Source organism: Amblyomma americanum, chromosome 3 (genome assembly GCF_052857255.1).
Source record: "Amblyomma americanum isolate KBUSLIRL-KWMA chromosome 3, ASM5285725v1, whole genome shotgun sequence".
Lineage (NCBI taxonomy): Eukaryota > Metazoa > Arthropoda > Arachnida > Ixodida > Ixodidae > Amblyomma > Amblyomma americanum.
In genome coordinates this window covers 37,857,309-38,001,487 of record NC_135499.1, presented here as the reverse complement: position 1 = coordinate 38,001,487, position 144,179 = coordinate 37,857,309, and the positions used below count along the sequence as shown (strand labels likewise).

General features: G+C 47.7%; 1 protein-coding gene across 7 annotated transcripts; it reads right to left on the bottom strand.

Moving 5' to 3' along the window:
• Positions 1-42,739: 42,739 nt before the first annotated feature.
• Positions 42,740-137,342, bottom strand: LOC144124525 (tRNA-queuosine alpha-mannosyltransferase). Of its 7 annotated transcripts, XM_077657263.1 has the most exons (11): positions 136,769-137,342; positions 127,736-127,972; positions 106,390-106,499; positions 93,300-93,444; positions 83,237-83,307; positions 59,533-59,630; positions 59,215-59,306; positions 54,172-56,048; positions 48,036-48,133; positions 47,718-47,809; positions 44,529-44,551 (listed from the first exon to the last, which is right to left on the bottom strand). In XM_077657263.1, the coding sequence occupies exons 1-6, from the start codon at positions 137,119-137,121 to the stop codon at positions 59,614-59,616; spliced, it is 933 nt and encodes a 310-aa protein (XP_077513389.1). In that variant the 5' UTR covers positions 137,122-137,342; the 3' UTR covers positions 44,529-44,551; positions 47,718-47,809; positions 48,036-48,133; positions 54,172-56,048; positions 59,215-59,306; positions 59,533-59,613. The 7 variants fall into 7 exon arrangements, with proteins under 7 accessions (XP_077513383.1, XP_077513385.1, XP_077513388.1 ...); XM_077657257.1 differs by lacking the exon at positions 59,533-59,630 and having other exon boundaries at positions 42,740-44,551; XM_077657258.1 differs by lacking the exons at positions 44,529-44,551; positions 48,036-48,133; positions 59,533-59,630.
• Positions 137,343-144,179: the final 6,837 nt, after the last annotated feature.

The following is a 144,179-nucleotide window of genomic DNA, read 5'->3' as shown; positions in this document are numbered from 1 at the left end:
GGCAGCGCTCCACATCCTAAACACAGCCAAATTACCGCCGAAGGAAAAACAATTGCAACAAATAATAATGTGGGTACCGGGACACACAGGCATCGCGGGGAATGCCGAGGTGGATAGGAGAGCTCGAGAGCTTACATACCGAGCCTCCAACCAAACCAGCCTCTAGCAGCCTGACGCGGAACCTGCGCCCTTAGGATGCTCAGAAATTCTGAATTACTATAAGGGGGTCAGGATTAGATATCGCCCACCTCACAAAAATCTCCACCAGCAGGAAGCGGTCTATTGGAGACAGCTACAAATGGGAACTTTCCCGAATCTAAACATGCTAAGTAAGATCCATCTAAGGCTATATAGCAACAAATGCCCGTGGTGCGAGGACAAAGCCATGTTAATTCATACAACCTGGTGTGAAAACAAAGAGGGATAGGATGCTTTCCAGCGAGGATCCGGCGGTCTAGGCAGGACTGGTCCGGAAAGCCTACCTGGCGGCAAGACTCAGTGCGGCCCTGGACTAGGCGCTCCAACCCTACCACAACAACCACAGACCACGTCAAAAGATGTGAAGAGTGGCTCGACACCGAAACCACCCACATATTTCTATCAATAAAGTTACTACCACCACCAGACTATTGCCATCAACAAGGAACACCGTAGATCTCGAGCCGGTGAGAGCTGAGTCAGGAACTAGGGCTCTCCGTATAACCACCGTATTGCTCCCAGTGTCCCATAAAACACGCACGTGTAGTCCTTGGAGCTCTCCCTCTAGGAGAAGCATGTGTTGTGCGTCTGCAGGCTTTATGCGGTCCTCAGCTGGTTCAAGCCTACCTACTGTTGTGGACACCGTTTCAGGCGCAACACACTGTGGCTGAACAGAACCGAACAATGGCGTCTGCTTTTCGTGCTTTCTTGAGCAGGAACTCAGAGCATGCCCTGTTTTTTGACAATAAACGCAATGAAGCTGATTTGGTTCAGAGCGACAGTCGGCAGCCTTATGTGCAGGTCGTTTTCAAATAAGGCGCCTTCCTGACCGTCTACCTGATGTAACATCCTTCTCTCTCGGAATGCCCATCTCAAATGATTCCTCGAACGAAGACAAGTTTCTTTGCCGCTGGGCCTCTAGAAGTTGTCTGCTGCCTCTGCCATTTTGTCCAGCGTCTTGCACTCTCTTTTTCGAAGGCAAATCGCCAGACGACTATGACAGTTCCTCATGAACTGTTTGACCACCACCAAGTCACGTAAATCATTGTACGTTGTGGCCGTTCCCGATATCTCTACACATCGACCAAAAAGACTGAGCAAGCGTGCTGCGTATTGCTTGCCTGTTTCTTTATCTTGCGGCTTTCTTTCACAAAACCTTTCTCGATAACCCTCTGCTGTGAACGAAAAATGTTGGAGCAAGGCTAGTTTTGCCTTAGCATAGTCCATTGAATCTGCTGGAGACAATCGACCGAACAAACGGAGAGCCTCCCCAGTCTAAGACATAGTAAGTGCTGTAGCCCATTTTTTCTTGGGTTACCTGTGCCCTTGCCAGCGACTTTGCATGCTCGCGTTCGGCTTCTGCTTTGCGCTCCTCAGCCTCTGCTTGAGTTTTTTCATGCTCGCGTTGGGCCTTGGCGTGCTCGCTTTCGGCTGCACGTGCGACGCGTTCCTTCTCCTGCTCAGCGGCAATCCACGAACGGAGCTCGGCGTCTTTCAACCCCATGCGTTCGCTCAACTTGACCAAATCCTTTAGTGTTGCCATCGTTTCCTTTTACGGTCCCACGAAAGGAAAGAGAAAGCAAAAACGGCTTCGTACTTTCGCGCGGACGCCATTTGTCACGAACTGGTATGGTAACGCACCCCCGACTGCCGAAGGGGAACGCTATCGCGTGCAGGTTCGAACAAGACAACAAACGGATCAGGCAAAACAGAACGAAGCCGTATTTATAATTTAAAGGAAAAGAGCCAATATGAAATTAGAACAAGAAAAACACACACTCAGCACGCGTACAACTCTACAGAAGTAAGGAAAGACTTCACCAGCTACTGAGCGTCCCAGTTGAAGCGGGGATGCCTTGCAGACAGGGCGGACGCGGGTGGGTGTAGTGCGACGCGTCGCCGGCGTTGCGTCGAAGGAAGCGGCTGAGCGGAGAGGAACACAGGAAGACGCCGGTGGTCTCCCGTCAACAGCCCGAAGAACTTGGCAGCGGCAGGAGAAGCGTAGCCAGGACCCGTCGACGGCGTACCGAAACGCCGGAGGCTTAATGCAGGCTATCCAAAGGTGCCTTTCGGCAGCACGGACCCTCAGTTCATCGGCTGCCACCGCCAAACTTTAAAGAACGCAAGAGGCTTGCGTCGGTGATCCAAGGGAGGCCCACGGCAGCACGGACCCAACGTCCTGCAGCTGCCACCTCCACGCTTGAATGGGACGGATGAACCTTGCGTCGGTGGCACGAGGGAGGTCCCCGGCAGCACGAATCGAACATACAACGGCTGCCACCTCCACGCTTGATTGACCCGAGCTCCGCTGTGCTGCCTCCCTTCACACCTCGGTTTTCTGACACGTAAGCTCTCCGCTCCTCGTGCTCGCCGCGCTATTCGTCGTCGTCGCCTCGCACACACCATTCGCACGTGCAACGCTGGGCTGGCACTTGCAGCGCTCTGCTCTCCGACGCACCACTGTCGACGTGCCGCGTTCAAAAATCCCCCGACGATTTCGTGTGCACATCTCATTCGTCCAAGGACCTCGGCCGTGGGCTCCTGGCACCCTTCGGCCCGTATGCTTCTTGGCCCCGGGCTCATTCGCCGATCATCTCATACACCATGGCGGCATGCCCTTCACTTCCTATACTGAACCGTTTTTCAAGCCCATCGTCATCTACAGCATTTCACCTTCAGCGTCGATCTTTTCGTTCGCGATTGGGGCGATCCCCCGGCGGCCCCGGGTAATGTTACGGAGCATAAGACTACGAATTGTGCAGTGGAGCGGGCAGGAGTGCTCGCGCCAGGCCGTCCGCATTAAAATCATTCTGTAGCCATCTGTCATCTAATCTCATTCATCGGCTTGCCGTCACCTAACAGTATTATTGCAACTTTAAGGAAGTGGGGATGTCACCGTTACCTTCGCCTTCAGTCTAAATGTGCCGCATGGTACCTCAGGCGAGTATCAGTGAGCACAAGTAGCTATCGACAGCACACACAAACCTGACATGGTTTAAGATGTCGTGCTGCGAGACATTACAAGACTGTGGGTGGGGTTCTATGAATTGTCGCTGAGGGTCTGTTCAGAGAACGCAGAAATGGGTGCAGGCATATCCTTATTTCCGTTCACCATGACCACCTAGACTTTCCCCTACTTTCATAACCAAAGCGCAAGCCACCATCCGGTGTTTCCGGCTCCCAAAACGAGTTCGGTAACTGACGGCTATTCGCGCTATTCGCATTATGCTTGAAATCCGCATCATGAAGATCACAGTAATTCATGCAAAAACACATCTCTGAGTCTTCGTTCTCAAATCAGTCTCCATCCGTCTCCTCGTCTCGTAATGTAGAAATAGTTGCATTATGATTCTGAAACGCACTAACAGCGGGGACATCGCCAGACAAGCCCGAGATCTCCGATGCGTTGAAAGCCCGTGGTTGCTTCATCAGCAGAGAGAGAGAGAAAAAACTTTATTGTTGGGGAGGAAGTCGGGGCACACCCCTGGGTCTCCGCACGACCCCACCGCACTCAAGTGTTTATGTCCCTAAGGTCCATAACACTGGCAGCCCGGCCGGTGGTGATTGTCTGCACGGCCGGGTCCTCCGAGCGCAGCAGGGTCTCCCAGTCCTCCCAGGTTTTGAGGTTCTCTAGGCCGCGCGGGGGAGGGTCCGCCGGGCAGAGGGAAAGGATGTGGAGGGAAGAGGCGAATTGTTGTGGGCACAAGGTGCAGGCAGGAGTGGGGAAGGAGGGGTGATAGTGGGCTAGGGTCAGGGGTGAGGTGAGTGTGTGTGTCTGTAGTTTGCGCCAGAGTGTTGCGTGTTTGTTATCTAGGGAGGGGTGGGGCGGGGGGTAGAGCTGGAGCGAGGCTCTGTAGGCCTGCGTCATCTCGCTGAACGAGTGCATTCGCTCCCTCGCGAATCCCCGATCCGAGGCCACCTGAACCCGGTTTAAAGAACCTCGGGCTAAAAGGTTGGCGGCCTCGTTTCCGGGATTCCCGGAGTGCGCAGGCACCCATATAAGCTCTACATGGCGGGGTGGGGGTGCATCGGGCGAGCCCAGTATGCCAAAAGCAGGGACGTGGACTCGGCCTCGCGCAAAATTTAGAATTGCAGTTTTAGAGTCTGTTAAAATGTACTGGGCTTCCGTGCGGGTGATGGCAATTGCGGTGGCGGCTTCCTCTGCAGCCTCTGGGGTGGTGTCAGGGGGGAGAGGTATTGTGAGGAGGGCGGATGAAGAGCAGTCCACCACGGCTGCGGTTGCTTCGTCACCCGTGCAGGCGGCGTCCACCCATAGGGCGTCCGGCTCGGAGCCGTACACTCGGTGGTGTGCCTTCGCACGGGCTCAGTGGCGCTGCTCATGGTGGGAGCGGTGCATATTTTTTGGCAGTGGCTTGATGACCAGCTCTCGGTGAAGGGATCGAGGAATGGGGAGGAGGGTTGGGTCGTTGGCCGGTATTCTGATTCCGATGGAGTCCAGGATATACCGGCCTGTGGAGGTTTGTGTAAGCCTTATGTATTGGGCCTGTCGATGGGTCTCCACGAGTTCCCCGATCGTGTTGTGAAGGCCCAGGCCTAGTAATCTGTCTGTGGGGTTGTTGAGGGGAAGATGAAGTGCGACTTTGAATGCCTTGCGGATCAAGGCATCCAAAGTATTTATGTCGTGTTTGGATAGTTCTAGGTATGTGGTAGTGGGGTAGTGTAGAGCACACGGCTGAGGACAAAGGCATGAAAGAGGCGACAGAGGTCGCGCTCCTTCATGCCTCTATGATGGCCCGAATCTCTGCGGATGAGATGCGATATCGCGCCTGCAACCTGCTTGAGTTTCTTGAGGGTGGTGGTGTTTTTGCCATCGTTCTGGATATGCAGGCCCAATACGCGGAGGGTGTGAACCTCCGGTACCGGGTCCCCATTCAGTTCGATGGCAATGGGGGAGCGGGGGGAGCGTTGGTTCTTTGGCCGGATGAGGAGCAGTTCGGACTTCTCTGGGGAACAAGACAGTCCGATGTTCGGTGCATAAGTTTGGGTGAGGGTGGCTGCTTCCTGTAAGGTGTTCTCTTTGTCGCTGTCACTGCCGTGGGTGGTCCACAGTGTGATGTCGTCGGCATAAAGAGTGTGCTTAAGGTGGGGGATAGTTGCCAATTTTCGGGCGAGGGGGATGAAGGTGATGTTAAAGAGGAAGGGGGAGAGGACGGACTCTTGAGGGGTTCCGATACTCTGATGCGTGTAGGAGGGGAAGAGAGAGGTCCAAAATGTATCTCAGCCGTGCGGTCAGTGAGGAATGCTTGAATGTAGGCTTACGTGCGCGCACCCACGTTCAATGGAGATAGGGCAGTCATGATCGCCTGATGTTCGATGCGATCAAAAGCTTTGGAGAGATCCAAAGCTCAGACTGCCCTTGTGTGACCATGCGGAAGGGGGTCGAAAATGTCATGTGTGAGTTCCAGCATGGCATCCTGTGCGGATAGATGGGGCGGAATCCTACCATGCTATGCGGGTATAGATTGTTGTCCGCCATGTGCGTTGTGAGCCTTGCTAACACAACATGCTCGAATAGCTTTCCGAGGCATGAGGTTAGCGAAATCGTGCGAAGGTTTTGAAGTGTAAGTGTTTTGTTGGGTTTGGGTATGAATATTACCTTCGCGTGGTGCCAGGCCTGCGGGAGGGTGCCCTCCCTCCAGCACTGGTTGAAGTATTGCGTAATTTGGGTGATCGCTTGGTCGCCCAGATTACGGAGCATGGAGTTTTTGATTTGGTCTGCACCAGGTGCGGAGTTGGTTCGGAGAGTCAGGACGACCGCTCTGACCTCCGTCTCAGTGATGTCTGTGTCGAGTGTTGGATTGGCTGGACCTGTGTAGGTGGGTAGAGGTGTGGGGGCACCCGGAGAGGTGTATGTGTTCTGAAGAGTGTTTATGAGGGCCTCGGGATCGTCAATATGTTGGTGTGTGAGGCGTGTCACGTGGTGTTGTGTTGATGATTTGGTGTTTGTGGAGTCGATGAGGTGTCGGAGGAGTTGCCATGCTCGTTTGCTGGACAGGTTTCCGGCGATGCCGTCACATATCTGTCCCTAGTTGGATCGGCAGAGCTCCTCCGAGTGTTGTTGGATTTTTGTCTGCAGCGTGGCCAGCCGCTTTTTAAGTGTCTTGTTATATTTATTGCCTTTCCTGCGTTCCAGGAGGCTGTGATAAGCCTCCCAGAAGTGGGCTGGGTGTGTGTCGTGGGTAGGGGTTTCGGTGGTCGTTTCAATGTGTTGCGTGTTGTGGTGAACGTCATGCTTGAGTGATTGCACCCAGGTGTCGATCTCTGTGAAAGGAGTGTCTGGGTGGGCGGTGCGTGCAGTGCGAAGTGCGTCCCAGTTAACCAGTTTATGTGTTGTATAGGAGTTACGGGGTGCTTGTACGGGACAGTGATTTGTATAATGTAATGATCACTGCCCAATGTATGTTGAGTTCTGTTCCAGGTAACACCGCGGATGTAGCGGCTCAGCGTCAGGTCCGGACTGGTGTCCATGCTGACATTGTTGCTGATCAGTGTGGGCATCTGAAACATGTTGTTAACAGTCAGCTGGAGGTTCTGCAGGAGCAGCCACAGCCTGCGACCTCGATGTGTCGTGGTTGTGTATCCTCAGTCAGTATGCTGACTGTTGAAGTCCCCACCAATTAATAGAGGATGTTTCCCTGCTAAGTGATGTAGCTCTCGCAGAAGTGATTCTAACCAGGCCATCGGCTGGGACGGGGGGTGGTATATATTTGCTATAAAGATTGAAGGAAGTGTATGTGTGTTATGTATAAGTTCAGTGATCACGCAGGGTGTCTCAGACGTGATGTGATGAGTTTATAGGTGAGGCTGCGGTGGATGAGTGTGGACGCCCTGGTTTTGCTAGTGGTGTCTGAGTGTGTAGATGTGTAGCTGGGGAGGGTTGCCTGGTGTGCAGTCTCCTGGAGAAGAAGTATATGGGGAGTGGGCGTGAGAGCTTGAAGGAGAAGTTGCAGAGGTGCGCGTTTGGCCCGGAAACCGCGGCAGTTCCAAGTTAAAATAGGGAGAGAATTAGTGTTCCGCCCCGCCATATTGGAGAGTCGTGGGGTTGAGGAGGGGAGTGAGACGGGTGTCAATTGGTATGTGTTCAGCAAAGGGGGTTTGTGCTTGCGCAGGTAGGGGGGAGGAGTGGAAGTGGTCTGAATTTGGGTGAAGCGATGGGTAAGGTCATGTTCCATGAGCTCCATCATCTTGGTAAGCATAGCGTCCATGCGCTGCTCAAGTTTTTCGGTGAGGGTGGCGGCAAGGTGATTGAATCTGGCCTCAAGGCTGGCGTCTAGCTCTTTTAGTTTGTGGTCAAATTTGGCATCCAGTGCAGCGAATTTAGCGTCTATTTCTAAGGGTATGGGAGGCGGTGAGGCGTCTAAGGTGCGCCGCTTCTTTGCAGAAGGGGTGCTCGAAGTGTCTGTGGATGGAGATGTCGGGTTGACGAGAGGAGGTGCGGGTTGAGTAGGCAGAGAAGGGGTGGGGCTACTTAAAAGGGAGGAGAGACGGCTTACCTCGTCGCGCAAGGCCCGGAGTTCCTGGTCTCTCGAATCTTCTTGGGAGGACTGGGGTGGCGGGGGATGACGGGTGGCGTTGCCGGAAACGCGGTCTGCCCAAGTGAGACGTGAGGCGTTTTTGCTGCTGTTCTGTCGCTTTCTGGAACTTGACCGGGAAGCCGTCGAGCTGCGTCCGTTGGTTGTGCTTTGTTGATCACGGCGAGACAGCCGCGATTTAGACGGAGGAGAGAGAGCGTTCCTCGGGGACGCTAGTTTACGGCCCCGTGCTTCGCAGTTCCCAGTTCCGGTCATATGTGGGCCCCCACAGAGAATGCAGCTGGGGGTACATGATGGCACATCTTCTTTGGGTTCGGATTTCCCGCGGTGGGGACATATATGAGATCTTGGGTGGACACACACATCCGCTCGGTGGCCTGGGACACAGCAGTTCGTGCAGGCGTCTATATGCCCTCGGTACGGTGTACACCTGTGGAGGGCTCCTCCATAAAGAATGGCGCGTGGCACAGGTCCAGCACGAAAGGTGACTAGAATGGAACGCGTGGCCCCCATTCGGCGGGCGTCCACGATGGGGGCTTCCGGGTTGCTGGTGATAAGGTCCTGGAGAAGAGCTGTCGGAGTCTCGTTCTAGTATGCATTGAAGATTACTCCGCGTACCGCTCCGTCCGGTGGCGCTATATAAGCTGCGACTGCGAAGTCCTTTGCTTGGTATTGGATTTGGGTTATGCGAACCAGCGCGAGTGCATCAGCTTGTAGGGGCGTGCTTACTGTACACGTGTTGTTGACTGGGTGAACCCTGATTTGGGTACGCGTTGGTTCTTGAAGCTCGGACGCCGCTCGGAGGATGGTTTCCCGTAGTAGTCGGGGCGGAAGCAGGTTCAGCTGCAGCCCGCCTCGAGACCTGAAGATGATCTTGTAGTCAGCAGCCGGGAGCGGCGGCTGCTGCCGCGAACGCTGCGCAGCTGCGCGCGTTGCTTGCAGGTGCGACTTGTCAGGGCCTGCAGTAGGTGAGATGGCGGCACCGCTTGCAGACGCTGCGGTTTCCTGGCTTGTTGACGTACAGCGGTCCCTGGAGCGGGCAGGCACACTAAGGATGTGAGTCCAGTCCCTTGGGTCGTAGTCGCGGGGGTAAAGAATCTCTCCCTGCACCTGCACCTCCACGGTGGTGTGTTCACGGGGGCGCGACCGCGAGCGAGCGCGGACACAGGAAGAAGAGTCGTTGGCGCAGCGCGCTTGTAATCCAGGAAATGGCGCGCGCGCGCGCGAACGCTCAGGCCGGACGCTGGGATGAGATTGCCGCCGAGATTGGAAGAAGTTTCAGCGGGAGCACGGAGAAACGCGACCGCTCTCCTCGGAGGTTCCAGGCGGTCTCCCTTCATCGGCACGACGGTACGCTGCGACACGGCCACTGCCATCGGTTTTGGGCGCTTCACGTTGATGAGAAAAGTAGCCTACACCAGCGTCACGAAAAACACCGACGCGAGGCAGAGGGCTAGACATCAATTACTCGGGACTCTTCCCCACGATGGATGATGGTGCTATGGGTGCTGGTGCTTCCGCGGGTCTAGTCGGCGTCCCCAACTCTCCGGGTGTTCCTTGACCCGTGCCCAGGTCGAGGTTGTCGTAGCTGCACGCAAGCCCGCAGGTCGCTTTCGTTCAAATATCGAGGAAGCCGCGCGTTGAACGCGCCACCGCTTTGACGTTGTACTGCGTCGTTCGGACGTCGGCGTGTAGTTCAAGGCTGTGTAGTACACGCTCCCCAAGGTGTTACCCACGTCCTTGTCGATCCGAGCGGCCTAGGCTACTGTGCAATTCGATTTCATTCTTCTGTCTCGTCGGTGTCCTGTGAAGGTGATGGTGATGGCGACAGTGATGTCGATGTGCTTTAACGGGTCGTGGTGAAGAAAAAGGTGGCGATGATACTGAGCTTCAGAGAGAAAAAAATACTGTTGGTCATGCTCGCTACGGTACACTGCTCACAAACATATAGGCGATGAAGAAATCATTGACAAAGAGAAAAGCTATAATATTAAAAGCGAAGTCTGATTCTGTGAGATAGGTGAGTACCTGGATCAGGTGAGCCTGCATCGAAGAGAATCGAATAAGAAAAAGATGAACTCAGGAACGTGAGACGCATTTTATGATCAATGTGGAAACGAGAATTGTTACACGTTTCATAAAGGGTGATGATCTTATACCCTGGAGGCACATGAAGCAATGTATCGATACGTGTAAAGAAAATGCAAGTTTCGGCCGTAGCAAAAACTTTTTTTTTCATGTTACACACCGGCACTCTCCAAAAAAATTCCGGTAAAATCTCTCCAGGAGGAAAAGGGTCTGCTCTTTCCGTGTTGTGCGCATTGTCCAATCTGCAAACAGCCGGAGACCATAGATCATGTGTTTCTTCATTTCTGGGAGTGGGTGCATTTGTGCGATGTGCTGCAAAGGACAATTAAAGAACAGTTGGCACTTGATTATCATGGGATTAGGCACTTGGCAACGGGTAACGAGGATAATGTCCCATTAGGCCAGGTTATATATGTTAGTTTTTTATTGCGACAGTGTGCCTTAATGCGAAATCATTACTAGGTTATGTTGGCAGCTGAAGTGTCCGTAAAAAGTGGACGTAAAATATGGAAGCAAAACGTGTCGCACGTATGACGCCATCAGCTAGTTTATAGCAGTCATGATTGAATGTATACAATTGGTATATAGAGCATCAGATCATTTCCATGGTCATGTGAGTCACTGTGAGTCATGAGTCCAAAGTCATGAGTCATGACCGGAATCATAATTAATGTGGTCATGACCGCAGTCATTGTCTGAGGAAGGAATTCAGCCGTGGTCATCAGTCATAAGTCACGACCATAAGTCATGAACACAAAATGAGTCACAAAAGTGGTGAGTCATAGTCACAAGAAGCGGTGAGTCATTGGTCACGAAATGAGTCACAAGAAATGTGCTGGGTCATGGGTCACAAAAAATTAAGTCATGGGTCATGAAATGGGTCACAAAAAATGCTGAGTCAAGGGTCACACAATGGGTCACGAAAAACGTTTAAGGCAGGGTTGAGGTGTCCACCCAGATGTCGAGATCAGAGAGCTACTGCGCCCTTTCCTTTCTTGAAATACGTTTCCTTTCCTCAAAACACATGCTTTCGCATTCCCACATGCAAGGATTCTTATTTACAAATATAGGCAGAAAGGCGCCCGTGTGCTGCGTGATGTCAGTGCACGTTAAAGATCCCCAGGTGATTGAAATTATTCCGGAGCCATTCCACTACGGAATCTCTCTCTTCCTTTCTTCTTTCACTCACTCTTTTATTCCTTCCCTTACGGCGCGGTTCAGGTGTCCAACGATATATGAGACAGATACTGCGCCATTTTCCTTTCCCCAAAAATCAATTATTATTATTAACTGGACTCTCGAAAAAAACTCCAGTAACATCCGGTGGTGCGGCCCAAAAATCCATTGTACATCTGGTTGGCGGCCTGGGGGCGGTCCGCACCGGAGCAGGTGTTTCTCCCGGATAGTGCCTCCACAGTCTATGGCGCTCACGAATGGCCGGCTGTCACTGCGATTCGGGTGCATGACCGGCAAGCATGCATTTCCGTGAATGCGTACAGAGATGATGACTGGAGACGGTTTATAACAAACATGTGGTCCTGAGTGGTTGCCAAGGCTGGAGCTCTTGACGGTACACTTGACGGCAAAACTGCCTTTGAAAAGCAATTATATTGCCACACGCTACGAAGCCGGCGCGTTGTAAGAGAACGAAGAACGCGGCCAACGTGTGGGAGGTGACGGGCGAATGGCGTTCGTTTGGCGGCCTGCTCCATTTCGTCTAGTCCGCCTGTAAAAAAAAAAAACATTCCAACGGCAACAATATTGCTAATTGCTTCCATATAAGCCTCGCAAACGTACCTAACAAACACAATACCTCCTCAAATTCTCCCAGAAATAGCCCATCAGGACATTTGGAATCTCCCCAGGAGGTTTTCTTTTTTCCCGAAGACATCCAAAAAACGTCTCCACAACTAGCCGTGTCCAAAAAGTTGTGCGTCCCATGGAAAGCACCAAAAGGTTAATATTCGATTTCTCGGCTCTAGCTCAATAAAATTATTTCTTCTTTTTCATGCAGACTTCAGGAACCTACGCGCACATATGTGCCAAATTTCAGGCACATGCTTACGTTACAGATGGTGTAATACATGTGTCCACTCGCATGAATGCATGCTGGCTAGGCGATTCGGACGTACCTGTTTACATGAAATGTTCTTTAACAAGGTGAAAAGTTGGACTGGTTGGTGCATGATCTTATGACGAGAGCAGCGCAGCACGAGACAAAGAGAGAGGCGGAACACGACGCTAACAATCAGATTTTTAATGCACGTTCGTCGAATATATACATCTCGCTCGTATAAGAAGGAAACGAAAGAAGCATGAAAAATGCATAAGATGTACACATGGTAAAAGATTAAGACATCGCACGCAGATAATCAATTTCTCTGTAACGAAGCACCATTGAAGGTATGCTGACGCATACGTCGCTCTTTTGTCGAACGTTGAAGCCTTATTCAACCTCCCTGGTCCGTTGATCAAAATGTGACGTGTGACCATTGTGTTGCTAAGCTGCGGAGCACATTCATGCTCTCTGCAATGTTTTGCTAATTCACTGCTGACGGCGCCCTTTAAGAATAATGTGTGCTCTCGAAGCCGCTAATTCAAACAGCGCCCAGTTTGACCAATGTGAGTGCGTCCGCATGAGAGGTATTTCATAAACCCCGCTTTTCACACATTCACACATTTTTCAGTGCTTTTTCTTACATTGATTTTTTCTTTGCTCGCTGTTCACTTTCGTGCACAGGCTTCTTCACTTGTTGGGTGCTGATATGAGCACTTTTACACCAGCTCTTGCGACTACCTTTTTGAGACTGGGAAATGCCATTAATGTAAGGAATGACCGCGTACGGCTTCCTTTCTTCTGATGTGGTTGTGACATATTTTCTGCCTCTAAGTGCTTGCATAATTCCTTCTGCGACGCTGGATGGCAGCCTCGTCGGGTAACCTGCTGCTTTCAGCCGACGGTTCTGGGTGTCGAAACAGTCTTGAACTTCATGATGACAGGATCTCGCCAATGCGGCTTAAAGATACTGTATGTTCCCAGTGCCTTGTCGCCAGCGCCACATGGCGACAATTGCAGACGGGGTGCTTTATTTCACCCTACCGTCTCTCCTGGTTTCACCCCCCTTTCCTCCTCATTGTAACACCTGTGGCGTGCCCAGATTCACACTTTTTCACTATCTTTGGGATTGTCCTTCCCCACAGGCAGTAACCCCCCTCCCCGATCCCACTCATTTTCCCTGGGAGGAAATAGCCACAGAAAGTATCTATGATAATTGCAGGGGAACCTCTTTGTTGTTTGTGGCCAGGACGGGAGTTTTGCGAACTACGACAAATAGAGTCAGGTACCGCGAGACAGACACGTCAGGCACTAGGTGCCCACGGGAAAACCACAAACGAGGCAGTACAGGGGGATATGGGCTGGACAACGTTCGAAGCACGGGAAGCTCAGAGTTAGGTACTATACGAAGAACGCCTGAGGAAATTGGACGATAACAGGTGAGCTGCTAAGGTATTTAAATACCTGTACAGAAAGAGCGTTGACGCACAGTGGCGGAAACGAACTAGAAAGCTGGCCAGTAAGTTTGCCAGAGACGATGAAGGAGAAAGAAAGAGCATAAAACGACAGGTTAAAAACATCGAAGGTAAAAATTGGATGGATTAAATGAAAAATAAGCATAGTGTAAAACTATATCGGTGCTGGAAGAGGCAGATGAGGAAAGAAACGTTTTATGATAACTCAAGAGGCAGTGCCCTCCTCTTTGAAGCTAGGTCAGGGTGTCTTAGAACGCGCAGCTACAAAAATAAATTTAGCGAAGAAGACACATGTGCTGTGTGTGGTAAATCTGTAGAAACAATAGAACACCTCATTCTATGATGTGATGGTATCCATTACGATGTCGATGCAGGCACAGTCACTCTTCCTGAGGCCTTAGGGTTTAAAGATAACAATAGTCATGTAAATAAATCTGCGGTGGAAATTAGCAAAAAGCAATTGAAGGATTGGTGGCTCGAAAGCAGAGATGTGACATAAGTTTTAAAGTGTAGGAAGACGTATTTTAAAGAAAATGGCGAATTTTATTAACAATTTACAGCAGAGTTAAACAAAAATAAAGCCAAAAAAAAACAGAGCATGGTGGCAACTACCACTGGCCCGTTTCCAAGGGGACGCTCCTACCTTTCATCCATCCGTGTCATCGCTTCCGGACATGCCGCAGTTGCTGCAGTTGCATTGGTCGTGCGCGGTGTGGATTATAGCCTTTGGTCGCATCTAAGCCTTTTTCTGTTTTGTCCGTGCTGTTCCACGTGAGGGAAAACCACAGCGACTAATGATGGTAAAGTCGAAGAATCCAGCCCGGGAAAAAACATGTTTTGTGCCGCTCTGTCGGAGTGGCGACCGGTCGAATCCGGGCAAGGCTTCTATGTTCCGTGTGTCCTCGGACCCAACACGGTTTGCAGAGTGGGAGCGGCTGATCAAATGACAGGACCGCTAGTTGACTCCAGCGTGTGTTGCCCGCGAGAAACATTTTGAAGACTGCCACATCGAGAGACGGTGAACGGTGTCGTCAACGAGCTCGCCAGAGATAGACCACGTCTCATGCCAGCAGTATTCGACAACTATCCGAAATGCCTTCTGCCTAAGAAGACATCGAAAAGAAAAGTGAGGAACCTGTGTGACCAACCTGCCGCTAAAGGGCAAACGCGCAGTGCCGGTGCAGGCGTCAGCCATGGACCGTCAAGCATGCTCTACGATGTTTTTGCGACGAGCCGGCAACAACAGAGCTGCCGATTGAGAACTCATGCCCGCAGCAGCAGATTGGTTGTATTGCTATTGAAGATCAGCATCCGTAGGACTCAATTTGTATCCATACAACCTGGACCAAAATATCTGAAGCACCTGCTGGCTCTGTAGCCTGCGCACGTTATGGAGCGGAGAAAAACAACTTTGTCACTTTGTATATAGAAAGAATGGTAACATTTGGAAGCTTGATGCCAGAACGCAGCCTTGTGGTCGCTACAGCGTATTTTCACGGAAAAGGACAAAGCAAGCACGTGCTTACAACAAGCTCTGTTTTTGATCTGTTTTTACTGTATTCCAGATTTGTAAATAAGAATCGATGGTACAATCACCATTTTCTTTTGTTCCGTTACAAAGGGAAGCGCAAGCTCATACACACCTTCATAAGTTGTGTGAAGCAAGCTGTCATTTGCAAATAAAACACATCAATAGTGAGACCTATTCCAATTGCTTGTGTTGATCGTCGCATGCGATCTTTGAAGACGAAACCCGTGGTGGGAAAGAGTGAGAGTGCCCTGCTTTTCTCTTGCCTATATGCGACGCCATTCTGGGTTAGATGTTCTGCTCGCCATTGAGAATGGGGGCCACGACGCGGTCTTTCCACCTGGACAGAGCTAGCCGAGCGCTCACTCAGAATAAAGGTGTATACGATATCCTTCACCCGCGATCGCGAAGCGTGGGTCGCAATCAACTGACCCCTACTAGAATAAGATCTCGATCGGAGGTTTCCATGTAGCAACAATGAGTCAGGACCATACTCGATCGTTCAATCACACCTACGTAATGCGGCCAACGCATCAACTTTCGTTGCTTATTTCAAGTTGGGTACTCGCTGAACATTAGGCAGTCAATATGACTTCTGCTTAAGTCCTTCCGCGGTTCACCACAAAGAATAAACGAATAAAAATTGAGCAAACTGAACCTGGTTGTACGTGTCAAACGCTTCGGCGAGCGCTGTTTCAGGCCAGGATTTTCTCCTGGTAATGCCAGGCCGGTAAGATTGTCTGCAGCCAGTAGTGTTTTTATGCAAACACTGCTCTCAAAGCGTTCAGAGACAGGCTTTCGTAGTGAAAAGCGCAGCGCACCAACGCCAGTCTTGCCGCACCTACGCTGCCTCGGCAGCGAACGCGGCGTGGTGGCACGGCGGATGTATGGATGGAAGGTAGGAGCGTCCCCTTTGAAACGGGCAGTGGTAGTTGCCACCATGCTCGGTTTTTTCCCTTTATTATTGCGAAGCAACACTATTATAGGTCGCACTTCAGCCCGTTCCGAGGCGGGGCGGTGGTAGGCACCATTGACCTTTAGCGTGACCTCGCTGCGTGACGTCACACCACGTGACCTAGAGTGACGTCACACCAGCTGTGTAAAAACGGGGCCCCATCTCACGCCGTCGCGAGGCGAGGCGGTAGCCACCAACGGCGGCCTAACTCCCGCTCCTCTCACCAGGGGCGCTACGGTCAGAGTGACGTCACACCAGCTGTATAAAACAGCTCCGCTCCTCTCGCCAAGGCAGTCATACAGCCAGACGTTACGATGGTGCCTACGAACAAGGCAGCTCGGCAGAATGCAAAGAGGAAGCATCGGCGAGCTACGGAGACGGAATAAGAACGAGAAGAACGACTTTCTAAGCGGCGTGCCCAGTATGCAGCTCGGCGACAACGTGCAACCTCCTCTGTGGAAACAGCAGAAGCAAAGGAAGAAATTATGAGTTTTCCCGACAGTGAGTCTTCTTCTACTAGTTCAGAACGCTGGAACGCAACTAAACGGCAGAGGCGTGTCCAAGAAACCCCGGAACAGCGGCAGCAGCGGCTCGAGAAGGAACGTTCGTTTCGAGAGAAGGAAAACGAAAAGCGAAGAAAACAGCGTGCAGAAGAAACACCCCAGCAGAGACAAGAGCGCTCGAAGAAAAGACAGGAGAAATCTCTCACCAAGGCTGGCCCTGCTTCGCAATCACCAGGCTTAACCACGCTAAGCCCCGGCCGTTTTTTTTTTTGTTTAACTCTTCTGTAAGTTGTTAATGAAATTCGCCATTTTCTTTAAAATACGCCTTCCTACACTTTAAAACTTATGTCGCCTCTCTGCTTCTGATCCACCAATCCTCCATTCGTTTTTTTTTTTGCTAATTTCCACCGCAGATTTACTTACATGACTATTGTTATCTTTATACCCCAAGGCCTCAGGAAGAGTGATTGTGCCTGCATCGACATCGGGATGGATACCATCACATTTTAGAATGAGGTGTTCTACTGTTTCTACCGATTTACCAAACACAGGACATGTGTCTTCTTTGTTAAATTTCTTTTTGTAGCTGCGCGTTCTAAGACACCCTGACCTAGCTTCAAAGAGGAGGGCACTACCTCTTGAGTTATCATAAAATGTTTCCTTCCTCATCTGCCTTTTCCAGCACCGATATAGTTCTACACTATGCTTATTTTTCATTGAATCCATCCAATTTATACCTTCGATATTTTTAACCTGTCGTTTTATGCTCCTTCTTTCTCCTTCCTCGTCTCTGGCAAACTTACTGGCCAGCTTTCTAGTTCGTTTCCGCCACTGTGTGTCAACGCTCTTTCTGTACAGGTATTTAAATACCTTAGCTGCCCACCTGTTATCGTCCAATTTCCTCAGGCGTTCTTCGTATAGTTCCTAACTCTGAGCTTCCCGTGCTTCGAACGTTGCCCAGCCCATATCCCCCTGTACTGCCTCGTTTGTGGTTTTCCCGTGGGCACCTAGTGCTAATCTTCCAACAGTTCTCTGATTTACTTCTAATCACGACTAAACTTTAGCTCTTAAGCCTAGAACCGCATTCCCGAAAGTAAGCCCCGGCACTATTATTTCTTTCCAAATACCTCTGAGGACTTCATACCTGTTATACCCCCCACAATGCCCTATGTTTCATTATCCCGGCATCTCTTCGCCCTTTCGCTATGATAGACTCTACGTGCTTTTCCGTGTACATATGCCCGTTGTTTACCCATACCCCCAGATATTTGTATTCAGCCATTCGCGGTATTTCATGGCCTTGTATTGTAAGCTCCTGATCAGTTGTACCGTTGAAAACCATCACACCTGACTTAGTAGCGCTAGAACTGAAACCTAGACTGCGTGCTTCGTCTCCACAGCAATTCACCAAAGTTTGCAAATCTTCCTGGCTATCTGCTAACAGTAAAATATCGTCCGCATACATTAAACCCGGTAGTCGTTGCTCAACAACCTTTCTGCCTAATGTGTACGAAAGATCATAACCTAGATTGCTTCCTTGTAGCCTTTCCATACTTATCATAAAAAGCATGAACAGCAGCGGTGATAAAGCACAAACTTGCCTTAATCTTTTGTGTACCTGGACAGTTGTTGTACACTTAATTCCTTTCCATGTTATTTCAACTTCATTTTCTCGATATATTTCCTGTAGAAAATTAATTACCGCAGGACCGACACCTTCACCTTTTAATATGTTCCACAGGAGTTTCCTGTTCATTTTGTCGTATGCACCGCTTATGTCCGGGAGGCTAAATACAGCGGTCTGTTTTCCGCCTTAGCTATTTCTATGCACTGGGTAAGCACGAAAAGGCAATCATCTAAGCGCCTACCACTTCTGAACCCGTTCTGAAGTTCTCCGAGTATTCTATTACGTTCTACCCATTACGGCATTTTTATTTTCACCGCCTGCATCGCCAGCCTGTATGTAACTGATGTTATCGTAATCGGTCGGAAGGATTTTATGTTCGTCTTATTGCCTTTCCCTTTATAAATCAAATCCATTTTACTCTGTTTCCAGCTGTGCGGAATTTGCTATGTTATGACTGCCTCCAATACTTTTATCAGCGTTTCCTTGCCTCTTGGGCCAAGTTCATGAATTAGCTTGATTGGAACTTCGTCGATCCCTGCGGACGTACATCTTGGAATATTTGCTTCCGCCTTTTTCCAGTTAAGATTCGCCAGTTCCACGCTGTTTTCTATTGTGTTGTCCTGTGTTGCTCCCTCATTTGGAGTGATAACTCGTCTTTCTTAAATGACTCAGCTATAACTGATGAAATGTAATTCACAGCGTTATCTCCCTCTAAACATTTTCCCTCGGCATCGTGAATCTGTTCCTGCTTTCTGTGATTCGCTTTGCCCAGCCAGCTTATATGGTTCCAGAATTTTCTTGGCCCTCATTTAGTTGCATCGCGAACTTCAGCCAGCCAGCGATCAGAGGACTGCTTTATTTTGGCCTGGACGAGGACCTGCACTTGCTGTTTCTTTTGTCGATAAGATACCCATTTTCGGCCTATATCCTCTTCAGATAACTGCGCCCTCTTACTTCTCTGTGTCCCCGTGATGGCAACCGTCGTTGTTCGATTGCCTCCCTAATTTCCTTATTCCACCAACTTCGTAGCTTCCTCTTTTCTCTCCAGCGATTTACTTCTTTTTCTTGTTTTATTTTTGTTCTAATGAGTAGTTCTAACTTATTATAATCCCACTTTTCCATGGGATGTGTCTCTATTGCTTCCTCTATGCAGGCCGCTATTTGCGCTATTTGTTCATTTAATTTTGCGTACTTTTGACTCCTCTCCATTTCTCTTTTGAGCAGGGCTCCAAACTGTAGACTAATACGCTTATGATCACTACCGAGGCTGTACTTCCCCTCTTCGTCTATTTCCATTATTGCGAGCTTGCTATACATCTCCTGCGAGATTAAACAGTAGTCAATGGTCGTTTGCCTGTTACGGGATTCCCACGTGACTTGTCCTCACCCTTAGTTTCTCTATTTACAATAACTAGGTTGTGTCGCTCACAGAAGTCTAGGATCAACTTTCCGTTACAATCTGTGTCTCCATCCAGCTCCTCGGTGTGGCCATTCATGTCCCCCAACAGAATAATATCGGCGCCTTCTCATCATCATCATCATCAGCCTTACTACACCCACTGCAGGGCAAAGGCCTCTCCCATGTCTCTCTAATTAACCCTGTCCTTTGCCAGCTCCATCCACCCTTTGCCTGCAAACTTCTTAATCTCATCCGCCCACCTAACCTTCTGCCGCCCCCTGCTACGCTTACTTTTTCTTGGAATGTACTCCGTTACCCTTAAGGACCAGCGGTTATCTTGCCTTCGCATTACACGCCTGCCCAAGCCCATTTCTTTCTCTTGATTTCGACTAGGATGTCATTAACCCCCGTTTGTTCCTTCACCCACTCTGCCCGCTTCCGGTCTCTTAACGTTACACCTATCATTTTTCTTTCCATGGCTCGCTGAGTTGTCCTTAACTTAAGCTGAACTCTCTTCGTTAGCCTCCACGTTTTTTGCCCCATAGGTGAGTACCGGTAAGATGAAGCTGTTGTACACTTTTCTCTTGAGGGAAATTGGTAAACTGCCACTCAAGATCTGCGAGAACCTGCCACATGCGCTCCACCCCATTCTTATCCATCTAGTTATCTCCCTCTCATGATCCGGATCAGCTGTCACTACCTGCCCTAAGTAGACGTATTTCTTCACAACTTACAGGCTCTCGCTGCCAATTGTGAACTGTTGTTGCCTTGCTAGGCTGTTTATCATTACCTTGGTTTTCTGCATGTTAACTTTTAGACCCATCAGTCTGCTCTGCCTGTCTCTCATTGATCATGATTTGCAGTTCACTTCCTGAGTGACTCAGCAAGGCAATGTTATCAGCGAATCGCAGATTATTTCGGTATTCTCCATTTACTCTTATTCCCAACTGTTCCCAATTCAGGCCACGGAATACCTCCTGTAAACAGGCGGTGAATAGCATTGGCGAGATCGCGTCTCTTGCCTGACGCCCTTCCTCATTGGAATTTTATTGCCGACTTTATGGACGACTATAGTGGCTGTGCAGTTGCTATATATAACTCCCAGCATTTTGACATAAGGTTCGTCGACCCCCTGATTACGCAATGCCTGTATGACTGCTGAGCCTTCCACTGAGTCGAATGCTTTCTCGTAACCAATGAAAACTATATATAGAGGTTGGTTATATTCTGCGCATTTCTCTATCACCTTATTGAGATTGTGAATATGATCTATTGTGGAATATCCTTTACGAAAGCCTGCCTGATCATTTCGTTGATTAAAGTATATGGTTACCCTAACTCTATTAGCGATTACCTTAGTAAATACTTTGTAGGCAACGGATAGTAAGCTGATCGGCCTGTAATTTTTCATGTCCTTGGCGTCTCCCTTCTTATGGATTCAGATAATGTTTGCATTTTTCCAAGCTTCTGGTACAGTCGAGGTCATAAGGAAGTTTAATATGGAGAGAATCGAGCATGCTCTAAAGAACGGAGGTAGCCTAAAAGCAGTGAAGAGGAAACTAGGCATAGGTAAAAAACCAGATGTACGCATTAAGAGACAAGCAGGGCAATTTCATTAGCAATATGGATAAGATAGTTAACCTAACCGAGGAGTTCTACACAGACCTGCACAGTAGCCAACGTAATCACAGCGTTAATGAGAAAAACAGCAGTGCACAGCAATGCGTCATCCCTCCAGTAACAAAAGATGAAGAAAAGAAAGCCTTAGGAGCAATGAAAAGGGGAAAAGCAGCTGGAGAGGATCAGGTAACAGCAGATCTGTTGACGGATTGAGGGGACATCGTGCCAGAAAAACTAGCCACCCTGTATACGCAAAGTCTTATGACCTGGGCGCCATCTCCAAACTGATTTATATCGTCATTGAGACATTTAACTAGATCCGTGTTCTCTTGCCTGCATTTGTCCCCTGCCCCTAAATAAACTACTACTAGCCATGTCCTTTTACCGGCAATTGTACCCGATACCCAGACATGTTCTTTGCAAGTTGACTTTATTCTTTGACAATTTGTTCCTTGATGTATCAGCATACCTACTCCTCCTCCCTCCCTCTCCGTTGTTGCTCTGTTGCTCCCTTCCCAGACGTAGCCATCAATAAATGGTGGGTCTTCTAGATCCCTGAGATATGCCTCGCATAGCGCGTATACACCTACTTCTTCGTCCTTCAACTGCTGTTGTATCTCTAACCACTTCGCAATTTCTACCGCCTTGCATGTTTATATACCTGATCCTGGTGTTAAATTTCTTTTTTGTAGTTTTCTTACTGGACCTCCTAGTGGCCATTTTATTGGCGTCAGCCTCCATTGCTACACTTTCTACGTTGCTTCTACCGACCCCTATGCCCTGAGCCGCAGTGGACCCCGTAAAAAAGCTACTGCCCGGCCTGCCAGGCGCCACCCGATCTCGGCTCCTAGCCTTCCATTAAAGTGGATGCCATCTCGTGTATTATACTTGGCCCAACATTGGAACTGTATTGGCAAAGCTGGCCCTGCAAAGGACCAGGATGGGACCATTCTGTTGCAACATTGGGCCGATGACCTGTGCTGCTTGGGAAGCCTCCTCCAAAGCCTGCTCTATGCACTTCCCTCTTTATGTCTGCCACTTCAAAGCCTTTCTCCTGGCTTAACTTTCTTATCTCCCGATTAACAGCCACAACGTCCTTGGCAATTTCTCCGTTCCATCCTTGCACTTCCGGCACTGTGCACACCACGATCTGGACTTGCTGTGCAATCGCCCTTAAATCGTCAACTCCCTCCGCTAATCTTTCCACTACTTTTGCGGCTTCACCATTCAAGACGTTATTTAGCCCCGCCGCTATCACTACCAAATTGCGCTCTGCAACATTCTTAGAAAATTCGTTTTTTGTCTCTCAGTACTGCGTCCATTTTCCTGCCTGGGAATGCCCCTACTGCTACTCGCTTATCACCCTTTACACGCTCCATTGTAGTTCTTTTGCACCTACTCATATTTGAGTCACCACCGATAAGCACTTGGCTATTCCCTTTTTCCTTCCTAACTTCCGGATTATTATGCCGCCTCTTATCTGTGACTGCGACCTCATTCCTGGAAGTTAGCTTGTTCCCCTTCTCTCCATCTCCTGCAGACTTCCTAGCTGCCACGTGTGCGCAGCTGTTTGTGTCTGAACCTGCCGGACCTAATTCCTTATCGCTGCCCATGCCAGCGCAGGCCCCATCCACGTGGCTGGCGCTGGATTGTCCACCAATGTGCTTCGCTCGGCGGTGTCAGACATTTTTGCCTCCAACGCTTGACTAAGCTGTTCTTGAAGTTTCCACTTCTCTGCCCTCTCTACCTGGATCTATTTTTCTAGGGCATCCATGCGTAGCGCTAGGCTGGTGTTCGCTTCGCCAGCCCTGTCCAGGCGTGCGCTTAATACGCCGCATTTGCACTTAAAATCCCCGCCTTCGGCCTCCTCTACAGATTTCAACTGCGTTTCCTTCAAATTCACCGACGCCTCGCACTCCTCGCATTAAACCTTCAGTTGCTTGACCAACTTAGCAGCACTCTATTATTACTACCACAAAATGCTAGAAAAGAAAAAAACCACTTGCAACCACGTGCTCAAATAAAATTCTGCCTACCGCAAACGCCAATCACCTAGGGAGGAATACTAGCTTCCTGTCTAAACCAGTTAACTCAGAAATGAGCCCCGCAAATCTACAGCTGCCGGCCGGAAAAGGCCCGGTCGTTAGGTCACTGACCTGCTATTTCGCGGGCTCTTCACCTAACTAGCCTAGATCTAAAACTAGCCTAAATCTAAGCCTTAGCGACTGGCAGCGCCACCATGCGGTGGCCGCAGGAAGGCACCACCGTAGCGGCCACGCGAGCGCACGCCCTCGGCCAGTGCCTCCTCTATACTTTCTGCCTCGGCACACTAGCAAGTATATTCTAGGCATTATACCTACACACTACGCGTTGGGACGGACTCCGCTCCCGATGCCGACTTGCTGCGAAGCACGACGCACGTTGATATCATCTATTACCTAGTGTTATCAACTAGCTACGTGTCTCTTCAGCAGATGAAGGCATACAAGTCACTTGAGGCCCATAATTACTTCACCAGTGGACGGGTAAAAAGTGTGACTGCCATGCGAGTGCCATCGAAGCTTGTCGTTCTGAGCGAGGTGAGCTTCCTTAACGCCGAAGCATGTATGCGCGGAAGCGCGCGTTTGTGTGTCCGTGTATTTAAAATATCAATTTGTACTCTAATATTTTTGGCTAACGTGCCGCCCGCAGCACACATTAGACTGTGCGGTCGCTTTGTTTCGAATGGCAGATACAAGTTCGTGTATGTAGGGTACGTGCCAGTGCAAAATGATTGCAATTGAAAGAAATGAAGCTATCGGCATACGCTTACAGCCTCAGATTAAATGCTTGAATGCACTGTAGCCTTAAATTATCGATGAAATTCGTAGTTGGGTGTTTGACGTGCTCATGCTGCAGCTGGGCAACTAGTCATGCCGCGCCGTAGAGTCACGCATGCCACTGACCTGAAATGTCCGAGAAAGTGTATGAACGCGCATGCTTCATCAGCTGGTAATATTACCAGGCAACTGAGTCGCGAGGCAGTGGTGTACAGTATTTTTTTCCCCGAGGACACGCATCCTGTTAACTTTTTCGGGCGGCTGCCGGGGCTGGAATCGTACTAGCAGTCCTCAGATCAGTGACATCTTATGAAGGATGTAGATTGCTGTCAGCACCTAATTACTGGTCATTTTTTCTCAGGTCACACATTCACAAAGGCTAAGGGAGGCACCACTGAAGGTGTGGGTTCTTGCTGAGCCTGACGGAGCCATCGTGACAGCGCACTGCACTTGCATGGCAGGTGCAGGCGAAGCCTACTCTCACATTGGTGCTACATTGTTCACTCCTGAGGCGGCAGTACGTCTCGGAGACTCACGAGTGTGCAGGGACAAAAAGAACATGTGGCTTCCTGCGCATAGCTCTGGGGATGGCAATAAGAGGATCAGAGACATTGACTTTTCGTCATCAAAGGAAAAGGAGCAGCGTGTGGATAGTATTCACCTGAAGCCAGGCGTTGAGCACGTACCTGGAGGCCTACCACAAGCATTACCACCTGTGCCACCCCCAACAGAAGAAGAGCTGAATGCATTTCACAGTAAACTTGCGGATGCTGGTGCTACACCAGCATTCTTCATGCTGCACCCACAGTAAAGCGTCATGTTTGAGCTACCGTGCAGAAGAGAACCTCTTCTCTTTCGTGATTTGTTATGCTTAGAAGCGCAGCCGGAAGACCTGCCTACACTGATCTGCCGTGCTGATAAAACTGTTGCCGAACTGTCGATCAGCAAAGAGATGGTGAAGAGCGTTAAGGAATGCACGCGGGAGCAATCGAAGTATGCAAAATGGTATGCTTATTGTGCATGCAGGATCACTGCTTCAGTCATGAGGAATGTATGCTTCACAAGTGTGTGTGAACCATTTACTAAAAAAAAATATGCTATCCAGAGCAACACACTTTTTCCACTCCAGCCACAGCGTGGGGATTACAACACGAGGCTGCTGCAATCGCAAGCTACGCCGAGGAAATGATAAAGAACCACACAGACTTCACCCATCAAAAGACTGGAGTTTATTTAAGTGTGAAGTGCACGTATATGGCAGCTAGTCCAGACAGTTCTGTCTCTTGTACATGCTGCGGAATGGGCATTGTGGAAGTGAAATGTCCATTTTCTCTCTGCAACTGTACGGTACTAGAAGCTGTGAAGGACCGCAACTTCTGCTTGGAGGAAACTGATGGCTGCCTGCGTTTAAAGTGACAGCACTCTTATTTTTTTTTCAAGTGCAAACGCAAATGGCAGTGTGTGGCGTTCCATACTGTGATTTTGTTGTATTGACTCCATTGTCAGTATTTATAGAAAGGGTGGAGAGAGATGACGCGTTTTTCAGAATATTGTGCCAACAGCATTAGATTTTTTTACTCGTGCAATCCTGCCAGAACTTTTCGCTCAGCACTTCTCAAAAAAGATAACAAGAAAGCCAACAGCTGACGCCAACATATTCTGCTACTGCCAAAGTCCAGAGGCAGGGAAGATGCTTGCTTGTGATGGCCCACAGTGCAGCTATGGGTGGTTTCATTACAGTTGCTTGGGGATTAAGCGAGCCCCAAAGGGGAAAAATGGTTCTGCCAAGATTGTTCCACAGACAAGAATAATGCCTTGCAGTGAGCTGTTTGCCTTGTTTCTGTAATGTTTCCAGCTGCAGAGCTTTACGCCTGCCATAATGTATTGTTAATAAACAGAGCATATACTTCAAGTATAGCCTCATGTAACATACCATGCATTGCAGCCAAAAACACCTAAACAAGCCAAACAAGCATGGTACCACTTGGCCTTTTTTTGTACATCTCCTCCTGGTCAAAAGCACCTAAATTCAGTTAATTCACAGTAGTTCATAACAAAGGTCAATGAAAACACTGCACTGCAGATATTGATTGATATGTATGAAGCAAACATTTATCAGACTAGATTCATAATTACTAGGTCAGCTTGTTCCATGCTTTCACTTCAACTAGAAAACAAAGGGAATAAAATTTTACCCCTTTACAATGAGTTCACATGTACACAGAGAAGCACTGATGCGACTTCAAACGCAAGGCATGCAGTAGTCACAAAACAGTACACATGTGTCCCATTTAGAGCACCATGATGATGGCCATTTTGAGCCCTCTTTTAGTAAATAAATTGGGTACACATCTACACAAACAGAATCACTAATGAGAATTCAGGGAATGCATGCAATGGTAACATGAGACATTTGTCTGATTTAGAGCACTATGTAGGCGACCATTTTCAGTCTACAATGGACAAAAATTCAATATGAACATACAGCTGTGCTTATGAGTTGCAACGGCAACGCACCAGAAGTGAAAACAGCTCAGTTGACAAGCAGTGCAAACCAAGTTGTGCTGGAAACGTGCATTCTGCAATTGTTGAAGAGAGAATACCTGAAACTTTAAGCCGGTTTGGTGCTTTCTATGAAGGCACACTTAATTTAAATAAGGAAGAAAACTTGCTGTTCACTGTGAACGCATTTGCATTTGATATTGAGCGCATAAAAAACGTTTGTCTCCAGCTTGAGCGCTCATGTAGCCACACTTCATGAAAATGTTTTTCACATAAGCTTACAAGCACACTGCATGGCTTCATGAGCAAGGCATTGTCAATGGCTACACGATTAAACATAGGCACTCAAACAGCAGTAACCATAACATTACTGCTATAAAAGCAAGTAAGCAGACTATCCGCAGTTTCAAAAATTCATGCGGATGCTTGTTGGTTTCCAGGTACTATGGATGGGCAGATGTTTGTGAGGGCACAGCACACCAACACAATTTTGTCTATTGGAGAGTACCTGTGTCCTGGCTTGCATGCCACAAAGTCAATTGGCTGTGCAGTCATCATGATAGTGTACTTATTCAGTACCAGACCAATCACGAATTCTACATGAATTCGTGCATTGGCAAGCCGTCTGGTCGTTTCCACTTCTAAACTAGTAAGCTGCCTTTTGCCTTTAGTGAAGGTAGGAATGTGCAGTTTAGCGCACTAGAGCCCTAAAGTATCGGCTATATCAAAACCCCTGACTACAAGGACAACGTCACCTTGTGTTAAATAATCTTAAATGCCACAGTTTTCAGTGATGCGTTTGTCACCTGTCCTGCCACCCCAGCCTTCTGAAATGAACGATATGACTCCTTGTGGGCAAATTCCAATAAGATACTTTGAGATATTGCTGCCCTTGTAGTTGGACCACGTCTCGCTCCTTGCCTCAAGTGATGATGGCCTTTCAATCCTGATTTCAAAACAGTTTATTATGACTGCCACTTTTGACCCAAAAGAATCGAGGAATGCCTGTGGCATAGTCTTTTGAATTTCCTGTCTCGAAGGCCATGTAATTTGTGATTTCAAACGCTAAAAAGCTGCGTGCAGACATTTGTCGAAAATTCTGCTCACTGTCGAGTCTGAAACAAAGAAACGGTATGCAAAATCTTGCAAGGAAAATTCCACTTAAGTTTCATGAGGAACACAATAAATTCCTCAAACTTTCCAAGGCCATTTTGTCTAGTGTGCTTTACATGCATTCAACAAGCTCGAAAACAGCAAACAGCATGGAAAAGCTATTCAATTCCGTATAAAACGTAACCTTAGCGTCGTCACCATGAAATGACTCTGACATCTCTAGCTTGTTTTTTTCTGCCCTTGTGGCACAAAGCTCTGCAGCAAGTCGCTTGTTGTCGTCCTCAACCTATCTCTGCAACATGGGAAGTAAAATTATTATTAGCTCTACAGGTTACAGAAATTGTATTATTTAACTTATGAGAAAGTTGTGTTTTGTGTGTCAGAACAGACCTGCTCTCGACTCCAGGCACAAGCTGCAGCTTTCGTGCTTGCGCAGCCGAACATGGCACACATCGGCATGACACCTCCCAGAACCAGAAATATGAACGTACGGACGGACCGCGTCCCCTGTAGGTTTGCGTGGGTTGGAGCTCTTCTCCCGCGGTTCCGCTCAGTACCTAAAGATGGCGGCACTTTTCCCAGAAGCCCTCATATGTGACGCCCATGAAAACTATGTATAGCTCTTCGAGTGTCAGGATTTCCTCGCCATTGCCTTTTCTTTGCTACACGAAAATTTGTTTTTAAGATGACCAAGACTCATCTGCATTCCCCTACTTCTCCCAATTACCCTCAGAAGACAAGAACCAGATCAAAAAAGGAGTTTTTAGTGCACATACCCTTTTGCAGCGGCAAGGTGAGACCTGCATATCTTTTTTTCTTCGGTTTCTCTGAAATTACAGGGTTCCCCAAGCAATGCACACATTTCTCGGCTTGCTTATTCCTTTGATATTAGAGTAGACGTTACACGAAAACAATGCGAAAGACTGAGGACGGAACAACGAAAGACGAGACTTTTTGCATTTGAATACACAGAACACACCGAACTTCCGGGACATGCACCGAACTTCCAATGGCTTCACTTGCGCCCACTTCGGAACGAAGCACATCGGAAAGTGGGAATGTGGCATCCAGCCACCTATCGGAGATTAGTGGTTTGGCCCTGTTTGGCGTCTGGCCTGACTAGAGATGGTGACGAGAAGGCGCTGACTACTTTCCGAGTTTACGACTTCAAAACAAAAAAATATTCTTTATGCTTCTTTGTTTGAATCAAGTTTTTTTTTCTTATTTTATGCATTTTTGTTTATGCATCTCTGGAAATGGTGGCGATCAACAATGCTAAGTTAGCTGACGCACGTGACAACGGCTCGGAGGGAGCGGCATTTTGGGTATAATACCCTGGGCACAGCGCGAGCCTCCGAAACATACAAATTTTATATGCCAATCTTGGAGGCATGAAAAGAACAGCTATAAACTGAAAAGTTTGTTGGCCATTATGCCGGTTATTGAATCATATTACTAAAGAGCTTACATAGCTATCCCGCAAAGCCCAGCGTTTGTTTCAATAGTATTTTAACTCTAAGGTTTCATTTAGTTGAACTGCTCAGGACTCCGCGAAGCATGGGGGGGGGGGACGGCATTTGAGCGTGACTAATCAGTCAAAATTACATCATAAAACCACTCGCAAATTGTTGAGAAACTAATCGAGCCGACACAAAAAGTTATTTTTTTTACATAAGGAGTAATATTAGGCCATGCAGAAAAATGGATGCGAAAGGACCCGTAGTTTCGGTTAGAGTTGCATCAAGCCAAATCAATCTCCTTCACTGGCTTATGCTAGGCACCATTAGGGTGGCTATAATTCTAGCCACAGCCACCCTAGCACCATTAGTATAGCGCCATACTTCCGCTACTTCCGCTTATGAGCTTTCCGATGGATGGAAAAACGTGACTTTTCCACTAGCGCAATAGCTCTAGTTCATTTTACCAGCGCGAACCGCTGCAGCCGTTGTCTTGGGCGCTTCCGTGGGTGTCAGTGCATCACCATGATTCGTGCGCATGCAGTGCAGAGAAATACGTTTACCTTTGTGTTCACCACGAAACTTCGGGCACGTTTTGGTTGTTTGGCATGCATCATGAATCCTTTACACAGCGGCAGTAGAGGCGTTGTTAGTGAGGCAGCAGTGACGGTAGTGCTGACCGTTGTGTGTTCGATCACGATGGTAAAAACAAATGTCTCTACAGACACGAAAAAATGCAGAGAGGAAGCGGTACCGGCCCACTCTGTCTCTTGCTTTGCAGCGGACGGGGCGGTTTTCGGCGAGCTGGCTTTGTGAAGCATCACTTGGTCACAGCTGCTGATTGCAGTTGCCGGATTTGATACGCAGATGAGCCGGCACAACGTGGGCACCGATGCAGTGCTGCATGTTAAATGAAAAAAAAAATTATCGCTGTGGCATATGGTACTATGTGCATTGAGGATACCTGATTATGACGTATGAGATAACCCCACTTTTTCATGTCCTTACTCGGTGGTTTCGCTAACTATGGCGTTAGGCTGCTGAGCCCAAGGATATTGGATCGAGTCCCAGCCATGGTGGTCGTATCTCAATGGAGAGCAAATGCAAAAACGCTCATGGACTGTGCGTTGTATGCGCATATTGTACCCATTTGGCCAAGATTAATACGGAGTCCTTCGCTATGGCGTCTCTTATAGCCCATGCGCAGCTTTGAGTCACAATATCTGCCTTTTAGATTTAAATAAACTATATACATGGATGTGTGCGAAAGTTCCCAACTGGTTTATGGAAAAATTCGCAGCTGATTCCAGCTGCAACCAAATGGAAACCAGTTTGAGCAGTGAAGATTTTTCTCCTGGAATTTGACTAGCCACATTTTAAATGCAAACTGTGCTTTTGTTTCATTCTGGAAATTTATTGTATGGCAAATAAGGTTTCATACACATACGTCAACTTAGGGCCTGTGTACAGCTGTGGTCCAAGGAGAGGGCTAAATAGGGCTGGTTGGTTCATGTTGAACAGTACGACGAAACAGCGCTGACGGACGGGACAGAAGAGGAGACAGACACATGCGCCGGTGTCTGTCTCCTCTTCCGTCCCGTCCGTCAGCGCTGTTTCGTCGTAACGTTCAGCTGTGGTTAATAGTCATCTGACTATATGGTTTACTTCTAAGCCTCGAATTGAAACTTTAACATCTGCAAAAACCTAAATAAATGGTGAGGGAGAGGGTCTTCTTCACATCGCTCAGATTGCTTCAATTCCCCCACCACATTTCATTGCTCAGATTGCTTCGATTCCCCCACCACACGTCGGCTCTAACACGAACCATTTCATGTGGGCTGCCAAGGGTTTTTAAACGGGATATCTGAGCTCAATATTTCCAGTTGCGGATACACACACCTCATGTTATTTGCACGCAATGCAAAACAGTGTTGCTGAAATATGAATTGTATTTGACAAAGAATATATTTGGCTGAAGATAAGACGGAGCCATGGCAATAAAGAAAACAAGACCATGGGTTGTCAGTTCCATACTAGTCCACAGCTCTGGTTATTGATGACCTGCAGCGCTGCCAGTGCTTGCATTTAACCTGTATCTCAAACAAATTTTCTATTTCAAAAGGAGCAAGACAAAGCAGGCATACTCAACTATAATAATAATGTAAGCGCAGATAGAGCGGTACATAACCGAATAGGCCCCCAAAAAGGCTGGAACTGTCCACGGAGGTTGACAAACGGCGCCGGAACTCGTTGATAGTGGTGCAAGCTTCCGTCAGGCTCTCTTAAGGTAGACTCCCAAGGCCCTTCCGAAACGCTTCTTTATATGTCGCCACTGGAATGGACCACTTTTCCAGTAATATCCTGTGCATGCGCAAAGCATCCTCGTCCGCCAATTATGACGACTGAATTTTTGAACAGGAGAGAAGTTCGCTGAACGTGCTTTTCCACGACGTCCCATCGATGCGACAAACAACTGCGCACTAATGGACCATCTGGAAAAATCTGTGTAAGCTTTCCGCAAAGCTTTTTTTCCAACCAAAAGTTCTCGTTTCGAGACGACACTCGCATTCTTTGAGCAATTGGGTTCCCCCTTCTGAGTAACTTCTGGAATATCGCCATTTGACTTCAAGATGGCCCCGAGAGAGGGGGGACCGCTGTAAACCTCCTGTAGCACCGCAGTAGAGGTCAGGCAGGAAATTCAAGGAAACGGGCTTTGCTTCCGTGACAGCAGGAGTGGGCTCATACTAAAGTTTCTTAGAATTTTATGCTGAACAAGTTCGACAAGTTAAAAGTTGTTGGGCGAGTTGGTTTCTATATTCCATAACTACAGCGCAACGAACGGGACGTAGAACACAGGCAGCGCTGTGTTGTGTCCCTGCCTGTGTTCTTCTACGTCCCGTTCGTTGCGCTGTAGTTACGGAATATGGATGCTGAACAAATTAGACTGACCCCTCACCGTCGCGCCAACTTCTTCCCTTCACCCCTCCGTACCCCTAGCCCGAACAATAAACAGCCGAACAGCCCACCACCCACTTCACGACGACAAAAATTGGTCTCCCCTCTTTCATGCGCCACGCTGAGCGACGACACATCCGACTCAAAAAGATGACGGTGATGGGGACTCCCGGAAAACTTCCCTTCGCATACGTTAGTGGACTTCGCCAGTTTTTAACACAGGAAAAGCGAAGCCAGCTCCCTGCTTCTGCTGCTACTGCGAATTGGTACCTGCGCCAGAGTGCTTTTTTTGTTAAAAATTTCCGTTCTATGAAAACCAAAATAGAGGGCTAGCACTTAATTCATGCCTGTTCCAGAGACTTGGGGGTGTCTTCAACGTGTAGTTTCCCACTAGGACGTCAAGGGAACGCGGAGGTCGTAAGTTAGGCTTATGGGGTTTGACTTGGGGAGATAAGTAGGTTCTCCCCACTCAATCGCGGCTGACACGGTTCAAAGCCGCCCGGACCCCACCCCGTGATCGCGTACGCTACCGAGCGCTCGCCGACCACGGCGGGCCTTGCTCTGGGGGAACAAAGGAACGACACATTGGCTGACACAAACAGGCATTTATTGCTACAGAAACAATAACGCCAGCTAGCAACAAGGTGGGCTAATGAATCGAGGTCGTCCGACTCACCAGCAAGGTTCCGAGCGAATGTTCGCCCGCGCTAGGGCAAAGGATAGACGCGCAAACTGGACACTAAGCACATAACATGTATTCCGTGTGTTCACCAAGTTTCGCATAACCTGAAAAAGATTGTGAACAAAGCCAGCGTAAAGCTCCTTTTCTCTGCCAGGAACAAATTGGGAGGCCTGTGCAAGAGAGTGAATCAGGAGAGTGGAAAGAAGTCTTGACAAATTTGTTTCTGCGTTTCTTCTGACAACTGTTGCTGTGGTGTAGTGTACAAGGTCCCACTGTCATGCGGCCGTTTCTACATCGGAGAGACCGGATGGTGCGTCAACGATCGGCTACGCGAACACGTGAAAGACATTGAAAACAAGTCACGCCGAAATAATATGGTCATTCATTTCGCAGATTGCGAAGGATGTGAGGCGTTTTTGAACCAAACAACTATCATCGCCAAATATAACGACATACCTCGCGCCTGATATCGGAGGCCTTTCATATTCATGCATTAGGCAACTCATGTGTAAGCCAACCATCGGTGGCTCTATTCCCACAGGAGATCGCTTTTCTTAATCAGTGATGATATCCCGAATGTATGCCATATCATGTTTTGCACCGCATTTCTTCTTCCCTTCTATGCTTTATATTGCCCCCTCTTTCGCAAGAAACCATTTGGTTGTTAGTTCAGCGCATGTGTCTGTCTCGCCTTCTTCCGTCCCGTCCGTCAGCGCTGTTTTCCCTACCACTTCAACATGAACCAACCAGCCCTCTCCTTGAGACAGCCGCTGCACGGTGCCTCGCGGGAAAGCAAACTCAGGGGGCTGCAGGGCAGGTCCCCACATCCCCCCAACCTTAAATAGGCCCACGCGCCTGAAAGTACATGCTATGGAGGAGTTTCCTGGTCTTCATGTCCTTGAGGCACGTCTTGCAGCGGAGGTCACGCCGACAGCGTCCACGCAGACTTCCGCGGTATTCCGAAGGCGGCGTGAAGGTCTCCGCTGGGACGAATCGCATGGCCCGCGGACGACCGTGTCCGCAGGCCCGCGAATCGAAGGCCGGTGGGAAAACTGCAGGCCAGGATCCTGCAGTAGTCGCCAGGGTAGCAGCAGCCGGAGGTGACTGCTGACTGGTCTCGCCACAGCTGCCCCAGATGGATGCGGCGAACCGGATACAGGCCGCTCCGTCGCAGCAGGTGGCAGCGAGACGATGTGCACCGGACAGCAAGCCTGGGTGGCTCCACCGGATCTGCAAAATTGCCGAAACGCTCTCGGCGTGCCTTTAACGTAGGTCACGGGAGGGGAAACGGCATCCGCAAGGACCTCGTGGCATAATGCCTAACTCGCTAGCAAAACGTGTCGGTGGCTGTGCAAACGCAAAGTTCGAGTGAACAAAGCCCTTTCTTGAGTTGAACGAGACTTCTCAGTTCGTGCGAGGTTACAAAAAAAAACGGACGGGCAGCAAGTGCGCCCCCTCTCAACGACACGGTCCGGTGGTCGTGTCTCTTAACGTGGTGCTGGCAGCTCCGAAAAGCCTCAGGCCTAACTACCACTCCGACAACGACCGTGACCACAACAAAGACCCGAAACGGGTTTTGTGCGCGCAGACGTCAGCTTTGTGGGGTGGTCATACCCCGCTCACTGCACAAAGCAGCTTCTGAGCGGTCGGCGCCCACCGTATCGGACGGTGTCGGAGCGCCCGGTGCCGAGCTGCAATACCAGCGAGCTCGTAGCAGCACCCGTGGCCCCAGGCCACCCGGCTCCCGGAGCCGCGACTCCCAGAGTCGAAAAAGAGACAGTAGAGAAAATATATACAGAAACTCGGACCACCCACGCGGCTTCCGTACTCACTCGCTTTGGGCTCGGCGACTCCGCGGGCGCTAGGCCTCGCGCTCCCTCGATGCGGACCAAGTGATTCTCGAGAAGAATCTCCAGGGGAAAAAATGTGCTGAGCATGTCGAAAAGTTCAAACATGCTGCAGCGCAATACACCTCGCACTCAAGAAAGCATGCCGCACGTCCTAGCGATCAAAATTCACTCTAGGCCTAGCACTGGTCAAGTCCGGACAAAGAGCGTTCCCGAACCGAACCGACGGTCGTCCAATGTTCCAAGAGCAGGCCCCACGTTGGGCGCCAGATATGGGGCTTGACTTGGGGAGATAAGTAGGTTCTCCCCACTCAATCGCGGCTGACACGGTTCAAAGCCGCCCGGACCCCCCCCCCCCTCCCCCGTGATCGCGTACGCTACCGAGCGCTCGCCGACCACGGCGGGCCTTGCTCTGGGGGAACAAAGGAACGACACATTGGCTGACACAAACAGGCATTTATTGCTACAGAAACAATAACGCCAGCTAGCAACAAGGTACGCTAATGAATCGAGGACGTCCGACTCACCAGCAAGGTTCCGAGCGAATGTTCGCCTGCGCTAGGGCAAGGGATATAAACTCCGAAGGCCAGACGGGACGAGTACGGGAGCCTGTCTCCCCGTCGCTTCCTCGCCCCGCCGCCGAAGAGCGGAGCCCCGAGCGACGCGTCCGCTCAGGCCGACGATCCCAGCCCAAGCCACCTCTCCCGCGCGCGGGCTTTGGCAGTCTCTCCCGCAGCGATGCTGGCGCCCTCTCTTGCAAGTTAATGTAACTGACAAGGGAATGCGTTCAGCCTCGAGGTGAGACAGCCGCTGCACGGTGCCTCGCGGGAAAGCAAACTCAGGGGGCTGCAGGGCAGGTCCCCACAGGCTACAGCAAGATATGTAAACAAGGAAGGAATTCAGGTGGGGGAGGGGTTGAGCTCCCCCTCATGAGAATACTTGGGAAGGCTCTGGTGGCCCCCTCTGCCCTCCCCCCTGTTCTGGCGTCCCTGTCCACAGTGAATCCTCCAGCGACAGTTCTGTCGGTCCTGCTCCACCACCAGCGAGAGCCACTACATTTCCATACCCAACCCCACGAGGACGCCAAAGACTGACTGGACCAGTACGACAGGGTGGCATCTACAATGGCTGGGGCGCTGACTGCAAGACGCGTCATGTTTATTTAACCCTGGAAGATTACGCGAGGACCTGGTTTATCAACAATGAATCTGGCCTTCGAACGTGGGATGCCTTCAAAACCGAGTTTCTCCAAGTTTTCAAGGACAGCACTTACGCAAGCAGGCTGACCAGCTTTTGCAGGCCCAACATCAACTACACGAGAGTGTGATGGTGCACGCCGAAGAAATGAGGCGACTCTTCCGACGTGCGGACCCAAGCATGTCGGAGGAGAGGAAGGTCGGCTTCCTGATGAAAGGGGTTAAGGAGCAGCTGTTCGCAGGCTCGGTTCGAAGTCCTCCAGTGACTGTAACTGACTTCATAAAGGAGGCGAGCTCCATCGAAAACTCTTGACATGAGGGCCCGACAGTACTACCACACAACAGCATCGATGCACACGGCCACTGTGGAGGGAGCCACGATGAACCCGGCAGAACCTCTACGTGAGATTATTCGATACAGCGTGCGAGAACAGGCGAAGCTTTTTCCGGCTAAGGTGCAGCCTCAGGTTGCCACACTTGCTGATGTTGTTCGCGAGGAGGTGCAACAGGCTTTAAGTACGAGCACACCACTACCCCTCCCAGAGCCGGCACAGCCGTAGCACCCCGATCTCAGCTACGCTGCCGTCACGCGTCGTTTCATCCCGTCCCAGCTGAACCCACGTTATGACACACCTGCCTCCGCCGCTATACGGAGTCAACATGTGAAGCCGAATTCTCCACTCACCTAGGATGACGCAGAACGGATATCTGGAGAGCGCCAGACAATCAGCCGCTGTGCTACCGTCGCGGTGAGGCTAGATATGTTTGGCACCGCTGCCTATACAGGAAGATGGGCCTTCGAGGATTCCCTGTCGGCTGCTCCGTCCGACGTGTGGAGAACGACCGCAGGAGATCGCGCACTACATCTCGCAAGCGGACTCAGTACAGTGCCGCTTCTCTCGATCACCATCTCTGCGTCGCTACAGTTCCCCAGGACGAGACCAGTAGGGGAAACTAGATGCAATAGCCTCTAGAGGTGCGGCTGCTCAACGACGAAATGTGCAAGATCCTCCATCGCCACAAGACAGTTCCCACACAAAGGCGAATTCCCTAGCCGTATACCGACGACTCATCAGCCAAAGTGCCTCAAAACAAGCCGATCTCCTCACATACCGCTCGGTGGCGGCGACAACGCCTTTTCTCGATGCCGAACACCTTCGACGCACTGCAGCCGAAACCGACTGCCTCGACAACCCCAAAGTAAGACACTAGCAACAGCCAACTTAAGAGATTTCGGTCGATGGCGCCAATGTAACCGCGCTGGTGGATACCGGCGCCGATTATTCTGTGCTCAGTGGAAAATTTGCTGCGGCACTAAAAAATGTCACAACCGCTTGGGACGGCCCAAATATTAGTACTGCAGGGGGCCATTTGATCATACCAACGGGAACGTGCATGTCGCGGGTAACCGTGCCAGGCCAAACACTCCTAGACGAGCGCTTCTTCCTCTTCTTGATAGGCACGCTCGTCTGCACGAGCGCTGGCGTCATCGTGAGCATGTCACCGAGCGTCCTATTAAACCTTTCTGTCAGCCCATTCGTCTGAGAATGGTACACCGTGCTTGTTCTGTGAACTACGCGGCATTCTTGTAGGTGCACCTGGACAGCATCAGATAAGAATACGCGGCCGCAGTCGCTAAGAAGCTCGCGGGGAGCACCGTGGCAAAGAATGAGGTGACGAAGAATGAAGCCAGCTACTTCTCGGGCTGTAGCTGCCAAAAGAGCGGAAGTCTCAGCATAGCGCGTAAGGTGGTCGACGGCGACAATCCAGCGGTAACCAGAAGTAGAAGGTGGCAGAGGCCCATAAAGGTCGATGCCCACACGATCAAATGGACGGGCAGGGCAAGGTAAAGGCTGCAATGGGCCGGAAATTAAGGCGCTGCGGTGGTGATTTGCGGCGTTGGCAGTCAAGGCATGATCGAATGTACTTTCGTAGAAATGTGTACATGCCGCGCCAGTAGTACCAGTGCCGAAGGCGCATGTATATGTTTAGGAGACCAGCATGAGCGTTCTGGGGTTTGCATGAGAAGATGTGCAGACTGCAGTGCGTAAGTGGCGAGGTATGACAAGTAGCCATCTCCGACCATCTGGCACGTAATTCTGGCGATAAAGGAGACCCGTCTTTCAGAGTGAAGTGGTGGGCTTGACAATGAAGCAGGCGGGAGGGCTCGGGCGTAGTGCGGCCAGAAAGGAGGTGCACGAGATAGGTTATCCAGGCGTCCTTACGTCGCTCCAGAAGTATGTTTGGAGGGCGTAATGAAGAGAGCACTGGGTCAGTGCTAGAGAAGGTCACATCGTCGGCAAGTAGCGGTGACCGAGAGAGGGCGTCGGCCCACAAAATGCCCATTCTTTTTCGGACACGGAGTGCGGCTGGCATAGGCGACAACATATTCATGAAATCCAAGCTTCCGTTGTGCAAGCACAGCACCAATGCCGGTGCCACTAGCATCCGTATGGATCTCGGTTGGAGCGTTCGGGTCGCAATGGCGAAGTATGGGAGGTGAAGGAGCCGGCGCAGTGTAGCGAAAGCATGATCACATTAGGAGCACCATGACAAGGAATTTTGGGCTTAAAGTCGCGTCAAAGGTGAAATGATGGTGGCAAAATTCCGGACGAAGCGCCAAAAATATGAGCATAGGCCCATGAAACTTCGCAGTTCTTTGGGCGTGGACGCCTTCAGAAACTCGGCAACCGCAAGAAGTTTTGTGGGATATGGAAGGATGCCGTATTTAGATATGACGTGACCGAGGATGGTCAACTGACGAGCTCCAAAATGGCTTTTTTTTTTCAAATTTAATTGCAACCCAGCGGCGGTGAGGCAAGTCAGTACTTGGCGCAGACCAGTCAGATGGGTCGAGAAGTCGGCCGAAAACACGACGACGTCGTCAATGTAGCGGAGACACGTCTTCCAGTGTAGGCCACGCAGGACATACATTATCCATCATTTTTTCGAATATAGCAGGGGCATTGCAAAGCCCAAATGGCATTACGTTAAACTCATATAACCCATAAGGTGTGACGAATGCTGTTTTTTCGCGGTCAGCTTTGGCCATGGGTATTTGCCAATATCCAGATCTCAGATCGAGTGACGAACAAAATTCTGCTCCTTGTAGGCAATCGAGGGCGTCATCTATGCGTGGCAGAGGATAGACGTCCTTCCGGGTTACAGTGTTTAGCCGTCGATAATCCACGCAAAGTCGGATAGCGCCGTCTTTCTTTAGAACGAGCATGACCGGGGAAGATCATGGGCTCTTCGGGGGCTGTATAATCCCGCGTTCTAACATGTCGTCCACTTGCTCGGTGATGACGCGACGCTCCGGAGCTGACACGCGATATGGTCGCTGGCGCAGTGGAGGATGGGTGCCAGTATCGATGGTATGTGCGACAGCTGAAACACGGCGGAGCGAAGTGGCACGCATCAAAAGAACGAAATTCGCACAAAAGGGCGAACAGCTGGTCACGGCACATTGAATGAAGGTCTCCATCAAAAGCACTGTACAGGACATCAGAGGGTGGGCGGTGTGACAGGGGAGGCGGGGTGGGAGCATCGAGCGATGGTGTAGGAGCGGCTTCGATGTCAATGACGACTTGTAGGAGTTCAGCCGATGCTACATATCCAATGCATTCACCACGAAGCATAGTCATAGGAGAGGGTAGATGATTGCTGATAAGCATGGTTGTTCCGGAGGTCACCGTGAGGACAGCGAAGGGAAGCGGTAGGTTCCTGCGGCGAACAAACAGTTCTGAGGGAGTAAAGAGTACAGGTGTGTCGGATGGGTCGGCTGGAGAGAAACACGACAGGGAGACTACAACGGATGAGGAAGCAGGAAGTTGGACATCATAGGAAAGAAGTTTGTCCGGATATTCAGGAGTTTCGGCTGTCGAGTCGTCGGGTAGGACAGAGAGGGTGACTTCAGCACGGGCGCAGTCAACGACAGCAGTGTTCCGACAGAAAGTCCCACCCAAGAATGACGTCATGCGAGCAGGAGACTACCACGAACTCAAGTGTCTAGATGACGTCTTGGATAACAACTCGTGCAGTGCAAGCGGCTGAATTTGCTGGGCGTCAGCAGTACGGAGTAAAAGTCCAGAAAATGGCGTCAGAACTTTCCTGATGCGGCGGCAAAATATCGCGTCCATAATTGATACAGCTTCTCCAGTGTCAGTAAGGACACACATCGCAACACCGTCTACGACCACATCAACAACGTTGGCGGGGAACGTCAGAGGCCTTGTAAAGTTCGCCGAAGGCGCAGCTCTTGCCTCGGGAACTGCGCTCGCTAGTTTTCCGCTTCGTTGGGGCTGGCGCGGCGGCACATCGGGGATATGGAACGGTGCCACAGAGAAGGGGAGCGGCACGGCGTTGAAGCCTGGCTATCAGTTGTGAATGAAGATGGTGGTGGACTAGGCTGCACGCAGCGGTGCTGCTTGTAAGATCCGTAAGCAGACGGCGGCATGACGTCAGTAGGCGGATAGGGCTGATTGCAGCAGTAGCGAGCGACATGTCTGGCAATGCCACGGGCAAAACAAATGGGCTTGTTGTCGCGAGTGCGCGATGGGCGACCATAGGGAAGAGGCGCTGGTGCCATGTGCGGCAACGATGGTGGTGTGGGAGCCCGATATGACTGAACAGGTCACGGTGCCAAAGGCGGCGAAGCTGTAGTGGCGTCGGAGAAATTGCCCGAGGAATGAGGAGCCGCGCGGCACAGAACGGTGGCGTAGGTAAGCGGGGCAGCCACTGCCTGCTGAGGGACAGGTGGCATATGGCATCCGCGATCTGCTGGGCGTCTGTGACCTGCGCCTGGATGTCTGCTGAAAGGCCGGAGGGAGTGCTGGTGACAGAGCTGATGCCCCATGTACGAGCAGGAGTTGACGGGCGAGTTCTTCATGAATGAACCCAGTATCTCCACCACTTGCAATGGCTTTTTCGGGCACAAAGCACAGCACGGCACAAAGTACAAAGCGCAGAACGGCGTTCACGCGCAGTCAGCGGTTCCAGCAGCACCAACCCGAATCGTTGAGAGCAGTCTCTGCCGCGCGGGCACTTCGTCGTTACACTTCTAATGCCTCGTGATGAGTCTCCTGCCTCTTGTTCAGAATCTGCTCCGGTGATTAAATCATCCACGTATAGGTATTCTGCCGTTGTCCCAAGACAATGGCAAGTGGTGACGCAGTGTACTAGCTGCAAAAAGAAACGGGCTGCTCGTCGTCCCAAACAGCACCGTTGTCAATCTCCAGATCTCTACTGGCGGTCGTGCGTTTTGCTTTGCCAACGTGTGTTCATACCACAAGAATCTCGGCACATCGCGGTTTTCGGGACGGACTGCTATCTGAAGGAATGCTTTCTCGATTTAACCGAATCAAGTTCAAGTTAAGTCCAACCTCCAAAACCTGATTTAGAGAGGCACCTCCTAGTTCACTAGAAGATGCATCAAAGACAACTCTGAGTTTCACTGAAGGCTGTCGGGCTTGAGAACTGCCCGATCAGGCATGTAATAAATTATGTTTTCTGAGCTGCTGCTTTCCTCCGCTGACGGCTATTTTGCTAATCCTCCATAGAACTACTAAAGTATCGCAGTATCACATTTGGTCATCATGTTTTCATCCTTCATCAGCTTCTTAGAGAGGTTGACCAAATCCTTCTCTGCGACTGCCTTGCAATCGTCGAGGTGGAGTTTAAACTTGCCTCCACGGTAAGGCAACTTCGTAGCTCCTGCAAGAGAGTTTGATGGATGATTCAAGTGCTCTAAAAACTTCTTTGTCTTCTCTGCTTTCCTGGCCGACAGGCTCGACAACACCCATATTTTGAAGCTCCTAAAGTGACTTTACGTCAGCCGAAAGGCACTAAGTCTTTTCACCCACCCTGGCCCGCAGCATAGCCAGGAACAAACAGCTGGCGGATGAAGAACTAAAAGGAATAGGCCATAGCCGAATTCTGTCTTGAGTGCTACCAGTGAGTCTTGTAATTGCCGCACGTCTACAGGTATGAGGTCCCAATAATAATCAGCTGCAACAAAGATGTTGATCCTCTTTCTAATTAGACGAGCTGCTGATACAGTTACATCGCAAAGCTCTGTTATCTCTGCGTGAAACCCTCTGATCACCTTTTCTGGAAGGATTAGCTGGTCAGAGCAGATCTCGGGTATCTTTACAGTTTCAATGGAGCGTTCCTTCCGGTTGTATTGGCTTCTTAACCAAATATATACATGCTTTCGCTTCCGCTTAAAAGTGTTCCTGGACCCTCCCAATGGGTAAATGATTTCTTCTTTTCTTCTTCCCCCCCAACCTCTGACTGTAGTTCGTGTGAGAGCTCTTCGGTCAAAAAGCTGCGCGGGCTGCCCCCCGTCAAACAGGAGACGAGTGAGAATTCTTCACTGCCGTCCCTCTGCCCAGACTTGGGCGGTTTGGAGTAGCATAGTAGGCACTTTGTCATTCTTTCTGCCTGTCGGCGAGTGCAGTTCAGCAGCTGTGCTGCTAGCTGGCTTCCACGCAGGTCACACATTTGAGTTGAGAGCCTTTTACGGCATTTCTTGCACTTCATTCCTTTGTTGTGACACTGTTTCACTGTGTGACTTTTGAGAGAACAGCGGAAGCATTGACCAGACTAACGAAGTGCCCTTTTCTTTTCTTCAAGAGAAAGACACCTCTGACACTCCCATGATCGTTATAACACAACTTATAACTACAATGAGCCATGATCCTTAGCAGGGCTCATTCTTTTTCAAATTACTTGCAGAAGAAAGCGAAGCTGCTGATGCCTTCGAGGCTCTAGGATTTTCGTTCTCAAAATGGATTTGTACTGGGACTCTTGCCTTCTTGCGGACCAAACTGCATCAACTTCTCCCAACTCTCCAGTTCATTTTTGAGAAAAGCTTGCAAAGTTGCAATGCAAGGGCTATCCTCCTTCTTGTCTGCTGAATAACACCTGTGATATTCAATGACCAGGTCATTTGGCAGAATTCGTAACAGTGCAGATATAAGCATTGCTCTGTAGCTGTGCATTTTAACACCAAGCGCCACCAGAGCGGCTATGTTATACTGCATGTGGTCAAAGAGACGATGTAGGTCGCCTCTATGGCCACATGACCTTTATAACCCTTACCTCCTGCCTGCTTCGTACCGTCAGCAAGTCGAGGAGTTTGGTCAGGTGCTCATGGATTAGGACATCTGTGAGTCCGAAGCGCCCTTTCAGAAGCTTGATGATGGTGGTGTAATTGGCCCCTGTTGCTTGAATACCAGCGACCGCAGACGCAGCCCTCCCAGCAAGCGCCGACTGCAGATACAGGAACTTCTCCCTGTTGGAAAGGGCATCGATGTGGTGGATCGCTTGCTGGTACTGCTCCCAGAAGGGCTGCCACTCTGCGGTGGTACCGCTAAACCGCTGCAGCTGGAGCTTCGGCAACTTGACCTTTGAGCCTGCAGTTCACCAGGTACCATCGCGAGCGGCCCGGGTAGCATCCGCTCCTGGACCAGCTTTCGTTCGCTGAGCTTTGGCTTGCTGGACAAGTCTTGCGGCGTAGGTCTCTATTCTGTTGTTGTATGCAATTATACACATGTAGTTCTCCTCGGGGTCATGCAGCAGAAGTAGGTCGACAGCAGCGTCTGCCTCATTAAGCTGTGTCTGAAGGGTGCTAAGCCTTGTTGAATGTACGTTTAGAGCCTTTTTGTCTGCTCATGCTTCTTGATATGAATCTGCTTCTGAATTAAATTTAGTCACTTGAGATCTCAAAGCTCCTCGTTTCTTTTTGAGCCAATCTATTGTAGGCCCGTCGTAGTATCAGTCGTGGTCGTAGAGCCAAGCTTGGCTTCAACTGTGGCGTCTGCACGCCTCGTTCATAGAGCACCGGGCGTGGCTTCTCTAGGCCTTGCTCTCATTCAGTCCAAGGTGGTTGCAAATCCAAGGATCACTGGTGATGGCCCAGGATTCGTTATGTCGTTGGCGCTTGATGGCCTGTGTTCACGGAACATTACACCGTTTAGTCCCAGGTTTCGGCAGCAGCAATTTCAGAAAACTGACAGACACACGACACCATTGTTTCAGATTACACAGTTACTATTGGTGTTTGGTGTTTATTGTCGTATGGGCTGCTCCTTAACGAGCAAGTGAACATCACACAGGCTGTCAGATTACAAATTATGATACGCTAAAATGAACAGTTCCTTCAGTGTGTTCTTTGGAATGATGACACTAGAGTAAACCATGCAGAATCCATTAGCGCCCATTAACAATTTAACATTTAACTTTTCCCCACGTTCTGTTCTCAGTTTCACCACCCAAAACGGTGGCAATGGCATACGAGTTGAGGTCAGGTCAGGAATACAAAAACTGCCATATAATCGCTGCTTTGTTGTTTTATAAACTGCAACTCATCTTATAACAGCCTGCACCAAGCGCCGGAATGACAGGAGTAAGCAAACAGCCATTACATTGCAGCTTTTTTATGCTTCATGCAATGTAAACTTATGCTGCATGTCATAGACATCATTAGGATGTTGAAACAGAAACATGAGAGAAAAATGCAATTCAAATTTAAACGACTTGCTCATGCGGATCCATGTATACTAATGTCTCAAGCACCATTTCCAAAGTGAACAGAACGAAAATTTTAGCACCCCTGCACCTTTAGGTAGGTCTTGAAAGTAGCAACTAACTGCCTTTTGATGTTATGTCTGGGCTTTGAAGTAGCTAGAATGGCAAGAACTGCCCCACACAGACCACACACTGTGAAAATGACTGATGTTGGTGGCCAGGTTTTGCGTGCAGGTCCTGACTGGCAGGCTGTTCTAACAACCCAGAAAAAGAGAGAAGCGCAGTCAGCATCGCCGGAAATGAAAAGCGAAAGCTGGGCACGATGGAGTCCCATCGGGCCAGAGGCAAAGGGTGCATGGGCGTCATCAGCTGGGCACACCAGGTGGCACCAGCAGCATCTCGTGGTAAAGCGGCTGCAGTGACTTCCAGCTGAAGCGGTCATGGTCCAGCTGCAAGAGAAATTGGAACCGCAAGCCTCAACCCAATGTCACTCGCTACAACCTCAATAGGCCCTCAAACTTTCTGAACATAGGAAATAAACCAACTCAATCGTTACTGCCCACAGCAGTGATGACTGCTCCAAAGATATTTATCAGTTGTCTGCATCTTTCCCCACCGGTGTATGTACTTCTCACGTGTTATTTCTGTTTCATACTGTATGCATCATACCAGGCAGATGGCAGCTGTTCTTTTGGTTCCTGCAGTGTAACAAATGCCAAGGAAAGCAGACTAAGTAAATTAGGTGAGCCACGCACCTAAACTGGCAGTTACTCGCCTGCAAGTGTGTGACTAACGATGAAGAGGTGTAATAAGCAGACGAAGCAATGCAAGCACATTGCACCGCCTTAGCAATCATGTCTTGTAATTTCTACTTTGGTGTTTCAAGAAAAAAACAGCGCTACAGGCACAGAGGAAGGCAGACACATGCAGTGGGTTAGTGGTTGGAGTATCTGCCTCACATTTGGGATGCCTGGTTCGATCCCCAGTGCTGCCAGGTACCCACCGGTTTTTTAATGGGTTCAAGATCTTAGACGGTATGGTGCTTGGCTTTTTTAGGGTGAAATGGTTGGAAAAGGGTCTCCGACCAACCGCAAAGAACTGCTCTCTTCATCTAATGAGCACTGCTGTCATCAAGAAAGGCAAACAATGTCTTACACGGGAAATCACAGAATCAGAACGGGCTGCTACCAATGGGGAAGGCTATGACAGCACGGCTTCCACTGCCCTCTCGGACAAAGAGTTGATCTATTTGAGCATGAGTGAATTATAACCTTGCATCGGACAGCATTTATACCGGTTGTTTCACCGAAATTCAACCAAAATTTTTTATAACTGGTTTTTTAAGATGTCGAGATGACTTCTGCTGCATCATTGTATACCAGTGTTGGTGAACATAAGAGACCAGGCGAATTATGCTCACTAGTAAGTTGGTTAACTGATTTATAATAGTTGACTTTTAGCTATTATAGTTAGTTACCTTAGTGCAGATATTTGTAGCCAGCATTTAGGTAACATCTATATCACTTTTTAGAATTTGGGAAACCCGTTTTCCTTTGGCAGTGTAGATTAAATTTCGACCGCTGCGTGCCCTTTCCAAAAGCATGCACCGCGGAGCAACGTCTGTCACTACACGTCATTCCGTGGCGCACTTATCTATAGTCCATTATAACTTAGGAATGCAATGAAGCTCCAAGCACATTCAGGACTGCCGAACAGAATGCCTCGCTGAAAAATAGTAGACCGTTGTAAACGCTTTTCTTGTAACGAAAACAAGAAGTTTAAGCACGAGATCAAATTATAAGCTCAAGAATTTTGATGCACCTGGCATCTCTGATACAGTCAAACTTAAGAAACCTGATTTTGTTCACTGTAGTAACTGACCAGAGGAATAATACAGGACGCCATGGACCATAGCCAGTGTTACCAACTGCTGTTTCCTAGAGCTGTATCCTACTATACGGTGCCTTCAGGACGCTTTGGTGCCCGTGCCTCCACTTCCAGGGTGGGAACACCATTTGTACCACCTAGTGCCACAGTTTCACCATCGCGGCGTCATGTTGGGTCCCACTCGTTGAATGTGTGTGACCATTATGCATGTGGCGTGGTTTTTGTGCGATGTGTTGGTGACAGAAATAACGTGACAGAACTGAAAAGAAAACTTACTGTAAAAACCGGACTATAGGTCGGACCGGAATATAGGTCGACCCCCTAACTAACCAATTCTAGAAATGAAAAATCTTTTTCAATGGGAAAAGTACCGAGAGACATCCTTACTTTGAAACAAATGCGACTCGAGAGGTTGCACAATGGTGACAGTATTTAATTTCATTTAAATGCTGCTTGTATGTACACCCGGCAAATTTTTTAACAATATCGCGCACCAATCGGCCCGCGTGTTTGTTTCTGGCACAGGCAAGTACGGCGCCGTAGAGCAAAGCCCTCCTCTTCATGAATCGCCGCAACCAGGATGGCGAGCCTTTGAATTGCGCCCTCGTGAGTCTAGAGACACGCGCGATCTCTGCCGCTTTCACGCGGATGCATTCGGCAGTCACAGGCAGCGATCTTGCTCGCAGCGCAACGTTTCCTTCCTATTCTCGATACACTACGATCTGCCCACGAAATGATGTTTTCTTCTGGTTGCTGCAAGTTGTAATACGCAGCTTCTGCCTCCGCCAGTACTCAATGCTCTTTTCGGATACTCCAAATTCGCGCTGTGCCGCCAGGTTCCCATGAGCTTCCTCGTACTCAATCGTGTTTTTCTTGAAGGCGACGGTAAATTGCCGTTAGCTTCCGCTTTGCATCTACTGAAACGCAAAATGGCGGCACTGCTGCTGATGGCGATGGTGATGGAGGCTGCTGACTTCAGCCACCCATTGTTGCAAGACCCGTATTTTTTCCGCCAGTGACCGGTATATAAGACGGGGGTCGACTTTTCACCATGGTTTTTTGAAAAAAAGTTCGACCTATATTCCGGTTTTTACGGTAGCTATGTTGTTTTGCTCGTGGCAGTAACGACCTGGCAGTTCGCAGTCTGATTCATGTGATTCAGGCACTGTGACTGCATGGCAATCGACAAGCTACTACGGACTGTGGTGCTCCGCAGCTGCACTGAAAACTAACTGTGGCTATTTTGTTTTCATTCGTATTCGTAATATAACGTATACAGTCACCGAACTGTGTGGGAATATACTACACTCGTGCAAAAGTAAAAACGTTAACAAGGCCAATTTTGCGGGTATATCAGCGGCACGAAAGATCAGCGAAGACCGAAGAAGGATCGAGGCTGTGCGGAACAACGGATTAGCTGCGCAGTTGTTTTTGTATGGTTAATTTCCTCAATTTCTTTGTTGAGAGCGGTTGGGAAGCCACGCACTGTGCCATGCTGTGGACCTGGTTGGCCTGCCAGGCCAATGGACTAATCACACCCTTTGCAGCACCCAAATATGAGAGGAATGCTGTGAAAACCCCAGGCAGGGTTGAGAGTTGGCATCTGTAGTAAGTACTCTAGGGCCATAATAGCTCTGGTAGCATATTTCTATTTGGCCAGCAGTGACGCTGCTCGCAGAAGGCTCCCCAGCCGAGTGACACGCAGCCTAGGCACAGTGAGAGACCCACCTTGGGCGCTGTCCTCCGGGCAGCCTCGGGTCGCAGACAGAAGCTCCGTAGCCGCTTCACCAGCTGCCTTCCCGTGTTGTACAGACAGCAGGCTGCGGGGGCAAGCAAGCCACATCAGTGGCGATGCCCCACTGTCGCCAATGATGCATGGTACAGTGACAAGCTATTTCGCTTCCATGGGCTGTGAGTTGCCAGTGACCGATAAGGTAATCAGCCTGATCTGTCCTGGCCACAACCACATTTGAACAACTAATTCTGGAGCATTAGTCAGTACAACATTTACGGCCACTGTAGCTAGCAGAAAATTTTAAGACTAACCTTGTCTGATAACAATAAGATCCCCAAGTGCAACATCTTGAACCAGAAGCAGGCTAGCCCATGTGTATAGTTTGATGGTGGTCAGCAGTCACACAAATCTATCAAAAAATTAACAGACGGTAAACAAAGAATCAAACATTGTAACTTTGTGCCTTCCTTGCACAACACTGCCCACAACTTTTAAGTTTATAGGTCATGAATCACATGCGTGGGGTGAAGCCGTAGCTAGACTCGCACAGCTTTGTTTTCACAGCTTAATTCTTGTAATGTTGAAAAACAGCATGCCACTCGATCACATGTTGCTTTGTCTTGTTGTTCTTCTGAGTGCTTCAAGATACACTCTTGAACATGGATGGTGGCACTGGTGCACTTATAACGTACTCTCAGGTCATTCCTTTCTGCACAAAACCTGAAATGAACGACTCACACAGATGGTTTGCACTGACATCACAGATGCTGTCATGTTGCCAAACGAGGAACATAGTAAAAGCCTGGACATTTGTGTAATCAATCCGCTTATAACCCCCTGCTCCAGCCTACAGTGTGAAAGTTATGTGCTACTCACCATCGTGGTGCCCGTGACATCATGTAGCGGCGCAGGTTTGGGCAGCGGCACCCACGAAGAAGAGGCTGAAGCCTGGAGCGCGATCTCAAACCCTCGCAGATCTCGGAACAGATTCGGCAACCGGCCCAGCCAGCAGCATCGACGGCACGCTCCGCCAGTTCACCAGCAGCGACAACCAGGCCTCCCTTAATAAATGTGGGTAACCTTCTACATCTAATGACCTCGGAAAACAGCCTCGACGCCAGCAACACTGCAACCACCAGCTCTGTGCTCTGGCTCATCCTTCCCTCCGCTTAGCCCTGCCACTGCCCGCTTGCTGTTCCAGATGTGGAAGGTTGTCCACATTTATTGAGGTAGCCGTAGCTGGTGAACCGGCAGAGCGTGCCGTCGACGCTGCTGGCTGGACTGGTTGCTGAATTTGTCCGAGATCTGCGAGCAATCGAGCTCGTGCTCCAGGCTTCAACCTCTTCATAATGGGCGCTGCTAGTCATGTGCAGGCCATGTATACTATATATTCGCTGGCTCTAAGCCACAGGCAGTCAGTTCCAAAGCATGCCAACAACTTGTCCTCTTAGCCTGCACTGCATTTTTTTTATTTTTATGCTCACAACTTCCGCCAAATGAAATGAAGAAGCAGTCACTGACCATGTCGAAAATGAAAAAAATGTTTCAGCCGCAGCGGTAGCCCAGTGGTTGTGGTGCTCGGCGGCCGACTCGAAAGAAGCGGGTTCAATCCCAGCTGCAGCAGTTGCATTTTGATGGAGGCAAAATGCTATAGATGCCCGTGTACTGTGCGATGTCAGTGCACGTTAAAGAACTCCAGGTGGTATAAATTAACCGGAGCCCTCCACTACAGCATCCCTCATAGCACTCATAGACTGAGTCTCTTTGGGACGTTAAACTCCCATAAACCATAAAAGACATTTTAAAACTCGTACGGGTTTATAGTAGAAGCGAATTTATATGCAAAGAATATGACATAATTGTCAGGCTTAGATGCTTGGCATGGGGTCTTTGTTCCTGAATTTCTTGCACAGTCTGAATGATTAAGGATTACAGCAGAAGACACGTTGTCGGGTTCCTCTCTTTGGATAAGATAGAGGCGTTGTCCCATCCAGTTTAGTCGTCAATGCCATATGCGTGACCAGCGAGTGGATTCATGGCATGCTTATGGTTTTTCCCATCACGCCGATGATCCTTCAGGCGTATAGAGAATTTTCTCGTCTCACTGACGGCACAATTGCAGTTCAGGCAAGGCACCTTGCAGATAACTCTTGGAAAGTGTTCATCTGGTACTCTGTCTCTGAAGTTCATTAGCTGCTTCCACAGCTTGTTCGACGGCACACGCCAGGCGCTGGTGGTATCTCAAAAAGACATGGGAGAGCACTTGGCTGATGCCATGCATGCACGGGATGCCTGCTTGTGTGTGAAAAGTCCTAAATCAGTGGTCGCCGGATGCGCAACTTGCTCACCCATATTCACAATGAAACTGTTGACTGAAAGTTCCCGATGCAGTTTTTTCAGCTCATTTTGAATGTATTCTTCCTCCTTGCAGATGCATGTGGCATGTTTGGTCAGTGAAGTGATGACAGAGACTTTGTGCACAACCCGATGGTTGTGCACGAAATCCATGTACTGGCTGGTGTGCGTAGGCTTTCTATACACTGATAAGGAAAGGCAGCTGCCTTTTCACTAAGCCGGAACATGCAAAAAGAGAAGGCAGTTTCCTCGCTCAAATTCGGCCGTAAACTTCAAGCTTGGGCCAACATTGTTCAGTTCATGTAGGCACCGTGACATGTCTTCTTTCCGTGATATGCAAAAACAGCTGTCAACATACCGGTAGAAGACTTAAGGTGCTGGAGTGAAGGTTTGCAGTACTTTTTTCTCTAGTGCTTCCATGACGAGTTCTGTGGCAGTGACCGATATGTAAGCAGCACTACTGCTGCGTCTTTCGTCTGTTTGCTGCGTCTAATGTGTGTTTGTACAATTTCGAATCGCACAATACGTGTGTGTTGCTCAGGAAAAGCCGGAGTAATGTGTTCAGCTCTGGAACATCAAAAAGAGTACGCCCTGTCTTTTAGCAATGCTTCCTTGCATTTCGTGATGGCTATCAACCGGAACACTGGTGATCAGCGCTGTAACGTCGAGGGCGACCATTAAGCCCTCTCCGTCTAACTCCAGGTCACACATGTTTATAGCAAAAGTTGAAGAGTTCCCAACGTACGTCCTGGCCTTATGGCTGAAGGGCGCAGCGCGTCATGTAGTTGCCCCGAAAGTCGATGCAGTATCGACCTTGTGAAGTCCATCGTGAGATGTAGGTAGCCCCAAAATTTGCATATCATACGAAGAGCACATATAGTAGGAGCCGAACCGTTTGTGCATAAGAGGCCGCAGTAATTAACTTTTTTTTGTCACCCCAAGGCATGAGTCTGAACAGGCCCGCCAGCAGTTTTGTTTGCAGTCTGGCTGTAAGGTCGCACGGAACAGGTGCGTAGGCGCCGTCGTTCAACAAACTGACCATTTTGTCATCGTACTCATTACGGTAGCTTTCCCTTTGTCCTCCCCTAAGACGACAATCACCGGGTTTCATCTTATCTCGTATGGCTCATTTCTGAGCCAGAAAGAAGACGGTCATACGCTGCCATTTCGAAAGTACACCGACAGCACATGTGCGGGCTATATCTTGAAAGTTCGTAGGTAGCAAGATTAACGCACGCTTTACAGCACAGTTAACCTTCTCGTCAGGTGGCCGATCTGTGTTCAAGCCGCAGCAGAGGAAAGATGCTTTGACTGCGCTTGTCGTCTAGGAGGAGGCATTAAGTACATCTGTTTTAATGCGTTAGCGCTGAGGCTAGAAATAAAAAGGCTTCACACAAATCCTGTGGCCATTCTCGAGCAGCAGCTTCCGGACAAGGCCCCTGTTCAGTAGATGATGGACTGGCTGCTGCTGATGACCTTCTCTAGAAGCGCCGCACGTCATACACCTCTGAATTGAGCGACGAGGATGACCCCGCAGGCAGCAAGCACAGCCGTCGCCGTCGAGCACTGTTCACGCTCAAGGAGGCCTGGAGGTGGACAGGTACTAGCGAAGTAGTGTCCATATTCGTGGATTACTACATGGCGTTGTTTAGTGGTACTCCTGATACACAAAATTAAGACGTTATTGCGCATTTCACATCTCTGGTGACGCCTTTACCAGAAGAGGACTGTTCTGCTATTGATGGCTCTTTCATGCATCAGGAGGAAGGTAGAACTAGCTATCGATCACTTACCTCTCTCAAAAACGCCTAGTCCTGATCGTATTTCGAGTGAATTCTATAAAGCATTTAAATACATTCTAACTCCGATCCTACTGCAGGCCTTCACGATGGGTTTTAATGTAGAGGCTAATGAAGAAGTACTGATGAGGGAAAGCTGCGCTCGGTGGAGGGCTGCAGGACGTGGATTACAAAATTTTTTTCTGCAGTTTTGCCAAATCGCCTACAATTCGCAGTGTCAATTCCCACTGGCCCTCACCAAACTTGCGGTTGGAGAGGCCGCTCAATTCAAAGCAATCTACACACTGCGCATACAATCCTTGAAACTTGCTCCTGCTCTCATGATCAGCTTGCTTTGCTTTAGATCGATCTTGCGAAGGCGTTTGACCGTGTTCGCCATTCATTCCTGTTTTCTCTTATAGAGCGAGCAAATGTTGGGTCTACTATACTTAAAGGGGTGCAACTTTGCTACAGGAATTTTTCTACTCGTTTAACCATCGCTTAACCGTGTTCTCAAACACTTCTTTTATCCATTTATGTTCGCTGTTTATCGGAGCGCATGTTGTTTATGCTTTTCTGATTTTATATTTCACTGTGTTATGTAATACGGTCACTTTATTGGCTTTTTCTAAAACCCTATGTAATGCCCGTAAAGGGCCTTTAGGGTATGTGAATAAAAAAAAACATTAATGGTCGTTTGTCATACCCTATGCCAATCTGTTCTTCTGTGAGGCAAGGCCGCCCGATGTCTCCGCTACATTTTCTCCATAGAACTACTAAAGTATCGCAGTATCACATTTGGTCATCATGTTTTCATCCTTCATCAGCTTCTTAGAGAGGTTGACCAAATCCTTCTCTGCGACTGCCTTGCAATCGTCGAGGTGGAGTTTAAACTTGCCTCCACGGTAAGGCAACTTCGTAGCTCCTGCAAGAGAGTTTGATGGATGATTCAAGTGCTCTAAAAACTTCTTTGTCTTCTCTGCTTTCCTGGCCGACAGGCTCGACAACACCCATATTTTGAAGCTCCTAAAGTGACTTTAGGTCAGCCGAAAGGCACTAAGTCTTTTCACCCACCCTGGCCCGCAGCATAGCCAGGAACAAACAGCTGGCGGATGAAGAACTAAAAGGAATAGGCCATAGCCGAATTCTGTCTTGAGTGCTACCAGTGAGTCTTGTAATTGCCGCACGTCTACAGGTATGAGGTCCCAATAATAATCAGCTGCAACAAAGATGTTGATCCTCTTTCTAATTAGACGAGCTGCTGATACAGTTACATCGCAAAGCTCTGTTATCTCTGCGTGAAACCCTCTGATCACCTTTTCTGGAAGGATTAGCTGGTCAGAGCAGATCTCGGGTATCTTTACAGTTTCAATGGAGCGTTCCTTCCGGTTGTATTGGCTTCTTAACCAAATATATACATGCTTTCGCTTCCGCTTAAAAGTGTTCCTGGACCCTCCCAATGGGTAAATGATTTCTTCTTTTCTTCTTCCCCCCCAACCTCTGACTGTAGTTCGTGTGAGAGCTCTTCGGTCAAAAAGCTGCGCGGGCTGCCCCCCGTCAAACAGGAGACGAGTGAGAATTCTTCACTGCCGTCCCTCTGCCCAGACTTGGGCGGTTTGGAGTAGCATAGTAGGCACTTTGTCATTCTTTCTGCCTGTCGGCGAGTGCAGTTCAGCAGCTGTGCTGCTAGCTGGCTTCCACGCAGGTCACACATTTGAGTTGAGAGCCTTTTACGGCATTTCTTGCACTTCATTCCTTTGTTGTGACACTGTTTCACTGTGTGACTTTTGAGAGAACAGCGGAAGCATTGACCAGACTAACGAAGTGCCCTTTTCTTTTCTTCAAGAGAAAGACACCTCTGACACTCCCATGATCGTTATAACACAACTTATAACTACAATGAGCCATGATCCTTAGCAGGGCTCATTCTTTTTCAAATTACTTGCAGAAGAAAGCGAAGCTGCTGATGCCTTCGAGGCTCTAGGATTTTCGTTCTCAAAATGGATTTGTACTGGGACTCTTGCCTTCTTGCGGACCAAACTGCATCAACTTCTCCCAACTCTCCAGTTCATTTTTGAGAAAAGCTTGCAAAGTTGCAATGCAAAGGCTATCCTCCTTCTTGTCTGCTGAATAACACCTGTGATATTCAATGACCAGGTCATTTGGCAGAATTCGTAACAGTGCAGATATAAGCATTGCTCTGTAGCTGTGCATTTTAACACCAAGCGCCACCAGAGCGGCTATGTTATACTGCATGTGGTCAAAGAGGCGATGTAGGTCGCCTCTATGGCCACATGACCTTTATAACCCTTACCTCCTGCCTCCTTCGTACCGTCAGCAAGTCGAGGAGTTTGGTCAGGTGCTCCTGGATTAGGACATCTGTGAGTCCGAAGCGCCCTTTCAGAAGCTTGATGATGGTGGTGTAATTGGCCCCTGTTGCTTGAATACCAGCGACCGCAGACGCAGCCCTCCCAGCAAGCGCCGACTGCAGATACAGGAACTTCTCCCTGTTGGAAAGGGCATCGATGTGGTGGATCGCTTGCTGGTACTGCTCCCAGAAGGGCTGCCACTCTGCGGTGGTACCGCTAAACCGCTGCAGCTGGAGCTTCGGCAACTTGACCTTTGAGCCTGCAGTTCACCAGGTACCATCGCGAGCGGCCCGGGTAGCATCCGCTCCTGGACCAGCTTTCGTTCGCTGAGCTTTGGCTTGCTGGACAAGTCTTGCGGCGTAGGTCTCTATTCTGTTGTTGTATGCAATTATACACATGTAGTTCTCCTCGGGGTCATGCAGCAGAAGTAGGTCGACAGCAGCGTCTGCCTCATTAAGCTGTGTCTGAAGGGTGCTAAGCCTTGTTGAATGTACGTTTAGAGCCTTTTTGTCTGCTCATGCTTCTTGATATGAATCTGCTTCTGAATTAAATTTAGTCACTTGAGATCTCAAAGCTCCTCGTTTCTTTTTGAGCCAATCTATTGTAGGCCCGTCGTAGTATCAGTCGTGGTCGTAGAGCCAAGCTTGGCTTCAACTGTGGCGTCTGCACGCCTCGTTCATAGAGCACCGGGCGTGGCTTCTCTAGGCCTTGCTCTCATTCAGTCCAAGGTGGTTGCAAATCCAAGGATCACTGGTGATGGCCCAGGATTCGTTATGTCGTTGGCGCTTGATGGCCTGTGTTCACGGAACATTACACCGTTTAGTCCCAGGTTTCGGCAGCAGCAATTTCAGAAAACTGACAGACACACGACACCATTGTTTCAGATTACACAGTTACTATTGGTGTTTGGTGTTTATTGTCGTATGGGCTGCTCCTTAACGAGCAAGTGAACATCACACAGGCTGTCAGATTACAAATTATGATACGCTAAAATGAACAGTTCCTTCAGTGTGTTCTTTGGAATGATGACACTAGAGTAAACCATGCAGAATCCATTAGCGCCCATTAACAATTTAACATTTAACTTTTCCCCACGTTCTGTTCTCAGTTTCACCACCCAAAACGGTGGCAATGGCATACGAGTTGAGGTCAGGTCAGGAATACAAAAACTGCCATATAATCGCTGCTTTGTTGTTTTATAAACTGCAACTCATCTTATAACAGCCTGCACCAAGCGCCGGAATGACAGGAGTAAGCAAACAGCCATTACATTGCAGCTTTTTTATGCTTCATGCAATGTAAACTTATGCTGCATGTCATAGACATCATTAGGATGTTGAAACAGAAACATGAGAGAAAAATGCAATTCAAATTTAAACGACTTGCTCATGCGGATCCATGTATACTAATGTCTCAAGCACCATTTCCAAAGTGAACAGAACGAAAATTTTAGCACCCCTGCACCTTTAGGTAGGTCTTGAAAGTAGCAACTAACTGCCTTTTGATGTTATGTCTGGGCTTTGAAGTAGCTAGAATGGCAAGAACTGCCCCACACAGACCACACACTGTGAAAATGACTGATGTTGGTGGCCAGGTTTTGCGTGCAGGTCCTGACTGGCAGGCTGTTCTAACAACCCAGAAAAAGAGAGAAGCGCAGTCAGCATCGCCGGAAATGAAAAGCGAAAGCTGGGCACGATGGAGTCCCATCGGGCCAGAGGCAAAGGGTGCATGGGCGTCATCAGCTGGGCACACCAGGTGGCACCAGCAGCATCTCGTGGTAAAGCGGCTGCAGTGACTTCCAGCTGAAGCGGTCATGGTCCAGCTGCAAGAGAAATTGGAACCGCAAGCCTCAACCCAATGTCACTCGCTACAACCTCAATAGGCCCTCAAACTTTCTGAACATAGGAAATAAACCAACTCAATCGTTACTGCCCACAGCAGTGATGACTGCTCCAAAGATATTTATCAGTTGTCTGCATCTTTCCCCACCGGTGTATGTACTTCTCACGTGTTATTTCTGTTTCATACTGTATGCATCATACCAGGCAGATGGCAGCTGTTCTTTTGGTTCCTGCAGTGTAACAAATGCCAAGGAAAGCAGACTAAGTAAATTAGGTGAGCCACGCACCTAAACTGGCAGTTACTCGCCTGCAAGTGTGTGACTAACGATGAAGAGGTGTAATAAGCAGACGAAGCAATGCAAGCACATTGCACCGCCTTAGCAATCATGTCTTGTAATTTCTACTTTGGTGTTTCAAGAAAAAAACAGCGCTACAGGCACAGAGGAAGGCAGACACATGCAGTGGGTTAGTGGTTGGAGTATCTGCCTCACATTTGGGATGCCTGGTTCGATCCCCAGTGCTGCCAGGTACCCACCGGTTTTTTAATGGGTTCAAGATCTTAGACGGTATGGTGCTTGGCTTTTTTAGGGTGAAATGGTTGGAAAAGGGTCTCCGACCAACCGCAAAGAACTGCTCTCTTCATCTAATGAGCACTGCTGTCATCAAGAAAGGCAAACAATGTCTTACACGGGAAATCACAGAATCAGAACGGGCTGCTACCAATGGGGAAGGCTATGACAGCACGGCTTCCACTGCCCTCTCGGACAAAGAGTTGATCTATTTGAGCATGAGTGAATTATAACCTTGCATCGGACAGCATTTATACCGGTTGTTTCACCGAAATTCAACCAAAATTTTTTATAACTGGTTTTTTAAGATGTCGAGATGACTTCTGCTGCATCATTGTATACCAGTGTTGGTGAACATAAGAGACCAGGCGAATTATGCTCACTAGTAAGTTGGTTAACTGATTTATAATAGTTGACTTTTAGCTATTATAGTTAGTTACCTTAGTGCAGATATTTGTAGCCAGCATTTAGGTAACATCTATATCACTTTTTAGAATTTGGGAAACCCGTTTTCCTTTGGCAGTGTAGATTAAATTTCGACCGCTGCGTGCCCTTTCCAAAAGCATGCACCGCGGAGCAACGTCTGTCACTACACGTCATTCCGTGGCGCACTTATCTATAGTCCATTATAACTTAGGAATGCAATGAAGCTCCAAGCACATTCAGGACTGCCGAACAGAATGCCTCGCTGAAAAATAGTAGACCGTTGTAAACGCTTTTCTTGTAACGAAAACAAGAAGTTTAAGCACGAGATCAAATTATAAGCTCAAGAATTTTGATGCACCTGGCATGTCTGATACAGTCAAACTTAAGAAACCTGATTTTGTTCACTGTAGTAACTGACCAGAGGAATAATACAGGACGCCATGGACCATAGCCAGTGTTACCAACTGCTGTTTCCTAGAGCTGTATCCTACTATACGGTGCCTTCAGGGTGCTTTGGTGCCCGTGCCTCCACTTCCAGGGTGGGAACACCATTTGTACCACCTAGTGCCACAGTTTCACCATCGCGGCGTCATGTTGGGTCCCACTCGTTGAATGTGTGTGACCATTATGCATGTGGCGTGGTTTTTGTGCGATGTGTTGGTGACAGAAATAACGTGACAGAACTGAAAAGAAAACTTACTGTAAAAACCGGACTATAGGTCGGACCGGAATATAGGTCGACCCCCTAACTAACCAATTCTAGAAATGAAAAATCTTTTTCAATGGGAAAAGTACCGAGAGACATCCTTACTTTGAAACAAATGCGACTCGAGAGGTTGCACAATGGTGACAGTATTTAATTTCATTTAAATGCTGCTTGTATGTACACCCGGCAAATTTTTTAACAATATCGCGCACCAATCGGCCCGCGTGTTTGTTTCTGGCATAGGGAAGTACGGCGCCGTAGAGCAAAGCCCTCCTCTTCATGAATCGCCGCAACCAGGATGGCGAGCCTTTGAATTGCGCCCTCGTGAGTCTAGAGACACGCGCGATCTCTGCCGCTTTCACGCGGATGCATTCGGCAGTCACAGGCAGCGATCTTGCTCGCAGCGCAACGTTTCCTTCCTAATCTCGATACACTACGGTCTGCCCACGAAATGATGTTTTCTTCTGGTTGCTGCAAGTTGTAATACGCAGCTTCTGCCTCCGCCAGTACTCAATGCTCTTTTCGGATACTCCAAATTCGCGCTGTGCCGCCAGGTTCCCATGAGCTTCCTCGTACTCAATCGTGTTTTTCTTGAAGGCGACGGTAAATTGCCGTTAGCTTCCGCTTTGCATCTACTGAAACGCAAAATGGCGGCACTGCTGCTGATGGCGATGGTGATGGAGGCTGCTGACTTCAGCCACCCATTGTTGCAAGACCCGTATTTTTTCTGCCAGTGACCGGTATATAAGACGGGGGTCGACTTTTCACCATGGTTTTTTGAAAAAAAGTTCGACCTATATTCCGGTTTTTACGGTAGCTATGTTGTTTTGCTCGTGGCAGTAACGACCTGGCAGTTCGCAGTCTGATTCATGTGATTCAGGCACTGTGACTGCATGGCAATCGACAAGCTACTACGGACTGTGGTGCTCCGCAGCTGCACTGAAAACTAACTGTGGCTATTTTGTTTTCATTCGTATTCGTAATATAACGTATACAGTCACCGAACTGTGTGGGAATATACTACACTCGTGCAAAAGTAAAAACGTTAACAAGGCCAATTTTGCGGGTATATCAGCGGCACGAAAGATCAGCGAAGACCGAAGAAGGATCGAGGCTGTGCGGAACAACGGATTAGCTGCGCAGTTGTTTTTGTATGGTTAATTTCCTCAATTTCTTTGTTGAGAGCGGTTGGGAAGCCACGCACTGTGCCATGCTGTGGACCTGGTTGGCCTGCCAGGCCAATGGACTAATCACACCCTTTGCAGCACCCAAATATGAGAGGAATGCTGTGAAAACCCCAGGCAGGGTTGAGAGTTGGCATCTGTAGTAAGTACTCTAGGGCCATAATAGCTCTGGTAGCATATTTCTATTTGGCCAGCAGTGACGCTGCTCGCAGAAGGCTCCCCAGCCGAGTGACACGCAGCCTAGGCACAGTGAGAGACCCACCTTGGGCGCTGTCCTCCGGGCAGCCTCGGGTCGCAGACAGAAGCTCCGTAGCCGCTTCACCAGCTGCCTTCCAGTGTTGTACAGACAGCAGGCTGCGGGGGCAAGCAAGCCACATCAGTGGCGATGCCCCACTGTCGCCAATGATGCATGGTACAGTGACAAGCTATTTCGCTTCCATGGGCTGTGAGTTGCCAGTGACCGATAAGGTAATCAGCCTGATCTGTCCTGGCCACAACCACATTTGAACAACTAATTCTGGAGCATTAGTCAGTACAACATTTACGGCCACTGTAGCTAGCAGAAAATTTTAAGACTAACCTTGTCTGATAACAATAAGATCCCCAAGTGCAACATCTTGAACCAGAAGCAGGCTAGCCCATGTGTATAGTTTGATGGTGGTCAGCAGTCACACAAATCTATCAAAAAATTAACAGACGGTAAACAAAGAATCAAACATTGTCTCTTTGTGCCTTCCTTGCACAACACTGCCCACAACTTTTAAGTTTATAGGTCATGAATCACATGCGTGGGGTGAAGCCGTAGCTAGACTCGCACAGCTTTGTTTTCACAGCTTAATTCTTGTAATGTTGAAAAACAGCATGCCACTCGATCACATGTTGCTTTGTCTTGTTGTTCTTCTGAGTGCTTCAAGATACACTCTTGAACATGGATGGTGGCACTGGTGCACTTATAACGTACTCTCAGGTCATTCCTTTCTGCACAAAACCTGAAATGAACGACTCACACAGATGGTTTGCACTGACATCACAGATGCTGTCATGTTGCCAAACGAGGAACATAGTAAAAGCCTGGACATTTGTGTAATCCGCTTATAACCCCCTGCTCCAGCCTACAGTGTGAAAGTTATGTGCTACTCACCATCGTGGTGCCCGTGACATCATGTAGCGGCGCAGGTTTGGGCAGCGGCACCCACGAAGAAGAGGCTGAAGCCTGGAGCGCGATCTCAAACCCTCGCAGATCTCGGAACAGATTCGGCAACCGGCCCAGCCAGCAACATCGACGGCACGCTCCGCCAGTTCACCAGCAGCGACAACCAGGCCTCCCTTAATAAATGTGGGTAACCTTCTACATCTAATGACCTCGGAAAACAGCCTCGACGCCAGCAACACTGCAACCACCAGCTCTGTGCTCTGGCTCATCCTTCCCTCCGCTTAGCCCTGCCACTGCCCGCTTGCTGTTCCAGATGTGGAAGGTTGTCCACATTTATTGAGGTAACCGTAGCTGGTGAACCGGCAGAGCGTGCCGTCGACGCTGCTGGCTGGACTGGTTGCTGAATTTGTCCGAGATCTGCGAGCAATCGAGCTCGTGCTCCAGGCTTCAACCTCTTCATAATGGGCGCTGCTAGTCATGTGCAGGCCATGTATACTATATATTCGCTGGCTCTAAGCCACAGGCAGTCAGTTCCAAAGCATGCCAACAACTTGTCCTCTTAGCCTGCACTGCATTTTTTTTATTTTTATGCTCACAACTTCCGCCAAATGAAATGAAGAAGCAGTCACTGACCATGTCGAAAATGAAAAAAATGTTTCAGCCGCAGCGGTAGCCCAGTGGTTGTGGTGCTCGGCTGCCGACTCGAAAGAAGCGGGTTCAATCCCAGCTGCAGCAGTTGCATTTTGATGGAGGCAAAATGCTATAGATGCCCGTGTACTGTGCGATGTCAGTGCACGTTAAAGAACTCCAGGTGGTATAAATTAACCGGAGCCCTCCACTACAGCATCCCTCATAGCACTCATAGACTGAGTCTCTTTGGGACGTTAAACTCCCATAAACCATAAAAGACATTTTAAAACTCGTACGGGTTTATAGTAGAAGCGAATTTATATGCAAAGAATATGACATAATTGTCAGGCTTAGATGCTTGGCATGGGGTCTTTGTTCCTGAATTTCTTGCACAGTCTGAATGATTAAGGATTACAGCAGAAGACACGTTGTCGGGTTCCTCTCTTTGGATAAGATAGAGGCGTTGTCCCATCCAGTTTAGTCGTCAATGCCATATGCGTGACCAGCGAGTGGATTCATGGCATGCTTATGGTTTTTCCCATCACGCCGATGATCCTTCAGGCGTATAGAGAATTTTCTCGTCTCACTGACGGCACAATTGCAGTTCAGGCAAGGCACCTTGCAGATAACTCTTGGAAAGTGTTCATCTGGTACTCTGTCTCTGAAGTTCATTAGCTGCTTCCACAGCTTGTTCGACGGCACACGCCAGGCGCTGGTGGTATCTCAAAAAGACATGGGAGAGCACTTGGCTGATGCCATGCATGCACGGGATGCCTGCTTGTGTGTGAAAAGTCCTAAATCAGTGGTCGCCGGATGCGCAACTTGCTCACCCATATTCACAATGAAACTGTTGACTGAAAGTTCCCGATGCAGTTTTTTCAGCTCATTTTGAATGTATTCTTCCTCCTTGCAGATGCATGTGGCATGTTTGGTCAGTGAAGTGATGACAGAGACTTTGTGCACAACCCGATGGTTGTGCACGAAATCCATGTACTGGCTGGTGTGCGTAGGCTTTCTATACACTGATAAGGAAAGGCAGCTGCCTTTTCACTAAGCCGGAACATGCAAAAAGAGAAGGCAGTTTCCTCGCTCAAATTCGGCCGTAAACTTCAAGCTTGGGCCAACATTGTTCAGTTCATGTAGGCACCGTGACATGTCTTCTTTCCGTGATATGCAAAAACAGCTGTCAACATACCGGTAGAAGACTTAAGGTGCTGGAGTGAAGGTTTGCAGTACTTTTTTCTCTAGTGCTTCCATGACGAGTTCTGTGGCAGTGACCGATATGTAAGCAGCACTACTGCTGCGTCTTTCGTCTGTTTGCTGCGTCTAATGTGTGTTTGTACAATTTCGAATCGCACAATACGTGTGTGTTGCTCAGGAAAAGCCGGAGTAATGTGTTCAGCTCTGGAACATCAAAAAGAGTACGCCCTGTCTTTTAGCAATGCTTCCTTGCATTTCGTGATGGCTATCAACCGGAACACTGGTGATCAGCGCTGTAACGTCGAGGGCGACCATTAAGCCCTCTCCGTCTAACTCCAGGTCACACATGTTTATAGCAAAAGTTGAAGAGTTCCCAACGTACGTCCTGGCCTTATGGCTGAAGGGCGCAGCGCGTCATGTAGTTGCCCCGAAAGTCGATGCAGTATCGACCTTGTGAAGTCCATCGTGAGATGTAGGTAGCCCCAAAATTTGCATATCATACGAAGAGCACATATAGTAGGAGCCGAACCGTTTGTGCATAAGAGGCCGCAGTAATTAACTTTTTTTTGTCACCCCAAGGCATGAGTCTGAACAGGCCCGCCAGCAGTTTTGTTTGCAGTCTGGCTGTAAGGTCGCACGGAACAGGTGCGTAGGCGCCGTCGTTCAACAAACTGACCATTTTGTCATCGTACTCATTACGGTAGCTTTCCCTTTGTCCTCCCCTAAGACGACAATCACCGGGTTTCATCTTATCTCGTATGGCTCATTTCTGAGCCAGAAAGAAGACGGTCATACGCTGCCATTTCGAAAGTACACCGACAGCACATGTGCGGGCTATATCTTGAAAGTTCGTAGGTAGCAAGATTAACGCACGCTTTACAGCACAGTTAACCTTCTCGTCAGGTGGCCGATCTGTGTTCAAGCCGCAGCAGAGGAAAGATGCTTTGACTGCGCTTGTCGTCTAGGAGGAGGCATTAAGTACATCTGTTTTAATGCGTTAGCGCTGAGGCTAGAAATAAAAAGGCTTCACACAAATCCTGTGGCCATTCTCGAGCAGCAGCTTCCGGACAAGGCCCCTGTTCAGTAGATGATGGACTGGCTGCTGCTGATGACCTTCTCTAGAAGCGCCGCACGTCATACACCTCTGAATTGAGCGACGAGGATGACCCCGCAGGCAGCAAGCACAGCCGTCGCCGTCGAGCACTGTTCACGCTCAAGGAGGCCTGGAGGTGGACAGGTACTAGCGAAGTAGTGTCCATATTCGTGGATTACTACATGGCGTTGTTTAGTGGTACTCCTGATACACAAAATTAAGACGTTATTGCGCATTTCACATCTCTGGTGACGCCTTTACCAGAAGAGGACTGTTCTGCTATTGATGGCTCTTTCATGCATCAGGAGGAAGGTAGAACTAGCTATCGATCACTTACCTCTCTCAAAAACGCCTAGTCCTGATCGTATTTCGAGTGAATTCTATAAAGCATTTAAATACATTCTAACTCCGATCCTACTGCAGGCCTTCACGATGGGTTTTAATGTAGAGGCTAATGAAGAAGTACTGATGAGGGAAAGCTGCGCTCGGTGGAGGGCTGCAGGACGTGGATTACAAAATTTTTTTCTGCAGTTTTGCCAAATCGCCTACAATTCGCAGTGTCAATTCCCACTGGCCCTCACCAAACTTGCGGTTGGAGAGGCCGCTCAATTCAAAGCAATCTACACACTGCGCATACAATCCTTGAAACTTGCTCCTGCTCTCATGATCAGCTTGCTTTGCTTTAGATCGATCTTGCGAAGGCGTTTGACCGTGTTCGCCATTCATTCCTGTTTTCTCTTATAGAGCGAGCAAATGTTGGGTCTACTATACTTAAAGGGGTGCAACTTTGCTACAGGAATTTTTCTACTCGTTTAACCATCGCTTAACCGTGTTCTCAAACACTTCTTTTATCCATTTATGTTCGCTGTTTATCGGAGCGCATGTTGTTTATGCTTTTCTGATTTTATATTTCACTGTGTTATGTAATACGGTCACTTTATTGGCTTTTTCTAAAACCCTATGTAATGCCCGTAAAGGGCCTTTAGGGTATGTGAATAAAAAAAAACATTAATGGTCGTTTGTCATACCCTATGCCAATCTGTTCTTCTGTGAGGCAAGGCCGCCCGATGTCTCCGCTACATTTTCTCCTTTATCAGGAGCCGCTTTGTTTGACCGTTTTGTGTAACAGCAATATTCATGGCTTCTCTATTTTGGGTAATAACGTCAAAGCGCTTGCATATGCTGACGATCTTGCTTTTTTCTGCATAGATAAACATAGCATTGATAAAGTTATATCGATCATAGATCAATTTGGCATCGTTTCTGGTGCTCAGATGAATCGCTCCAAAAGTTCTGGCCTGTGGTTCGGTTCATGGGGCTCAGCACCACTCCGTTATGCTGGAATAGAATGGTCATGTGTGACACCTAAATACCATGGCATTCCACTTCATGCACTTAAGTCTAGTGCACATTATAGGAAGGAGTGGGTTCCGGTCGTCGAATGTTATGCTCAGAGTTTTGTCGCGCTCAGGCCTGCAACACCTTTCTGGCAACAAAAATTTATTATGTACTCCAGGTCTTGCACTGCGCTAGACATTATATCCAGCGTTTTCATCGAATATTTGCTACAGTTATTTGGGAATCCAATTTCGAGCCGGTGAGATGTGATAATCCTTTCAGGCCTCTTTGTGCAGGAGGACTAGGCTTAGTTCACCTGTAAGAGAGACAGTTAGTTGCCCACTTCTTTTTTTGCGAATGTTCACATCCGACTATTAGAGCATTCTTGCAGATTAATCTCATGAACCTGTTTCCAAACTTAGTGGTTTCTTTAAATTTTACTCGGCGCCCCTCTTTACTGGGCTTTATACAGGAAGTTTGTGCTTCTGTGGGGTTCCTGAGAGTATAATTTTCTAATGAGTACTTATTTTCTGTTTGGCGATAGAGTCTGTACAGGGATTTGATAACGATGCTCTTTCTGCTGCCCTTGTATCGGTGTGTATACTTTGGCCTCAAGGGTCATGATACGTTAACGCGAGTGTGCCAGATGCCGATTCCTGCTTGCACCAAAACTTTTTTCCATAAATTACACACCGAAGCTATACCTGTTAACACGTGGCACCATAGGAAAAACGTTTTTGTGCCTTCTGTTAACTGCCGTCTGTGCAGTGCACCTGAAACCATTGAACACTGTTTTATTAACTGCAAGGATGCGATTTTGGTTTGGGATGTGTTGCAGAGGATGCTAAAGAAAGACTGTTTTAAATTCCTACAGCGTTCGTTACCTTGCGGCTACTCAACCTGATTACGAACCATATGACATGCTTTTCCTCATTGGACTTCACAGCCTGTGGCAAACACGCATGCTGGACCACAACGCTGAACCTCTTGTTTCAGCCAGAACCCATTTGAGTCGAATGATGCTCCAACTCAGGGACATTTATGATGGAAGGGACTTTCTACCGGACTGCTTTCCGCTGTTGATGCAGTGTCATCTTTGCCGCCCTTTTAGCTGTCTTGTTTTTTGTGGAGCTAGTGCAGTGCGGTCACTAGCTGCGTTCTTTGTAAATAATCTGTATTTAGCCCCTTTCTGTACGTACATAGCCTCGTGTAGTAAATACCATGTTGAAAAAAAAAAAAGAACCCACAAATCCGGGAGAAAACACCTCGACGCTGACGCCCTGTCTCGATGCCCGTTGCCTGACTCCCGGACTCACGCTGCGGCCCCCTCAACAACGTGCCCTTCACCTCAGGCGTCCGACCTCCCTCTGGATTGTGTACCCATTGTTGTTGCACCAGTCGACGTCCACGCCGATTAGCCCTCCCATCAGCTGGCTGATCCATACTGCTGCACTATCATCGATCGTCTCCGAGGCCAATCAGCGGCACCCAACAGTCGCTCGCGCCACCAGCTTCGCCAGTTCAGATTTCAGCACGGCACACTCTGCCGCTACACCTACCACCCCACAGGTCACCGGTGGGTTCCCGTTGTGCCTCGCTCCCTACGTCTTCAAGTTTTGCAGGCTTACCACGACGATGCCTCTGCCGGTCATTTGGGTCACCTGAAGACGTATGACCGTATCAAGAGCCGATACTTCAGGCCTGGGCTCTCTACTAGCGTCGCCAAATACATATCCTCCTGTGTGTCTTGCCAACGTCGCAAGCGGTCAACATCCGTTCCTGCCGGCCTCCTACAGCCTCTTCCTTGCCCATCCGTGCCTTTCGACACCGTCGCCATCGACTTGTTTGGTCCCTTTCCCCTTACGCCAGCTGGCCACCGTTGGGTTGTCACCGCCATTGACCACCTGACGCGGTATGCTGAAACAGCCCCGCTTCACTCCGGTGCCGCTTCTGAAGTCGCCGACTTTTTCTTGCATGCAAGAGTGTTGCGCCATGGTGCTCCCCGTGTCCTGATAAGCGACCATGGGAAGACATTTTTGTCCCATGTGCTTGAAGAGGTCCTCCACGCCACCAACACTGTCCACAAGACATGTTCTAGCTACCATCCTCAAACCAACGGTCTCATCGAGCGCTTTCACCGTACCCTGTCTGACATGATATCTATGTACATTCGGCCTGACCATAAGAACTGGGACAACATTTTGCCCTTTGTCACCTTTGCCTACAATTCCGCAGTTCAACGCACCACTGGCTACAGCCCTTTCTTCTTGGTTTATGGCCGTGTTCTATCCTCATTGTTCGATACCGCCTTCTTTTCTGCTGCCGCATCTCCGTCTGCGTCTCTGGGCGAAGAGTCCGCTTCTCGGATGGCATATTGTCGCCACCTCGCCCGCGTCAACACCATAGCCACTCAGCAAGACCGCAAACACTGCTATGACCTGCACCACCGTACGGTCTCCTTCCGACCCGGAGATGAGGTCCTCCTCTGGACACCCGTCCGCACGCCTGGACTGTGCGCAAAGTTTCTCCAGCGCTTTATCGGACCTTATCTTGTCGTCCAGCAAACATCTCCGGTCAACTACGCCGTTGTTCCCCCGTCATCGACCGCCGTCGCCGCTCTCAAGAAGTGGTTCATGTATCCCGGATGAAACTCTACACCCGTCGCCCCTCTTCTATTTAATCCGCGGCCAGGATGGCCACTTTCCTGCCGGGGAACTATTTGTGTGAGCGCTTTGCGCGAACTTTCACTTCTTTCATCTGTATATCCCCATCATCATCGTCGTCGCTTGCCTGGGCTCCGGGGAGAGCGCACTGAGTGCCCGGCTGTTCCCGAATAGACGCCTGTGCAAGCGGTGGCTCACAGTATATTTTCTAGTAATTTTGATTTCAGTGCTGGTCATTGTTAACCGATGTATTCATATGCATTTCGGCAAACTTTTTACCACTGTGTGACCCCCATGTACTTAGCCACCCTACAATAATGCCTTCTGACAATGTAGGTATGTATTGTGCACAAATAAATAAATAAATGAAACCATGAAAAGTGGAGCAGTATGAGAAAAACAACAGGAAAGCAAGAAAAAAACTTTTCGCTTTTGAAAATCCATGAAGTTCCATTTATATCCTTCTTTCCAGAATTTTTCAAATGTTTCCAATATTTCTGGAAAAATACCTGTTTCTTTCCTTGCTTTTTCCCAGCAATCAAAATTCCTGAAACTTTACGTCTATAGTTGAGGCCACCATTCTGCAGAAAATCCTGTGGCGTCAGTGTCACCATTGGTGTTGAGAGCGCAAAAGCGGGTGGCCCACATGCCAGCTAGGTCACGTGACGTTACCACACTTGCCCATCGGATAGTGAGCAAGTAGCAGCAGGTAGCAGCTAATGACTAGTCGCGAGAGGTTGCTCGTGAAGAGCAACATGGGTCTCACAAACCCCACCATTGGCTGTGTTTCAAACAGCCACCTGCCAGAGCTGTGGTGCATCGCTTCAAGTACCGCTGCACAACTGCGCCAGGAGTGGTGTCAGGACTACCACTGATCTTTGCATGCAAAGCAGAGAATGACCAATTCCACATATATGGGCATGTAGGAAGAGCCTAGGCGACAGAGAAGGAGTACTTGCATGGGAGGGATGAAAGAAAGAGCAGTATCCAAGTCTGCAAAGTGATATGCAAAGAAGACGCCAGACCGTTTAGAGGGACACTGAGGAGAACCCTATCAAAATTTTTTTGTTAGCAATATCTGATAGTTCGGCATTTCATGGCTTTGTTCACGCTTGTCCGGGAGCGAAAGATGCATTTATTCCAAAGAAATTTGGATTCGAAGTTGAAAAATTTTTTCCCGCCGCTCCGATTCAAACTCGAGAACTCTTATGACGACACGGAGAACTCTTATGACGACACAGAACGGAGTGACGTGAAACGTGACGTAAACAGAGACTCCGTGATTTCTGGCGGCTAGCGGTGCGGTCTAGCAGCTGCCGAAATGAAAGCTACCACCGCCGCACGTTGAAGGCATCTATCGGGGGTCGCCACCGTCGCTTCGTTTACGTTTGCACCGGCGTCTTGCCAGCGTTACCATGGGTCCCATTCCCGAACCCAACGACGTAGTTCTCGCAAAAACTCTGGCCTGCATTTCAGCGACCTCAGCCCCATAGAGCGTGCGATGCTTTTCAGGGAGCACGGTTAGGTTAGGCGCCGGCGGGTGGTTTCCCCCTTCCTCAGAGAGCAGCCGTTGCAAACTAAATATCATAACCCCAGTGCGGGGAGTCGCAAGGGGCCAGGACAAGATCGGCGCTTTGCGCCCATTGGAGGCTGGCCGGGGCTTTGGGGCCAACGGTTTGTGATTCCTTGAACGGCGCGGTTTCACGGCGCAGCAGGCGGCGTCGAGGTCTCCCACGGTTGCAAGGGCCAAGTTATTTATTTTTTGCCACAAAAAACAAATGGGTGCTCGAGGGCGGTCGCATTTAAAGTCGGCGGCTTGAAACCAAAGCCGGCGCACGACGCTTCAACGGCTTCCGCTAGATCCAACGGGTCCACTGGATCTGGCTCTCTCTCCAACTTGCATGTACCTTCAGATATGTACTGTGAATGGATTAAAATAGCCGAGCTCGAAAAGAACAGTTCTGCCCAACTGCCGCAGCTATTGAATATAACGCGCACCTCGCCGCGGAGCCAAATCAGTCTGGCCGGGCCGGCGGCGGCTGGCGCACTTGGAGCGAAATAGATAAAGAGATACATGCTCCAATCACCCCGCCAGTGCGGTCAGAGTGCGCCGAAGCCGCCGAACGCATCGGCGGTCAAGCGCAGTTGGAGTATAGAGGGTCTCGCTTTGACCGACGTGACTTCACCGTGCAGCGCGCGCGCGTGCGCCTCGCCGCAGCATTAACGCACCTTAACAGAGCCCGCGCTTAACCGCTAACCAACGTATTCAGCGGCGGCATCCATGGGAGCCACTGAAACCCCCCGCCCACTCACTGAATAAAAGAAAAGATGTCCGGTGCCGAGGTTCGGAATCGAACCAGGGCCTTTGGCGTTTGAGGCGGAAACGCTACCGCTCCGCCACGACGCTCAAGTTACAGCCGTCAATAAAGGCGCATCTAGTGAATGCACTCTTCTGATGAAGATATCTCCGCACTTTCGCTAGGTATATCCTGGCCTAACAGAGCTAGGCCATTAGCAATTTTTCTGAACTGCCTTGTACCTTGTCTCCCGTCCCTAATAAACGATTTCCGTGAAGTAGTTTGAAGTTGACTGGCACAGCCGGCAATGTTTCGCCGGGCAAGCGTGCGAATACACAAGTGCTGCCTTGTACGATCACCGACCATCGTGCCATCACAGCTTTTCATCAACCGTGGCGATCACCTGACAAGCCTTAACAGGCTCCTTCAAAGGTTAGCACTTGAAGCGGCACTTGGAGTTCCTCTGCTGTTCGGCGCTTGTAAATCAAAGCGCGTCAAAAACAAAACCACGGGGCACGCAATGCTCATAGACGCGAAGCGCCATAACAAATTGAAACTCTCCTGTCCGCCTGTGTCGCCGCCAAGCATCCGTTTTCTTTGCTTTCAACATTCAGGTTGTCTTTTGCCTGCCTTCCTTGTGCGATAAAAGTGCACTATTGGTTTTAAAACAAAACTTACTTCAATATTGATATGCGCAACCTACCTTTGTCAGCCTCAGAGATTCGCGACACCAAGTAGGATGGAAAATTCCTCCAAGGTGGCGTCTCTTGGCCTATGGCGTCACCACGCTTGTACTTGCGAGATTGGCCTGTGGTGGCGATACCTGTATTTTGGTTCTTGCTATTTTCTACGTTACAAGAGCTTTGTTTTCAGTAAGAGCGGCGTTTTTGTGATCAGGAGCTGGTATTCTATCGATACAAGCCAACTTCAATTTCTCCTCAGTGTCCCTTTAAGGGACTGATTAACATCATCATGTCATACCCTTAAGGCGGAGCTTAACTGTCACCTCAAGTTTTTTTAGTGCAAAAGTATTGCTCGTCGCATTAGGAGAAAAGCCGGCGTGCATGTGTCGAAATCCTAGTCGAAAACAAGAGGAAGAAATAGGCTTGGGCAGGGCATGCAATGTGAAGGTAAGATAACCGCTCTTCCTTAAGGCTAACCGAGTGGATTCCAAGAGAAGGCAAGCATAGCAGGGGGCGGCAGGGAGTTAGGTGGGCGGATGAGATTAAGAAGTTTGTGGGCATATAGTGGGCGCAGTTGGCAAAGGACAGGGTTAACTGGACGAATACAGAGGTCTTGTTAGTGTGCATGTGTGTGACGGGGGGGGTCAATGCACAGAGGCACAGTAATGCTTTCTCAATGCCACACATAAGCCGTCTTATATATCTCAGCCAAATTTGTGTCCTGCTTTCTTTCAGGCTGAAGCGCATCACATCATCTCCTCCTGCGACACCTCGTTCTCGTTGTAATTGGCGTGCAGTAGTATTTCCGAAAATGGCTCTTGAACAACGTATTCGAGTTGTCTCTGCGCAAAAAACTTTGCGGTCTTAAAGCGCTTTACCTTTTGTCGGCACCTAATCTTCTGCAAGGTGAGCCAATAAGCAGTTTCCATCATGAGTTCCTTGTACTCCGTCAGTTTGAGGAATGACACCATCGCATGAAAAACTTGTCAGGAAATCACTGAGTGGACACACACAAGAAGTCAATGGCTGGGCTTCTTAAGAGGTACATGGCAATTTGCATACAAATAAAACCTACTTTTCTAGAAAGCAAACGTCACCATCAGCCTAAATATACGCCCACTGCAGGACAAACGTGCCTCCCATTACCCTCCAATTAACCTTGTCCTGTGCCAGGTGCGGCCACATCGCCCCTGCAAACTTCAATATGTCATCCACATACCTGTCTCTATGCCACCCACTGCTAGGCTTGCCTTCTCAGGGATATACTAGGTAACAAAACTGTGGTGACAAATGCCGCTTTGCAAACAGGATTAAAGCAAGAAAAGTTCGTAAGCTATGTGTCAATAAAGCCATGCATGACGAAGGACACCTACCTGTCTGGCTGTCTTAAATACAGGTTCTCTACGTTTTCTGAACCCAAGTTTCCAGCACCTGTGCACACTGCCCAGTCTGTTGGTGACAACGTGCAAAAGTACCATATTGTCACTGCAACTGTCACGCTACTATAAGATGCATGTTTAAAGCACCTCGTTTCCTAGGATTCTGCGAAAAATTTAGGAATTAGGCATTTTTTGTGGAACTGTGTGGTAGCAACCGCTTCCTCTCGTCTTATGCCATTTTTGTTACCGACAACAGTAGGAACAATGGTATAATGAAAAAAATGACAACTTCATGTTATTTGCACAAATATGATGAGAGAAAGAACTTCAAGAATTTTAGAAGAAATATTATTACAATTAATGCAATCCCCAACTGTTCAGGACAACCATAGCTGAGAGCCCCACCTCCTCAAAAAATGCAGTTGGCTTGCTTAAATATGGAAGCAGCGGTTACAATATTATTTATGTGGCAACACTTCAGATGAGCACCAAACTATGTAGCAAGGCAGCATCTAATTGCAGCACAAATAATTTTTAAAATTTCTCATTTTGTGGGTTCAATAGAGGCAATTTCTATGGGCAACCTTGCGTGTATGACGTCACAGTTTGCATGCCCGTCGATATTCGCTCTACCCCTAAGTTTGCTGAAAGACTAAACTTCGAGCTTCTCATTGGTCATTTCCGACGAATAGTGACCCACGCTGTCACTTACAGGCAGCACTTTAGCCGCCCAAGATAGGTTTTGTGACAGTATCCGTGTGGTGATAGGCTGGTCTGTCGGTAATGTCACAGTTCGGTCGAAATTCAGTTTCGGTTTCAGTTTCCTGGCTTTGTTGTCCTGGTATGTGTCCTGGTATGTTGAAAAAAAAAAAAACTTTTTTTTTTGCTCAGGAGAGAAGGTGCTTATGAACTCAATGTGATTATGAACTCGTTATGTTCAAAAAACCTCCGGAGCTGCCTTTTAAAGGACTATAGGCACCAAACTTTATTTCGGTGTTTTCTTTCAAATGATACTTTAGACATTATAATACATGGATCGCCGCATGGTAGTCACATACAACCGTATAAATACTAAATAATTGAATTTGTTCCCTACTGCTGTACCATTTTCAGTTTCATCAAGCAAACGAGGTGTATGACCTAGCTATAGTTCACCCCTAGGTCACATGAGGCATTAAAAAACGTGCAGCATAAGCGCTGATATGTAGCTTTCACTTGCTTTAAGAGCTGGAATGCCTTATGCGACCTGAATGTCAACTACACGGCACAGCCATTTTGTAATTGATGAAACCGAAACAGCGTAAAGAAGAATTAAATTATCAATTATTTAGCAGTCGGTGCGTATCACGCAATGGTCCATGTATATTAATGTCTAACGCATCATGAGAAAGATGAAAACACGCAAGCAAAAGTTTGGTTCCATAGTCCTACGATGCATGCAGCCAGGCTCCCATGCAGTAGCAGCTGCTGTCACCGTCATGCCGCCGCTTTAGGGCTGCCCAGTGCTGTGCCCATTTGTCCTTCTTCCCTCCAAATACTATTCAATTTTTTCAGTGCCTTCTCTTTCTGAACGACCTGTAAAGTCTTCTTTTCAAGTCCGAAGCCACCTTCTCCTTTGCACTTGCTGGCTGTGCACTTTGCCCCAAGGTTACTTAGAAGCTGGCTTCTCCTAGCGGCTCATCAGCTCAGTGGTGAAGGTCACTTTAGCTACCTTAAAGAGCTTGGGGGAAAGAAAAACAATCCCCACTATATTAAATCTTGATTACGAATATAACGCGAGGCACATTCTGAAGCATTACTTTGTGTCTCTCGCAGAATGCGGATTCTTTGCTCTCTGTTCACAGAATTCAAAATTTTCTGCAAGAGAAACTTAATAGCTTTGTGCACATTTCAGTTGTCCATTTCTTTATTATTTTACATGCCTATTTCTTCAATTATTCTCAGTAGGTTTTTACTAGTTAGGTCTTTTACTATGCAAGCCTTCTTTGCACTTGTATTCACAAAAAGTGTTTTGTACATGTTTATTTTTTTGTGCACTGCATGCACTCCTTACTGTTCCTGAAATATGTGATGCCTTTCTATAATAGTTGTCTTTATTTCCATGCTTCCTGAGCTGGATGGAAAAGGTGCTGCTGCAAATCGGGTGCCTGGGCCTTGCCAAGCTGGAGTTACACAACTTTCTTCCAATTTAACTATTCCAGAATTACGCATGTATACGTCTGGTAAAGTAAAGTGAATTGAACTTTAACCATTTGTCCTGCTACGTACACAGTTCTGTACAAAGCGAGCTCACACCTTTTTCTGAGAGTGGGCTGCACCAAGGAGTAATATCTTTGTTTCAGGTGAATTTCGCACCCTTCATATCGCAAATAAGCTGGTTTTTTATACCATACAGCAGCGAACACAGTAAATATTAATTCATACAAGTGTGCAGGGTAGTACGCCGTATGTCATTATTCTGCAGACATATTTTGCCACCAGTACTAACATGATTATTTTTTGCAATTTCAGGTGTATGTGCACCTTCAAATAGAATTTATTTCCGCAATCCTTCGGGTGTTCACTTAGTCACAGCATTTCGATGTTGCTATTTTCATCAATTAGGATACTTTGCTCGAAATTTTGCACATCCCTGCAAAAAATCAACTGCTAGTATTTTGCGCTGGAAAACAAAAAGTCATTTCTAATGCCTGCATATATTATTTAGACAGAAAAATATTTCCTTTCCACAAAAAAAAAAAGGAAGGTCAAAAGGTTAACCATGGCTGCACACTAGAATTTTAGGACGCTCAAGGGTAACAGCTTCTGGAGGCTGATCCATAGCATAAAGTCAGACAACTTCAGTCACCTGCCTCCACCAGGCTCATCTTGAAGCAGAAGCGATGACACCAAGCACAAACTGCAAGTGCCACCAAATACAGAAGTGGCAAACAGCGCCGACTGCTAATAGTGACCGTGGTCTAGCCAACCATACAGACATGTTAAAAAAAAACTCTCAGGCACAGTGTACTCTCTCTGATTAACAGTGGTCAGGCCATGCCAGTGAAACAGTCATCAACATCATCGCCAGCCTGACTGCGCCCACTGCACGGCAAAGGCCTCTCCCAAGTCTCTCCATTAACCTTGTCCTTTTCCAACTGCGCCCACCATATGCCCGCAAACTTCTTAATCTCATCCACCCACCTAACCTTCTGCCGCCCCTGCTATACTTGCCTTCTCTTGGAATCCACTCTGTTACTCTTAAGGACCATAGGTTATCTCGCCTTCGCATTACATGCCTTCCCCAAGCCCATTCCTTCTTCTTTATTTCGACTATGATGTCATTAACCCGCGTTTGTTCCCTCACTCACTCTGCCCGCTTCCAGTCTCTTAACATTACACCTATCATTCTTCCTTCCATAGCTCACTGCAGTGTCCTGAATGGAAGTTGAACCCTTTTCAGTTCACTGGGAACCACGGGTTAATTGGCAAACCAAAAGAGAAATAATGCTTGGAAACACGCTCATGAGGGGGTTAGAGTAGAGTGAAACTGAGATGCGACTAGGCATGCTACAGGTCACTGGGAACCCATGAGCAGTGCTCAGCAATTCGCATTTTGCATGCAAGTGTAGCAAGGAAAACTGGAATTTATAAAGCAGTAGAGACACCAAATTTTCCACTGGTTTTGTTAGAGAACATTGCTCAAGATGTTAGTAAACATGGTTTGGTTTATGGTTCATGGGAATTTAACGTCCCAAAGCAACTCTGGCTATGAAGGACGCCATAGTGAAGAGCTCCAAAAATTTCAACCACCTGGGGTTCTTTAACGTGCACTGACATCGCACAGTACATGGGCCTCTAGAAATTCGCCTCCATCGGAATTCGATCACCGCGGCCGGGATCGAACCAGTGCCTTTTGGGTCAGCAGCCCGAGTGCCATAACCACTAAGCCACCGCGGCTGGCAGTAAACGTGGATCACCACAAAGTCCTTCCCTCCACTCGGTAAATAATTTATTATTGACTTTCTTCTGCTATGTAATTTCAGTTTCACCAGCCAAACAGCTGTAGTGATGTCACAAGTAAGAATGAGAAGATGCAAGGCATACAAAAGCTGCAATACATTTACAGTCATTTTCGCTTCTTCAGCAGACTAACGCAAGAGTTCGAGCAAATTAAAACGAGCAAGGACTGTTTATACTATAATTTTTGCACATTGCATATGATGTCATACCTACTTATGATGTTATAACCCTGCTCGGCTCCTAAAACCAATACTTAAACTACACGAGAGAAGAAATTAAATTACAAATTAAAGTTGAACCTCGTTAAAGCAATGTCAGAGGAGCCCCATGATCCATTTGTTATAACTGCTGCTTCGTTACAGTCGTAGGAAACCTTGGCCACAACTTTCGAATGCGGAAAGGCTTACATGCCACCGCATCAATCGAAGACGGCCTAGCTAGCATTCAGTCTGCCACAGATGTGTGCCGAGAGAACCTTTCAGCACATTGTAGCGCAGCAGTGCCACCTGCACCCTGGAAGAAGAAATAAAGTGAACACAGCCTGCGATGAGGTCCGACAGGGGGAGCAACGGTCACAAACTCAAACCTGGAAACAATTAACGGCTTCCGCGGCTTCTTTCACTCCCATGGTGCAATCCGTAGGGTATAAAAAAATGGAAGTCGGGAGCAACGGGAGGCAGTAGTCCCTGGGCTGCACGGAAAAGTTGGTCTTACCCCTCTCTTCTCGAGCTTGCCACGGACCGTCGGAGTCAGCGTTGCGGTACTGGTGCCCACCAGAAACCCTCACTGATACGATGATTCCCAGTCGAGGCAGTGTAGATATCCCTTACTCGGACCCGCTGACTTAGTGTTGTGGCACTGGTTGCACACCAAAAGCCCTCGTTACTTCCATTCCACGGCCCCCGATCAGCTCCCCTAATCGTTCACGGCAGCGTCCCGCTGCGTTAGTATTTTATACCCCTGCTGTCGCACCCTCAAGCAAGGTGTTGGAATTAATCACCAAACCCCCCGGTTCAGTTCTCGGAAATTCTACGACTCCCCGTCGCAACTAAGGGCGTTCCCTTCCTACTCGCGACAGCATGCACGAATTGCCCCCGACGTGGGCGAATATAGGTATGAATATGTCACTCCTGCCAACGCGTGCTCATATTTCTGCACCCTACACTGACTACAGCTCCTAGAAAATGCGTCTTGGAAGAGTAATGTTGTAACTGACAGGGAAAGCGTTATTAAATCAAAAGCTTTACTACGCTATGTTGACAAGGTCGTGTCCCTAAAAACGTGTCTGCAGCAGTCGTGGCAAACTCAGAAGAAGTAGTGTCAAACGAGTGGTTGTAATCGAAAGAGGATGATGTGAGAATTTTGCGCAAACAAAAATTTTCAAAATCAGATGAATAGTTAATTAGAGCCAAGAATGTCCAAAAAGTGGGCGGGGCCAGAGCAAAAGTGGTGCCAAATTTGAAAACGCCAGAAGTGTGGGACCCTGTGCCCGGAGGGAAGGGCGGAGCCAACGCATGGCGCCAAATTTGAACACCCGAAATGGATACTAAGATGAAACTAGAGAAAATGCGCAGTTAATCGAAATCCAATCAACTAATTAAGGATTAATGAAAACTTTTAAGCATGAATTAAACTGAATTAAGGGTGAATTAATGGTGTAATGGTGTGACGCGGAGCGATGCCACGCCTAACGTGAAATGAATACACAGCCCCATACAGTGACGTCACCATCACATGAGACAGAAGGAGTGATGGCGCACCAAAAAAAACAACTTGAAATGAGTATACGGCCCCTTCCACTTCGGCGCGCCGCTTGTACGCCAGTCGCTCCCGCCGTTGCCACGTGCATATGCTGTGTTGGCGCGCTGATGTTGCGGTGTTTAATTGCGCATTTTGTGGGCATGTGGCATCATGTTTAAGCTGTCTGTGCCATCGCATAGCGCAGCTTCAACGTCCATACCACATGTGAAGCGACAGCATGTGAAGGAGCGTCAGAAATGAAATACTGAAGCGAAGCGTTTGAAACATGGTGTGGAAGGTGAATACAACCGACAACAATGGAAGAGAAGCAAAGAGAGGCTACGAGTGCTGAGGACGCGTCAATGCATTCGCATTACAATACGGGTAACCGCAGTGATCTCGAATTTTTTTCACAATATTTGGCCCCATTGTTTAGACGATGAAGAGCCAATATGGGCTGCTGTGAGGGAGCACACATGCTGGCACAAGCATTAGTTTCTGTTGGCTTCTCCGTGAAGAGCATGAGAACACCAGCAGTAATGTATCGCTGCATGACAGCACTGTCTTGTGAAGAAGCCACACATCAGATCCAAGGACCCAAATGCTCCAAAGACGAGGAATATCAGCTTCCTCCGAGTTCCTTTCACACAGCAGGCAATGACGCCAATGACTGCTTCTTTCTTGACCAGGATTGTAGACAATGACTTAGAGTGATGTCAAAGTACTTCCCTACCTGACATTTCTTCACGCCTGATGCAACTTCTTTTATAACCGTCACCTTGTGGCCACTGGAAATTGCTTTGCACTTATGTTTTCAATTGCTGTCACTAGCCTTGGCCTTGCGAACCTACCAGTAAATACCGTCAAGCACACCAAACGCCCTGCCAAATGGTTTTAACCATGAGATCATGCCACAGAAAGGGTACTACACTGTGCACAGTTACCGAGAAGCACAACGTGCTCACAGTGGGTCGTGTGCCGTGAGGAGGTTGGAGAATGGGGGAAATCCAATGACCCTGGCAACCACATCTCGACACCGCGAAAGATGGCTCAATCACACTCACACTCACTCCCACTCATGTCCACTCACATTCACGTTCACTCACTGTTTGCTAGTTTGCTGACAACAGAGGGGATGAGAAAGTTACGGCCGTGGCTGACGACGTTCGTGGCTCCACTAGCATAGCCTGGATGGCACAGATATGCTGGTGAGTCTGCCGGGACTTCGTCAGGCTCTGTGGTCAATTTTCAGTTTCGATGCTCAAAAGAAGTGGTCACTTATAAAGCATCTTCCATGGCACGAACCAATATTACGCACATGTGCTCCTGCGCTTGCTGCAGAGACGATGAGTGCCTGTTTAGTGTCACCCAAGATGCTTAGACACGTTTTTGAATGGTGTCTAAGTAACAATAATGAGTTTGCCTTTACAATGGTTTTGGACAGCAACTGAGTAGCAATAATGAGTTTGCCTTGACACTGATGTGACCGTGAATGTGCATGAACACATTGGACACATGTGGTGACTAAGAATACCTTTTGCAGCGTGGAATATCAAGTGATTTTGAAAAGATCAAGCGAGTTCCTCACGTAACTGGAAATGGCTGGAATTGGTCGCAAGTACAGATTTTCCCTGCAGAAAAAGGATACAAAGTGGAGTGGCAATTATCAATCCCTTTACAACAGCACCTTGGTAGGGCTGGCTTCATCTATCCACAGCAGGTATGCGTGACTAATTTCTGGACATGCCTGCTGTGAGCTACACATAATCCTTCTCTGAAGGAGGCTTGAGAAAGCAGCGCAGTGTTCTCGCTTCATGCTGGTGGGAGCAGAAACCATGAGTGCATTTGCGCCGCACAGGAGGCGCTGACACTGCAGCTAATTATTCTCCCGTTGTCTGCTACGTCGTTGGTTGAGGAAACGTTCATGAAGGACGCGTATGCAGCTAACTTGACAGCCATTTTGCAGGGCATGCCCTTCTGAAAAGGTAAGACGTTGCTAGAAAAAAGCCCTATCTAGAAGCTCTCAAAGGAAATTGCAATATCCAGTTCAAAGGATTCCTCAAGCTATCTAGATATCAGCATGGATAGAACTGCTGCAATTGGTACATGCAAACAGAAGCGTCGAAACAGAAATGCACAGTGCCAAAAGTACAAAGATAAAACGAAACCGCATTTCCCACATCTATTTACTCTCCAAGTGCCGAAGATTAGGCAACACAAATCAGAACAGTACCTTGCATACATGCTGCAGAAGCTTGTATGCAGTTGTTTACTTGACAGGAGCCCAAATTGCCGGCGTCATCGTTCTGTGCAAGTGTTACAGATGGAAGCCTTTTCATGACCCTCAGAAAACCTTTTTTTTTTTTTTACTGTGCAGAGCACATGGGAGAGCTTAATCGCCAACTCTTACCTGTTCTACGAGCACAGTCCAGTGCCCAACATGCCAACACCCTTCGACCTGTTTATGAAATGTTCTCAAGAGAGCTCCCCTATGTACCCCTCCTGCCTCCCGTCCCACCCTCAGTCTCCTGTTCTCTTTTAGTCACATTTTTGGCTGCAGTGTCCATCAGAATGTTTTTTTCTTCGCTGCGTTCTCAGTATCAGCAGTTTGCATAGCACCACTCATTTCCAGGGTACTTTTCTAAGCGAAATAAATGCTGTCGTCCTAGCTTGATTCTTATTTGCTTTCATTTCGCTTGTAGTGCTCTTATTTTGTCTTTTTTTTTTCCCAAGGGAAAAGCTGACAACACTCCCGAGACATTATATTTTGGATCCCTCTCCCGAGTATAAAAGAATCTGTTCATACTGCATGCCCAACCAGTCAAAAAGGTAGCGGCCAATTTGGTTGCCACCTCATAGTATCCACTGCCAAAAATCGCCGCAACAATTCGCCACCATCAGCACGAAACAAGCATTTCTTCAGTACATTAAAACATCAAGTATTACCTTTTTGGCTATCTTCTTGGGTGCTAAGGTGTCACAATGTCTCATGCTATGCATGCAAAAAATAAAAGCCGCACGCTTGATTTGCGTTGCAGGGCTCCTTAAAGTATTTGACAGAAACAAGAACCTCTGACGTTGCCGCAAAGCACACCTGCGTTTCGCTTTGTTTCCAGGCTTGAGCCAAGCTTGTGCAGTTTGAGAGGCAAGTCAAGTAGGTGAGGTTCCTCATGTGGGCAATGAAAAGCCCTGCCGGCTCCGGGTCCTGTCCAGTCAAGTAAATATGGCCAGTGCAGAGCTCTACAATGCACACAGCCGGGCGAAGAAAAACCTAAGTGTCGCATCCACTGCAGTACTCGAGATCCCACCTTACGCTAATTATTGCCGATAATGGGAGAGTCGTGGTTTAAGCAGCAAGCATTGAAACTCTGCGCATCTCATCTAGCATTCATGACTGGAATCGCCTGCCCCATGAAATTGTTGAGTGCCGTTCCGAGTCTATGTTCCGCGCGTTACTGTCGGATGTATGAGTGCGCAGTTGGCTTTCTTTTGGCTTTTTTAATCACGCGGTCTTCGTTCTTGTTGGTCCAGCATCATTTGGTCAGTTGGCTTTTTTCTCGTCACGTCTTTTTGTTGTTTCATATTTCATTCATTTTGTACTTGCTGTGTCATGCCTTGTTGTATTGCTTTTTTTTTTCTTCCTCTTTTTTTTTCTGGCCTATTCTTCTGTTATGTATCCTCATCCCCCCTGCAATAATGCCTTCGGGCGCTGCAGGTATTTCCAATAAATAAATATGAGCTTGGGCAGTGTAGGAGGCCTGACAAGAGATCAAAGTATCGAACACAGCCCGTAGCGGCTCATTGCACCCGCGAAGGGCCTGTGTCCATGCTAACGGTGAACTAGTAAGGTGAACAGGAATAAAAGATTGCCATTCCCGCGCCAGAGGGCTTCAGCTGTCCCAACATGCTCCCTTATACTGCTTCCCCTCAAGTGACCTTGGCAGCGAATATCTGCACCCACCAGCTGTCAAAAACATGAAAATAGCTAAGCGGATACCGTTGTCACGAAACACACACGGCAAACTTTGCTGTCGAGTCCGACCGCCACTCACACCCACTCGCCACTCAGGTCGACTCACAACCACTCACTCACTCTCATGACCACCCACACTCACATCCACTCGCACTCATGAGTGAGTGTTCCAGCAACCCTCCAGGCTCATCATAGTGCAGTAGGCCACGTGTACCACTTTGCGCGATAGCATTCACCGGGGCCGCATACCCGAGTTTCGGTGAAGATGGCTGCGGCAACGTCAAAATTTTGTAAAAAAAAAAGAGAGAGAGAGAGAGAGAGTGCTAGAAGGGAGCGCGCTAGAAGACAGCTTATTCCCTTTTAACTCCTTTCTGTTTAGGCAAGTCAAATAGCCGCATGCAACATTTCGAATGCGAAGCAAGCTCCCGTTCATTTTCTACAGCACTCCAATGCTGCTCTGTCAACCCCAATATGCTGTTCTACATAGCCAGCGTGCAACACTCACCACTCCAGATTGCAGTGCGAGCACGAGTACAACAGTGACTGGAGGCAGCAGAGATGGGAAGGTTGTCAGGGGTAAAATATTTAGCGTTTGCCATTCGCACCGACGACAATGCCAGAGGTTAAATATTTTACCTCTCATTTCCGCAGTTTTATCACGCATTTAAAAGAATTCTTTCGGGGTGACGTCTCCCTCAATGTATCGTACATATTTTAACGTGTTCCCTGTGACCCTTGCGAACATTTTCAAGACTGACCCAAAAGTCAGTTTTGCAAGCGCTTTGATAGCAGAGTGCGCCCCACGCTCTGCCCCACTGGTGGATGTGCCTCCGCCTGAGCCTCTTATTTTGCTGCAGCGTTATCTGATCATCCACATGCACTCACTCTAGCTGGGCTTTTCCCTCTCCTTCTTTCGGTCCTCCTTTTTCCCCCCTTTTTCGCATAGGTCACACCATACACTACCGTCACTGCCTACTTTTCTTCCCAACCACCACAGACTGGAATGACCTGCCCCACAGCCTCACTGCTACCACTTGCCCATCTTCCTTATTGATGCGAAAGCATTAGCTGGCTCATTGACACAAAAACCCGGCATCACCCAAAAAGTAGGGGCGTTGCAAATCTCGCGACTGGTCGAAATGGTGCAACGTCATCAAAGGCGGGAAGATATACGAAATGTTAACCAGTAATAGTCAATAGTAGTACTTACAAATGCACTAACTACAAAGGAATAGAACAGAATTGGAATAAAATTTCAATAGAACTGCACTTTCGCATTACTCGCATATAAATTCTATAAGTACCCCCAGTACTTTTTGCAACTTTAAACTGACCATTTTGTTCAACGATTACTTGTGACAGTTTTTTCCTCCAAGTAGAAAAGCCCACCACTTAAGCAATTCCCCTTAAAAGTACACTACATTCACGACACACATACACAGAAAAAATACATGACAATGTGGCTGCTTTTGATTAAAAGAATGGAATACAGGTGTTACAACTACCAGCCAAATTTGCAAGCAAACTGCAGTGACCACAAGACAGTTTTTTGCATGACGATCCCTGAATGAGGCTCAGCTAGACTGTCAGACGCTTACAGTCAGCTATCCACGAGTTCCTTTTGGTCCTTGTCACAAGTCAGCCGAGTGACGGGAAAAACAAATGCTCCGTTTTGAAGACCAATATTCTCGGGAATGAATAAGTCTTTAGCCAGAAAAGAGCCATAGGACCAATTTTTACTAAGAAAAATAACTGAATGGAGCTGTCCAGAGTGTCCCCTTCAATTCCCAAACCAATTCCCCAAAAAAGTGTGCAAAAAACACCAAACTTGTTGGAAATTTTTGGTGAAAATGACCATTGCCAGGCTTAAAAGTCACATTAAAGGTGCGAAACACGTTGTTCATGTACAGCTACCACCGTCTAGTGTTTGAAATTTCTATCCAAAGCAATTACCAACTGTAACTCGTCTTTGGCGATGGGAGCAGCGGAATAGTGGGTTGGACGAGTGTGACTTGTCAACTTGCACTGGCGATACTGGCACAATGTCCCATGACGAGTACCGCTCAGGGTTGGTGGCTAAATGGTAAGGGGATCTTTTGGGCTGATAACCCAGCAAGGAGCCCAACAACTCACAGGGGAAGATCTCCGGGTAGACAAGCCGGTTGGGGCAGAGTGGATAGCAGCCAAGTAGGCTGGCCTCCAGCCTGCACACACAAATACACAACTAGCATTAAAGCCTGCACAACCTGCACTGACTAAGTAGACACTGTCAGCACAGAAGCTCACCCTCACGTAGGCTGGTGCGCAAGTCCCTCACAGAACAGGAGATTTAGCAGAGAAGATGCAAAAATTGGGAGCGCAAACAAGAAGCAAGGACAAATTGGGGACAGGGGCATATGCTGAACAGGCACAGTGCATGTGGACAGATGCTACAAGCATGCAGCAAGGACAGCAGTGACAAGAAGGTGCACAACACACGTCCTTTTAATGCAATAGCATTTAGAATGTCGTCTCCAGCTTTTTTGTCACTCAATTTCCTGATTGGCCAAAAGCGTCATGACGTCATCAGCACCGCCAAATATGAAAATCTGAGGGCCTCCCCCCCCCCCCCATGAATTTGGTAGTTAGCCCACCCCATAGACTCCAAAGGACCCCCAAAATTCTGGAAGTAGGCCCACCCCAGAAAAGTGGATTAAGATGGATTAGTAGATTGGATTAGTATAGCCAAATATGATAATAAGATGGTAGCTGGTGGAACATTCCAGAAGGTGACGACTCATGCACACCATATATGGGCAATGGAACCAGTTCCAACCAAACTTTTGGCAGGTATATCGCAAGAACACAAAAGAGAGAGAGAGAGAAAGGAATTTTAATGAGAGGAAAGGAGGAGAGGTCGGCCAGTGGTAGCATGACCCTGGCCTGCTACTCCACACTGGGGAAAGGGGAGGAAAGGGAAAGAGCGAATGAAGGTTGATGATGGCATAATACAACGAGTTTCATGGGTGATGTAAACACACACACACACCCCGGCTGGCACTCACATCGTAGTGAGTAGATGCACGTGAAATTCACGTCTTGAACACACACGTGTCAACACATATTGGAGTGCACTCTCACGCATGTTAGACCGTAAACCGTGTAAACTGTGAAAACCGTGTAGGCAATGCGCAGGTGGTCACAGACGGGTACCAAGGCCTGTTTCACATAAAAGCTTGAGCACGGCCTTCGTCACACACCACCAATCAGCACGTTCCACCCTGGCACCCAAAAGAGTTTCTTCAGAGAGAGGGAGAGAGTCCAGTTGTCTCACGGTCGCTTCCAGTGTTGTCCTCTCATCAGTGTAGTTCGGGCACTACAAGAAGGTGTCCAATAGTTTCCAGACTGTGGCACTGTACGTAATTTCAGTTAGTTTCTGTTCCGATCTTGTGAAGGTAGTGTTTGGTGCAGGCAACGCCAAGCCGTAACCGGCAGAATAATGTCCCTTGACGTCGCATTACCCTAAATGGCAGATGAAATCGTGAACTGGCGTCAAGCTTAGAGATGCTGTCCTCTTGATGGCTCGAATTACTCCAGTGCAACTGCATTGCGGCTTGCATTAAATGCGCCAGCAAGGCTCCAATGTCAGATCTGGAAAAGGCTATTTCAATGAAAGCCCCATCAGCATGAACTAGCTGAGCCTCGGCATCAGCACGCTCATTTCCCACAATGCCGCAATGGCTCGATATCCACTGAAGCTTTATGACAGGGCCGCAGTGAAAAGCCTCAGCTAATCAAAGCACAATCTGTTGATCTAGCTGCTCGCATGTCCTTGGTTTAACGTAAGTTTGTATGGCCTCTAATGCCAATCTCAAGTCACAAAATATAGTCCATTGGTGCGCGGACTGGTGGCCAATATAATGGATGGCCTCTTGTATGGCTGCTAGTTCTGATGGCAAGAACATAAGACAATTGCTGTAAACATCACTGTGGATGACCTAAACGATACTGCATTTTTTTTCTTTAAGGACGTGGTCAAGAAAGAAGGCCCAATTCATTCTTCTGCTTCAGCACAAAGGACAGGGACTCCGGAAAATTTTTTAGTGGGGGGGGGGGCAAGACCAGGAGGTATTTTTCTATTACTTTCTATTTTTATTTTGTTTTGCTGTTCAAGCAATTTATTTATTTATTACTTTATTTCATTATCAACTGTTCCAAAATGTATGCATTTGTATCCCTTTTTGGAAATGGTTCAGAACTTAGTGTTCTGAAACCACACACACACACACACACACACACACACACACACCCACACCATCAACAACAAAATGATTCATCAGCATCAGCAGCAGCGGCAGCTTGACTACACCTAGTGCAGGAACTCGGAAACAGAATGACTAACAACTTGTGATATTATAAGAAAAAACCAACTTGCAGGATGATATTTCCCAAACGAAAACCCATGTTCATGCACTGCATTTGCACTTCCTGTTCTGCCAACAAAAAGGAGTTAGTGCGAGGGGAGATGCACCAGTCGCCGTCCATTGCATTTCTTTCCAAAAAGGAGAGAGGGGGGTGCCACTTAATCTAAAATGAATGACAACAACAAATGCACTCGAATCAGTTCAAAACCGCGCCATTCGTTTCGTTCACTCTGCATATTCACATACAACCAGCGTTTCAGCTCTGAAGAATTCCAGTCTTGAAAGCCTCGCAGACCGCTGCCGCACCGCCAGCCTCTGTTTGCTCCACAAGTTTTTTCATAGCTCTCTAAATCAACCACCCTACATTACTCATCCGAACCGCATATCTCACCGCACTGCCTATCCGTTTCACATTGCCCGTCCTGTGTCCCGTACTGCAACTTTTCAGGCTCATTTTCTCCCTGAGCTGTTGTGGACTGGAATGCCCTTCCCACCAATATCGCTGCCATCACGCACCCGTCTATATTTTCAGATGCTGTAAGCAAATATATTTCAATGCAATGACTTGTACTTGTTGATGAATGAGTTAACCCACCTCTTATGCAATACCCCTGAAGGGGGTCTTTAAGGTGAATAAAGTGAAGTGAAGCGAAATTTGGTTTTTGAAGAAAGAAAGTGGAGCAGTAACTGTCTCACATATCTCGGTGGACACCCGAACCACACCATAAACGAAGGGATAAAGGAAGGAGTGAAAGAAGAAAGGAAGAAAGAGGGGCCGTAGTGGAGGGCTCCGGAATAATTTCGACCACTTGGGGAACTTTGACCTGTACTAACATCGCACAACACACGGGTGCCATTTGCATTTCGCATTTAACGAAACGCGGCCGCTGCGGTCGGTTTCGAACCGAGGTACTCTGTGGGCAAACCGGCATTTCGGGCAGTTTCCACTGGCTTTCAAGACTGCGTTTAAAAAGCAGTTATTGAAAAAATTATGGTGCCTTCCCTCTGCCAGTATGTCTCAACTTGCTTCCAGCAGTCGCACTGCGTTTGCTCCCCTACTCTGAACAATATAGCGAGGAGGGGGAGTGCGAAGTATGAGTCCCTTTCATTTTTTTTATTTATTGTGGATAAGCTAGAGACCACTGTCGGCAAAGGGATGGCACCACTGTACCCTAAACTTAGTGAAAATTTTGAGTTCACTGCAAAACTTTTCTGTGACTGTCGTGACCTTTCGACAACTTCCCTCACAGGCAGATTCAGGGGCACGTCCCCCCTTTCTTTTCAAAAAAGAATCTGAGAATGCTGTCTCCTAAGGAGAACTTTTCGTTGGAAAGCATCTTTGCCAAGAAGCTAACTAAAATAATTTTGCAAGTTGTCCTTATGAAGAAATGAAAGTTAGGATGTTGTGAACTGAGGGAAGCCAGAAGTTAAGTGAAGGAAACAGCGCAAAAGACAGGAACGGGACCCAATTACACAGGACCTGTTTCCTTCACTTAACTTCATGCACCAACTAGACTGCCGAAAAGCCCTATTGCAAGCCAGAAACTTTACACGTTCGAGCAGTGGAGTAAATCTAGAATGCATCTAGCAGGTATGCAATACACACCACACTGCTTACAAAAAGTAAATCTCATCTTCAAGACCCACTCAGTGGGACATCTTAACGAATGAGCTGCCTAGGAAGGGCTGTTAAGAACGGCCAAAATTTGTTGTTCCGCTGTTGTCAAGCCAAATTCCTTGTAACGGCATCTAAACACAGATATGGTGTTCTTCTACCAATCTCTTCCACCAATCATGTTTCGCCCTTTGGCAGCGTCAGCAAAAATGTGCTTCATTCTAATCAACTGCTACATTCAGACTGGCACTTCAATTAGAAGAGGATAAAAACCTAAGCAATTTTAAGACATCAAGCATGCCAGACTTTACAAGCTTAAATGTTCATGAGTTCGAGCCTCTTCGACAGCTTTTAAATGCTTCAAATTTTAGGTCCACTCTCAGCCTTTGTTGCAGTTGCTTTTGTGTACAGCTATAAATTAATAGGCGGTATCAACCTGTTGCACCTCCATCGTGCACAAAGAACCTCTGCTGTTTCATCCATGCTCATGTGACGTTCTCGCCTTTCACCTCCACACAACTGACTCGGCTGCTCAACGTGTGGAAGAGAGGACAGACAAGCTAACACAGTGGCCAACGAGACAAACATACCTGAACAAGGGAAGCTGAAGCTGGCTCGCCACTGGCTGGATAGAAGGCTAAATCTACATCTATTGGGCAGTGGCATCCATTCTGGCGTTTGGTCACAGCTGGGTCAAGGACATTGGCCCCAGTCGTAGAAGCCTACAACACCTTCTGGGCATTCGCCTGCACCTTGTCTACTCATACACCAGCAAGCCACTGATGTTGCGAGACCAGTTTTGATTGATTCATTCTGGTTGCTCGCGACTTGCCTGTGATATCACAAGCATAATGAATTGATTAAAACCTGTCTCAAGACCTCTGCAACCCGTCGCTGTAAACGTGCCTTTACATGCGGGGCAGGTTTGCGGATTTTCTCTCTTTTGACGTTATCAATGACGTGATAAGCTCCATACACTTGCCATCTACCACAATGATGAAGATGGCATCTCCAAGCATGCTCCTCCCTCTCGCTTTCCCACTGGGCGTTCCCCTCCATGCAAGGAAAACGCATTGCCCCCTAGTCCCAACGGGCTGTTTTGTCCAGAAGAGCCATACTTGGACTAGCTGATTTCTCCAGTTCTCCTCCAGGCCTCACTCCCCCTCCACTGCTCCTACCCTTGCCGGAATGAGAAGCCAAGCTCAGTCATGCCTATTTACAGCCTTCCCGCACTTTAGAGTGTGCAAATGGGGCACTGCAGTGCACACTAATGCTACTTACGAGCGCCAAAGGGTCACTGCCGTTCTCATTGTAAATGCACTTTTGCATGCATTCTCACTAAATGAAAGTTAATTTTATTCCACTTCAGTGTTGAAAGGGGTGCCATGCTCTGCTTAGGGGCCAGTGCCCTCATGTCTTCTTTCATGCTAGCTGGATTTGATGAATTCAAAAAGTCGTTATGTGTGTCCCTGGCTGGTTCTCATGCCGATGCCAAGTAGTGACCTATCCTGAGATCAGCAGCCACACTGAGCAGGTGTGGCTGGTCAGATGGGCAAAATATGCGACTGCTGATAGCATGGTTTGACACTCCGTGAGGCGGCATTAATCGTGAGAAGAAAGGCAGTAGGGTAGCTCAAAATCAGTGATTCTGCACATCAGACCGTGCCCCCCGACGTCATGTTGATTTTAGAACAGGGGATGTTCTGCTGATGATGCGGGATGCACAGAATGCAGAGTGGAGCCGATGGTTGTTTTGTACCTTCTCGCCATTGAGTTGGCAGAATGGGTTTTAAGAAGCGTGAAGGCACTAGTCATATCAAGGCATGTACTTCATTGTCCAGATTGTAATAAGTTTTCTAAAAATATTGATTCACTGTAGCCATATTACAATACATTGATATCATCATCGTCATCATCATCAGCCTGACTACGCTCACTGAAGGACAAAGGCCTCTCCCGTATCTCTCCAATTAACCCTGTCCTGTGCCAGCTACGGCCACCCTATTCCCACAATCTTCTTAATCTCGTCCACCCACCTAACTTTCTGCCACATCCTGCTACGCTTCCCTTGTCTTGGAATCCAGTCTGTTACCCTTAAGGCCCATCGGTTATCTTGCCTTCACATTACATGCCCTGCCCAAGCCCATTTCTTTCTTTTGATTTCAACTTTTGATTTTTGTCATTAATCTGTGTTTGATCTCTCACCCACTCTGCCCTCTTCCTGTCTCTTCACGTTACGCCTATCACCCCTTCCATAGCTGGATGCATTGTCCTCAATTTAAGCTGAACCCTTTTCATTAGCCTCCACGTTTCTTCCCAGTACGTGAGTACCGGTAAGGTACAGCTGTTATATACTTTTCTCTTGACGGATATTGGTAAACTGCTATTCATGATTTGAGAGAACCTGCCATATGCGCTCCACCTCATATCAATCTTAAAGGGACACTGAGGAGAAATTGAAGTTGGCTTGTATCGATAGAATACCAGCTCCTGATCACAAAAACGCCACTCTTACTGAAAACAAAGCTCTTGTAAGATAGAAAATAGCAAGCACCAAAATACAGGTATCGCCACCACAGGGCAATCTCGCAAGTACAAGCATGGTGACGTCTTAGGACAAGAGACGCCACGTTGGAGGAATTTTCCTTCCTACATTTTTTCGCGAATCTCTGAGGCTGACAAAGGTAGGTTGCGCATATCAATATTGAAGTAAGTTTTGTTTTAAAACCAATAGTGCACTTTTATCGCACAAGGAAGGCAGGCAAAAGACAACCTGAATGTTGAAAGCAAAGAAAACGGATGCTTGGCGGCGACACAGGCGGACAGGAGAGTTTCAATTTGTTATGGCGCTTCGCGTCTATGAGCTTTGCGTGCCCCGTGGTTTTGTTTTTGACGCGCCTCGATTTACATGCGCTGAACAGCAGAGAAACTCCAAGTGCCACTTCAAGTGCTAGTTAACCTTTGAAGGAGCCTGTTAAGGCTGGTCAGATGATCGCCACAGTCGATGAAAAACTATGATGGCACAATGGTCGGTGATCATACAAGGCAGTTCGCAGTATAAAGAGCACTTGTGTCATCGCACGCTCGCCCAGCGAAACATTCCCGGCTGTGCCAGTCAACTTCAAACTACTTAACGGAAATCATTTATTAGGGATGGAAGACAAGGTACAAGGCAGTTAAAAAAAATTGCTGGTGGCCTAGCTCTGCTAGGCCAGGAATACGTAGGGAAAGTGCGGAGATTTCTGCATCGGAAGAGTGAATTCACTAGATGCGCCTTTATTGATGGCTATATTTTGAGCCGCTGTGGCGGAGTGGTAGCGTCTTCGCCTCATATGCCAAAGGCCCTGGTTCGATTCCGAACCTCGGCACAGGATCTTTTTTTTTTTATTCAGTGAGTGGGAGGGGGGTTTCAGTGGCTCCCATAGATGCCGCCACTGAATACACTGGTTAGCGGTTAAGTGCAGGCTCTGTTAAGGCGCGTTTATGCTCCGGCATAACGCGAGCGAGCACGCTGCACGGCTACGTCACGTCGGCCAAAGCGAGACCCTCTATACTATAACTGCGCTTGACCGCCGACGCGTTCGGCGGTCAAACGCAGTCAAGCGCACTCTGACCGCACTGGCGGGGACTTAGAGCATGTCTCTATTTCGCGCCGAGTGCGCCAGCCGCCGCCAGCCTGGCCAGACTGATTCGGCTTCGCACCGAGGTGCGCGTTTTGATGTAATTCAATAGCTTCGGCAGTTGGGCGGAGCTGTTCTTTTCGAGCTCTCGGCTAATTTAATCCGTTCACAGTACACATCTGAAGGTACATGGAAGTGCACGAGAGAGCCCGATCCAGTGGACCCGTTGGATCTAGCGGAAGCCGTTGAAGCATCGTGCGTCGGCTTTAGTTTCAAGCCGCCAACTTTAAACGCGACCGCCCTTGAGCACCCATCCGTTTTTTGAGGCAAAAACATAAATAAACAACTTGGTCTTTGCAACCGTGGGAGGCCTCGACGCCGCCTGCAGTACCGTGCAACCGCGCCGTTCAAGGAATCACAACCCAAAGCCACGGACAGCCTCCGATGGGCGCAACGCGCCGACCTTGTCCTGTCCCCTCGCGGCTCCCTGCACTGGGGTTATGATATTTAGTTTGCAACGGCTGCTCACGGAGGAAGGGGGAAATGACCCGCCGGCATCTAACCTAACCGTGCTCCCTCAAATGCATCGCACGCTCTGTGGGGCTGAGGTTGCTGAAATGCAGGCCGGAGTTTTTGCGAGAACTACGTCGTCGGGTTCGGGAACGCGATCCATAGTAACGCTGGCAAGACACCGGTGCAAATGTAAACAAAGCGACGGTAACGACCCCCGATAGATGCCTTCAACGTGCGGCGGTGGTAGCTTTCATTTCGGCAGCTGCTAGACCGCACCGCTAGCTGCCAGAAATCACGGAGTCTGTGTTTACGTCACCTTTCACGTCACTCCGTCCTATAACGTCATAAGAGTTCTCGAGTTTGAATTGGAGCGGCGGGAAAAACTTTTTCAACTTCGAATACAAATTTCTTTGAAACAAATGCATCTTTCGCTCACGGAAAAGCGGCAACAAAGCCATGAAATGCCGAACTATCAGATTTTGCTAACAAAAAATTTTTGATAGAGTTCTGCTCAGTGTCCCTTTGAGAGTGCACGTTGTTGGGGCAATCGGTCGTACTTAAGCAAGGGAAACGCGCAAAAATAAAAATGATACGGACGAGAAGAGCACAATGATAGGTGCATACTCACAACAGACTTTATTCAGAAATAATATATATTTATACCTTCATGCATACCAAGTCATTGCCTAGAGCACACATGCCAGCAACCTTTTTTGTACAATTTGATTGATATATCACTTACGCAGTTATTCCCTGAACCCTGAATAAAAAAAAACCCTCTGCCAGCTCAAGTGCCATCTGGTCACGATTGCGCCTCAAGATTTTGGTTCAAGCCAGCAAAGGCCGGCATGGCTTGCCAGGTGTAGCCAAAGAGCATGCGCCACAATGTAAGGGCAAATCGGACCCTTTCCCATTCTTCAACAAAAGCTGGTGTTCCCCCATTCGATTGTTTATACAATGGCCCGTATGGGCTATGTATACTTTTCCGCATATCAGGGGGATATCATAAACAACCCCAGCTAACACCTGCCAAACTGAGTGGCGTGACGCTTCGTGCATTGTCGCACGCATCTTTAAGGCCCAAAGAGGCTAACTTGCGCCGTGCAGAAAAAACCACCGGCACACCATAGCGATTGGCTACATTCTTGAGGTTGTGGGACACCCTATGAATATAGGGGACAACCGCCGGTCTGATCCTTGGTCGACCGCCACCTTCATAGGGTGCTCCAGCCTTCAATCTTTGCAGAAGCTTCTCTGCCACAGCACCATGACCGACAAAGGGAAACCAGCCTTCAGTAACCTACCAACCTGATTGTTGAGGCTGTCATTGACCAGGTGAACACATGGCTTTTGCAAGACTTTCTTCAGACCCAATGGTGCATTTCACCATCTTAGAATGTGCAGATTCAAACGGCAACAGGTCTTTTCGGGCTTGTGGTGAGTACATCCAACATGTGTGTGTAGTCTGGTGTTTAGGTGACGTTAATATCTCTGTGCTCTTCTTGTCCATGTCTTCTTTAAAGCATTTCCCTTGCTTAAATAGTTAAATAGTATTCTTAACCTTCTAGTTATTTCACACTCGTTATCTGGATCAGCGGTCACTACCTGCCCTAAATAGACATACTCCCTCACCACTTGAAGCACCTCGCTGCCAATCGTAAAATGCTGTTCCCTTTTAAGGCTGCAGAACATTGCTTTAGTTTTCGGCATATTAATTTTTAGACTCACCGTTCTGCTTTGCCTGTCTAAGTCAGTGATCATGCTTTGCAATGATAAATATTAGAGATAAAGCCCCACCTGAAGAAGCACATCATGTGCTCTTTGGGTGCACAGCACATTGGTTTAACACTCCAGCTGCCTCGAACAGAACTCGAGGCAACTGAGCATGGAAAGAAGGTTGGTGGGACTTGCTTTTGTACCCCTACTGAAAGCCTGCGTGAAACCACAAGGGTCAAGGAAAGAAAGAAATACGTAGGGGTCCTGTTTGTTCCCTTCCTCGTGTCCTTGTCTAGCACACACAGGTAGGAAAGATGGCAACGACTTGCATGGCCACGCCGTAGAACTCATGGTGGGCTGTGGAGACAGCTACGTCGGCAGTACGCAGCAGGCCCAGGTATTCATCACGGTCTGGCAGGGGACCCCAGTGGAGCACATGTGCACCCAGTTCCTCATGAAGGCCAACCAGCGATGCTGCAAAATGCATGACACAAGGACACGCAGTTGAGACCACTGCACCATCTGTGCCATCTGCACATGCAGCCACACTGGCACTTCAGCAAATGCTCTGTCCTTTGACTGGACCTATGAACACAGCAGGGCAATTCTTTATGTTTTGTACAACGAATCGATTACCCCTTCCCCCTCAGCCTGAAGATGCTGTTACAAGGAAGAGGATAACATGTTAAAAAAAAAAAAACATTTCCACTGACACTGCAGGCTTAATTTTCTGAAAGGCAATTTCATTCCTTGATGGTGCAAACATAAAAGACTGGCATATAGGTTAGTTCCAGCCCAGTACAGTTGAGCCCACTTATAACAAACCTGATAGTCGCATGGATTGCATTCGTTTTGTACCTGAAGTTCGCTGTAAGTGGCTATATTATAGCCAAGAACAAAACAGCAGACAAAAGTGGTGCTTATTTCTTAAAATTTCAGTTATGCAAGAACACTTCTTCAAAGCGGGACCTATCATGGTGCTTCCTAAGTTCCTGAGCATTGTCATGTGCTCCTAAGACCCTTACCACCAAAATGTCTATTAGAGACACAATATGCTCGCAGTTGAAGTACTGATGGCATTTGGCATTAGGTCGGCCAGCTCCACCTTCCACTATTTCTACGGGGGCTCCCCGCTACATCATATGTGGCTGCGTCTCGTTACTATGCACACATGAGGTAGAAATAGGTTCCGTGGGTACGAAAGGACCTAAGTGAAATTACAGAGAGAAGCTGCAGACAACAGAACAAACTGCACTCATGCACGTATACACCAGCAACAACGAGGCGAGCTTGTGGCCTTTGGTGCGTCATGTGCTGTCATGAAGTGTACAAGTAAGCTTCGAGGAATATTCAAAAGCATGCGAGCAGCAGTCACGCTCTAACACACTTCATTCAACACCACATCTGAGGGAAAATTGCATGCACACTACTCATCAAACCGGGCGCTGTGCTGTCAATCATCGTATGTTTGTTGATTAGCCACCCAGTAAGTATGATTGCAGACAACCGTTGTGAACTTGTGATTGATCCTGCTGTGGTCATTGTGATTTCTACATTTGTGAACAGCTTCCTGTGGGTTGTAAGAGGAAAAGAATAAGGGACATTCCGGAATCATGCATAATTTGGACTAACACGCATCAGTTGGTTAAACGGTCATCACAGAAGTATGTAAGCCATTAACACCAATTTAACTGCACATCGCATCTGCATGCGACAGCTTTGCCACGAGCAATCGAACGAAAGGCACTAAAATCTGGCCTTGCATGTATGATGAACCATGCTGGGAAATTTTTCTTTATGAGCCAAATGAGAGGTAATGGCGCATGCATGGGGTACTTCTCAAACATTTTCCAGCATACCTCAAAGCATACCCGCCTTTCCACTGCGAAGGAAGTGTGGAAAACCACACACCCTCATTGCGCTTCACATGTTCATGACGTGCATGCATGCGCATGTCTGCATGAGCGCGTACTAAAAGAAAAGGAATGGACACTTTACAATTTCAGAATGCCTGCAGCCTGCACAAAGTAGCCGATTCAACAACTGAAGAGAGAATAAAACCACTTCACCAGCCGCTTAGCAAGCCCAACAGAGTGTGAATGCCACCGAGAGTTTGTGGTTCTGAACTCGTTACATACGAAGGCGACACGCAGGCCCCGTGTGCAAAATACGAGATGAAAGATTCAGTGCTCGTTTTCGCATCCAACCTTCCTCACCCTCATCTATTTTGCGTTGCTTTAATTATAAGACTTGCATTCTTGGCTACGCTGACCACTTTGCTCTTCTTATATTATGACAGCGATTGCTCATTTACGGTGAAGCAGAGTTCCTCAAAAAAGCTCATGAATACATCCCCAACCAGTGCTGCAGAAATTCGCAAGTGGTAGCTCCTTGTGTACTTCACTTTTATGCAATTTTAGTGCTCATGAAGATTAGTTTTTGGCAAATAATGGATATCTGTTATCGCGCAACGTTAACCTATCAGTGTTGGTTAAATTAGAGGAATCCCTCTAGGTGCAGTAGATTTGTAATAAGGGAGTAATTACTCATTGGCATCCACCCAAGCGCAGCCATACGGCTACAAAGGAAAGCTATACAGCTTTCTCAGAAGCTTCGCAGTTAAAGAAAAATTCGTCCTGGTCCGGGGTGCGAACTCGGGACCACCGCTTCACTGGAGCAGTCGCTCTACCGGTGAAACGGGGGGCTCGGGTAAGATCTAAGGTGGAGGTGCTGGGCCCATTCCCTCTTTCTCATTCTGGAAACAAGTGGGTCATCGTGGCAACTGACTACCTGACACAATACGCGGAAACATCAGCTCTACCAAGCACCACAGCCCTTGACGTGGCAAAATTTTTCATTCATCAGATCGTTTTGCGTCACGGTGCACCGGAAAACCTAATCACCGACACGGGTACAGCATTCATAGCTGACCTCCTACAGCAGATTTTACGCCAGTCGTACAGACCACCAAAAGACAACATCCTACCACCCTCAGACGAGCGGTTTAATGGAACAATTAAACAAGACGCTAGGTGACATGCTCTCAATGTATGTCGACGTTCAGCACAGAACTTGGGACAAAGTGCTCCCATACATCACCTTCGCATACAATACAGCCGTACAGGAAACGACAAACATGCCACCATTCCGTCTCATTTACGGCCGCAACGTGACCATGATGCTGGACGCATGTTACCGCATGTGGGCGACATCGATCCGAATGCGGATCTTCACACCTTCCTGTACCTCGCTGAAGAGGCTTGTCAGCTGGCCAGAGTGCGGATTCTCGACCAACAATGCCGAGATGCCCAACACTATCACCTCCGACGCCGTGATGCTTGGTACACATCAGGAGACCGTGTGGGGGTCTGGTTTCCCATTCGCCGACGCAGACTTAGCGAAAAGCTCCTCTGCCGGTATTTTGGACCCTACAAAGTGATCAGGCCAATTGGAGACCTCAACTATGAGGTCGTTCCTGACGGCTTTCAGAAGTCTCGGCGATCCCTGCACCCTGAGGTGGTACACGTTGTCTGTCTCAAGCCTTATTAAGAGCGGTAGTGGTAGAGCTGGACTTTAGCGCGCACATCATGCTTCCCGAAGTGATTTTTTTTTCAAACACACAGGCTACGCATCGGGACGATGCTCTTTCTTTCCAGAGGGCAAGTGACACAGTGCATTCCGCATGTTCGTTTAGCGCTGACCTGAAGCACCCACCGCCTCAAAAAGAGGAAGTGGAAGTGACAGCGATCTGGAGCTGTGGTCAAGACGTTCGTCGAAGCCCGCCACTGTCTCTTGTGATCACTGATCTCCCGCATTCACGCGTGACAATATGAACACGTCATTTACTCTAATGTTGCTACATTTTTAACATCGGTCAACTTCTTTCATCCAAACCAGTATGGATCCCGGAGAAGCCACTCATGTGAAACCCAATTAGCATTGTTCCTGCATGACATTCATTCCAATCTAGACCGCAATATCCCAACTGATCCACTATTCCTAGAATTCGAGAAAGCTTTCGACAAAGTGCCCCATTCCCCCCTTTTACTTAAACTATCTCTGTTAAACCTTCATCCATGTGTCTTGAACTGGATTTGAAGCTTTTCACCTGACTGCATGCAATTTGTTTCCGTTAATCGCTTCACATCGTCTTACTCACATGTTCTTTCAGGAGTACCCCAAGGCACAGTTCTTGGCCCCTTGTTCTTTCTAATATACATTAACGACCTGCCTTCCACAGTAACACCTAGAATACAGCTTTCCGCAGACGACTGCATACTCTACCGTCCTGTAACTAACGTCGGTGATGCTTCTTGCCTCCAAAATGACCTGGGTAGCCTACAGCCATGATGGACTACGTGGCTAATACCCCTGAATACTCAAAGACTGTACTAATTTCTTTTCACCGCCGCCAAAAATTATAATCTACATACTTACAAAATTAACAATACTACCATTATTCCCACTAACTCATTCAAGTAACTTGGGTATTAAGCTCACTAGTGATTTATTAGCCACGTTAGACATATAATAAATTCATCTAACAGAACAATTGGGTACCTCCGTTGTAATCTGCGCATGGTGCCTTCTTCCTTAAAATTACTAACATATAAAACACTTGTGCGACCTAAACTTGAATACACTAGTGCAATCTTTGACCCACACCAGTATAACCTTATTTCAGCTCTCGAATCGGTTCAGAATCATACTACTCGCCTCATTCTTTCGAACTACTTAGGATGCTCCAGCACATCCAACTTAAAGTTTCAACTGCAACTTCCGTCTCTTGCTTCCCACCATCAAATTTCACGTCTCTTATCTACCTTTATCACTAGTCTTTTCATTGTTCCCCCGTGACAGCCAACACATTCAACCGGTACATCGAACACCTCGTGCAGGCCGCCCCAACAGCATCATCCCGCATCTTGCTCACACTACTACATTTCATAAGTCATGTTTTGAGCACACTGTTCACGACTGGAATGGCCTTCCCAGCGGCCTAGCGCTAATCCCTGATCCTGCTCATTTCAAGACTGCCATCGAGGAAGCCATGTCATCTTCGTGAATACCACACAACAGTTACAGGTAACCGCCATTCATGCGCCCACCCCTCATATTGACGCTAGCGCTCGTGCAGACGAACGCGCCTATCAAGAAGAAGAAGAAGCGCTCGTCCAGGGCTACGCTGCTGCCGACTCTCGGCCGCTCAACTCCAACGCGACTCTCGGCTGTTTAAATACGTGACACCTGGTGGAGGTGCGGGGTGTGCCTTTAATGTACCGTACGCCCCCTTCAAGCTGCAGTTCAAGCCCCGGAGGAATACCTAAGGTAGACACGCCAGTCCACCAGGGCAGTCGCCGATTGCAAGGCCTACCTCCCGAATTAGGACTACTCCCTGCTTCTAATTCACCACGAAGGGCTCCCACAATAAATCCTCCAGCTACAGTTGCGCCGGTCCTGCTCCACCACCAGCGAGAGCCACCGCATTTCGACGGCCAACCCCACGAGGACGCCGAAGACTGGCTGGACCAGTACATCCGGGTGGCCATCTACAATGACTGGGGCGCTGACTGCAAGATGCGTCATGCTTATTTCGCCCTGGAAGATTACGCGAGGACCTGGTTTATCAACAATGAATCTGGCCTTCGAACGTGGGATACCTTCAAAACCGAGTTCCTCCAAGTTTTCAAGGACAGCACGTTACGCAAGGAGAAGGCTCACCTGCTTTTGCGGGCCCGACATCAACTCCCCAACGAGAGTGAGATGGTGCACGTCAAAGAAATGAAGCGACTCTTCCGACGTGCGGACCCAAGCATGTCGGAGGAGAGGAAGGTAAGCTTCCGGATGAAAGGGGTTAAGGAGCAGCTGTTCGCAGGCCTGGTTCGAAGTCCTCCAGTGACTATAACAGACTTCGTAAATGAGGCGAGCTCCATCGAAAAGTCCTTTCACATGAGGGCCTGACAGAAGGACCGCACAACAGCATCAATGCACATGGCCACTGTGGAGGGAGCCATGATGAACTCGGCAGAATCTCTACATGAGATTATTCGATCCAGCGTGCGAGAAGAACTGGCGAAGCTCTTTCCGGCTAAGGTGCAGCCTCAGGTTGCCACACTTGCTGATGTTGTTCGTGAGGAGGTGCAACAGGCTTTAAGTACGAGCAAACCACTACCCCTCCCAGACCCGGCACAGCCACAGCACCCTGACCTCAGCTACACCGTCGTCACACGTCGTTTCATCCCGTCCCAGCTGAACCCACGTTATGACGCACCTGCCTCCGCCGCTACACAGAGTCAACCTCTCCAGCCGAATTCTCCACAGCACCTAGGACGATGCAGAACGTATATCTGGAGAGCGCCAGACAATCAGCCACTGTGCTACCATTGCGGTGAGGCTGGACGTGTTTGGCAACGCTGCCCACACAGGAAGATGGGCCTTCGAGGATTCCCCGTCGGCTGCCCCATCCGACGTGTGGAGAACGACTGCAGGAGATCGTGGACTAGATCTCGCAAGCGGACTCAGTACAGCGCCGCTTCTCTCATTCACCATCTCTGCGTCGCTACAGTTCCCCAGGATGAGACCAGTAGGGGAAACTAGATGCAGCATCCTCTGGAGGTGCGGCTGCTCAACGACAAAATGTGCAAGATCCTCCATCACCGCAAGACAGTTCACACACAACGCCGAATTCCCTAGCCGTACCGATGACTCATCAGCCAAAGTGCCTCAAAACAAGCCGATCTCCTCACATACCGCTCCGTGGCGACGACGCCTTTTCTCGATGCCGGACTCCTTCGACGCACTGCAGCCGAAACCAACTGCCTCGACATTTCCAAAGTAAGATGCTAGCAACAGCCGACTTAGAGATTTCGGTCGACGGCGCCAATGTAACCGCGCTGGTGGATACTGGCGCTGATTATTCTGTGCTCAGTGGGAAATTTGCTGCAGCACTAAAGAAGGTCACAACCGCTTGGGACAGCCCAGAGATGTGTACTGCAGGAGGTCATTTGATCACCCCAACGGGAACGTGCACTTCGCGAGTAACCGTGCAAGGCCAAACATTCCTAGCAACGTTCGTAGTGCTAGCCGAGTGCTCCCGGGACGTCATACTCGGCATGGACTTTCTGACTAAAACGGTGCCGTGATTGATCTGCAATCGCAGTCCGTCAAGTTCTTGGCCGAGAAGGCCATATCCGTCGATAGTGTTCTCCCAGCGGCGCTGCACATTCTAGACGAACACATGACCGTGCCTCCACGTTCCAGTGTAATGATAACCGTCAGCTTAACGAACATACGGCAAATTGAGGGTGTCGTGGAAAGCAAGCAGTTGTTGCTTCTGGACAGAGGACTTTCCGTCGTCAGGGCGGTTGTCTTCCTCGAAGATAGCATGGTCGAAGTTCTTCTCACAAATTTCAGCAACAAACACCAGCAGCTTAACAAGAGAATGACTGCGGCATATATTGACGCTCTTAGTGAAAGTAGGTGTGTGCACAGTTAAACGACTGCTTCAACGACTGAGCCTGATAGACCTGCTGGTGTTCAGTACGACATTAACCCAACCCTGCCACTCGAGCAGTGAGACAAAGTGTGGGAACTGCTCAATCGCTGCCGTGGTGCCTTCGCGTCGTCGTCACACGTCGGGCGGACGCATATTGCGAAACATCGCATAATTACTGATGAAAATATTCCACCACTCCGCCAGTCACCTTATCGAGTGTCCACTAAAGAATGTGAGGCTATCAGCACACAAGTGAAACAAATGCTCGCCGACGACGGTTTTCGCCCTTCTAGGAGCCCGTGGGCGGCACCTGTCGTGCTTGTGAAGAAGAAGGACGGCACCTTACGATTCTGTGTTGACTTCCGTCGGTTAAACAACATCACTAAAAAGGATGTGTACCCGCTACCCAGAATTGACGACGCTTTGGATCGCTTATGCAACACCAGATATTTCTCCTCCATGGACCTGAAGTCTGGATATTGGCAAATTGAGGCAGATGAGAGGGACCGCGAAAAAACGGCATTCATCACTCCAGACGGCCTGTACGAGTTTCAGGTGATACCATTTGGTCTTTGTTCGGCACCCGCGGCATTCCAAAGGCTCATGGATACCGTCCTTGCAGATTTGAAGTGGCAAACTTGTCTGGTCTACCTGGACGACATCATCGTTTTTGCCCCGTCTTTCAAGGGGCACCTGCGTTGCCTCTAGGACGTCTTGCAGGCCATAACGTCATCAGGCCTTACTCTAAAAGCCGAAAAATGCCATTTTGCATACGAAGAGTTAGTTTTTAGGCCGCACGATGGAGCATTCGACTCCAAGAGTTCAATATCACCGTCATTTACAAATCCGGTCAGACACACAGACGCCGATTGCTTATCTCGTGCTCCCGTGCAAGCAGCTCCGGACGACGCTGCTGATGACGATGAAGTCTTCTTGAATGCAATACATACCAACGATTTCGCCGAGCGTCAACGCACCGACCACGACCTCCGCGACACCATTCGTTACCTTGAAGGTACCAGCAGGAGAGTTCCTAAAGCCTTCAGGTGAGCTTTGTCGTCTCTCTGCATACGAAACGTTGTTCTCTTCAAGAAGAATTTCACCGCCAACAGTAGGCAATTCTTGCTGGTCGTTCCTGTGAACTTATGCGACGAAATTCTTCACGCCTGCCATGACGAACCAGCTTCCGGCCATCTTGGTGTTATTAGAACACAAGCCAGAATTCAAGACAAGTACTACTGGCCTCGCCTGGGTCCTGACGTTGCGCATTACGTCCACACTTGCCGGGATTGCCAGCGCCGCAAGGTTCCACCCGTGAAGCCAGCCGGATTCCTCAAGCCCGTTGAGCCGCCTTCGCAGGCATTTCAACAAGTCGGCATGGACTTGCTCAGGCCCTTTTCCTACATCAGGCTCCGGAAAAAGATGGATACTAGTAGCCACTGATTATCTCACACGTTATGTGGAGACAGCATCTCTTCAAAGTAGCACCGTCATCGAAGTAGCCCAGTTCTTTGTTCCTCAAATCGTCTTATGTCATGGTGCTCCACAAGTTTTGATTATGGACATAGGGGCCGCCTTTTCCTCTGAGCCCCTGCATCATATTCTAATTTTCAGTCACACCAGTCGTCACAGGACGACTTCTTATCATCCCCAATCTAACAGACTCACGGAACGTCTAAACAAGAAGCTTGCGGACATGCTTTCAATGTATGTGGATGTGGAACATAAAACCTGGGACGACGTCCTACCCAACGTCACGTTCGCATACAATACAGCCGTGCAGGAAACAACCAACATGACACCGTTTGGCCTAGTTTATGGACATCAGGTGATGACAACACTCGATGCCATGCTGCCTCATGTCGACGATCACCCAAATGACAACATTGCGTCCTTCTTACAATGCGCGACGCTGCCCGCCAACTCGCACGGGTTCGCATTCAGGACCAACAGGGCCAAGACGCGCAACGCTACAACCTACGGAGGCGACATGTGGAATACCACCCAGGTGACCTTGTCTGGGTTTGTTCTCCTATCCGACGCGGACTGAGTGAAAAGCTCTTGCGCCGCTACTTCGGTCCTTACCGAATTGTGCGACGCCTTGGAGCCCTGAATTATGGCCTCGGGCCACCTCGGGCCACCACCGGCCCGAGGTGGCCCACGTGGTTCGCCTGAAGCCGTACTACGCAAGGACACCCTAACTCTTCTCGGGACCCCCTGCTTTCTTTCCAGCATCGGGTCGATGCTTTCGGAGGAGGGGGCTAATGACGCCACCGCTCGTGCAGACGAACATGCCTATCAAGAAGAAGAAGCGCTCGTCCAGGGCTACGCTGCTGCTGCCTCTCGACCGCTTAACTCCAACGTGACTCTCAGCTGTTTAACGCCAACGTGACAATATAATGTCTCGCCTGGGAACCCTTGAGGTTCAAACAAATAAAACAAACATAAAAATAAGATTAGCATGTCTTGTCACAGGGCCTGAACAGATCATTTTCTGGTGCTTGCAGAATTCAGTCCGCATTTAAGCACAGAAAGAACTTCGCAAAGCATCCGGTCTGTCGATGCAATGACGAAAGTAACAAAATCGCTTCCTTGTTTTCGAATGCTTCACCCCTCTGCTTCTAAGTACTGAAGGGAAGTCACAATGGCGGATGACTGTCGCTGCATTTCTGCATTACGTTCCCCAGACCAGGCCCACTCGTATGTAAGCGCATTGCTGTAGTTCAGACACTTCGCTCCCTTGCCCTTATGCCCCACAAAGAAACCTCAGCATTTCTTTTCTTCATGTCATGTCCCCGCAAAAATAGCTCTCAAATACTGGCGCACCGTTTTTATTCTTGTAGTTGTTGGTAGTGCTTCGCCTCCTTGCACCCGAGCAATGCAGAGAAGCGACCACGTGGTGGCCGCTGCATTCCAGCTCTTCATGTCACATGCACTCACGTTTGGCCCACTTCTATGTTTGCACATGTGTGGTTGGCGAAAAAATGTATTATACGATCACGATTAGTCGAAATTTTAAACATAATAACTGGTAAATCGTGGTATCCGGAAATGTACTAACTGGGAGAAATACAGTGTAACTCTATGGGACATTTTTAATGTCCATGATTTTGATCGTATGAACCGGTAACATATCGACAAGGTTTTAGTGTATAGACCTCCTTCACCCCGCGACGTCACGAAGACGCGGTGGCGCTGATGTCAGCAGCGACTTTCGCATGGTAGGCAAAACAGCTACGGCCAGCCGGCCAGCTGCAGCTACCAGCGGCTGCATATCATGCCTGCACACTGCAGAAGCAGCATGTACTGATCAGCTGCCTCCCTGTTTGATCGACGCAGTAGCATAAAAGGAAATTTAAATTAGCCCCGATAGGCTTCTCGCGATAAATACCGCATTAGTAAACTAGCTAACGGGGAATGGGCTGCGGTACTAAAGCGCGAAGTCTGGGAGTCATTCGGCACTGCCACTCAATGTACTTAATAGCATGTAAGTTACTGCGTTCATTCACCTGAACATCAGCATAGTACGCTTATAACTGCACAAGGAAAAAAAGCATGTATGTAGTAGCTGCGCACGCATTTATCACCTGAGCCGGTGTGCACGGGGCCCCCGCCAGCAGGTTCACTCGCCCCGAGGAATGCGTTCTTTTGTTAATAGCCCACCATGTTTTAATGGCACGTTTTATAGCATATTGATATTTACTAGAAAGTGTTTCTTAATATGACAGACGTAATTATTTGATTCGAGTAGAAAGAAGTCTGGTAAGTTCATGCGCGGTCATGTTGGCATGCTTAGAATAGCGTACCTTAAGTGTGCTAAAAGCCACATGCTTTTTCATTGCATCATGCATGTGTCATGTTTCATGATGCAGTTCATTACCACGAAGCTTGTTTGGAAAGAAGCAGCCGCAGGTGTGCTACTAACAGACATGTCGAGATTGAGAGGGGGCGCGGCAATGAAAATTGTTTTCGTTATTTATGCACGCGATATGAAGCTAAATTTGGTGCGAATATGAAATTGCTACGCTAGTTTCGGTAATGCCTTTTATTTTTAGCTATACCTGGTGCAGTTCATGGGTAATTATAATTAAACACCCTCGTCAAGTCACCTCAAGGCCTTAACTAATTGAGTAGAAAGTGCGCAAATTTTTTATGCCAGCATGTTCACAAAGCCCTGTTCTGTATATGACTCCATTCTTTCTTTACATGATCATGTACTTATGCATGCATAGTTACATGAAAACGTTTCTTACAAAAATAACGAACATAATACTGCATGTGTAGGAAAAAAAATCAAGAGATAAATTACACTCCTCAACATCTCAGGAATCGTTTGAGACAAATAGAATCATTCTATTTTCATGCGTTGCGAAATTACGAAGGTGTGAGTGATGCCAATCGCAGAAAATGTGAAAGGCCAGAAAACGAACCTTATAATTGACGTTTATTTCCTCGTTTTTGGCCTCTTCGCTTGCGCTTTGGTCAAAGAAATGCGGCCCTGAACTCAAAGAAAGCCTCAAAGGAAGTACCTCACAATTCTCAACGACACCGCATCTCGAAAGCGTGCTTTATAAATTTCTACTGAATATTTTGCTATATATTTTTTTGCTATATATATATTTTTTCGTCACGAAACAGAACACCCCAGGGCTAAGAAAGAAAATAATTCCAGAAATCAAAAATTTTCACCAAATCGACGAGTTTAACAAGGGGAGAAGACGGGCTGGCTGGTGCATGATCCTGCGGATAAAAACAGCGCTTAAACGGGACAGCTAGAGGAGAATGGGGACACGACGCTGTCCCCACTTTTCGCACAGCACGACACCTACGTATGTCAGCAGACGGTAAGCGCACGTCTGCTCCGCCGAAAGATCGCCACACCCTCTCACTACTGTCCAGAAGCAAAATCATTCTGGCTAGAGCAGGGTGTCAAAAACTTCGTATTTTATTCAATGCCTAGCGTAGAAATAAACGGCAGAAACGCTTTGTTTACTACTAACCATATATACAATACACAGTGGCGAACTATTTCTCTGAATACGCCGCACGTGGCCAACGCGAGCTCATCTACTTCAACAAATTACTAAGCTGTAAACATCAACCATTGCTGTGATTCGCAGAAACTGAAAACGCGCCTACAAGCCTTGAAAACTCGCGCTCAAAACCTCTCCGCGATGACACTCCCTGGCCTTTTGCCTACCACGAGCCCGCTAGCAACTGCAGCGCCACCTCATTTGTTTACAAACATGCAGGAGGTCTATACATTATCGCTTATGTGCAGTTTACCAACGCGAGCTTAAGCAACCCACCTTATGACTTTGCATTTTAGTAGCTCAAGTGCCAGCTGCCTCAGCACCAGCATGAACTGCGAGCAGTGAACAATGGCGAGCGATCTATACGTCGCCAATATTGCGACTGTCAGGCATGCGGTGTGCATCACGAGCAGTGAGTGGTGGCGTGCGGCCTTAAGTGAACCCATCTGCCGTAAACATCTGCACAAATACATTTTCCGTGCTTCTGTTCAAAGGTTTTGTTCATTTCGGACGAAATGAATTTCAGATAACACATATTTTTCAGAAGCCCATGAGGTTCGCATCACTGAGATTCTACAGTAAATATGGCATAGTCAAGCCTCAAACTTGAAAAACTGTCTTGAAAAACGTGACAACATGAAAAGTGGTCCTGATGTCACCGCAGTTTGCTTGCAGAAACGACCAATGGTGACGACACCTGTATTTCATTTTTTTTTTACCTTGTTTAGTTTACAAGAGCCCTGTTTTCTGTGAAAGTAGCCTTTTTGTCATTAGGACACAGTGATCTATTGATAGAGGCCCCCTTTAATTTGGTCTAGGTATTCCATTAACCCCGTATTCATGCAGCGAGGTGAGCAACGGTGGCAGCTGAAGCAGGCTCGAATCACTCACAAGGCAGCTCAGTGAAGTTCTGCCCCAGGAAGGACACGTGGAAGCGCAGCCCAAGCTGCTGGAGTTCCCGCAAGGCTGCTACAAACTCTTCGGGGCCCTTGTCATGCTCCCTGCAACCAACAAGCCTCCCTTAATCTAGCCAGCAGGAATGAACAATAGAATAAAGCAAGTCTCTAACATTGACAAGAAAAATGAAGCCGAGAGAATCGCAATTTCTTTTATAAAATAAGGATAAGATCACAAAAGTTCTTGGCAGAAAAGGCCTTCTCCACATTCAGGGCAGACAGGTGCTTTGACACGACGTAGCTTGCCTTATTTTCTGATGTATGTCGCTTTTTTTTTCTGAATTTTTCATAAGTGTGTCTTATACAATGTATTACTGGCATAGTTACTATGCCATTTTTTGCCAGTCGCTACGCCAGTAACTATGTTTGAAAAGAAAATTTATGTGCAAAAGAAAAAGACACAGAACTATCAGAGAGCCTTAAAGGGGCCCAAAACACATTTTCAGTGCATCGTTTTGCCTGTTGGTTGCATAGAATGAATTATAGTGATGCTATTAGCATCGGTCGAACCGCGTATACTGCAGTTTTTAATATTTTAATTAGCTCGCAAAAACAAATTCGTGGTGCTGACGGCGTCATCATACAGTGGCTGTTTTTAGCAGCGGATATGACATCACTTAGTGGGAGCTTGATGATTGGACAAAGTAAATATACTGCAAATTGTGTTAATATCTAGAGATACATTTTGTTAAGTTTTTGTGTTTTATATTACACTAACAATACCAACTTGTTTGCCCTAGACAAAAGCTCTGTAAAGCAAGTGAAACAAAAATACACCACCAGAGGCTCTGGCTACTTTTTGCATCGAAGGACTCTGCGCCTAGCACTCAACGCTTATGGCTACTCTCTATGTATCTGAGAGCGGCTTTGCAGAATCGATCCGATCGAGCCATTGTACTCTATAAGCGTTTGTTTCGGTTCCAAGGAAGGATGCGTTCGTTTCACATTTAGCAGGCAGTGTGCATCGTCAGCTTGTGGAGGATCACCAAGCGGCAGCACCAGATGGCGCCACGTTCTCGTCAATAGCGCGCTCCTTGCTTGCCGTGACCAATCAGCGCGCTAGGAGCGACGGGCGATGGTAGGCGGTAAGCAGTAGCGGTATGCGCTATGCTGAATGTGATATCTTGCGCAGGCTGTCACACCGTCGCAGTATCTCGCGCTCGAGTTCAGATCCATAAGTAAGGGAACATTACAGATCAGTGTTCCCTTCTGCGCAGTCGACGTGACGATGAAGCATCACTGAGTCAGCTGGGCACATTGTTGTTGTAACCATTCAAACGGCGCTGCCAGCCTTGGCATGAACGAGTTGCAGAGAACAGGCAACCATGGAGTGCAAACTTCCGCCACGTGCTCAGATAGGCTGTTTTGATTGGTCGCATGAAGTGTCATCACTGGGAGAGTGAAATGAGAATGGGAAGCTGCGCGAAAATAGAGTTGAGGGCAGCATTTTGTTTGCTTGTATTTTGAAATTTCTTCTTTTTCTGTATTTTGAAATAACACTCGTTCCTATGCATCGATTCCCGTAATTCTTTTTGAGTCAGCATCTGTGTGACAAAGAATCCATCTCAAGTGTAACCGGCATCCGTTCAAGCGGTGTTTCGCAGCCCCTTTAACGCAATGTGATCAGCTATTGTGATTCGATTCCACAGGGGCAAATCTGCTCCTACGCATTGCGAGATGTGTGCTCTTTGGGGTCATGTGTGCATGCATATATGTTCATGGTAGCGGATCGTGCCATATTCTCAATAGTTTTGATTTCTGCAAGGCATCCATATGGTTTTGTGTGTGCCTTGCCCTGTTGTTTGGCCAATATGACACCGCCTACATGCAAAGGGGCTACAGTGCGAAATTCATTGCATGCCAAACGGGAACCGGGCCGCAGGGAGACAGTTCGACGTAAGGGAAAAAATGATCCAGGACTGGCGCAAACCCAAGAGCCTTCAGGTCGATAAAGCCAACAAAAAAGGCAGGCGCAGGAAGAAAGCATGATTGTCAGAGCTCGAAGGTCATGTGCACATGGCAGCTGCCGTAAGCATGTATGGTCGCCGACCGATTTTTCGAAATCAGTGTGACTCGAAAAATGGTACAAATAATCAACCAGTCTAAAATCTACACACTTAAAAAAAAAAATTACTTTGCTATGAAGAACCAGCTTGATAAACTGCCAACTTCGCCTTTTCCAGCATTCCATTTACATGCGAGAAGATTAAATTGCAACGGATGAACGGACGGATGAACGGACGGATGAACGGATGGACGGTTATTATGTTATGTTGCGTTGGGCTTAATGGCACATAAGCATCTAAGGCTATCATGCACTAGGCTCAAGATATAAGGAATTGTTTTCTGCAGATTTTTACAAAGATAAAAAATTAAGGCGGTGTAGAAAGCTTGAAAAGGTATTTCCTTCTACCCAGTATTCAGAGCAAAAACAAGATTGATAAATGGCTAACATTAAAAGCTGCAAAGGAGGTCGAGTAACCTCATCAGCCATCCTTGGCTGGGCAAGGACTGGAGGCCCCCAACCAATCAAAATAAAGCAACTTCAGCCCTTTTCTCCGGAATGAGAAAGTGGTTGAGGTGTACTAAAATACAAACAGACCAGTGGGTAAAAAATTTTAGAGCCTCTTGAGAAATCCGGTTTCTTTAAGAAAGCTAAAAACACATGCTATATCAATAATTGCATCATCTCCTAAAAGCAGTGCAGAATGAAAAGGAATGCATTCGGTACAAAATTGAGTAAAGTACTTTTTCCTTAGTTTTTCTAGTTTCGCACAAGACAATAAAATGTGGTTAATCGTAACTTCGTCTCTGCATTCTTCGCATGCAGGTTGATCTTGTTTTGTCAGTAGGAAATTGTGTGTGAGGTGCGTGTGTTCTATACGAAGACAGCAGATAATCACTTCCTTAAAACGTTCCTGGTGAGTGCAGGATTTCCATTCACTTATAACTGATTTGACATTGTGTAGTTTTTTTTTACTTCGTTGTTCCACGCAGACTGCCATTTCTATCTTACATTACGACGTATTAAGTTAATGCAATCTTTTAACGGAATATTTTCTTTCTTTATTTGCTTGTTACGCACTTGAGCAGTGCATAACTCTGCTCTCTCGTTGCCTTTAATTCCGATATGGCTTGGTACCCAGCAGAGTTTTAGGTTTTGTCCTTTAGCTGTGGCTATTACTATGTTGTGTATGATATCACCAAGTATAGGAGTGACTGCATTTCTAGAGTTGAGAGCTGTAAGTAAACTTGCTTAGCAAGTCGGTGTAAATAATACTGTTTTTGAGGTTCTCCTTTATTATTTGTTTATTTGTTTAATGGCTACATTGACGGCGTAACATTCGACAGTGAAGATTAATGCACACAATGGAAGCCTTACAATCTGATTGCAATTCCCTTGTACCACTGCACTTCCAAGGTAAGCATCTGTTTTTGAGCCATCTATGTAAGAAGCTCTGAAAGTACTGTATTTTTCCTCGAGTGCAAGAAATTCTTGCAGAATATGTTTTTGCGGGGTTTGTTTTTTACAAAACTGTATAAGAGTAAAATCGCAGATTGTAGAAAAATGATACCATGGAGGCAGCGGATCGCGTCTTCGAGCAATGTCAGGTAATGTGTCCAGTAGGCCGAGGTTTTGGCACATCTCTTCAAAACGCAAGAGCAGTGTCCTAATAGTCTATGATTTGTTGTTAAAGAGTGTTCTAGATGGGCACTTTGTTACTATTTGGTGACAGATATATTTAGGCAGTGAACGGATTTTTAGAATGTATGAACACGTTAGCATTGTTCTGTCTGTAAGTGATGCTTCGTTAGTTCCTACATACAGGCTGTTTATGGGTGACGTCCTATATGCACCAGTGGAAAGATGCAAACCTAAATTATGTACTGGATCCAGTCGTTTAACATACGATGGTCTCGCTGACCCATAAACTATACATCGTAATCTAAGGTAGAACGAACAACAGACCGATAAATTTGTAAAAGGCATATCCTATCAGAACCCCAGTGCTTTCGAGAAAGTACTTATTTTCAAGGACTGAGAGGCTTTCTTTTTTAGAGCACTAATATGGGGTAGGAATGTCAGCTTTTTGACAAAAGTAATGCCCAGAAATTTTACTTTTTTTTACAGACAGTTCGATTTTGTTTAGATGTAAGCTGGGGTTGGACTGTAGACCTCGTTTTAGTGAGAACAGCACGCCCACTGTTTTCTGCGTGGAGAACTAGAATCCATTTTTGTCTGCCCATGTCTCTAGTTTGTTTATTGTTAACTGTGTTAGTCTCTCGCATGTTGCTACACTGGATGATGTACAAGCTATTTGAAGGTCGTCGACATAGACTGAGTACATCATAGACTTTGGGCTTATTTTGCTTATGGAATTCATCTTTACAATAAGCAGTGTTGTGCTTAAAATACACCCCTGAGGAACCCCGTTCTCTTGAACGAAGTTCATAGAAAGGGTTGATCCCAGGCGTACTTGAAATGAGCAGTTAAAAAGGAAGTCATTCAGGCAGTTCAACATCCTGCCATGGATACCTAGGTCTCCTAGGTCGCGGAGGACCCCAACCCTCTAGGTTGTATCATACGATTTCTCCATATCGAATAAAACGGCAAGACAATGCTGTTTGTGTATAAAAGCTTCTCTTATTGTGTTTTCGAGGCAAACTAAATGATCTGTCGTTGAGCATCCCTTTTTATAACCACATTGATGGATATCAAGAAGTTCGCGGGATTCAAGTACAAATGTTAATCTTATATTAAGGACACTTTCAAAAGATTTCGCGACACAGCTTGTGAGGGCTATCGGCCTATAGCTACTTGGTGAAGTTGGTGGTTTCCCAGGTTTCAGGAGTGGCACTATGACGGCTTTTTTCCACTCCTTATGTATTTTTCCTTCTGTGAATATTTTGTTAAAAATATTCAAGAGTGCCGCTATGGCAGGCTGGGAAAGATGGGCAAGCATTTCGTAGTGTATCTGGTCGTGTCCTGGAGCCGTTTTTTTGCCGGCATACAGTACTTTATTTATTTCTTGGAGGGTAATTCGACAATTGTATTTTTCATTTACACCTCCACTTGTTGGGAGCGTGTGTTTTTTGGCCGTGCTTTTGCATTTCAGGAATGACTGGCTATAGTGTGATGAACTTGAAACTGCAGCAAAGTGTTCCCCCAATATGTCTGCCTGTTCTCCTATATTTGTTTGTCTGGCGAGTGTTGTCCAAAAAGGAGCTGTCAAAGGTGAGTAGCTACCATTTAATTTTCGAACTTGCTCCCACATTTTATTCGATGGGGTTGAACTATATATATAAAAGACACATAAGCTCTCCAGGATGTTTTTTCGGCATTGCGCCGAATATACCGTGCTTGTGCTCTCACCTTTTTGAAAACGATAATGTTCTCGTGTGTTGGGTATCTGCGAAAGACTCCTCTCGCTTTACTTTGTCTTTTTTTTGCCTCCTTGCATTCACGTGTGTACCACACTTTGTGGTTCTGTCGCACCACTCCTGATGATTTTGGGATTGTTAAGTGTGCCGCAGTAAGGATGCATGATGTGAAAGCTTCATTTATTTCGTCTATGCTGAGATTTTCTAAAGCAATATTCTCTAAACTGGCCTTTTCTCTAAACAATTCCCAGTTAGCTAAATGTAACTTCCAACGGCGTGGCTTTGTCGGGATGACTGTTGGTAAGGATGACAGGCTTATTATGACAGGAAGGTCATCGCTCCCATACAGGTTGTCAATTACATCCCATTTAAAATCGGTAAAAACACTGCGTGAACAAAAAGGTAAATCTAGGCAGCTCATTTTCCTAAAGCTTGGAGAACAGTAAGTGCGTCTGCCTGTGTTCAAGAGGCAAATATTGTTGCAGAGGATAAAATCTAAAATCCAGCCTCTGACATCCATTTGCTCACTTCCCCAAAACATAGAGTGAGCATTAAAATCCCCAACTAAAAGATATGGTTCCGGCAGTTGTATTAAAAGACTTTCTAAATCGTGAAGTGTGATGGCTAGGTGAGGTTCAATGTATATGGAACATACTGCTATTGTTTTAAAATCGAAGACAGTGACAGCAACGGCTTCATATGAGGTTTTAAGGTCGATTCTCCGAGTTGCAACACCCTGGACCACAATAGTGGCACCTCCAGAGAGCCTGCTTGAGTTCGCTTGGTCGCAGCGAAAGTCTTGGTACTTTCTAAGAATATTTTTTTTTTCTGTGGTCCTAGGTTAGTCTCTTGGAGACCGAGTGCTACCGGAGAAAATGGAGTTAAAATATCCGTTACGTCAGTGTAGTTGTTTAAAAGTCCACGACAGTTCCATTGAACTAGAAATGCCATGATTGTAGACTAGGTGGAGATAAGTTTTAAAAACTAGGTTTGTGGGTCTCCTGGACCTGTTATAGGGACTTTATCCCTTTTACTGCGTTCAAGAGAGCTTTGCCTCCGCTGCAGCGGGGGCAAGGCAGTTGTGTCCATCACCTGACGAGAGGTGCTGGAGGACCGCGGCTTCATTCCCGGTGTGTGCGTTTCAGACCTCGCCCGATGGGGGCAAGTCCTGCGGGATGCCGACCCATGGACCGGTGCTCCCTGCTTTGGAGGTGGCAGAGCAGCCTTCGCTGTCCCTGCCGGAGGGGGGAGGGGGGGGGCTGCTTGACTATCGGTCAAACTCACCTGGGCAGATGCCGGAGTGCTGTGTGGTGCACCGCTCCTGCGCACCACACCAGCGAAACTTGTTCTGGCAGTGAAGGAGAATGAGCCTTGTGAGGCTGCATATCGCCTGTGTGCTTTCTTGAAAGATATATTTTCCTTGGTTTTAATGGCTATGATTTCTTTTTCTTTCTTCCAGGATAGACATGCCTTGGAATATGCCGGGTGGTCCCCATGGCAGTTTGCACAACAAGGTGTACCGTCAGAGTTATCTGATTTGTGATCTTTTGAAGCGCATTTTGCGCACGTTTTGTGGCCGCGACAGCCGGACAAACCATGACCGTATTTCTGGCATCTGAAGCATCTCCAGGGGTTTGGCATGTATTTAGTTTCATGTACCCCACTTCTATTTGTTCTAGCAATGTGCTGGATTTGAAAGTCAGGACAAGATGTTTGGTTGAGATTTCCTTGTTGTCTTTAAGGATCTTGATTCTGTGTATGTTGATTACTTCTTGCTCAGCAAGCCCTTCTTGTATTTCTGCTTCTGTTAAATGAAGCAGATCACTCTCACAGATGACTCCACGGACTGTGGTTAGGGATCTGTGAGCTCTGACGGAAACAAGGATTTCCCCTATGGTCTCAATGTTTGGAAGTTTGGAATGCTGTACATTATTTTGCAGTTCAAGTAGCAAATCACTGCTGGCCAGTTTGGTTACTTTGTAACCTGAGCCCAAGGCAGCTGTCAAGGACTTAGATACTATGAAGGGGAACAAAATTCTTACTGGTGTGTCTTCAACTTCGCTGTGTACCAAACGGTACATTGGAAAGCTTACCTTCGTTTTTTGAAAGAAGTCAGTTGCCTTGTTCCACCCGCTTTTGCGAGGGTGATTGTTTGGTGGGAAAGGAGGAGCCATAAAAAAATATGTGTTGTTCGGCTGTGGTGCCAGCCACCCACCATGGAGCCGAATGAGGGGACGGGACAGGAACTTGCAAGCAAGTTCTGCCCAGGTCAGCTGTACACCACAACTATAACCAAATATGGGGCAACTCAGGGTAGCTGCACCACACAAGGTTAACATTAGCCGCTAGGAAAGCAAGAAAAAACCAAGAAGGAAGGAGAGGACAGGAGAGTTGTAAGAAAGGGATAGGAAAGCGAAAGATGAAGGGGAGGACAGGAAAAGGCGACTGCCGATTTCCCCCGGTCAAGTCAGGCCGGAGGTGCCGTCTACAGGAAGCTGGGGCCAAAGTGGTGTGTTGCCTCCGCCGAGGGGCCTTAAAGGTCCAAACGCTCGGCATCGGTTCAACTACCAGGATCCCCTTTCCCCGGACACGGCGATGCCACGCACGGCTAGGCGCGGGTGCTCGAGTCCGTGGTGATGCACTGTTCACCATCATCCCACTGTGGGGATGTCCCTACGGATGCTTGGGAACCCATGGTGTCGCCGCTCACCAATGCCTGTAAGCTGCAGACGCCCCCTGCGGGGACGGATGGATCCGGACAGAGGGAAAAGAATCAACCAATCCTCTTCCTCCTCTCTCCACACACTGCATAACGTGTCTGGCTCAATATGTCAATACGCAAAACTCCCGTCCTAGCCTCGAACAACAAAGAGCTTCCCTTTAATATCAGAAATATTTTCTTCCGCAATTTTCTTCTTAAACATTGTGTGTTCCCAGTGCCGGTTTCATCAGCATCCCTGTTTTTCCACAAACTCCTCTCTGTTCCTTTAACCTTTTTCTTAACCGACAACTGCTTTCTCCTTTTTATGTCGACATTCCTCATGTACAAGTAACTGAAAACTTTCCTAACCCACTGCTTTTCCCTCATTTCTCTCAATCACTCTGCAAACTAGCCTCTTGTTGGGCTAGTTGTTGCAGGGTTGTGCACGAGTTTGCACACGAAAAGATACACACAGGAAGAAAACAGGATGACGGAAAGAGCGCAAACTATCAATTGACTTATTTACAGCACTGCGGCTTATATAGGCAGTGTGCACACGTGCCTAAAGAAAGGGGAAACATGAGAGAAGGATGTCAGATCAAGCCTGTGCAAAAACTAAGCATAGCCGCCCAGGAAGTTCTTTTCCGCATTGTACAGCATAACAGAAGTATCACTGACACAGTTATCACATTTTCTCTTGATGTGGTACACTTCTAAAAGCTCACGCGCTAGTTTGTCTTTGCTCCTGCCCAGAATCGTAATGCTCTTCAACCGTGGCTCACAACCTGTACATGCAGTGCAATGAGCAAGCAAGTTCGCTCCTTCTCTATTCCTAATTGACCGTACATGCTCCCCTGCACGTTCATTCACACAGCGGCCTGTCTGGCCAGCATATACGCGTCCACACTTGAGTGGGATCTCGTACACCACGCCCGGGGCACATTTCACAAAGGTTTCGGCATGTTTTGTATTGCATCCGTTGTGTTCATCTTTTTTGCCGCTGGTCCTCAGGCATAAACCGGCAAGCTTTCGTGGCGCTGAAAAAACCAGATGGACGCCAAGCCTGTTTGACACTTTTTTCATGCTGTGGGCGACTTTGTACATATACGGTATAACCGTGGCCTTCTTTTTGAGCGCACGCTCATTCATGTTGCCGCGTTTTCCTTCTTTTACCTTCTTAAGAAGGTTCTCAGCTACAGCCAAGAGAACCAAGCAGGGGAAGCTGGCTGAAAGAAGCCTGTCAATTTGATATTGAACCTGGTGTGCCTTGCATGTGGGCATGACTTTGTAAGCACAGATTCCAGGCAGGAGCTAGCTATAGCTCTCTTAACTATCTTCAAGTGTGCACAATCGTAAGGAAGCAACTCTTTCTGTGCTCGTGGAGTATAGTGCCAGCAGATATGACGTGGGCCAAACTGCATGTTAAGATCTAAAAACTGCGATAGGCCTAAAAACTGTGTTAGGCAGAAACTGCCGTTCCCGCCTATCACCAACAGACCAATGGGCTCACAGAATGCTTTCATCGCACGCTGTCTGATATGCTGTCCACATATATCCGGACCGACCACACCAACTGGGACACCATGCTCCCTTTCGTTACCTTACAACACTGCAGTGCAATGAACAACCAGCTTTTCCCCATTTTTTTCTTGTGTATGGCCACTCACCTACCTCCACTCTCGAAGCATCTTTTTTTCTCTGCCCCCCTCCCCCCCACCCACTTCAGCCCTCTCACATAAAGAATTTACTTCACGTCTTGCCTACAACCGTACCATTGCCCGCCTGAATACAGATGCCTGCCAAACCTCCTGGAAAAGCACCGACGACTTCACCCACTGTACTGTGTCCTTTTTTCCTTGTGATGAAGTGTTACTGTGGACTCCAGTGCTTACTCCCAGCTAGTGCGAAAAATTTCTCAGTCCCTATATTGGTCCGTACACCGTTCTCGAACAAACGTCCCTTGTGAACTATCGCGTTGCCCCTGTCAATCCTGTTAATGACTGTCGTTGCCATGGTGCAGAGATCGTCCAAGTTTTGCGTTTAAAGCCATTCACACGTCGCCCCACTTCACTATAACCTGCACCCGGGCCGATCACTTTCGTCCGTGCGGGAAGAAAGTGTAAGCACAGTGTAGGACCTTTGTCTTCATCTGTACATATTCATCATCATCGCTCATCTTAGTCTTCAGAGGTGTGGCCGCCATTCCTGCGAGTGTGCATAATGCTCGCTCCGTCCTGTCTCACAATATCTTTTAAAAGATTAATTACTCCATCTTCCACATCCAATGTGCCCAGTATGTCCCACAGATACTCTTGAATAACATTGTCGTAGGTTCCCTTGATATCCAGAAATGCTAGCCATAGAGGCCTGTGTTCCTTTGCCGCAATCTATATACACTGCATTAATGAAAACAGAAAGTCCTCCAACCTCCTTTGTTTCCGGAACCCATTTTGTAGCTCCCCTAGCACACCCTGATTCTCCACCCATGCCTGCAGTCTGTCCTTTATTATCTGCATCACCACCCTGTACACCACAAACTGTACTTACGTCAGCTTTGTCCCCATTTCCCTTATATATCATGTTCATGCATGCTGCTTAATCACCTTCCATCGGGGGCTTTGCCATCCACTGTCATTTTGCTCAATACCTCTCTTAATGTTTGCTTGGATTTTGGTCTTAGCTTCTTTATTAACATAATCGGAATGCCATCTGGTCCCGTCCACGTGCCACTAGGAACCTTCTTCTCTGCCCTTTCCCATTCCCTTTGCTCAAGTGAAGCAATTGCAGTAACCGGTCTATCCTCCTTCAATAAATTTTGTGCAACATTTCTTTCTTTAAATTTTTCCGTCATCCTTGTTCCTATGTGTTTTATTGCTTCATCCCCTTCTAGTCGAATACCCTGATCTGTAACAATAAATGTCTGCTCTAGCCTAGTCTTATTACTCATTGCATTTAGATGTTTCTAGAATTTTTGGGCTGCTTTTCTATCCTTTTTATTTACTTTTGACATCCATTGGGCACCCTTTCTTCTAATTTTCTCAGTAATCAAATAGGATTCCTCCCTTCTACACTTTACAAAGGTACCCCATTTTCTGCCTAATTCAGCTTCTGGTTCACCCTTTTCTTGGAATATCTGTGTTCCCTGGACGCTTCCTGACGTTTCTCTATGACCTTCTTGACCTGTTCATCCCACCAACAACTGGGTTTGCGTCTTCTTTTCCCTTTTGGCCTGACTTGCACCTTAGCTAGCTCTAGGTCAAGTAATCAAGTTAATTTAGTATAAGTTAATTCTGTTTCGTTATCCTCAAAAATTACTTCCTCAATTTGTTTGTTCCTGCTTCCAATTGCTTTTATGAGTAAAAGATCCCATCTGCTTGTTCCTTTTGCCTCGGTACTACATTGCTTTTACTTCTGAAACTTAGCTTGAAACACTGCCCCACAACACGTGCGACGTGCCCCACACCACGTGCGACGTGCCCCGCACCGCATGCGACGTGGTGGAATTTTCTAAGCCGAGGCGAATGGTGCTGTGGTCTTGTTTCAAACGCAATCGCACGAGTCAGGACAGCTTTTCTTTGCGGACCACCTTGATGGCAACGAAAAGCGTGCCATCAACGATTTGAGCTAAGGTCAGTTGGAAAACAGCGTTGGCGCACCAGGGAGCGCAGCGGACCCATGCAACCTAAAGCTCATCAAACTTCGTAAAGTAGCGACATCTCCCCTCCCCTCCTCCGCTTCCTCCTCTTATTTTGATGCAGAAACGTCTATTCATGCATCAAAAATGGCTTTCAACGCTTGCCTGGGGAGGCACAGGATGGCCGCATCTAACGTGGGGGAGAATAAAAGATTGAAAGGTGACTTGGGGGGCGGCATTCTTCAAAAGTCTGCATTACTTTACGAAGTTTGGGGTGGCTTCAATATGGTCGCCAGTAAAATAAGGAAGGTAAGTGTAGCAACCCGCGCGGCTGGCAGTACGCGTGCTGGAGACACTTCGTCCTTTTCGGCCTCACGCGCACTGCCAGCCGCGCGGGTCGATACAGGGAACACCTTCTTGAAGAAGCCCCTACGGGAGAGCTCATCCTCACTCTGCACCAGCACCCGCACGTCGTCAGGAGTCAGATTCTCCAGGATGCCGGTCGTCTCCTCCTCCACATCCAACAGAATGGTCTTGTAGTGCCTGTGCTTGAGCCGTTCGGTGGGAGACAGGCTGTAGGTGTGCAGCAAGGGGTTCAGGGACAAGTCCCTTGCTCTTCGAGCCCATAGCACTGGAGTAGCCGTTCATCCAGGTCATCTTTGAGCTGCTGGGATAGCTGGAAGCCGACCAGGTTGAGCATGTCCTTCACCACCGCACTCTTGACTGCATGGTCCACTGGAGTGGCAGGTCGCAGGCTGGGTGAGATGTTGACCTCAAGCAGCCAGGGCTTGAGCTTTTCATCGAGCAGGATGTCGAAGCCGAACAGATCGAAGCACGTGTAGCGGATTGATGTATGCCGCTGGATCAGTCAGTTCATGGGGCCCTCAGCACAGGAGAGCGATCCGTCATCTGGTCTCAGAGGTTAGCCAAGTTGGCGCCCAGTGCCTCTAGGTAACCCTGGAGGGCACGGATGGACTACTTGTGTCCCTGGCAGTCCCCGCTCCCACCGGGCACATAGGTGGCGTTCTTCTTGTTGAAGCTGTAGTTGGCGAGAGGAACACAAGTAGCGACGAGGAATCGACGCTCACAGTGCGGCAATGGTGCTCGTGAGGTAATCGATTTTAGCCTCGAGGCTTGACTGCCGGTTGACGAGAGTGGACGGCGCGGCGAAAGGAACTGCAGCCACTGAATGTGGGCCAGAGTAGTCCGAGACACGTTCAGCCAACTCCGTGAGCTTATCCAAGCTAACATCACCTGCTGCAGCCAGGACTACCACGAGGTTCTGAGGCAGGCGCTGAAGGAACAGCTCGCGGAGTAGCGGGCTGCTGACGTCCTGTGAGCGGTCGTCGAGCAGCTGTCGCATGCGATGAAGGAGCTGACATGGTCGACGGTCGCCAAGGTCCTCAGTGCTGAGCAACTGCTGCAGGCGGCTGCACTTCGAGATGGTTTTCCGGGCCAGGACCGTAGCCTTGAAGTGATCATACGGGGAGGAAGGGTCGGGCGTCTTCAAAAAGTCGTCAAACTCGTCCATTACCTCAGGGAAGAGAGTCGACACCGAAGGTCGAGCACAGCCTCCACTTGCGCGAACCATACGGCAGGATTCCGAGGACAAAATGACGGCAGGTGAACGTGGACGCTGGTGATGTCCTCCGCAGCCGGCGTATGAGCCGGGACCTGGGGCCTGGGCGCCGCAACCGTGGCGGCGTTATCCGCGTCCATCACGTCCGAGTCACCAAAATGTGGAGGTCGCCCAGAGAGGCGACCGCGGCCAGATTTATTGAGGGCTGCCGGAGAGGAGGCAGCTGTGTAGCGGCGGCGGCAGCAGCATCCGGCCGAGGCCAAAGTCTCGCGTGTTCTCACCAAGCGCGTGCTGGGGACACTTCGTTCTTTTCGGCATCATGCACACTGCCAGCCATGCGGGTCGCTACAGTAAGCATTAACAGTCAGCAGAGATGAAATCTGCACATGGCAGATGAAGCAAACCTGCAAACTACTTTGCACAGATGCATGTTACCCACGTGAAGAATTTTATAAAGCCAAACTATTTGGGGGCAAGCGGCATGTCGTAATAGTGAGCACACAAACTTAGCAATATGCAGACGAAATCTAAGCAGTGATCATCAATAGCGATGTGCGCCTATAAGAAGCCGCACCCGGAGCAGACAATGCGAGGCGCGAGCCAGCGTAGACCAGTTATGCAGCAAACTGAGCACTTGACCAAGCGCAGCCAATGGGCGTCGTGGCAGCGAAGAGAAAACCAAGACAACTAATGCAGTAGTGTCACCTAACTAGAGATGGCGCTCGCATCTCTTTGAGATTAGAGCGTTCACAGAACGGGGCTGCATCACTGGAGCAAGTTTTCCAACTGTCTTTGTCTAAAACTTCGCATGCCATTAACTCGAATGGCAACAATGAAGAACAACATCCAAGCCAGTCCGTCCGTATGGTGTCCAAATGAGTAGGTGTGCCGACCGGCGGGGGAAGCGCGCGTCCGTTTTTCACGATGCAGTGGTAGTGCCACCACTGAAAACCCAGTTCGCGCCCTCATCCTCCGGCCTTTCCTAAGCATGTATATGAAGCTAATTCACTTCTATATTACTATCAATAGTACTGCGATATATAACTTTACTGTGAGTAAACTGCACAAGGAAAAGACAGAGACGTGTGCATATTATAGTGTCAGGGATGCAGAGTTTGGAATATCGGACTTTTGTTCAGCTCCGCCATAGGTGTAGTATCAATTTTCCCTTGACTACTGTGTTCTATAAGGCTCTGCCCTGAGTACAAGTTCAAATGCCATATTACAGCAATTTTTTTCTAGTTTTCTTCTGAAAATGTCTGCACAATCGTGTAACCATATTTTACGCATTTTAATGAAATGCATGCTTAGTGCATTTACATGATGAGCAAGGATCTGGTAAATTGGAAATGATAAGCAGAGTATGAGCTTATATTTAAATTCAATGCTGAAGCAAATGAGTAAATGGACAAAGTAAAGTAAATCATGGACATAGGAGCGTTTACCAGCGCTTGTAGTGAAATAACAACGTAGTACGCGTCCATGCAGTCAAGCACACATCTCAGCACTATGTTTCCTTGCACTTTAATGACATGCCATTTTTACTTCTTTTTTTTTTTTCAAGGAGGAGAGGCCTTACATGAATGAAATGAAAGCTTGTGACAGACTGAAGCTTGCTGATACGATTTGTTAAGCTGGTCTTATATGCTGCTCACATCCGATCCCATATGGCACCTTTTAGTCGCGGGCAGTGATTTCCCTACGCCACCCCCCCCCCACCCTGCCCACCCTTTTATTCCTGAATTACGGCACCACCTTAATTTGTAATGAATTTCGTTTTTTTGCAAGCAACGGGGAACATTTGTCATCTTTCTCATGGGTGTTAAAGTCATAATTAAGCATTGCAGGACACATCAACGACGCAATTAAAAGTAAAAATGATTACCGCCTCTCCTCTACCTTCAACACTGCCCCCCTGATTTAAATTCTTTGGGAAACCCCTCGCCGCCGGAAATAGCTAAGTGGTCACGCAAACTTGCCTATATACTTTGCCACACAAACCGAGCGAGTGAATGTACAAGCAGTCTCAAAGGTATCCATTTGCAGAAGGTGGGAGTACAAAAGGTACAAAAGGCTTCAATTTTCACGCAGGCTGGCATGTGGCCGCGGACACAGCTAGAACAGGAGTGCTGGCCCCAAAAAACGCAAGCACTCCCCATAGTGTTAGTGCTGCATAGCATGCCACGTAGGAAATGATTTTGATAGCCTAAAAGCATTACGTTCTATGACAACTGTGTAGTTGCGTACTTTTGGTAACTGCTGCTCGAAGTTGCATTCACATACAAGGCGGAGTGAAGTACCTACTTAGCCAGATGGTGAACAACTCGCAATTTCTAAACAGCGTGCGACACCATGGCACAAAAGGAATGAAAATTTAGGCCTCTTCCTCATCTGCTTTAGGCTGACTATAAGGTTCTCTTTTCATTTTACCATAAAGCACTAGGTCTGTTGTGAACTGCACTGTACTGGAGCTGACGGAAACAGAAGATAAAATAGCTGTTGTCTTTTACCTTTAGTGTTTCATTGCCAAATAGTGAATATCTGCTTCAGCGGTAGTGCCTAGAGATAGTCAACACAAAAAAAGGCTGCCACCATCTGCAAGACATTGAAGTAACGAGTGTTAGCTGTCTGGTTTGCTAGAATTGATATGAATGAGATTTAAGGAAGGTTTCGGCCGCCTGGCGTTCCCGGAAGTATCCGAGTATGTCTGATCTCTTGGACTTATTTTCCAGCGAAACGAGTGCATCTGAGCGGAACTCCCCAGGGAGACGGCTCCTTATGGATGGATAGATGGAACATAAGAGCGTCCCCTTTGAAAAGGCCAAACGGGGTGGATTGCCACCATGCTCGGCACCGCGTGCACGCACGCCAGCTAGCGGAGCGATCGACGCCTAGCGCCATCTATTAGAGAAATTACGATGCACATCTACTCGTTGTCGAGTTACACCCCCTCAAGATATGTCCCAAACGAAATTTTCTTATTTTGGGAGGGCAAGGTGGGCCTAGAATTTTGCAGTGCGATATGGTAACGCTTGAATTAGTAATTGCATGTATACAATGTTACCTATTATTTAATTGTGGTTTTATTTCTACACCACAACCCATAGGTTTTATTTGCCTACCAAATTTGGTACACAACTGTCCCCAGATGGGTGCCCCTTGTTGTCAGAGAATATATAGTGGAACGAATGTATACATATATAGCGGTCCCGTAACTGGAGAGTTTTCCTACCCGTTATAGGATATTTGTTGGGGGCCATCGTCCCCTGACATCATACTCACATAGTTCCACCCGTATCCACCATATTGGACCGTGACATCCATCATTAGCACGATGCAGGTGGTTGTTTCTACACCGCTGTTGTAGATGGCGCTACAAGTCTCAATGCGAGATGTGCTGTTTTCTAGTTTCTGCCATTGACGGCGCTGTGATCTCGGGGTGGTAGCAGACACCACGAAATCTCGAAATGTGATGAGTAAGAGCTAACGCTCTTAAAAGTAACATTGTGAGCAAAAATGAGGTAAGCGAAAAGCCAAATGCAACCGCAGCAAGTAGCAAATGATCCACACCCGAGCGCCGGGCGAAGAACAGCAGCGCCAGATTTGTTGTCATGAAGCAGAGGCGCATGAAACTTCGCTTTTTCTCATGCCGGACGGCACACCTACTTATCTAGCTCCATTTAAAATCCAAGATGGCGCCTGTCATGGCAGTGAACGGCTGGGTGGTTGTGATAGCAATGCCTGCTTGTGTCTATGTTAGGTCGAAAAAAACAACAAAATTTTGGTCAAAAAACAATCTCCACAGTATGTTTGGCCTCTATTTTAGTCTGAAAAAATCAAACTTTCTGGCTCCACAGAGTTGTGAAATATACGCATTCCTATGAGCTGCGCGGTGGTTACTCAATGAAGTCCTAAATATCGCGCAAGTCCGAATTATTGGAGTCCAAAAAATCTGTCCCACTCTCTGGAGAAGAGAAACTCTTCACGTCTTTACAGCCCTTACCGAATGAACAGATGCACGTTATGTACCAGTGCAACTTAAGTGCGATTTTTTTGCCTAACCCTGCACCAGCAATGATCAAATACTGCTTCAAAATAAATGGAATTGAAAACTGGTGTTCCACATTGGTAATGAAGCTCACCGCATCCAAGTGCAAAGTGCAAATATATGCAGGTAACACACAGCACACTGTCACCTACGCATATTCGTTGAACTCAACCAACCTTTCCCAAGTTAAGATCATAGCGTTGTCTTAGAATCTATGCCACCAACAACCTCACGTGGTGCGAGCACATCGCGAAGCTTGGAGCTGAAACTATGCAATCACTCAAGCTTATCAGATGGCGCTTCAGTTTCTCCCCTCCTTCCATCCGCAGCCTAGAGCACAAAACTTCTGTGTGCACAAACTAGAATCTGCCTTCCGAGTTAGACATCCATATCGAGCTTACTTAACTGATAGTCTAGAAGCCATCCAAAACCGTGTAGCCTGCTTTATTTCATCTGACTAAGACACCCACTCAAACTTTACCAGCATAAAATTATCTCTTGAAGTCGAGCCTCTGGTGCACAGGCAGAAAATCACCTGTTTATCTTTGTTTCATAAACTGTACTACTGTTTTCCTTCACTTTGGGAGTCCATTCTTTGCCCACCCCTCATAACATCTTGCAGTCGCTTCAACTCCATGAGCATTCTGACACCACGGCTCCTCTGATGCTTTTAAAAAATCATTTCTGCCTGTTGTCAAAGAAGAATGGAATTCATTATCCGAATGCATTGTTATCGAATGTGATGCACGTAAGTTCTAGCAATAGCTGACATCATACTAGAAAACATAATGTCGGTTATTCTTGCCTTTGCGTTTTATCTTTCTGTCGCAAGTCTGTGCTTGGCCGCACCTGTCCATGAGGTTTATATACTTTTAAGAGCGCTACCTCTTACTCATCATGTGTTGAGATATCGTGGGGTCTGCTACCACCCTGAGATCACAGCGCCATCTGTGGCAGCAACTAGAAAACAGCACATCTCGCATTGAGACTTGTAGCGCCATCTACATTAGCATTGTAGAAACAACCACCTGCCGCGTGCCAATGATGACATCACGGTGGATAGAGGTGGAACTATGCGAGTATGACGTCAGGGGACGAAATGGCAGCATGGTTTCGGCTTCTCAAATCCAAGATGGCGGCCATTGAAATTTGTCCTTTCCCCCCTTACCCACCTCCCCAGTATGACGTCAGGGAACGAAATGGCAGCATGGTTTCGGTTTATCTAATCCAAGATGGCAGCCATTAATATTGGTCGTGCCCTCTGATCCCTATCCCCTCTGACCCCCCAATAAATATCCTATAACAGGTAGCAAAATTGTTCTGTTAAGGGACCGCTATGTATGTATGCATTCGTATCACTTTATATACTACGACAACAAGGGGCACCCATCCGGGGACAGTTGTGCACTGAATTTGCCCTCCCAAAATAAGAAAATTTCGTTTGGGACGTATCTTGAGGGGGTGTAACTCGACAACGAGTAGACGTGCATCGTAATTTCTCTGACAGATGGCGCTAGGTGTCGATCGCTCCGCTAGGTGGAAAATTTATGTTACTCTTCCAAACCGCTCAGGGTTTTCTTCACTGGCCCCGCTGGATGCGGAAAGACTTTCGTTTTATGCATGGCCAATAAAGCTAACGCTCGTTACTTCGTCTTCCAGACGGTGAAGGCCTTTTTTCTTTTTGTATCCTGCCTAACTATTTCCATGATACTTGTAGCCTATCATGCTATACCATTGTTCTGCCCCCCCTTCACCTTTGTAATACCCCTCAAAGAGGTCTTTAAGGGTGAATAAATGATGATGATGATAAAACTGTCACTTGCAGAGGGGGCGGTGCAACTTATAAACAGGAAAACACTGTAAATGTTGCTGCCAACATTTTTTTCTGCAAATAATCGCTCTGAAACAAATTTCATATCCTACTTGTGAGTCTTGGCAGAAACAAAAAATGATCAGTGAGTTTCCCTATCTCTTGCTGATGGTCTTGGACCATTTCTGAAGACCCAAATACTTGCACATGTGGCTGCTGCATTGGTCTTTACACTTTGGAAAGATTAACTTGTGCCAGACTGAAGTCTTTTCTGTAGCCGCTAAACCTTTCCCTTGAAATAGCCGCACTGAACATTACAACAAAGCCTCCAGTGTTATTTGCACGCATTGGGCAGAGACCATTGTGCTTGAAGTTGATAATGCGAGAATACAGGAGCCGGAGAACATGCAATGTCAATAAGGAATAATCTAAATATGCACCTACCATAACACTGTCATTTTAGCAAGTGTCAGTCAAACACAAAGGAGACCAAAGTACTTGAAAAACAGTGAGCATAAGAGTTGTGTATGTATAGGGGGCGCTACCCATCATTCATCTCATCTGTATATAAGCGACAGTCATCGGAATAAAGGGGCGTTCCCGATACCCCGTCGATGTAGTCTCGCCTGGTTCCTCGGCGCTTCGTGCCACCACATACTGGCGCAGTCGACAGGATAACTACACAGGTTGTTATAAAAGTACTCCTGGAACTGTTTGCAAGAGAAGGGTACCCGAAAAGCATCGTGACGGACAATGGGCGTCAGTTCATGTCTACATGTTTTGACCAGTTTTTGCAGGACCAAGGGATTGAGCACTGCGTTACAACATTGTACTACCCACAAAGCAATGGGCAGATTGAGCGGTTTAACCGCGTGCGGAAGAAATATATCCAGATCGTGGCGTTAGAACGGAGACCGTTGAAGGAGGCAATCTGCGAGCACCTGGGTGTGTATAGGGCCACCCCGCATGCAGCTACAGGTGCGTCACCGGCGTTCTTGCTACATGGAAGAAGACCGAGGACAAGACTGGATGTAGTTGGCCTTCCAGGAAAGGAATTTTTCGACGAACCTCTAGTTGCCATAGAAAAGTTGAAACGTCGGGTCAGAGAGCAGCAGCAACGAACAAAAAGGTATACAGATGAAAAATGCGGTGCCAGAACATCCACCATTGAACCAGGAGATTTCGTGAAAGTAAAACAAGGTGGACCGAAGACGAAGCACAACTTTTCCTTGCCGCTGCAAGTAGAGAGACGAGTGGGCAAGCATTCATTTCTGTTGGCAAATGGCACTAAATGGAATGCATCGAAGCTGACGGTAATTGCCAAAGGAGGGGACGAAGGTGCACAAGCATTAGCTGACACGGTTATAGAGCGACGTGGTGCAGCCAGAAGATTTTCCTGTGACCTAGAGACTCATGTAGGTGACAGGGCAGAACCAGACTCCTGCTACATCCATGGACGAATCGGAAGTGGTGCAAAATGAGGACACAGAAAAGAACGCTCCTCGTCCCGGAAATGCACTGGTCACATCAACAGAGTCTGCACCTCAGCTGCCTGACCAGCAATACTCCGCTCGACCGTAACGAACTAGAAGACCGCCAGTACGGTATGCGGACGAGTTTGCCCGAGACCGAAAGACTGGAGCGTGCCATGTGCTGTGAAGCGTGTATAGTTTGAGTTCATTGTTGTATTATTTACTTTGCGATGTGTTATGAGGGGGAATATGTTGTGTATGTATAGGGGGCGCTACCCATCATTCATATCATCTGTATATAAGCGACAGTCATCGGAATAAAGGGGCGTTCCCGAAACCCCGTCAATGTAGTCTCGCCTGGTTCCTCGGCGCTTCGCGCTACCACAATAAGGTTTCCAGATAATTGCTAGAACCTTCATTAAAAGTAAAGGAAATTTATGGCCAAGTGGTACAAATTAAATTTTCTCAGATGCCATGTTTAGACACCTCCTCACGTCTGCTCTCACCTGCATGTGTGCATACGCAGGCCGCCATTTCTGAAATTGGAAGTAGATTGTTCCCTATGCACTCCTTGGGCTTTTACATACTTCTATGATCACTTTGTGCATACTCATAAAAACAAATCAAACCCTCCAGTCCGTCCTAGCCCACTGACCATCGGTGCGGCCAGACAATGTGCAGGGGCGTGGCCGGATCCCTAGCGGGGCCCACCGGTGGCGGGAAGGGCCCCACATCCACAGGGAAAGGTAGTACACGAGCCTTGTCCTCCAGTCGAAGTCGCAAAGATCCCAAGCGGCCTGCGCCAGGCACCCGGCCCAAGAATGGCTCCACAGCCGCCAGGAATATGTCACGGTTGAAACACGAGTTGAAAAGCACCACATCAGCTGCCAGGCTGCACAAGAGCACCACCAACACACAGCAAGGGATGAAGGATGCATTCCAACCTAGCCCGTTACCATCATCAGCCTAATTATATCCGCTGTAGGACAAGGGCCTCTCCTAATGACCTCTGCTTAAACCTGTCCTGTAGCACCTAAGGTTACCCCATTCTCATAAACTGCCCCCTGCTATGGTTGCCTTCGCATGGAATCCACATTATCCTGAGGGTTTTTTTCTTGCATTACATGTCCTGTTAGAACGTCATTTACCTCGCATTTCCTCGCACTTACTGAGTAATGTTCCTTTAAGGCAGCAATTACTCATTAGCATCCACCTCGATTACGCAGCTTCCTCAGAATCTTCGCAGCAGACGAGCAATGTATTTTGGTCAAAGTCAAAGATTGAAGAACTCAGGCCACAACCTGTCAGGAGCAGTCATTCTGCCTACCAGTGAAACTCACCAGGAAAGCTAGGAGGTGGCACAGCAAGGCTGACTGATCCAAAACTTAGAAGGCAGATCAGGACAAACTTTTCATCAACTAAAAAAGTTCTGCAAAAGCTGCTGCACTTTTTTTTCTAGCTGTATGGATGCACTCAGGAAAATTCAATTGAGCAATTATTTTCTTGAATGAAATTTTCTTTCGCCTGGAGAGATTCTCCTAAACCATTGGACTAAGATTATTGATACTGAGCAACAGATTTAAATGTACAAGATAGAAAGGCAGTGCTGTCATCATTTTATGGCAATTATTCTTCACGCAAACTTGCAAAACAGGCACTACGGTACAGGCAGAAACATGCCGACAACTAGCACTGGAAGTGGCCCAACGCCTGCCTGCCAAGTGTTCCAGGGGAATAGATAGAAAAAAATGGACAACACACAAAAATTAAAGGAGGGAAAAAATGTAAAGAAAAATGATAAAAATTGCAATGCTACTCAACAGTGCAACAAACAGAAAACAAACAAGAAACGCAAAGCTCATCAAACCGTGTCTACACTACAGAAGAGTGAAGCCACTTGGTCTCTTTTAAAGCAGCATGCTAGAAGCCTATGAAGCTTCCTAGGTTCTCATACGTGAGCTTGATAGTTCTCCTTCCTCCTACAGAGATTTGAGGTTTGGGGGTGTCATAAATTCTTAACTGCATGTCTCAAAAGCAGACCCTCAAAAGCAGACATACGCACCCATAGTCATAACACCAGACACAATAATTCATGGGTCGAACGTTTCTGCCGCACAACATATGGCAATCAATCTTTATCGTACCACATCGCCGTCCTCTTGAACGCACTCAGTCGCGTTGGTGTTGATACAAATACAGAATCTGCACGCTCACTCTTCAAAAAATTAGATCGTAATGCATCCGCTTTCTGTTAATACCCTCACCATTGTCTCTGGCTTTATTTCTTATCCTCCGCTGCGCTGCGCTATTGCCCACCTGTCTGATTTTATATCGCTTCCTTTTTTCTTTATATCGTGCAGCTAACGACATTTTTGCTTACATAGTGCTGCAACTACGCCCTGTACCACGTGCATTGTATTATGTCAGCCGCTTACTTTTTGCATCTCACGTATAAAACCCTGACATTGTCGTCCATATGTATATATCTTGTACAATGCTTGTCATTGAGCGTCCTTTGTTTATTTTTCTTGAATTGCTGCTGAACTGTACCCAAGGGGGCCGGGCTTCGTCAAGCTGCGCACGTGCAGCTTTTTTCCGTTGCCCCCTTTCTTCCTCTCGGAGAAAAATAAATTTGACTTTGACTTTGACTTTGACCCTGTAGTCTAGGAACTTTTGACCAACCCTGCACATTACGGACAGATAAGGTGCGCCATACTTATGCACAAGAGTGACCAAGGAGATCAAACAAAGACAAAGCAGGCAACAATTTGAGCTTTGTTTCGTCAGATTGTTCTTTGTGGTACATGAGTACAGTGTGCCTCATACCTTCACAACACATAAAAGAGCTTTGCAAACAGGAGACACACTGCATAAAGAAGACAAATGGAAACAATGATGCAACAGCTTTGAGGGTGTGGCCTTAAGGGACTATAGACACCAAACTTTCGCTAGCATGTTTTCTTATTTCAAATGATGCATTAGACATTAATACACATAAGTCACACTGTAACATTCGCCTATGGCCGCTAAGTGATTTATATTTGAATTTCTTCTTGACGCTGTTTCCGATTTCATATCATCAACCAAATGATAGATGTGATGAGTAGTTGGTCTTTAGGTCATATGAGGGGCAGAAAAAATGGCAATGTAACTGCTGATACGTTGTCTGTTGTCATTGCAGCTAACGAAGCAGGCAAGTTTAAGTATTGTAGTGAATTGGAACTACGTATCAGCATTTATACTGCAGTTTGTTTTTTCATGCCTCACGTGACCTAAATCCAGCTACTCATCACAGCCACCACTCAGTTAATGAAAGCAAAATACCACAAGGAAAGAAATTCGATTATAAACCATCTGTCAGTCACAGGTAAATACCACACAAAGATCCATGTATGTACTAAGGCATCATTTGAAAGAAGAGAACATGCAACTAAAATTAGTTGCTTATAATCCTTTAAGAAAAGTTGAGAGCATACATTGAGGTCAGTCGTGCTGAGATGCAGTGCAAGTCAGGAAGAGGAAGCGGTATGGTGGCATAAGGCAGTCCTAGTTGTTATAGGTGTAGCACAATACATGCAAAATGCAGGAGAGTCCAAAATTAAGTAATAGGCTTAATCAATTCACAGGCAGAGCAGTGTGAACTAGACAGATGTCAGCCACTGTCAGGACAAACATTCAGCAACCAAGTCACAGCAAACATGCAGTTTGCACAGATTGGCGCTTAGCCCTCTAGTGCTACTGGGCTCACATACAGGGTGAGAGAAGGGTCCAGTCAAAGCAATGTGCTGATTACGGTGCTCACAGAGGAGGCACTGGAGAATCAGCAGATAAGTACCATCGAGGTAAAACTGAACTATGATGGGATATGCAGTGGTCATGGGCACCAGAAACATGATGACTGGCCTCTTTATTACCAGCCACTGCTTATTACCAAGTACTGCCATCTGCTAGCAATGGAATCAAGTTGTTCATGCGAGACAAAGAAGGAAGCCTGCATCAATGCAGAGCCACTGTTGCGTTCAGCCCAGGAAATGGGGAACAATTAAAGGCAGCTGCAGTCCACAATTCAATGTTACTATACAGGTTTCCAGAGTTTCACATCTGCTTTCCTTGCGCTGCTTATGCCTCTATTGTCCAAATGCAATCACATCATTGAAAAAGCAGGTATGCATTGCGGAGAAGGCAACTCCTCCACATCGTTTAGCATGACTACAGCTGGCAGTCCATTGGTACCCTACTCTTCTCACATGTAGCGGCATTTCATTGAAAACAATGATTGCTTATCAAGGACACGCACTTTTATGACAAGCATTCATTAATTGTTAAAAAGAAAATGCTTGTCACTCGTGGCATTTATAACAGGTGGTGCCAACCATTCACATGACAAGCATTTCATTTGTAATTAATTGAAATAGGTCTTGGTGCAGCAAACAAATTACTAGCAAGCTTTGTCATTCACTGCAACAGCATTTTGGTCAGAATAAAGCAAGTTTGACAGCCAAAAATAAGCGACTAAGCCTGCAGGCGGTATAACTACTGCGCCAAATCTGCCTCCTGCATTCAAGGGTAGCGGCTTTCCCTCATAGCTTGGATGCTTGGAAGAGCAATATGGTGGACCTACGCACAACCCTTGGAGCCCATACAAACTCTAAGTGCAGTCTGCACTGCACACAACTAAAGCTAGCTGAACACACCCTGCCCTCCCTTTGCTGCATACCAGGATCCAGCCCCTTCCCATAGGTCTTCCCAAATGACACCTGCGGAGAAGCAAAGCAATTATAACACCTCATCTCCTCTAAAGGCTGCACACACGCAGTGCCACACTCACACATGGAATCGACTAATATAGCACAGGGCTGGACTTCGTCATGATCCACTGCAAGCAATCAGGGCAGAGAGTAACAACAATGAAGAGACACACAGGTTCACAGCTCGCATTTCTGTGCATTTGTCCTCTGTGACTACAGTAGATTGCCAAGTCAGATGTGCAGGACACAACAGAAGGCCATCTTTGCTCCAGTGCCAGGCTACCATGTGACGAGTCTCGTTTGCAATCACTCAACTACATCTTCAATGCTCTGCAGGTTGTTTCCGAGTCACTTCACTGCCTTATGGGGGTCATGGCTTTCAGTAAAATTTTTTTTAATTCTTGATATATTCACGTGAAATTTTTGAATATATTATAATAATTTTATGACTACTCTCACAAAATTTCACTGATACATCTCCAGAAAATTACTTTCTAATATATAATTTTTCTGTGAGTGTTGTGAAAAGGCAGTTAAGAAATTGTGGCAGAAGGCAGGTTCAACAGCGTTCACAGAAACAGCACTTCTGTTGGTGTGCTGCAGGTCAAAACATTCTTAGAATTCCTTTTTTTTCTCCCAAAGCACAAATTTTGATTTTGCAGTGACCGTTGATAGATCTAGAGTGAGAAGAAAATGTCATACAAGAAATTTAAAATTGAAACTTTTGAAAAACAAAGAATGTCTTGACCTGCGCTATGGTCCTAGGTGTGCAACAAAACAAAAGGGGTCGAAATACGAAGGTTGTTCAATAAAGACTGAGGCTGGGTCGATTTCCTTTCCCATTACACTCACTGCACCATCTCTAGACGTTTTTCGTAAGCTTTGCAACTCCACTGATTACCAGATAACACATCAGTGTCACTCTAATAAGGCAGCAGCAATGTTGATTCAAACATGACATAGTATTTATCACCTCCAAGTGTGCTGGTTACATGATCTATGGTGACCTTGCTTGAACAGTGCCACGTAATCAAGTTTTGTGTTGGCTTAACAAAACGGCCACAGAAACTAATGCCGATTTGCCTTGTGCATTTGGTGAGGATATCACGCCTCATGCAACTTGTTTTCGGTGGTTTAAGGACTTCAAAGAGGGGAGGAATGACCGTGAATTGCAGGGAGGAGATGGCGCACCTCTTACACCCTTTTCTGAAAAAATCATCAAAACTGCAGCAAAAATTATCAAGACCGATGATGCCTTATTATCAGGAAACTTTCCCAATACCTATAGACGTCATTAGGAAGCACCCACATAATTTTGAAAGAATGCCTTCACAAGCCAAGAGTCTGCACAGTGGATCCCCCGCCTGCTTACATCTATCTGTACAGAAACAAAACAACGTAGATGTTTGTCTCGAGTGAAAACGGCGCCTGGAAGAGGAAGGTGACCACTGGTGGAACAGCATTATTACTGCAGACAAGATGTGCGTACTGCTATGACCCAGATGTGAAGTGTCAAAGCACTCAGTGGGTTGAATAGGGACAGCATTGGCCAAGGAAGGCTCAGGCGCAAAGATCGGCAACCAAGGCAGTGTTATGACATTTTTCAACCTCAAGGAAATGGTGTACACCCATGGTGTTCCTAAAGACCAGACAGTAAATGCCAAGCACTACAGAAGCCCTTTGGAAACAGTGATGAGGAAACACATCTCTACAAAAAAGGCCCAAACTTGTGGACAATTGGAAACTGCACCACAACTGTGCAAGGGCTCATGCTGCAAATGCTGCGAGCCAACTACTCGCTAAAGAAACCATCACAGCAATCCCTCACACAACCTGCAGTCCTGACTTGGCCCCCTGCGATTTCTTTTTGTACCTCATAGCAAAAAAGCAACTCAAGGGACGGTGTTGTGACAATGAGCACAATGCCGTCAAGGGCTTGGAAGTGGTGTTGACGTCGAAAAATGGCTTTGCCCATGTTTCCAGACATGACCGAAACAGCGGGAGAAGTGAATTTCGCTCAATGGAAAATACATTGAAGGAGAAAATAGCTTCAATAAATAATTTTTACAAATAAATGCTTCAGAGTATCAGTCTCAGTCTTAATTGAACAAACCTCGTAGATAACACAGTTGTGCAGAAATCTGTCCCCCAAGGTGAGCACCAAGTCAAAAAACTGTAATGAATAAAAACAAACATTCATTGTTCAAGTGTTTCCCCACAACGCACAGCCACCACAGTTTACAGAACATTGTTTTAGAGTACTTCCCAGTCAATTTTAGCAATGGAACTTCGAGACAGCATAAAAAAACATGGCCCACAAGCAGTGGCGTAGCCATAAATTTTGTTCGAGGGGGGGCTCATGTTGCAGCGCAGCCTCCTCATAGAATTTGTGAAAGGATCAAACGCAACAATAATAACTGCATTGCCACTGCCATCGACAATGCCATTGTGTATTAGATAATGCTATGCACTGTTTAGACAAGTGAAATATATATTTTTTTAATAAAAGAATATATTCATATGTCTTAAAACTCGTGGCAGACATAATTACAAAACATAAAACTGAGCAGGAGACATGACACAGGAGAGAAGCAAACAGGACGAGCTCATCCTGTTTGCTTCTCTTTTGTGTCTTGTCCCCTGCTCATTTTTATGTCTTTTGATCACGTCATACCAACTATCCCCTTATCGTTCACTCGTGGCAGACATAACTGATACCAATGCTTCCATGTGTTTGCGTACTTAATAAGTAAAGAAAATATCACACGAAGTCTAGAACTATATCGGTCCGGAACCAGCAAAGGAGTGCATGCCGCTGATATGAAAAACATAAAGGCCATGAGATTAGCAAGTAGAGGATGTCATTCAAGAACCTTTACATTTTTGTACATATGCAACGGCCAGGGAAAAATCTCAATGATGCTGTCCTTCATTCCAGTGTGCTGCGCAGCAGCAGCTGTCACCGGTCATGTATTGCGAGTAATTGCACCGAAATTTTAGTCGCAACAGCGAGCCATCGATAGGCCCTTGAAAGTTTGTGCATGACTCCAGGTGCATGGGCATTGCCACAAAATCTAACCCGAGTCAGCAATGTTCGCGCCAAAATGTCTTTTCTAGTCTGAAAAAGACACTATAGGGAATGACTTCAAGCGCCGGTGGTTGTTTTGGTCAGCAGTGCATGATAGTTCGAATTTCGGGGGGGAGGCTGAAGCCCCATAAGCCCCCCCCTGGCTATGCCCCTGCCCACAAGCGAATACAATTTTCAAAAATTAACTTTTCTGGCCATTTTTGGGGGATTTCAAAGCCATGCTCCCAAGGCTCCTTGAGCATATTTGATACCAATGGCCTTGGTACCACATCCATCATCTACAGTGCAGACCCCGTAACAGATGGAGGTGGCTCAGGAGGGAGGTTTCACTGTGAGAGTGTGAAGACTTGTGCAGCCACAGTAGGCCTAGAAGGGGGCTGAGGCAGGTGCACGTCCGCAATGCGTACTGCCAATACTAGGCACCGCTCAGCCCTCCAGCATGCAGTGCCTGCGCAGCCACTCACATTTCATCAGTCCTTCAGATGTGGTTCATGGCACTTTGGCATTGCATTTGGGTTGCTCTTGTTCTTGTAAACCAGCGCAACGGCTCGAAGCCAAACAGAAAGGGACAAAACACAGCGCTGAACTAACAACAGAATGGATTTATTCAGGGCGCCATGCTGTGGTTAAATACATGCAGGTATCACAGAATAACAAAAAAACAGAGAAAGACAAGACAAAATAAGAAAAAATTTGGGTGGCATTATAGCTTTCAGTGGCATGATCAAGTTCTCCACACTTTGCACATGTTGGATTGTGCTGACATGCATGTTAAATGTCCATATTTTTGACATTTGTAATTCTACAAGGATTGCGGATGCAAGGTCAAACTTTGTAATGCATAGCTTCTGTGTGCACAGAGTCAGGGAGCTGTGTGCTGCCGAAAGTGAGAACGATGTGTATGCGAGATGTCACTTTCTTTTCGCTGTCCCACTGTGTCGCGATTTGACACACAGCAGTAACACTCTAACAGCACAAGCCCTCAAGGAAATCAGATTCTGTCTCTTGCAAAAGAGTGATCAATTCCTAGTGCATTCTTCGTACTCCTGCACAGTGCCATGGAGTGACGAAATTCAGCTAAGGTCTGCTGCTTCACGAGGTTACTGCTCTGGTTCTTTCAGGTAACTTTGACCAGGTCATCTCTGAACTAAAGCTACTTCACCTTGTAAACTTTGCCTGTAATACACTTGTAATCACTTGGCAATAAACAACACAGACTCCTTAACCAATGCAGTGTCTTTATCAACACAACTGTGTATGACCAAGAAAAGAAACTCTTCAGTTTTTCTTGTGCAAAGGTGGTTTGCCTAGCATTAGTTTGGTGCAGCCTCCTTTCAGGAGTCCTTTCCGAAGAAGGCAAACCCGAGAACACCGTATTTTCACTGCTGATCTAGCCTCGCATTCAAGGGCCCCAGAGCCCCCCAAAAAGTAGGCGGATGGGGAGCCCTTCAGTTCAGGCTGGATCAGGGCCCCAAACATAACGACCTGTGGTTTTTGCCCTTCACGTTAAGGCCCCTCACCACAGGCATTTATCAGCTTTGGCATGATGTGGCTCAGAGTGCATGACATGCTGACAAGCTAAAGGTGCTCCTGCTAAACTTTTGCTGAGATAATTAGTAGTAATGTGGCAGTTTGGGCTGTTTGGTGCAAGTCAGGAATTAAGTAACAGCTTACTTAGGTGAAGTAGGGGAGCAACGTGCACTTACTGAACTGCACTGAACTGCGACGTCCTCCTGCATACCAGTCACTATAGCTGAGACACGTTTCTCAAGTGACGGAGGTCCCCGGATGACGCGTCGTTTCGTCGCAGCTTCTACTTCCCCAAAGGCCACAATTTAGAAATGGCTCTCACCAGGAGACTACTTGGTTGTACCCGTACTGGTAGTCCCGATGCTGCTCCTTCTGCACCGGATAGGCAAGCTGGTTCTCGTGCATGTAGAGCAGCTTGCGCAGCGGCGCCAGGTCCGGCCGCAGCCCCAGTAGCTCGGCCAGGTTGAGCACGCCGCTGGCGAGCAGCACGCGGTATCGTGCGGACGGCTCGATGCGCTCGGCCAGCCAGAGGGCGGCCGTCCGCGCGCGCCAGTGCCACTTGGTGGCCGGCAGCGTGACCAGGCGGCAGTTTTGTGGCCCCAGTTCGGAGGACAGCAGATCCATCAGCTGCCGGTGCGAACCGCCGTAGAAAGGCTCCAGCAAAAGCACCGACATCCTTCGCCACCGGCGGCGAACGCAAGCGACGGAGCGCGTGCAAAGCACCGCGCGAACGGCGTCACTCCACTGCGTCCGAACTTCGCGCCGTACTGTAGAAGATCTGCAGACATGCAAACTTCAAATGAAAAATTCCCGGCAAACCGTGCACGGCACACAACAGGTAGAGACCTCAAGTTCACTGCACCTCGAGCATGAACGGTTGCTTTTCCTTTCCGCGTTTACGCACATGCGGCTGGCTCAGGGGCGGAGCTTGCTGCTCCACCTGACACTGCAGCAGGAGCGCGTGATTTGAACGCTGCTAGCAGTCTGTGACACCGCGGGCACAAAATTAATTTTGTGTTTCGTGCTTGTGCTCTGCCTGTGATAGACATGCAGCTTAAAGACAAATATTTTATTCCCCCTCGATGTCTTCGTTATTTCTGGGATGCATTTTCATTTTGCAGCCGGCGAAAGAACACACAATGCAATCCACTGCGCAGCAGTACTGCGATGGTACTACAGCTTATGTGTGTTTTTGACGCCCATGTATACGTGTAACTACTCAATTACCAGTGATTTTCGTTAGTGGTGAATCTTGGGTGTTTAAACGCGGTGGCTTAAACTGTTGCAACATTCATGCAGAAATCCTAAATTATTTGCCTTTTCTCAATTATTTCTTCTCCGACGCCCTAAATAGTTAGCCTCTATCGATAAACCGCGGCATTCTGACGACAAAGAGACCATCCATACAACACTAAACTTCCTGAGGATGTCCTCAAATGGTCGGAACATCATCATCCCGAATAGGACATTCTGAGTGCATATTGAGACAATGGATGGCTAAATGTCCCAGTGAGGATTTCCACAGCTTGTACTTTGCTGGGCGACTAGAGGATGAAAATTCCTCAAATGTCCTACAGTCGTCCTATCGCAGGACAATATTGTGGAATTTAACTGAGATAAAATCAGCTTTATCTCTTGCACTCGGCTCTCATAAATTCAAAACTGTAAGCTTGTTAGAAAAAAATGTGCATACAATAGTGATGTGATGAACGAAACCATTGTGACCCCAAATGTATATGCCTTGAGGAGGTATCTTAAGATATTTTTTTGTTTTGTTTTTACGCTTGCTTTTACACTTGGTCTAATGCATAGCATGCTTCTGATGAGATTGGACTTTTCAGATTTTTGGCCCACTCATCTTTTCGAATTCACTCCAGCGATGGCGTAGAGGTAGAACATCCGCCTCGCGTGCAAGAGGACCGGGGTTCAAATCCTGGTGCCGCGCAATTCTCCACCGGGTTTAAAAAAAAAACCGCGTGTCAAAACAATTGCATAACGAGGCCTGGGGTGCGGCCTGATCTCGGTGACCAGAACCAACAACGCACTCTCTCACCAGAGCAGGATTTGGCCACCCTGGTGTAGTACTTGGCCACAACCTTCTATGATCAAACCAATTAACCCTCGGCCCTCAGTCCCCAGCGGCTGCAGAGCAACTGACCACGGCGGCGGTCAGACCTGTGACGCAGCGGAGGGTGCTAAGAATCTCTGGCTCCGGACAGGCCGCCATTGGAATCTGAACCTGGCAACGTTTAACGCTAGAACTTTAGCTAGTGAGGCTAGCCTAGCAGTGCTGTTCGAGGAACTAGCGGGAATTAAATGGGATGTGATAGGGCTTAGCGAAGTTAGGAGGACAGGTGAGGCGTATACAGTACTAAAGGACGGACACATACTGTGCTATCGAGGGTTAAAGGATAGACGAGAACTAGGTGTGGGTTTCCTCATTAATAAGGATATAGCTGGCAACGTAGAGGAGTTCTACAGTATGAACGAGAGGGTAGCAGCAATAGTAATTAGGCTGAATAGGAGGTACAAGCTGAAAGTGGTGCAGGCCTACGCGCCCACATCCAGCCATGATGACCAGACCGTTGAAAGCTTCTATGAGGACGTAGAATCAGCAATGAATAGAGTAAAATCGCAGTACACTGTACTGATGGGCGACTTCAATGCGAAGGTGGGTAAGAAGCAGGCTGACGACCACGCGGTAGGTGACTATGGGATAGGCTCTAGAAATAGCAGGGGAGAGTCATTAGTCGAATTCGCGGATAGAAATAATTTACGGATCATGAATACCTTCTTCCGCAAACGAGAAAACAGGAAGTGGACCTGGAAGAGCCCCAATGGTGAGATTAAAAATGAAATCGACTTCATACTATGCGCTAAACCTGGCATCATTCAGGATGTGGCCGTCCTCGGAAGGGTGCGTTGCAGCGACCATAGAATGGTAAGGTCTAGAATTAGCTTAGACTTGAAGAGGGAACGGAAGAAGCTAGCGAAGAAGAAGACCATTAACGAGTTAGCCGTAAGAGGGAAAGCACAGGAGTTTAGGATAGCGCTGCAAAACAGATACTCGGCTTTAACTGAGGAAGATGATCTTGATGTTCATTCAATGCACGATAACCTGACATCAATAATTACGGAGTGCGCAGTAGAAGTAGGCGGTAGGACAGTTCGAAAAGATACCGGGAAGCTATCTCAGGTGACGAAAGATCTGATTAAGAAGCGCCAAAACATGAAGGCATCTAACACTACCGATAGAATAGAACTAACGGAGCTATCAAAGTTAATAAATAAGCGCAAGGTAGCCGACATAAGGAAGTTTAATATGGAGAGAATCGAGCGTGCTATAAAGAACGGAGGTAGCCTAAAAACAGTGAAGAGGAAACTAGGCATAGGTAAAAACCAGATGTATGCATTAAGAGACAAGCAGGGCAATGTCATTAGCAATATGGATAAGATAGTTAACGTAGCCGAAGAGTTCTACACTGAGCTGTACAGTAGCCAATGTAATCAGAGCGCCAATGAGAAAGACAGCAGTGCACAGCAATGCGTCATCCCACCAGTAACGAAAGATGAAGTAAAGAAAGCCTTAGAAGCAATGAAAAGGGGAAAAGCAGCTGGGGAGGATCAGGTAACAGCAGATCTGTTGAAGGATGGAGGGGACATCGTGCTAGAAAAACTAGCCACCCTGTATACGCAATGCCTTATGACCTCGACTGTACCAGAAGCTTGGAAGAATGCAAACATTATCTTAATTCATAAGAAGGGAGACGCCAAGGACTTGAAAAATTACAGGCCGATCAGCTTACTATCCGTTGCCTACAAAGTATTTACTAAGGTAATCGCTAATAGAGTCAGGGCAACGTTAGACTTTAATCAACCAAATGATCAGGCAGGCTTTCGTAAAGGATATTCCACAATAGATCATATTCACACTATCAATCAGGTGATAGAGAAATGCGCAGAATATAACCAACCTCTATATATAGCTTTCATTGATTACGAGAAAGCATTCGACTCAGTGGAAACCTCAGCAGTCATACAGGCATTGCGTAATCAGGGGGTAGAAGAGCCTTATGTCAAAATACTGGAAGATATATATAGCAACTGCACAGCTACTATAGTCCTCCATAAAGTCAGCAATAAAATTCCAATAAGGAAGGGCGTCAGGCAAGGAGACACGATATCGCCAATGCTGTTCACCGCATGTTTGCAGGAGGTATTTCGAGGCCTGAATTGGGAACAGTTGGGAATAAGAATAAATGGAGAATACCTAAATAATCTGAGATTTGCTGATGACATTGCCTTGCTGAGTCACTCAGGAGGTGAACTGCAAATCATGATCAACGAGTTAGACAGGCAGAGCAGATCGATGGGTCTAAAAATTAACATGCAGAAAACCAAGGTAATGTTCAACAGTCTAGCAAGGGAACAACAGTTCACAATTGGCAGCGAGAGCCTAGAAATTGTGCCGGAATACGTCTACTTAGGGCAGGTAGTGACAGCTGATCCGGATCATGAGAGGGAGATAACTAGAAGGATAAGAATGGGGTGGAGCGCATATGGCAAATTCTCGCAGATCATGAGTGGCAGTTTACCAATTTCCCTCAAGAGGAAAGTGTACAACAGCATAATCTTACCGGTACTCACCTACGGGGCAGAAACGTGGAGGCTAACGAAAAGAGTTCAGCTTAAGTTAAGGACAACGCAGCGAGCCATGGAAAGAAAAATGATAGGTGTAACGTTAAGAGATCGGAAGCGGGCAGAGTGGGTGAGGGAACAAACACGGGTTAATGACATCCTAGTCGAAATCAAGAGAAAGAAATGGGCTTGGGCAGGGCATGTGATCCGAAGGCAAGATAACCGCTGGTCTTTAAGGGTAACGGAGTGGGTTCCAAGAGAAAGTAAGCGTAGCAGGGGGCGGCAGAAGGTTAGATGGGCGGATGAGATTAAGAAGTTTGCAGGCAAAGGATGGATGCAGCTGGCAAAGGATAGGGTTAATTGGAGAGAAATGGGAGAGGCCTTTGCCCTGCAGTGGGTGTAGTAAGGCTGATGATGATGATGATGATGATCTTTTCGAATCAGGCACCCCAATCCAACTCCAGAGAGAACTCTCTGCGGCCGTGGACATGGTGGACATCCCGAGTATGCGCAACGAACGGATGAATGGATCTCAGTCAAACTGCTTGACGACCAGTTAGAGACAACCTGAGGACATCTGAACATCCTGACGCGGGCGTCCTGACTCCTGAAATCGTACTCAAGACGTCTTTCGTCGGGTGGCACTCTTGTCGAAAAGGGAGCTTCGTAAGCCACCAAAAGCTACAGACAGATGTCGCCATCGCCGGCCTATTTCGCAAGTAAACTGCGTGCGTCGAATTTCTGCCGCGTATCTAAGGGGGCATGCTACGTACACCACCATTCATTTCAAAACGGCGGCAACCAGGAAGTGTGGATCCCGTCACAAGTTTGAAGCGAGTGGCGGGAATTTTAAATTCATTTAGTGAAGAAGAGGAGGGTGGCCAATCAGGCTCGATAGGAGGAGTCATGTGAAGAGGAGGAAATCCGGAATCTTGAGAAGTCTAGGGGAGAGGAGGAAACGTAGCGGGAAATAAAAATCTGGAAAGGGAGGATGGGTTGAAAGGATAGCGCAGTTCACACGCTCTTTAACGCGACAGCGGCGGCGCCTGCTCCTGTCTGACGCTACACCCAGACAGTTCGAGAAGCCTCCCCATACCGCAGGCCTGTGATGAAGGAAAATTCAAAGACACAAATGGGCCACCAACAGCAGATGTTGAGCACAGAGGACGCAAACGCCAGGCGGACTAATGCAAACGCATGTACAGTCGCAGGAATCGCATTGATAATCTGTGACTTTTTTTCTCCTTCATTATGGCTGTACGATTTACGCGACTCTTTCTGTGGCAGCTACGCGTATGTGCCCTGACTCATCGCATTCTCGAAGTTTTGTTGACTCGTGAAGTAGCTGTGCAGAATAGATGGCTTGGCCAGAAGGAAAGCAGAATTTTTTTTCTGATCTAAAGCCGGACATGTGGCTTTCTTCTGTGAGTGCATGAGTAATAGATGTTCAGGAATTGTTTGCCCGTTAGTAGGGCTAATGAGAAACACGGCCTTTGCAAGGTGTATTTATTAATCCCTACAGCAAAGCTCAGCCAAACGCCGGTACAACGAAACGACCTTTATAGCGGAGGATTTCATATGTCCCGATCTAATTTTTATCTTTTATGCGTGTTGTGAACGCCTCTGCAGTGAAGACCACGACGAATTTGCCTGTGCAACGAAGGAATTTAGGCGTCGCCGATGGCTGATTTGTTGCAGTACAACAAACGCACGTAGCCTCGCCGCCATAAAGTCCCTTGATAATTTGAAAGTACCGCCACTCTTAGAGCTTCGCCGCCGTGCGACCTCATCGCTTCCTCCTCGCCTCTGCACTGCCGAGCTAGAGTGTACTAGAATGATTTGAGTGGCGCGACCAGCAGCCGCGGACAGGGCCGGTGAGCGTTGAAGTTGGCGCTGCAGTCAACCGCACTTGAATGCGTCTTCGCTGTTTGCTGCCGCGCAGGGAAGTCGCTGCGTAATGCCCGCTGGATGTTCAAATTAATACATCGTTCCTCTTTAGTAAAATTAATTATGCAAATGCTCTATGACCTCACGCACCCCATAAAAAACTCCAAAACAATGAATAGCAGTAAGTGAAATGCCTGGAAATTTACACAGGAGCTCCCTCCCCCGTGAACATCCACGATCTTGTTTAGTTTGCACGACGCTCCGACACGGAATTCCGTAAGAGCCTAGCGGAATGCAGTGACTGCGATGTTGTTGCGTTAATGATATGGCACACACCGACGACGGGGAATAAGCCAGGGTTGGGCGAGGAGCGTGCCGCGGTCACATGAAACACTTTCGTTGTCGTCTTTTAAAGCACGTAGTTCTTTAGAAGGGCGAGCTAGTGGACTTACTCGCAGCATCAGTGCAAGTAGAGCCTTTGTAATAAAATTTAGAGCCGACGGAGTTCACTTCCGGGCCACACTGCATAGCTCGTAATGCATTTCCAGCGTTCTATATCTCCGGAAGGTAAGATTTTTTGTCCCGTTACCTCCAATAGGCTGAACGCCCAAATGTGCTACAGGAGCCCCACTATATGCCCTAGAAGCAAACCCCGTGAGCTCTGAGCTATTGACATAGGCTGTACCTAGTAAAAGTGAAGTTCATAGCTAAATCCAACTTTCCACGAACTTGAAAGAAGCGCCAAAAATAGTTCCGGCACACTTTGTGCACGGCGACCCAGTCTTAAGGCAACAGTAGCCGCACCCCCCCCCCCCCCCCGCTTAGAAAAAAATACACGGATATGCATGACACAACTGATTTTATTTACATATAGTGTGCACCACTCAGTCCTCAACAAAATCTTCCATCTCAATTTGCTACACACAGTTAAACTTTAAAAGCTGCTGTGCTTTCCTTCGGGTGAAGTCACAAGACATGTTGAGACCTTTGACAAAAAAAAAATGTATTCTGGTCACAAGAAAAAACCCAGTCACATTTGAGGCGAGCTCCTTGAAGTGCTGATCGCATTCAATACGGTTCATGCCCGCCGTGTTCAGAAGAGCAAGCACAATTATGATGGTGTCGTGATGCAGTTCTCCATAGCTAAAACAACTTGTGAAAACGTCCTCAAGCTGACATGAACTTGAAGAGGCTCAGTGCGGGGTTGA

Excerpts from the sequence above, each read along its gene's own strand:
- LOC144124525 (XM_077657257.1), bottom strand. The coding sequence starts at position 137,121 with ATGTCGGTGCTTTTGCTGGAGCCTTTCTACGGCGGTTCGCACCGGCAG. Across the intron at positions 93,445-106,389 it reads GAACTTCACTGAGCTGCCTT|CATCGCTGGTTGGCCTTCAT; the intron begins GTGAGTGATTCG and ends TGCATTTTGCAG. Across the intron at positions 56,049-59,214 it reads CCCGGAGGACAGCGCCCAAG|CTGGACCATGACCGCTTCAG; the intron begins GTGGGTCTCTCA and ends TTTCTCTTGCAG.